Genomic DNA, 121,896 nt, shown 5'->3' on the forward strand with positions numbered 1-121,896 from the left:
CAGTGATGCTATGAGTGCAGTTTGTCTGACTGTTTGTTTGTTATCTGAGCTGTTGTGGAAACTGTCACATATCTGTGTTCACTGACTAGGAAAAGATAATTTTGCTCTGACACGATTGTAGGTGTTAGTGACCAAAGTCGAGGGGGAGAAAAATCAGATACCACTTTGTTCAACAGTGTTTTTGTGAGCAGTTGCAATGCATTTAACTGTATGAGAGTGCTAGGGGTACCCTTACAGTAAATACAATTTGTTCCACTTTAGTGATCAGGGTGGAAGAGGGAAGATGTTGTTTGGAGTATTGTCCCAACAGTCACCTCTAGTTCCTTAGTAGGCACTGCTGACCCTCAAAATCATGCAGACAGGGGATATAAGCTCTTGCTCGCTGCTGCTATTATTTCTCAATTTTGTGATGAACCAAAAGCTAGATGCTACAGAAATCCATTTTCATGCTGGACAGCAATACCCTGCTACTGCATGTGTAGTGCCCGTTCTTCGTTTCCTGCTGGTGAGCGAGGTGTGGAAAGGAAGAGAGAAGGTCTGGATAGTGCAAGATGTTTAGGAGCATGTTGCTCTGAGGACAGTTGCTGTTTTGTGACTGAAATTTGACAGGGGCATCACAGAAGGGATAGGTAGCCAGCATATGTAATATGACTCTACTATTGCAGATAAGTGATATTGAAGCCACTTATGGAAAATGTAGAGTTCTGTAAGGGACTAGTTTGCCAGCCATTTTCTGCACAATAATCCCATTGTCCATGCCACAAGGAAGTAGTTTTCCTCACCACATGGCTTCTACTGCTACCTCTGATGTTTATTTCCCTCTTACCACCTGCAGTGATGTAGTGGTAAGGGGATTTCATTTCAGCCTGAGAAATGTCAAAAAGAAGAAACTGAGCTTTCCTGATCTTGTGGGAACCTCAAGTCTGAGAAATGGGCATGCTGCAAAGCAGGAAGAAAGGATGCACTGCATGTTATAGGGAGCCTTGTGGCTTGTTCTGAAAGCTGAGTAAATGTGCGTAGTGTGCTGTTAAGGTCCAACTGAACCTGGTAAAGGTTTTCTGCATGGGATGTGAGGGAAAATGTCTTACAAATGTGGCCTGGAGCTATGATGCATAAAACCTTATGGCTGCATGGTACCTAAGGTCCGCTCATGTAATGGACCAGTGGAATGACAGGGCACACAGATCCAAGGTGAGGGGCAAACCTACTGATGGTGAGATGTGGTGAACTGTGGAGTGCTTTTTCTGAGGGAAGATGCAGGTGTGCATTGGGACCACTCATGGTCTAGGAGGTCTCTTGCCTAAACTGGTAGGCTGTAGAGCTGGTGGGGAAGGCAGGGTTCCCTCTGTCCTATGGCAGCTCAGGATCCTACAGTATTTCTCCTGGATGAGACTGTCCACTGCCTGCTGCAGCAACAGCTTTTGGTCTTGGAGCTCACAGTTTGGACCTCCTGCCCCACAAGGAAGCAGTGCTCCCATCTAACATAAACCTCCATAGGGATCAAATGTCTTAAGCCTCATTTTTTCTTCTGTCTGAGTGGAAGGTAACAAGGCAAGCCCTCAAGAACAACAGGGGTCAGCTGCCAAGATCAGCATGGAGACTGTTCTCCATCTGCTCCTCAGACTGCTCTATCCTATTAAGACATTCCACAGTCTCTGTAGTGCTGGGGAGTAGCCAGACTGCTGAAACAGGATGGAAAGTGTTTCATGGCAAAACCTGCATGGCCACAGCATTTTCAGAGGGAGTCTTTTTTTTTTTTTTTTTAAACCTGCTATCTGAAAAGCAAGAAGAATTGTTAGGGCTATTACCATGAAATAGTTACAGTCAGTGGAAGCATTTTGAAAATATTTTTCTTTCTCTCTGACTTTCTCTTTCCCTGAGAAAAGAGTGCAGAAGAAGGTCACTTCTCACATAACACTTTTATTATGAGTTGTTACATAGGTGAACAAGTTTTCTGATTTGAGTCTTGTAGCTGCTGTAATGATTGCCAAAAATCAAAAGAAGTTGACATCACCCCCTTCTTTTTCCAGACCTTTTCGAAAACTGGATGATAAAGGCTCACTGCAGTGGGACAAAATAAGCCAGCTGGAGAAGGGAAAGATCTACAAAGAGGTAAAGTGACCTGGGTGCATAAGAGATATGAAGCAAGAGTCTGAAATGGTGGGTACTCATAAGATGCATGTTTTGGGAGTCATTGGAAAAGCCTGGAGATAATAAAGAAACAGGAAAAATCAGAGTGGGAAAAAATTATGTTTTTTTCTGCAGATCACTTGTAGATGTTTGACACTGGTGTGTGAAAAGTGAAAAATGGAAATCCTTGAAAAGAGTGCCTGTGCTGGCCAATGGGAACAGGAGATGCCCTCTGTGCGCATGCAGTGTTCATGCTCGCCCAGTATGATATTGTCCCCACAAATATTTTCAGCATGTCTCTTGGCATGCTGTGGAGCAATAGCCTTGGGATTTGTGTGTCTCTGGAAAGTCCTTCAGCTTCCGCTGGGATGTCAGCATTAGGATAAAGGGTCTTTTTGTATATCAGAAAGCCTTGCCAAGGGCTGTGTTGACTGTCAGCATGTGATAAACTCACCTCCAAGAACAGTCAGATGTGTCTCAGGCCAGGTGTAGAAAAGGCTGCTCTCCTGGTAAACACAGCTTATTACGATCACAGGAGGCAGAGTTGGAATAAGGTATGACAGAGCTGCTTGGTAAGGAAACTTTTCATCTGCAGCTCTGAAATGGTTTCCTGTGCAGCTCTATGTGTGGGTCATGCTGCAGAAAGGTGTGTAACTGGAGTGATGCATTCCTCCCAGGTCAGTTGGGTTTGGCATTAGAGTTGGAGGATTCTTTGGGTAGGGGCAAGAGGGGAAAGGGCAGGGCCAGGTAGCCTGTGGTGTTGGGTGCTTGCTTTTCTGCCCCAAAGGACCTTTGCTGAGCTATCTCTGTGAGGCCAGGCTTTTCCCTACTGCTGTCCTGTGTGTGTGAGAAGGAGCAGCAGGGGAATATCATCTGCATGTGGAGCAGGGATCAGGCCCAGTGGACCCTGTCTGCTCCAGTGCACAGTCAGCTAGTGACCCGAGGAGCTGTGTTTTGATCTTGCCCAGTATGGCCAGTAGCTGCATGTTTCCCTTAGCTCTCCTGACATCCCAGACCTGAAACCACTGTCTTGGACTGGCTGTCAGAGCTGTGCTCGTTGAGGGTGAGAAGGCAGAGCTCTCTGAAATATGATGGGTATGCAGAGGTCTTCCACACCTCACACCTCACTCCAAACTATCCTCCGTAAGGTAGGAAGAGGTGGCAGGGGCTAACAAAGCTGCCCGGCTTTGTGCCCCATGGTCTTGTATAGTTGTCTTGACCTCTTTTCACTGCCCCTTTCTATAAAGATGGAGGTTTTTGCACAGGAAAAGATTGTCAATAGCACAGGCTGCTTAGTTTTTTTAGAAAGGAATGGTCTTTGTAAGCTAGGAGAGGTTTCATGCTGGAGTGGCTTGTGGAGGAAGGAATGAAGAAACAAGGATAATCAAATAGGGTAAAAAGCCTGGGTCCCATCTCTCTTCCCTTCCTGAAAGAGAAGCATGTCCGAAGGATGGACTGTTACTCTGGTGAGCTTGCTGCTTCAGGGTGTTCTCCTTGCAGCTGATCTGTCTGCTGAGAACATGTGCCTCTTGCTTTAGGACGGTTTGTTCTTGGTTATGTGAGCTGTGGGATCCCATGGGAGGAAATCGTTAGTGAGGTCACGGTCAAATAGCTGGGACCTGACCTGTGGTAGAACAGTAGGTCATGTCCTTGAGTAGCACTTCTGGGAAGACTCTGGCCTGTCCAGTGGGTCAGTCAAAGCACTTTACTCATGTCCCATCCTCTGCCAAGGGCTAGGAGCTGGGAAAATGCAATCAGAGCTCATACAAAGCGTCCCTCCCATGGGCAAACTTTACCCGTGGGTTAGCAGCTCCCTTGGGGGAAAAGGTGCACCTCAGCCATCAGGTTTAATAGTCCAGTGTTGAATTAAATCTTGTTCTTGACCACCTGCATCTTGTGGCCACAGGTTGCTCAACCAAATGTGTGCTGCACCAGGGAAGGGGAAAGATGAGGGAAAAAGGAGGGATGGGTGGGATTTTGAGTTCCTCTTGAGTTCTCGCCCATGACCATGTTCCTCCCACTGTATCAAGGCTTTTGCCTGACTGGTCTGTGGGATGTGACAGAGAGTGTATCCTGGTTGTAGTCCACCCTCTCTCCAGCATTCATGGTTTCTTCGAGTGCCACAGTATGCCTCTTTCTGGCAAGCTTTAGTAGCCATGGACCTTGTGCTAGTTATGTTGCTAAAGGGTCCTGAGCTGACTTGTTCCTCTCTCCTGAAGCACAGCTGTTTATCAGTTGTGCTGTGGGTGTCCCATATGAATGGGACCTCAGGGATCAGCATTTTGCACTGAAGAGCAGGAAGTTTAAGTGATGGCCCTCTAATCTGGTGTGTTGTCTCCCTGCTTTCTGACAGACATGGTGTTTTCTGTGTGTGGCATGTGTGTACTCCCCTCCCTTCCTAGCCTGTGATCTCAGAGAGGAAGATGCAGAAATAGAGATGAAAGGGAGAGCTGGTTCCAGGAGCTTGTATAGCAGGTCTGAGGCCCAGCTGAGGTCCAAGCATGGGTTTCCTTATCATCAGGCCCACTGCTGTTTGAGGTGACCAGAGTACAGCAAGGGGAGCATCCTCCTCCCAATGCTGTGGTCCATTTCCCTGTTATGCTTGTGGCTTCTTGAGCAACCCTCAAGCAAGCAGCAGCAGTGCTGCTTTCATTGTGTCCTAGATATGCAAAGCCTTTCCTGGCCCTGTGTTTCTGTGCTGTTAAGTGAAGTCTGCACAGCCTTGGTGTTGTTGCAGAAATGGGAGGCCCAACATCTTGGCTTTGGGCACCCTTTGCAATGCATCCATGTGTGTGGTACGCTGGCAGTTGCCAAATGCAGGGCTGCAATTTGTTATGGGAGCTGGCTTGCATTATTGGCACTACTGACCCTGAGTCAGGCAACCAGGCATCTTTCTGGGGTGGTTTTAAAAGGGGCATGAGAGGCAGGTCTTCTTACAGAGGTTTTATACCTGACTGCAGGGTCGGTGCTGTTGGATAGGCATGCTAGATATTCCCTGGCACTGAAGGAAGCAGTGTACTGGCTGGACAGATTGCTGTCGAGTGACTTGCAGGTTTGCATCAACAGCTTGTGCTGGCACAGTCCAGTCTGTTAGCATTGAAAGGGCGTTTTGCTTTCCTAGTGGATCTTGTTTCCATCATGACTCATGTGGAAAATTTGTGTGGAGAGTGGAAGGAGGGTCCCTGAAGTCTCCTCTGTATGCAGGCGGATGTTTGGAAAGCCTTGCAAGCTGCTATTTTGCTGTGCTTTAGCTAGGTGCTTTGGAGTTTGGTTTGTTTTGCTTAGCTGTGAATCTGCCCAAGTTGCCTGTTTTTTTGGCTTGGTTGAGCAATTCCTGTGAATATGTGAGTGTTCTTAATCTTTTGGGTTGGGATGGTAATCAGTGACGTGAGAACAGTCTTAAGTGCTCTTAAGTCGGAAAGCCTTGCATGATGGTGCTCACCTTGTCTCTGATGCATCCTGTGAGGTGAAAACATTGTCATCTAGTCCAGCAGCTTCACCTGGGGTTCTTTCTATCAATTGCTCAGGTTTTTCTGATCAAGGTGTCTTTCATTTTTGGGCTCTAAACTGTCTCCTTTTGTTTCCCTTTTAGTTCATGTAGTCCCCCTTGACTTGCTGTGCCATAGAGTACAGAACTCCTTCCCCATGACTTGCTTATTGGGGTCACAAGAGTTTTTTTCTTTCTTTTTCTTTTCTGTAGACTCTGTGTGTTTGAGGAAGACTGTGGCATGTACAGGGGAGTTGTCACATGGGAAGAAAGTGGGGAAGGATAAAAACGTGGTTTTGAATGGTGGGGGAATGAGCAGGTTGGCATCTCATGAGGGTGCGCATTTGCCTGCAGTGTGGCAGCATGTTGCGAAGTCAGTTGCATTGACAGTGCTGCTGAGGTGGCTGCCCAGTACTAGCCAGTGCGAATGGAGGCATTTGTCCTGTAACCACACTCCTGTCTGTGTTCCCTTTACTTACAGGGTAATCTCTTCGATTTTCTAAGGCTAACTGGTTGGCGTGGGTCCAAAGTACTCTACTTTGGTGACCATCTCTACAGTGACCTTGCGGTAAGTAACAAGGTCTCTGCTCTCTATGCTGCTTCCATGTGATCCCAACAGGGCTTTAAGTCTTGTGCACTGTGGTGCATCAGAAGGATTTGGGAGCCTGTGTCCAGGCTGAGGCTTTTAGGCAGTTAACTCATAGAGGACATATTGTAATGGTGCATGTTGCCAGACTTCTGCACCTCTGTCCTGAGACCTCCCTATTGGCTTGGAAAGCCTGGATCATCCCAGAATGGCTGAAGAGAGGAAGCCTTTGTGGGAAAAGCTAAAGGGCAGAAGGTAGCAGGGTGCCAGCAAGGATGGAAGCAAGCTTGTTAGAGTCCTGCCAAGCGGGAAGAAGCAGTGCAAGATGGTTAGCTCTTGTGGCAGGAGAGGAGTGCGAGTGAGGCAGTGCTGGGGTTCTTCTCAGTTGATAGGAGAAGGGTGAGGAGAGAGTGTAGCCAGGTGACAGCAAGCTTCCTCTCTGGGTGATTGTTGTGGTTGCAGTTGTGTTGGAATGCGAGATAGGGCCCTGTTCTGAGTGCTCAGGTTTCTGGTGCGCTATGTATGGTGCTCTGCAGGCTGCGGCTTTCAGGGACACACATAGGACATGTAAGCATCCTCATTCTGCTGCTGTGCGGAGGCAAGCAATTGAGAAAGGATTCCTGAAGTACTTTCTGCAGGTTGAGAAAAACTGCTGGTTGTGAACTTGAGAGTAGTTTATGTGGGTCCCAAGGCTCACTGGTTGCCACATTTCTGGGTGGTTCATGCAGGTGATCCTGGTGGCTGTGAGGTGGATGTGATCAGCATGACCCAAGATGTGCCGTTAGGATGCCTCTTCCCTGAGAATCAGTAATGTGAACAGACCGCTCTTCTAGGAAATTCAGTTGTGTTTGGCTGTCAGTCTTATGCTGAATTCTTGGTTGTTTTCTCACCCCGACCTCTAGGACCTCATGCTGCGTCATGGCTGGAGGACCGGAGCCATAGTGCCTGAACTGGAGACGGAAATTCGTATCATAAACACAGAACAGTACATGCACTCCCTGACCTGGCAGCAGGCTCTGACGGGGCTGCTGGAGAGAATGCAGGTAAACAGCTCCTGTCTGAGTGGGGTGGGTAATATGTCTTCTCCTTCTGAGTCTGAGATTTGAGCTTAGCCTGGGAATAAGAGCATGTACCATCTTGCTTGTGTTCTCAAAGAGCATCTCATTCTCCTCAAATGGAGGCAATGCTGTGGGTATGTGGGATTGTGAGTTACAGTGGAATCTGGGGGGAGCTGAGATGTGACTTGCAGGACTGATGAAACATGGTGTGTTCTGCTGTTGTCTTTGCAGATGTATCAGGACGCAGAGTCAAAGCAGGTATTGCTGGAGTGGATGAAGGAGCGTCAGGAGATTAGGTGACTGCATTGCCCTCCTTGCTTGTGAGGTCTCTCAGGGGCTCCCAGGCCTATTCTAGATCTGTTTTGCAACCTGTGTTTTGGGGAAAGTGGTACTGCAGCTGTGGGCACGTGGTCCTCCCTGGTGCCCCATGTCTGTGGAGGGAAGCAGCAGTGCAGTCCCAAGATGGGGAGGTTGGATGGGTCAGGTGCAGGGTGGGCTAGGGGAGATGGTGTCAGCTTGTGCTGGGAGGGATTGATAGGCTGTTTGCAGTGCCAGGACCTGCAGCAGCACTCTTTGCAAGTGCATCCCTGACTGTAACATGTATGTTAACAAGGAAGAGTAAGGTAGCGTGGTGAAAGATGTGTGCATTCATCATGGTCTCACTGTGCAGGGGTGGTCTGCTTAGCAGCCTGGATGGGAGGGTACCTGGGGTGATCTCTGACTGTGCGTTTGTGAGTGGGTTGATGCGGGCTGGAAACTCTTGGAGTGCTTCTCTGAGTTGGCTCGACTCCTGTGCAGGGAACAAGGGGGTTTTGGGCTGCAGGTGCCGAGGCCACTGTCCTGCTGCCATAGTCTTGAGCATATCTCATGAGGGAGTCCCCCTCGGGAGCCTGCAAGGCCATGGAGTGTCTGGTGCTGTGCGGAAAGGTGCCACAGCCTGAGCAGTGGGTCATACTGAGCAGGAAGTGAGCGTGAGGAGTGCCTCATGTCAACAGAGCACCAACTCTCTCTTCTCAGGTCACTGACAAAGAACCTGTTCAACCCCCAGTTCGGAAGCATCTTCCGCACCTTCCACAACCCCACGTACTTCTCTCGGCGGCTGGTGCGATTCTCCGATATCTACATGGCATCCATCAGCTGCCTGCTGAACTATGATGTAAACTTCACCTTCTACCCCCGCCGCACCCCTCTGCAGCACGAGGCTCCTCTCTGGATGGATCAGCTCTGCACAGGCTGCATGAAAACCCCCTTCCTGGAGGAGATGGTGCATATCCGGTGAAGGGCCATGCTGGGCAACAGCATGGTGAGAGTTTGTATGTGGAGCTGGGCTGCTCAGCTAGCAGCACCTCTCCGTCTACCACTAAAGGGTGTTTCACACTTATGTATGTGTGTAGATTGTGTGTTTATTTTTTCCCCTCACTGGCACCATCCCTTTCCTGAGGTGCTTTGCAAAGACAGGCTGGACAGAGGGTGGATGCTTATTTTGGGCCATGAGTGAGCTGTGGGGAGTCCTCTGTAGGAGTAGGTATGACTGACAGCCACTATTAGTGGCAAGAAGCTGCTGCCCTCTGCTCTGTGCCCAGAGAAGCGGCTCAGAAGTGGAGTCCTGAGTCTCTTTTACTCAGTGAGCATGACCTGGACTCCTATGTAAGATGTGACAAGGCGTGTTAGCCTTGCAGCTGCTCTGACATCCTTGGGAACTATGGTATCGGTGATTCTGCACATCTGGACAGTGAGGGGACAGGGTTGCTGACCATAAGTGAAGTGTGTCAGTGAATGTATTACGAATGACTGTGAAGTCAGCAGTGTTACCTACCCAGAAATGGTACCAGAGGCCCTAGGACCCATCCCGTTCCTGGCCAGCCTTATCTGTTGGGTCAGTGCCTCTGGTAGGGAACTGCTGAGTTAAATGTGCAGGATGTCTGTGTCCCATATGACAGTTGGGTGGAATTGGTGTCAGAAGGTCCAAAAAATGAGTGTTTGGTGGTTTGCCTGTTTTTGAGTAGGCTTGGTGCCATGCGCTGTCAGGTTGTTGTGGGCTTGGTGCCATGTGTTGTTGGTATTTTGAGAAGGGTCTCTAGAATTGTTTGGCAGTTGATGGTGCAGTGTGGCATGTTATGACTTGCAGAGGGCCATTTTTAGTCTGTTAGGGAAGGTGCAGAGTTGTGGCAGTAGAGGTGCTGGCCATTAACATGTTTCTCCTGAGCTATGCCCTAAAGTATATGGAATGGCTGGTGAAGAGGTACTAGGAGTGTGATTGTGAAGTGCTGCTGTTTGTGATGGGTGGTCAGAAAGGGGAGTGTGCAAAGCACTGTCACATATCCTCTGGGTGAGGAAGAGGAAAGAGGTGATTAGTAGTGATGCCAGAGCATAGAGGACATGGGACAGTGGTGAAGGCAGGTCAGTAGAGGGCAGGTCATGGAGCAGAGGTTGTCTTCTGGGGGGGCCATGAAGGGGCCGGAGCTACTTTGGGATGTGAGGTGCCAAGAGCAGGCTCTTCACTTTGCTCCAGGGCCATATTGTTACTCACCAAACTGCCCTGAGGAGTAGGCAGGACACTGGGAAGGGGATGAAGGGGCAGGTGGGTAGAAATTGGTGAGAGTTTGTGCTACCCTGACTTGGGTAGGCCATGGGAAACAGGAGCAACAGTCATGCCACAGAAAGGCTGGGTGGCCCTGTCGTTGCTGGCTATGTGGGAAATGGGTGCTATGGAATGAAAGGGTAGGAGGTCTCCTGGGGGGGGGGGGGGAGTATGTGGTCTGTGAGGGCCCCAAATTGGGCCCCAAGGGAGACTGGTAGTGTAGATGTTGTCATTGAAGCTAGACATGCATAGGCAGTCAGAGGAGGTTCAAAGGCAGAGGCAGTGGGAGCAGGCTTTGGAGGCATGGGAGCTGGTTGCCTCCCTTTCTCCTCCTCCCTTCATTGCTGCACCATTTGCAGATGGTGACAAGGGTGATGGGTAGTGTTAAGGTGTCCCCTTTAGGTGGGAGATGAAGCCATCCCCCCCCCCCCCCCCCCCCTTGTCAGAGGTGTCTCGTGGCTAGTGCTGAGCTCACTTTCTATAAAGGCCAAGTGAAAGGTTGGGGCTGTGTGTGTGGTGCGTTTTGGGGATTAGAGTGACTCTCCCAAGGTGTGCCAGCATTCAGCAGTAGTGTCAGTGTGGCTTAAGGGGAGGGGTGGGGGGGGGGGGGGTTGTTGCCCTCAGGGATGTGGTAGCCTGTCTCTGGGTGTGCACCTTCACATACCAGGGCTGCTTGTCCAGTGCAGTTTATGAGATGGTGCAGTGTTGCTGGAGTGCTGGTTGTAGATCTTTTGGTCATGTATCAGCTCTGAAAGGTGGCGAGATGGGCTGTGTTCCTCAGAATCCTTGGCGAGGTGTTGGGGGGAGAGGCAGTGAGGTAAATGGGTGTGAAGGCAAGGGAGGGTTCCCAGGATTTGGAGGAAAGCCTGTGATTGTTGAAGGCTGCCGGGGGTGTGTGTGTGTGTGTGTGTGTGTGTGTGTGTGTGTGTGGTGGTTTGGGGGGGGGTTTTGCACGCAGTGAGTATAGAGGGAAGGCCAGGCCTACCCAGGGTGTCAGGAGTAGGGTTTGCACGTCCAGGATGTCCATGGTGCAGGTGCTGTCACACAGGGCACCTCTGTACGTGACTTTGTCACAGGACAGCAGAGTGCAATGCAGGACAGCACAGTGGGCCAGTGGTGAGAGGAGTGGAAATGAAGAGAGCTCTTGCAGGCGGAACATCATCAGAGCAGAAGCAAGGGTGGTGGTTGAGGGGACAGCATGGGTATACGTGTTGATTTGCAGGCCCTGGGTTTTGGAATTGAGGAAATTTGGTAGAAACTTGTACATAAGCAGGCATGCCAGCTTTGGCACCTCCATTTGTCAGAAAGCTCCACTGAAGGATGGGTGTTTAGTACCAGCTTGCAGTGTTTTTTTTTTTTTTTTTTTTTTTTTTTTAAACTGGAAAGGCAGGCCTGATGATAAAGGGTGAAGGAATAGGAATTGGACGTATTTCTCTCTGTATGGATAGGGATAATGTTTTCAGCAGCTCTGCTGCCGGGCAATTGCACAGGTAAAGTGATGGCTAAATCAGGGTGAGGGTGTAAAGAGGAGTTGGCTAGCAGTTGGGGGCTGAGGCTGGAGCTGGTTTTCAGCCTGGCAGAGGGACTGTGCCAGCTGTTGACAGGGTGTAGCATGTATTAGCATGTCATGGGTAATGGCAGTGAGCTAGCAAGGAAATGGGCAATAGACTGCGGGGCGGGGGGGGGGGGGAAGGGGTTCAGGATGCAAGATATATGAATGTCTGTGTGGTGGGTAAAGGACTGTTTGTTATTTTATTTTGGGGGGGGGGTAATGTTGTAGGAATTAGTGTGGAAGTCGGCATGGGTTGCTTGTGAGCAGTGAGCTGTGGCAATTGATGTGTGGGCTGCATGTTGCAAACATGGGTGGGCAGGCAAGACAGAGGCACCTGATCAGTGCGGCGGGCCCTTGTGCCAAGGAAGCTCCTCACTGAAAAGTGCAGTAATACAGTGGATAAGTAAGTGCTAGCAACCCTTAGTGAGACACGCACATCTCTTCTCCCTCGTGCTCCTCCAGGTGGTGTGCCAGGCTGGCCTGTCAGTCTGTCACCTGAGTCTCACTGCCTCTGCTTCATGCTATGTGCCAGGCTATTGCAGACTTTCAAAATGCCTTGCTCTTGACTCAGCTGCCTGAATAGTTGGTATTACTGTAGCTGCTCTGTGTTTACTTACTAGGTAACAAACTGTGTTGTAGTATGCGCACATGGCAATTGGTGTCTTTGTGCAGTGTGTAGTCTGAAGGCTCAATAAAGGTCTGTGGTGTGCAATAACTAACTAACCAACTCACTACGTAGGTGGTGCTTGTCTTCTTTCCTTTGCTTGTCCTGGGAGGGCAGCTTTGGGTGCATGACCAAGAGCCTGGGGAGCAGCTAGAGGGGGTGTCTGAGAGACTGGGTGCGAGGTGCTGGGGTGGGGGTGCCAGAGCAGGGAGGAGCATGTTGTGCTCTTTAATGGCCATGGTGCAGCAAGGCTGACACATGGCTGGAGCAAAAGGGGTGTTCAAGACCCTTACTAACAACTAATGCAAGCTGTACCTGAATATGGGGGGGGGGGGGGGAGGAGCTTGCCTGGGTAACATAGGGGAGGGCTGGTATTCACAGTGGGAGAGAGATGGGGCAGGGAAATGTCATACAGTAAGACTTTGTCTGGTGTTAGGTGACTGTGCATTTGTGCTGTGGTTTAATTGAGCTTTTGGTGATGGAAGTGAGGGTTTGGGGCACGCTTTGGCAGACCACCTCTAGTGTAGCGTATGGAAAAGGACCAGTAAAAAGTGCGGGCTGGCTGGAGTGCTCTTCTGTTGTATGTTGGCTCGTGGGGGCTGGGGAGCTGACTGGCGTGTGCAGATGGAGTGATGGGGGGTGTAAAGAGTGCAAGGCTGTCATCTGGGGAAGGAGGAAGAACTGAACTGAACTGAACCGGGCTGGCCACAGAGCAGCGCGAGGGCAAACAGATGGGGTCTGCTGCGGCCTCAAGTGTTTACGCAGCGCTTTATTTGTCTGTGTGCTTCGGGATGCAGCAGCAGGTGCTGTGGGGCTCGGCCTGGGGCCTGGGAGCGACGCTCCGTAGGGCGAAGGATGGCCGCAGTGTCGCCTCTGCCGGCGTCGTGCGTGCCCGGCGCCTCACTGCAGGAAGCCGTGGCTGTCGAGAAAGTCGTCCGCGAGGAGCGAGTCCTGCCGGGAGAGAGAGGCGGAGGTGAGCCTGGCTGCCGTGCAGGGGCAGCCGTGGCAGGAGGGGTGGCGGGCGGTGGGGGAGGGAGGGAGCGGAGCACGGGGGGGGCAGGCGGCGGCCTCGCGGCCGTTACTGCGGTACGTTGAGCGCGCGGAGGGCTGAGCTTGCGCGCATGCGCGGGCCGCGGCGGTGCTCACGTGCAGCGGCTCGTAGTCGGGGGCGTGGCCTCCGTAGAGCGGGTTGGGGATGGCGACGAGCGGCCGCTGCGGGCGGGGCCTGGCAGGGCGCAGTCCCGCCTCCGGGCGCACGCGCCCCTCCTGCTGCTGCTGCTGCTGCTCCTCCTCCTCCTCGTCCGGGCGCAGGTCAGCCTGGAAGAGAGGCGCGGCATTGGCGGGGCGGGCGGGGACGGGGCCTCGGGCGGCGGCGCCGATTGGCGGGCCGTGCCCGGCGCGGGGTGAAGAGGGCCGCGCCGCGCCGCGCCGCCATGCCGCTGCTGCGGTCCCGCACCCGCGGCGGCCGCCCGCTCTGCCCGGGCAGGCCCGGACGCCTCGGCGAGGCTGGAGCCGCCGCCGAGCGGGCAGCGCTCCCGTAAGTCGGCGGGGTCGCCTGAAAACCGCCACCGGCTTTGTTCTCTGTGCCTGGAACGGGCGCTGCGGCCTCTCCCGGGCCGGGGCCCGCAGTCCGTCCGCAGGTGCGCGGAGAGGCCTCGTTCCGCAGCCACCGCTTTGCTGCAGGCCCTGCGGGGAGAGAGGGGCTCCCTCCCCCCAGCCGCTCCCTCGCTGCGGCAGGCTGAGAGAGAAGCCACCGATCCTGTGGCACTGTGCCGTCATGGCCCAGAGACACGCCGAGGCTTCCCTCCGCTCAACGGCAGCTCCCAGCTGCCTGCCTCACCGCCTCTCGTTTACCGTGTTCGCCCTTCTGCCACCTCCCAAAGGGCCCCTGCATGCCTGTGCTTCCACAGCGCAGCACAGTGACTAAATGCAGCACTGGATGTGTGTCTTGTTAGGAACTAAAGCTCCTTCACAAGATCTCCCAACCCACTAGATGCCAGCTGTGCTCCTCACTGTTCCCCTGTGCCGTAGCGTAACCACCACTCTTCAAAATCCTGGCACCCAGAGGTGATACCATACCACCTCTCTGAGAACTGTCACCACAGCCACTCCACCTTCTTTCTTTCTCTCCTAAAAGCAGCCTCTGCATTTATAACATGCCATAGCTTCCCTGCTTTCCACTGTCACCTCACTCCCTACAGAGGCTGAGCCTCAAAAAGGGGCTCCAAAAACTGACAGGCATTTAAAAAGCCAGCCTTATATTTGGTCTGCTCCTCCCAACACAAATACTGGAGCTTGTTGCTACCCTCCTTCAGGCCAACACCAGAAACCTGCCCTGGTGTTCACTCACTCCTGGGGATGGACCTGGCCCTAATGTGGCCACAGTGCCCTAAACCACACCCAGTATCTCAGGTGAAAGCTCCCTTTTCCTCATCATACAGCCACCCCCACCGCACCCTCTCTGACGTTTGTCCCTGATGAGAAACCAAGCTATGCCTGCCTGCATATGCGTCTCCCCCACACTGTAGCAACCATGTGACCCATTAAAACCACAGAAAAACCCCGGCACCCCACTCATACAGTGCTTCCACCACTGCTGACCAGATGCTTTGTAGGAACCTCATACTGGCAAAAAAAAAAAAAAAAAAAAAAAGCAAAAAGCAGTAGACACACAGCCATAATCGGCCTGTGTGCACTTGCTGCAACCTAGGACATGCTCCTAAAGAACAGCAGACAGCTGCACCTACCCAAATGCCCGCTCTGCCCGTTCCCTGCCCCAAACCCTGTGCCCCTCAGGGTCAGGATATGACAAAAAGGGCTTGGAGGTCAGTAAAAGCTCACCCTCCTAACTGCATGGACCCTAAAGGACTACCAGCCCAACAGAACCCCCTAGCCTACAGCAGTACACCACCAGTGCGCGCACTACTACACAGGCTCTACTTGCTGTATACCCTACCCGCAGCTGCACAAGACCATGCAGACAAACCATGTCTCCTAAAAAAAACCAACAAAAAAACCCTCCAGAGACACCAACACACTCTTCCCAAGACTTGCACCTGCCTAAATTCCCTTCTTGCCCTCACTCCAGACATGATAGTGCCCTTCCCCATGACCCACTGCCCGGCTGTTGGTTGCACTTACTTACCTGAAAATACCCAAACTGCTCGTCCCGACGTCGCCTTTTGATGCAGTAATAGGCAACACCAGCACCAGCAGCCAGCGCCAGAGCAAAGCACAGTGCTGACAACGTGCCTGTGGCCACGGAGCCTGAAGACTGGACCATGCTGTTCACCTACAATAAGAAACAGTGGCCCAGTTAGGACACTCCCCTGCCTGAGCTCTGGGCTCGCTAGTGGGTGCTCTCCTACCACACCACCCTGCTGGGAGCTTCCCAGCATGACTTTGGGCAGCCTGGCCAAAATAATGACACGTGCCAGGAGAATATGTGCTACAAAGTCAGTTCTTGGGACCACATTACCTCCTCGTTTCTTCCCCATTCCCTGGCCTGACTCCACTGAAACACGACAATCTTTCCCCATTCACACTGTCAAATGCTCACCTGACTGAGATGCACTATGGGTGGTGGCATCCTCAGTGGTTCTGCAATTGCATGAATGATACCGTTGAAAGCTATGATGTCCCACTCCACAATCATTGTGTCATTGATCCCCTTGGTATCCTACAGCACAAGACAGATGATTTCACCCGACTAGAAAAACCTCCCCTTTACTCCCTGTTTCAAAAGAGACATGGTGAAAACCCAAGGATTTTTTTTTTTTTTTTTAACCCTCTTCAGAGGTCAAACTTACTGTGCGCTCTGTGCCATTCCCCACAAGGAGGTCTGAGACATGGAGATTGTATCCTGACTGGGAAGGGATGATGGTGCCTGTTGTGAGATTGAAGCTGAACAGCATGACATCGCTGGACGACACATGGAGCTTCAGTTCTTCTCCTGTCAGCGTCTGAAAAAGCAACAGGGATGGGAGATGGCTGAGACAACTCATCCCTTCCACTCTGTTCCTTCTCTGTACATCCCCCATGTGGCCTAAGCCCAGACACTCTCCAAGGCCACAGGACAGCTCAGTTCATGAGCAACATGACAAAAAAAACCCAACTACCTAGAGAAGGGGAAGATTACAATCCTTAGAAATACTCAAAACTCAGCTGGACAAAGCTTTGAGCAATCTGATCTAAATGGCTCTGCTTTGAGTGGGGAGGTGGGGTGGGGGTGGTGGACTAGAGACCTCCAGAGGTCCCTTCTGACCTAAATTCCTCAGTCATCCTCTGACTCCATTTCACATCATCATAATGCCAACTTTGGCAAACTCCTGCTGCACTGTGGGGCTCTGACAGTTTGTTCCATGCCCACTCAAGTGGCCACTCATCCCTGCTTGCTTACCTCATTGTCTGTGAAGCCAGAATTCAAAGGGACAAAGAGAGTTTTGGGAGCAGAATCATCAGACAAATATATGAAAAAGTCCAGTCCTTCTTCTGTGTCATTGGCAAAATCAAGCAGCATCTGGAAAAGACGGCAGATCCTACCCATCAGCATGCCTGGGCAGCTCAAGGCCATTACCTCCCCACCCAGGAATTGCCCCAAGCCTTGGAAGGAAAATGCCTCAGAATTTGCATTTTCCACCTAGCATATAGGCCAAACCACCCACTCTGCCCTGCTGTTATGCTCAGTCCCTCCCTCTGCCTTGTTCTCGGCTACCGTCATACTGAAGAACCAGGAGAGCATCACTTACGGAATAGAAGGTGGAGAAGCGAGCATGGTCTGCAAGCACATCCAGGAGTTTGCCGCTGCACAAGTACCCATCTCCCACAAACCCGTCACGGCAGGTGCAAATCACATCTGCAAAGGAAGGTCAAGGTGCAACTTTACTTGCCTGTGGTGGCTACACTGATCACCTCTCCCTCAACTTCCAGGTGCCTCTCAGTATATTCCTTCCCAACACTGGAGGAGAAGGGGATCTGCCTGCCTGCCTACCCAGCACCTCATTTGCCTTGTGCTCTTAGGGCAGTTCTCTTCCACTTGCCCCAACATGCTTCCTGTGCCTGGCAGGACTGTCTCCGGGAAATGCCTCACCCTGATAATAGGGCTCTGCATTCTGCCAAGGGTGGTACTATAACCATGACATGTCCTGCTTCTCCCTGAGCCTGCCAGGACACTAATCCCTGCAGACAGACTCTGTGCAATGTACACTAAGGGGCAAGCTGCCCCAGAGAGCTGCATCACTGCCCTGCTGAAATGTGAGACTGTCTGCACATGCTGGCTCGTGGCCACTCACCTTTCTCCCGATAGCAGAATGCATCCCAGGTCTCGCTCAGATTGCTTCGGGAGCCGTAGTCCACAATGCCCACTCGATTAGCTCCACAGCTGGGATTGGGGTAGGCTGTGGGGTATCCAGCTGTGCCGTTGTCCAACCAACCCACCAAGCACAGATGGAAACCCATCTAGGAGAGGAAAACAGACCATTAGATTAGAAATAATACCTCCAGCCCAGGTTTTCTGCCCTGATGCACACACCCACCATGCAGCCTTATGCTACATTCCCCTGGCAGCTAAAAGGCTGGATGTTGCCAGAGGTCTTGTCCCGATGCAGCTGGTGAGACACAGCAGCCCTCCTGGTTTGACAGGTGTAAATGGAGCAAAAGCTAAGGATGAGCTCATGTTTGTCCAGCCATCCTGCCTCAGCATTGCCATGATGATCATCCTGTAAGCATGGGCAATGTGGCTGAGAGAAACTTTGCAGGTATTGAAGGCTGCCTTGGAGCTACAGGAACAATGGTGAGGGAGGCAGGAACTGCAGTCTCAGGGATGACATTGGTGAGCAAAGGCTATTGTTAACATTCATCTTTAGGAAAGGCAGCTAGAAGGATCAGGGCCCTGTAGGCCTTCAGCCCAGATGTCATGCTGCAAAGAATGGCATATATCTCCTCTGGAGATTCCCTTCCAGTTGTGTGACACAAATGCAAAAAAGAAACAGTTGCCTGATATCTTTCCTAAGACTGTGTTTAAGTCACAGACCTGATCACCATCTATGCTGATGAAACTGGCTGCATACACAAGGGAGAGTGGTGGATGGACTGTACTTGCTCTTGGTAAGGCTGCCAACAGCATCTTCCGTGACTTTCTCCTTTGGAGGTTGAGGAAGCAACCACACCCAAACAGACAGTTTAAGCGGTCACAGATTGACTGTGCCACTGAGATCCAAAACCAGTATTCTATCAAGAGAACACTACGTGCTGAAAGGCAGTTCTGCACTCTGAGAAAGGTCCTGGTCCAAAAGCTCCCAGATCCAGCCAATAGAAAGTTTGTGAAATGCACAGATGAGAAACACACCTGGGCCAGAGGAATCTTGGACATCAGTATAGGCTTGGGGCTGCCCAGAGTGTGTTTACATGGATGATTCCTACCAACAAACCTATGGTTCTGCAATTTCTGAGAAGCTGTGAAGGCTGGGATTGCCACAGACATTTCAGAAAGCCCCCTTGGACCAGACTGGCCAACTGAGCACTCACCCACCCATTACAGGCTCGCTACCTCCAGATCAGACCCAAAGCGAAGCATCGCATGCCCCTCACCCCACAAAGCTATGGAGCTGGCTCCTGTCAGACCTCTGCATCCCTCTCCTGACCTGTTGTGCTGCTGACAGCTGCCGGAAAGTGGCCAGGGAAGCACCTTCTGCTGCGCAGGCCTTCTGAGCCTGCTCGTAAGTGAAGTCGTACTTTTTTCGGAATGACTGCAGATGAAATACGCCCACAGTTTTATCTGCAAAATACCAAGGCCAGGGAGCATCAGTACAACACAGTAAGTGAGCAACCTTCCAGCCTGCTCCCTGGAGCAGTAGTGTGGCTAAGGCATCTGCCATGTCCAAGCACAGACAGCACTGCCAACTGAGGGTGGTCCATGCTGCATGGGAGGTGCGGGAGCATGGGCATTACTCAAGGGAGTGCGAGGTGGGGTGCAACACAGCCTTCTCTGATCTTGTTGCCTTCTGGCATCATGAGGGAGTCAGTGCTTACTGACAATACAATCCCACTGGGGGCCACCTCATGCCTGCCAAACAGAAGCACATAAGGACGACTCATCCTCCACTATATGACATGTAGGGGGAAAGGGAGAATGTGAAGACCTGACCAAGCTACAGAGATGAGTTTCTGGCCCCTCAGCCCTCCAGCAGTCGATCTCCCCTAAGAAATGCCCAGCCAGAAGGTGAAGGATAAGGGACCTCTCAAGGGAACATCTGCATTAGCACTGTAGTGTTGAGCATGCTCACCATGAAAGTGCAGGTCAGTGCAAATGGCCTCCCGATGGCATTGCCCATTCTCTTCCAGGCACCGGTCCGTGGGGGGCACAGCCTCTTCCAGGCACTGGATCCCATCGCCAACAAAACCCTGTTTGCACTCGCAGCGCCGCTCATTCTGTGGCACAAAGAAAGACTGGCATTTGCATGAGTGTACACATGCAAACACCAGCCGGGGAATCTTGTATCCATATGAAGCTGGGGATGAGCCTGGAGAACACACCCACAGTCCACCAGGACCATGAGAGAGCTACAAGAGACCACATGGCCTCTATCCTACCCCTACATCCAACTGCAGATACACATGAACCAAACAAGGTTGCACTGAATCTGTCATGTGCTGTTTGAAAGATGGCTGAGCTTCGGGATACATGGCTTGTGTTTCTTGTACTGCAACATGCTCCCAGTCCCACCTTTTGGCCTCCAGTTCCTCTGCAAGGATGGCTGGCATCATCCTGGAAAGTCTATCCTGGGGCCCCCAAAACAGTCCAGGAGTGGCTAGCCACAATTGACACAGCTTATGTCCCTTGGGCAGAGGAATGGGGAGAAACAGCCCCAGCATAACATCAACAGGAGACTGTCACTGCAGCCTGGCAGCAAACTGAGGGCATCAGCCCTGCTGCCTGGCAGCAAGGGCCTGCAGGGTGAGAGCAATAGCTCAGGGGAACTGAGAGGATGAGAGGTGCGGGCACTGAAATAACAAGGGACGCTATTGCATTGCTGGCCTCCTGCAGCCTGAAACATCCCATGTCAGCCACCTATGCTGTTCTCCCAGGCATGCAGATCTCCGCGCATGTATGGGATGTACTCACTGGCCCAGTGCTGATGCAGTTGGCATGCTGACTGCAGTCGCCATTCCTACCATCCATACATCTGTCTATGGGGTCGCAGACGTAGCCGTCGCCTTGGTATCCAGGAGCACAGGCGCAGGACACGTTGACGCCAACCTGTGTGCAGTGTGCATGCCTGGCACACCCCCCATTGTCTGGGCTGCACATGTCAATCACTGCAGGGGACAGAAGTATGTGTAGGGACTCTGGGTCGCTGGTGGGAGCTGTCCTCCCACCTCCCTTTTCTCCATCAGCCCTTCCCCCCTTTTTGAAAAAGGGAGTAACAAGCTCCTGGAAACCAACTGCCGACGCCTGGAGACCATTTAAAGCTGCATGACCTAAATGCCTTGCCAGGTCCTCTGGTGGTCTGACTGTCTTGCAAAGCATCCCACCGATATAGCCCTTCTCCATGAAGTGGCTGAGAATATGGTCACCTGCAGCCTTGCTGTGCTGTCTGCTTTCCCCTTCACTCTCCACCCCTCTACCCCGACCCCTTATGGCTCTGCACTACCTGAGCACATTCTCCCATCTCCTTCATAGTGTAGGTTGCATTCACACAGGTTGCCGGAGCGGCAGGTGGCCTGGGGATGGCATGGTGGAGAGCAGATGGGCGTTGTGACTGAAAGCAGAACATACACGAGTCATTAAACCGTATGCACACATTCCAAGGGCTGCAACATGGGAAAGGCCGCCACTGCCAGTTTCTGCCCCAAGCCCACGTTCACCCCTTTTTCCCCCTGTGCTTTTCTGCAGATGCCCTTTCATCTCCCACTCCCAAACCCAGAGCACAGTTAGATATGCCTCAGGCCTTTGCCTCAGCTACTGCCCTCAACTTCCTCCCCAGGATGTCTACTTGGAGCATCATCTGAGCTCAGGGGACTTATTCATGATCAAATGTAACTTCCATCCTCCTCCTCACGACCCCAGGGCCCCAGCCCTTGTGAGGTTCGGTAGCATTAGCTGGATCCTAGGATGAGCCCAGCAATTGAGAGCTCATTTTTGGAGACATTTTTGATGGGTTGGCTGAACAATTGAGTTGCTGGGAAAATGGCCACATGGCACGAAGTCCTGGGTAACAGTGGGTGCGGTAGCTAGGATTTTGTTCAGTGCAGGAGCTGTCACTCAGCAGCTCCAAAGAAACACTTCCCATCACTGCTGCATGAACACCATGCTGTCCCACAGCAGGGCTGTGCCTGCTTTCCTCCCCGTGGTGTTGGGGACTGTTCCTCAGGGAAGCCCTCACTTTTTTTCTGGGGTGCCTGGCCATGTCAGGCACAAGGCATGAGCAGCAGCCTTAGGAACATGGCTTGTCCCTCACACAGAAGGAACTGAGAGGTCGGGGTTTAGGCAGTGGTGGGGTTTGGCATCACTCACCTAGTCTGATTTCACAGTGTTCTCCAGTCCAACCTTCAGCACAGAAGCAGAATCCATCGCCATGCAGACCTCCATTGCACACGCCATTTTCAGTGCAGTTACATTCTGTGAAGAGTAGACAAAAACAGTGTTACAGCATCTGCCTCGGTGGCAGTGAAAGGCCACACTTAAGAGTGTAGGCCATGGGACAGTCATGTGATGGGAACACTGCTTGTGTGGGCAGTGTGTGGAAGGCAGCCACAGCACTATGCACGCATCCTTTCCCACTGCTGCCAGCCCTGGCCCCCATCTCTGCGACACACAATCTTCACACAGGAGAAGTCTCTGCACCCACAAGCCCCCATCGTTTCCCTCCCCGGGCACTCCTGGAGGTGCTTTCTCACTCTGAGTCCCTGCAACTATGAAGTCCTCAAAAATGTTCCCACAAGCCCAGGAGCCTACCTCATAAGGTCCAGCTCTGGTGGGGTAAGACTCCATTTTCCTTCCCTTTGGCTTTGCCTCACACAGGCACAGGTCCCTACTGAGCACATCCCAGGATGGGCAGCTCTTTCAGTAAGGGGTTCCTCATGACTTGTGGACTTATTCCCCAGCTCCAAGTGTGCCATAACGCTTACTGTCAGATTGGGGTTCTTTACTGTACACAACAAATGAGAAGGTGTCTTTGACCCTCGGGTCTCGGCAGAGGGGTGAGGCCACTGGCGATGTGGCTGGATCAGACACACAGCTCCTGGCATGGACCACCCAGCCTTGAAACTGCAGCTGGAGTGGCTGTCCTGTAGAGAGCCCAGATTGAGAGGGACAGCCCTAGAGATCTGACCCGAATGTTGTGGGGACTGATGCATACATGACTGCCCTGATTCCAGTAATGTAAGCTGAACATCGCAGGACCTTTCCAGAAAAAAAAGTAGGTCAGCCCAACACCTCCCACCTCTCCAAACAGCACTGTGTGCCTCAATCACTTCCTTAGAAACCCTCTGCACTGCTACTACTCCACAGGCTTCCCCCTTACCTCTACAGTGTGGCCCATATCTGCCTGGAGCACACAGCTCGCAACTGGTCCCAATGAAAGCCTGGGTGCAGTTGCATCTCCCCGAGCCACCAATTTTGTCGTCGCAGGTACCACGGTTACTGCATGGCGCCTCCAGCCCTCCTGGGCATGCTGCAAATGGGGCACCATAGCAAGATGGTTAGTGACAAAGCAGCCCTGTGCTGCAGAGGAGCACCCACTCCCTCTTTCAAGGTCTGGGCACCAGGCACCAATATGAGCTGTCTGCTAGGAGGTGCTCAGACCACAGCACCTGCTTGGTGATCCTTGAAGTAAGTGCAGCTTGGACTCCAAGCCAGGGAGCTCCTGGGACAAGACACCTTTCTTATCCCCTTGAAACAGGGGTGAAAGGGGCAAATTTGGCATAGTTTCCAGCCTGGGATGACCCTCTGCTCTAACATGCCCTGTCAGTGCTGGCTGGCCTCATGCTAACTTGACTACAGACTCATCCAAGGACACATCTACCCTTGTAGAAAAGCTGCCCATGTGTGTGGAGCACAGAGGGAAGATGCCTGGGAATGGCCGAGTACCTGAAACATCTATGGGTGAGGTATGTGTCTGACAGCCACCTCCCTGCAGCCCTATGCCCAGGGCTGTCCACAGGGACACGTGTTTCTCAGAGGAAAAGGAACTCCCCATTACAATACCAGCCATGCGCACTCCAAGCAGATTGTTCTCTGCACAGTCTACAGACTGGGGCTCCTTGCTAATGGTAGTGTGCATCAGGAAATGCCATGACTCCAAGGGTTGTGCCCACCTCTTCCCAGGAAGTGCATTCATGGATGTCAGAAATCAGTGCTAAACCAAGAACGCCATCTTCCCATGAGAAAAAGAACCAGGGTGGGAAAGGGTCACTTGGCTCCTTACCCCGACAGTCACGGCCATAGTGGTTCACACAGCACTGAGGGACCCACTGGGTGGAGATACAGCTCCTCTTGCAGCCTCGTTTCAGAGGCCCCCTGGAAGAGAAGTGCCTTCTGAAGGGCTCCCACCGGGAGGGTGGCCAGGGTGGCCGCAACAAAGAGTTGCGATGAAACAGAAAAGTGTTTCTGAACAGCTGGTTTCCGTAATAGTAGCAGCTCTTGGTTTCCCCCTGTGAGGAAACAGGCAAAACACAGAGTTTGCCACATCGGTCACTGGATGCCATGTCCCTGACTCTTCACCTTGGCCTCTGTTGTCTCATTCAGTTTTATGACAAGTAAGAAAGGCTTCCAGCCTGCAATGGGGCTGGTGACAAAGAAACCATGGATGCACCTCAGGGATATGCTGGAAGACCCAGAAGGTTGTGAAAGACAGTGGGCTGTGCTACTACAGTGAGAATGGAGTACAACCACTGCCCTCCAAGTCTGCTCACTATCTCATCTCTTGATAAGCTACCTCCACTCAAGCAAACAGGCTGAGCTCTCTTGGTGTAAGTCAACCAGAAAAATCCCCAGTGCTGCTGCAGGTATGAAGTTGGACCCTTTCAGCTGCTGTCACCTATAGAGATGGGCCAAGCAAGGACCTTGGGGGCCCCTGACCTCATGTTGCTCAGCCCAGGTCCTGGCCTAAGAGACCATGCAGCCCTTGGCAAGGCACCAACAACGTGACCAAACTGAGGGACCTCGCCACATGCAGATGTTCTTTCATTTTGCTGCTTAAACATGAGGAAGATGTGTGTATTGTTGCTGGCCCCACACTGGGCCTCCTTGGCTGACAAAGCTGTGAGCTTTACCCGTTGAACTGAACCGGCAGGGCAGGGTGGCTCAAAGCCACAGAGTCCACACCTCTCTGAAGATCCCTGCAGAGGGAAGAAAGAAACCCCAAAACAACTCAATATACATCTCTGCTTCTCTCAGCTGCTTGGAGCTTTGCCGAGGAAGAGCAGTAAGCCCTGCCCACATCCATCTTCCCAGGCACAGGGATTGACAGATGGCACAGATCCTCATCGGCAACATCATAAGTGCTTACCTGCAACTCAACAGAGATGAACTCATCACACCGAGATCCCAGATCTGGTGGTTCCAACAGCCTATCGATGCCATAAGCAATGCCCCCATTGAACTCCATGTGCCTCTGGATGATCACGGCATCGCCATTCCCCACCAGAAGCTCCCCCTACAAGAGAAAGAAAGCAACTTGTGATCCTGGCATATCCTACATCCTAGCTGCACCCACCAAAGGTCATCCTTTTTGGTTGCCATGACTTCTCAATCATCCCAAGAACTCTCCAAAATCTCTGTGCTCTCATGTACCTTCTCTTGCCTCAACCACCCTTCCCAATTGCCGTCTTTTATGGCCACCTCTACTAAGAAATAGCCTCTGTCCATGCAATGCATGCTCTGTAAAGGTCATCGTACCATGTGGTTGGCTAGCAACCTGGCCTGCATGTGCAGGTACCATGGGCCTCTGCCCTTTTCTGCCAGCTGGCCATAGTCTCGAACCTCTCTACAGACTGGCTGTAGCCAGGGGAGTCGGGTGTCTCAGCCTGCAAGCTCCCCGACTCCATGTTCATTTCCCACTGGTGACCAATACAGAGCATCAGTCACCCCATGGCTGTTCCCAGGGACACTCACTCAATGGAAAGCAGAGCCCAGCATCACCATCACTCACGATTTGGGTTTTGCTGCAGCTGAACAAGACAGCAGAGCCATGCATGGTCCGTAAAGATTCAAGTTGGGGCACATTGCCAGCAACAATCTAAGAGGGAAAACGAATGTGAGAGCAAGAAGGAAAAGGTACCTGAGGGGAGAGACAGGCAAAACAGGCAGTTCATATTTCTAAAAGGGGATGCTGTCCTGTGAGGACAGGGGTCAGCAGCCACACTGAGTGGGGTGTGTGACATGGCTACATGTAAAGCTGGTGTGAGTGGAACAACCTAACTCTGTTGGGTTAGTCCAGCTTCCTGAACAGTGGGAGAACCTGTTTTTGCTCAGCTGGACCCTTCCCTTGTTCATCACCTGTATAGACAAGAGGGCTAAGCCTGTTGTGAACCTCGCTTTGACTACCTGTGAGTGATGCAGTTTCCCCAAGCAACTGATGCAAGAAGGTTTTAGATCAACCACACTGCACCAGTGGTTGGTGCCCAAATGGCAGTTGCCTCATATGCACAGCTTTGGGTCTTCTCAAGACAACTAACATGCTATATGTTAGCGTGTCCTACAGCAGCAAAATACTGGGCAGGGTTGCTCTGGCATAACCATAGGAATGCAGTGGCACCACATATGCCCTCAGGAGGCAAGAGCCTGCTTGTTGCCACATTTACCTTTGCGTCCCTGATCATGTGCGCTTTGAGGTAGGAGGCCAGTACGTCCCGATGCTCTCTGCGGTACAGCCACTGCTGCCTTTTCTCTGAGAGGGCATTAAATGCAGCATCTGTGGGCCACAGCATGGTGAAGGGTCTATGCAGGGGGTCATTAACCAGTGGCAGGAGCTCCGCATCCTGTCCAAGGTAAGAGGGGATACAAAGAAAAATCAACAAGCCAAAACTGAACATGCTCATGTACATACCAGGTTCCCATGCAATGGCAGGAGTCAGGCAGCTCACCTTTAGCAGCTGGCTATAAATGGTGTACCCAAAGGCCTCTGCCACCTCTGTGATATTTTGCTATAAAAGGAAGAAAGCAAACAAACCAATGTCACTAAGGCTTCAGGAGAAAAGCTACCGTGCCAGTTTGCCTTGAGTCACAGTCCCTTCCCTGATGAATAATTCTGGCTCCTTCTGACCCAAATATTGCTATGCTGCAAATGCTGTCACTTTCAAAAGCCAGACCCATGCCCTCATACACCCCTTACACAAATGGGAACATGAAAAGCAGAGTATCCCGTACAACCTTAGGGAGAGTTTATCAGTGACAGCAATATCAGAGCAGTTGGGGGGTGTGAAGAGAAAGATGTTAGTCCTATTCTCAACATGGTGGTTATTAGGGCAGAGTTATTGCTTGCCATTTACCTGTGAGATCTTTGAGGAAATGTTATGGTCCACCAGGTCACTTGGAATGAGGATCTTGTTGATGAAGTGGATGACCCCATTCATGCCAATGATGTCGCCAACAACCACCGTAGCTTCCTCATTGAGATAGATGCTATTCTGAGAGAGAAGGGATGCGATGAGGTACTCCTGCCCAGGGCACCGTGCAATGAGCCATCTGCAGGCTATGGGGCAAGTCACTTGCCACAGCTGTGGTGGCCTTCAAGTGACAGCAAAAATGAGGTCCTCCTAAGCAGGACAGGGAAGCAAATTGTGGCAGAGAACTACCTCTTTCATTGCAATCTTTATTTTATGGCCTGATAAAGATGTAAGGGACTCCTGGGCTTCCAAGTCGCTGGACAGCAATTTCTGGCAACCCACCATGTGGTAGCGAAGCAGCTCCCGGAGGAGGCCTCTGCTCTTCCACTCTTCAAACTATGGAGAGAAAACAGGAACACTGAGATCACACTGGGGGCACTTTGCCTTGGAAGGGGTTGGCGGTGGGGGATTGGAGAGGGCAAAGTCCTGATGAGGGAGACCTGGATTGCCCCAAGCCCTTTTGCTTGGCCTATTCTCTCTGAGCTATCCCTGCAGGAAGGCCGATCCCCCCAAAACATGCCAAATGCATAAATCCATTAAAGAGCTTTGGGAAATTTCAATCAACATGACAGAGAGCAGAATTCAGACCCTTTGATGGAGGACAAACAGTTACATTGACTCAGGCAAGCAGTGCCTGGGATATGCCATCCTTAGGAATTGTTTCTTTACTGACAGTATGGGTGGCCCGTGGGGAAAAGGTTGGGACTAGTGGTGTGAAACCACATGACGGGACTTGCCGGTGATGGTATTAGGAACCATTACACTGACACCAAAAAGCTATTGGTCAAGGACCTGTCTGTTTTATAGGGTCATGGATAAGGATCGCTTCTCCCTCAGGTCTCCATTTGCCCCAAACATCCTGCTTGTTGGGACTGGAGGGAAGGGACCAATGGAAGTGGGATGGCAGGGCCTGGGGACACAGAGCAGGCATAAGAGGTCTTCATCACAGGTACCCTGAAGTCTCACTGCTACCAGCCCCTAATAACCTTGGGCAACTGTAATCACCATGCATCATCAATTTGGCATGGTGCCTCTGAGGACCATGAGACAGGGGCTCCAGAGCCTCCACTGACAGGTCTCTCTACAACAGGGACTATGTCTGCCCAGACTGCCTCTGCAGTGAGCCAGCATCCAAATCTCTGTTCTTACACTGATGGAAAACAGGGGACGCACTTAATGCTCTGCGATGCAGCCCCTTTGCTTCATTTCACTGGGCTGAACAGCCCCCAGAGGAGACATTGCCATGACTGCAGCTTGCCAAACACCTGACAGTGCTTGGGATGAGGGGACACTTACCGTTGTGGTGTTTCCTATGAGATCCGTCTGTGGGACAAAGACAGTGAAAGGCCCTGCCCCGCTGAGCTCCTTGATCTTTTCTGCCTATAGCGGGGGGGGGGGGGGGGGGATTTGTGAGAATGGAAAAAAAGCATGGTTCCAGTTAGCAAGACCCTTTGCAGAAAACACTAGGTGGAATTTACAATGTGCAGACAAGGACAAAGTTGATTGCCACAAACCAGTATCATCTTAAAGAACATGGAGGCGCCTTCAATCCTTGCAAGCTCCTGAAACAAAGAGAAACAGCTCGTGTTAGCAGGGTCCCATCCACTGAATCCTGGCCAGCCAACACAGTGACCTGCTCTTTCCACTCCAGGTCACTCTCCCACCCCAGCAAGACACTGGTTCTCCGGATACATGATAGCGATCTTTCCCTCCCTCCTTTGCGACAGCCAGCACTGCGGGCACAGATGACAAAACTGGTTACAAAGCAGGCAGTGACCTCTGCCTGGACCTTTCACACTATAGATACTGTAAGATGGAGAGAGCAGGAACTGCTAAGAGAGGAAAGCTGGCTGCTTCTGCAGTGGCTGCCTCAGAGGTTGAACTGCCTTGGTGCTCAAGGGACATCTCAAGTACTTCATGAAACACCTGCTTTAGCCTCTCTGTGCTGCCACTATCAATTCCTGGATGACCATCCCAGAGTGGCAGGCATAGGCTTACCAGGGCAAAATGTCTGCTTACTGCACTAACTTTCAGTAAGAGCAGAAACACAAAACTGAGTGCCTCTCTTTAATCCCAGCCATGCTATGGGCATGACAGCTTTTTGTTTGCCTTCACCACAAAAGTTCACCAGTTTGCCCACGGACAGCTGTTGAATTGGCAACAGAGCCAGAGAGAGACTGCAGCCCTTCAGACTGGATCCCAAGACCCCACACGGCCACAAGTGACACCTGCCCTGATCCCACATACTGGGAGAAGTCACTTGCCACTTGGGGACAAAAATAACTCTCATTTGCTTGTCACATTAACAGTATAGTGCCCTGGAGGAGTGACCAGTGCTGCCAACAGAGCAGCCTGTCAGAGCGGTCACATCACAGGTCCCTTTGGGGCAAGGTCACTTTACTGTGAGCTCTCTCTCACAGTCAGCACTCCAAATACACCTAGAATTTATGGGTAGGTTGCTTCAGAGTACCTTTCTTCGCTTCTCCACCACACACACGTGTTGATATGGCACTACAGGTTTGCTCACCTGCAGCTTGGGCTTGGAATGGGGGGAATGGTTTGCTGTGGGGCAGGTGGCCTGAAGACAAAAGACACCATGCATGCTTCTCACCTGATACACTTTGCCGTGGCAGGTGAAGCCGTCTCCAACACTGTGCCAAGAGCAGGAGCAGTTTCGAGTACCAGGTCCTGTGTACTTGCAGAGCCCAAAGGGACTACAGCCTCCATTGTTCTAGCAAGAAAAGCAAAAGGCTTGCATGTAGGTGCATCACCAGCAATTTGGTGGTTTGCATGCAGGAGCTGCTAACAACTTTGAGCCCAGTGAAAAAGAAACAATTCCTTCCATCTGTATAGCACCTTAAAATAAATACTGCCCAGTTCCCCAAGGGCATATCTGCATGAAATTCTACCATGAAACAAGACTCTGGCACTTCCTTACTTTAGAGGCCACAGTCATGACAAAACCCATGATTCAAATAGATTTTTTTTTACGTGGCAGAGATGGCATGAGTGCAAATTACTCTTTAGCTTTTGAGCAGAAAAATATCCACACTCCACACAAAATGGATGCAAAGGAACAAGTCATATATGAAAAGTCCACATGCCTCTAACCCTATGGCACTGGTTCTGCACTGCTGCTGTCACAATAGGGGAGCCCCATCTTAGCACCAGGTGGTTGAGATATTTGTGGATCAGTGTAAGAGGTGATGGAAATCAAGCACACCTGGAAGCCCCTTAGGTATGTAAAAAGGCAAGACAGCCAGCTTTAAAAATATCAGGCTAACCCTGTTCTTTTTGATTGTTGGGAGAAAAGGACACTCCTAGGCTTTGGCTTTCACCCCGGTAATAGCAAAATGCAGACAAACCTGTTCACACAAGTTGATGGGGTTGCACCAGCTCACACCGTCCCCACTGTAACCAGGAAGACAGTTGCAGGCAACCTGGAGGGAGGATAGATGTTCCGTTTGAATGCTTGGACCCAGAAAAGAAAATTTGCAATGGCTGAGCTGGATGGAAAGCATGTGGGATAGCATTCACCATACACTCTATTCCTGCATGAATAATCATGCCTGTGTCAACAACAAAAATAAGCTTAGACTGCCTCCAGAAAGCAGCCATCCACTTCTGTAGAAACAGCCATCTTTTCGTGCCCTTCCCAGGCAAGTTTTCAATGTGGAAGGTAATAAACACAAGGCAGAGCAGCACCATGGAAAGGATTGTCTTTGAGAGAAGTACACAGCTTTGACAACTTCCATAATAATGTTGCCCTGACATCCCTCTCAGGCACCTACCTTCTTCAGGCCTGTTTTAATGCACTCGGCGTTGGTGTGGCACCCCCCGTTGCTTTCGAGACAGGGATCGATTTCTGTATCAAAACAATAACACCACATTACTACTGAGAGATGTCCAAGGCAGCTGGGAACTGGACCCAAAGAAGCATGGGCAAAGCAACAGGGAGGATCTTCCCCGCCTGGGAAACATCTTGGTGGCAAAGCAACTTGTTACTTTGATGACTCGTAACAGGGGAAGAATGAGGAACCATTGCAATTCTACTCCTAGGACACCTGGGTCTCTGATTTGTGATAAATCCACAGGCAGAAAATCCCACATCTGCCTGAACTGGCTTTAAAGGATATGAGAGGACTGAACTCTCCCACACAGCTCCATCCTCATCTCAGAGCACCACCTTGGGAGACTGTTCTCATACTCTGTCTCTTGGCCTCCCCATGAAATGTGCCAGAGCAAGAAACCTCTCAGGACTGTTTTTGGCAGTGCCTTCATACACTGGTTTGAGGCCATCTAGCAAGATGGGTGCTAAGGGCAGCATGGGCTCTCTTCCCAGTTTTGGGTGGAGCTATGCCAGAACAGTGATGATCACTTTGCTAATCACGACCTGGGGAGAATGCTGAGCACACATACACAGGTACGTGCGCACATGCACCCATACGTGCACACACCTCGACAAAAAGCAGAAACAAGGTTGAATCAAGATCAGCCAACAACTACTGACTTTGAAATAGTCACTGCAAGAACAGACTGAAAGGACAACAAGTGATTCAGTGCTTTAACCTGCCTGAAGTTCTTTCATGAATGGATGATGCCCAGACACCATCACCAAAACAAGCACTGAGAGCTCACCCATGCAAAGTGTCCCATCTCCAGCGTAGCCTTCCTTACAAACACAGGTTCTCTCTCCTGGGGACACTTTAGTACATACAGCATGTATGGAGCAGCCACCGTGATCAATAGTGCATGGATCTATTTCTGTGACCAGAAATAAGAGAAGTAGAATCAGCTCAGAGCATCTAGGGAAGATGAACAGTACCAGAATGATCATCCATCTTAACAAAAATCATGACATCTTATTAAAATCCTTTGGCTTCTCAATGAAACTACAGGTTCTTTAAAGGCATGGTGCCTCATGCAGATCTGAGAGAGGCCGATCCAAATGTCATGCTAAGCTTAAATAACCCCCAAACTGGACTAACAGATCTTTCCATCACAGTATTTGCTCACTGACAACTAACGGTTAGACCAGAAAAAAATATTTTCCTGCATAATGTAAATGTGTTTTTGCTTTTTTCCCCTCACTCATTTTCAAATAATTGCAATACTGAAAACAGACTGTGATGTCTTCCAATATTTTTGTTTGATTGTTATGATAGTATTACTTTGAGTATAACTTTTCTTGGTTAGTTGTTTTTGACATAGTTCAGGTTTGTACGTAGCTCTGGAGCAGTATCCTGAAATCCTAACTGGTTTTGGCACAACTCCCGCACTGCTTTTACCTGACTTTGGCATGGGCAACAAATAGGAGGGGGCAGAAAATTCTAGAGAATTAAAGCATCCACATTACACAAATTCAGGGCCAAAATTATCACATTTGCCACCACTGCCCTGATACTAGAACTAATACAACACATTCATGTGCCTTCCTCTCCACAAGCAGTAAGAATTGCCCTGCTCCACCTTCCTTACTCTTTTTCCCTCTGTCACAGCTGTAGCAACATCAAGAGCATACTGTGTAAGGCTCTGGACTGAAAGGCCTCTCTACCGAAGCATGGCAGACTTAATGGCAGATGGCTGGGAAGAAGAAGATTTGAATGATCTCTCTCCTAGCAACATCGTGCTATGCATTTCACAAACAAAAACCTTCAATTTGTGTAACCGTGACACATATTTGCAAACCTTGAGTCTTGCCCACAGTTTCTGGGCATACCTGTGCAATGGGTCCCATTCCCTGTGTATCCAGCAGAGCAGGAGCAAGTAGGTGGGGAGTCTGCTGAGCCATTCAGGCAGCTGAAACAAGCAAGGGAAAAACAGTCACTTCTATCTTCTCCTGATTTGCTCTGAGAGTGGGAAACGCACACTACACAAGTCCAGCATGTGGAAGTTAGAGTCCACACTGAGATGAGAGACTGGAAGAGGAACATGTCTGCAATTGCTGAATATTTCTTTACAGCACCAAAGAATCAATCCAAACATGTCACCTGGAATGTAACAGCCATGCTGACAAACATACCCAGAAAAGGGGGCTGTGCTCAGCAGAGGAAGTGTCCTGCCATTTCAAAAGGTCCTACCCACCTAAAGACACAATAGCAGCATTAAAGGAGGACACGACTCTCCGTGGTGGTTTGCCAGAGGTTTGCCAAAACCAGAGACTGAGTGTCTCCTGTAGTGCTCACAGGACACAGAGCACCTTGTTTCTAGGTTTGCTCTTTTCTCCCAGCCTCAGCTATCCATGCACCTCCTGGTCATGGAGAGGCATTGGAGGGCTCAAGCAGGTGTGAGTGGTGGCTGAGAGCTCTGTGATACCCAGTGACTATCTGGCAGCACCCCAGAAATGAGCCTGTGGCTCTGAAGAATCACATACAGATCTGTAACACACCACTTGGACAACATCACTTGGCCCCACTCACATCAGTGAAGAGCAAAACAAGTCAACATAGCTCCAAGCAGCTCTTTGCCCATCCATGGGACTCCAGGGAGGATCGCAAGTTGCAACAGGCCTGAAGAGATCCCTCTGCTCAGTGGGGCCTGAATGACAATGCAGACCTACTGCCTAAAACCTGGGCCAGACAGGTTTGATGAAGGCTCCCATAAGTCACGTTGAACTGCCACAGAAGCTGGCTAAGAAGCTGGCGTCAGGGCACTGGGCAGTGTCTCATACCCTGCACAATGCACCTTCACCATGCCCATGTGCTTCTTCATGGTACAGGGGAGATGGCTAGGTTCTGACACCAAAAAACAGGAGAGCAGATAATGGAAAGCAAAGGAAGCAAGAGGAAGTCATCTCAGCCCACTGGCCTGTATAATTTCTTGTCAGGGGCAGGTAAGGCAGAGAGGGCTTGTCCATGGCTGTTTGCTTTGCTCTATGAATGAGGCCAGACTTGGAGCACTCTGCTTTCTCCCATCCTTACATGGGGAAGGAGCTCGGAAAGAATTTATGTTCAAACATAAAGAATCCTTGGGCTTTCAGCACCAAAAAGAGTTCTCACAATGGAACTGACACTTATGCACCTTTAATGAGCCTTCTGTGAATCCCCAAACACTAAGTTACCTGGTTGTAAAACAGATACACACGCACATTGCTTTTTCAGAATGACTCAGCCCCTTGGCTGTACTTACTTGGCCATTTGATGACAAGTGTTATTGCATAAGTCAATCTTGATTGCTGCAAGAGAAAACACAAACGTGACTTGGGATTTTCAGTTTAGCGCTTGCTCAATCCATTTCTGCCGTCTAGAGTAAAGGACTCTGCAAAATAGCCTCATTGCCCTGCTTGTGGTGCCCTGATTGATGACGGGACACACCAGCAGTTATGTTGACTCACATGCCCTGTATGGTGGCAAGAGAACCCTTAGGGGATTTCTGTTCTGGTGCTGTGCAAAGGAGCAAATTCTACACTCTCTATTTGGGCTAATGGTTCAATTCAATCCTACCTGCACAGCCTCCACATTGGTAGGAATGAAACAAGGACTGAAACCTCATTAATCCAGAATGACTACAGGGCCATTTGGCTTTGTCCCATTTGAAGTAAAAAGATGCACTTGTTTCATGTTTTACATTTAGACTAGACAGGACAGCTTCACCCAATTTCCATCTCTAACTGCCCACAAGACATCTCAGTTCACTACAAACTCAATCTTTGGGTATAAACCTTTAAAATCCCAAAGGATGCAGGAGCTTATGTTCCCCTCACCCCAATTGTAACCATATTGCCAAGTCCCAGAAACACCCATCTTTGAAATACTTTGACACACAATGACAGATATTCAGTGACAACTGTAGACCTGAGCTTGCCTAAATCAATGAATCTGAGAGCAGAAAAAGGAACTCAGTAGACACGTTGGGGCACTTTGAAGGTTCCAAATCGAGGTCTGCCACCTTCTTGGTCAAGTAACAGGAGCCACAATCAACCCAGTTAGGCTGGGAGCTTCCACCTCTCTCCCAGGGCTTGAGATTCCTCAGATTCTCAGTGGAGACAGAACCAGGTGATATACTCTTCCCTACATGAGTTTCACTCAGATAACTCCAGAGCCAGGGCTCGTGTTGATGAGAGAGGCACACCACAAATGCAATTCATGTGCAGGACTCAGTTACCACAGTCTGATAAGCTTTCTGTAGGACGCAAGCATTTACCATGGGCCAAGAGCACGTGCAGTCATAGTCACCTGGTTCAGCTACCACAGAATTGCTCTGGAAACCAAAGGGAATCACTCATATCTCTCTACTAGAAAGGCAATATTACACCATGGGCTCCTTCAGGTTCACATACTTTCTTGGCAGGTAGGGCCCTTCCACCCTGGGAAACACTTGCAGCTCCCATCCCCTTGTAGTCCATCGTTACATATACCATTGTCGCAGGCACATTCTGCAGGGGAAAAATAAATGCTCATCACTGTCAAACCAACCAGGACTGAAAAACAGAGACAAACTGCTGTCTTGCTGGCTGCTGTGTTCCTATGTTCACAATCCAAGGCATCTAGCTGCCATAAGGAAAACACTGCAGGAGTATCAGCTCTTGCTCCCTTGCTATCAGGCCAAAGAGCCCAGCACCAGACCCTCTCCACTTTCTGTAGTTTGGGTGGCAGCAGGATGAGTGGCATAGCACAATCAACCATGCCTTGGTTTGCAGGTGAAAAATGGGGCCACTTACTGGCTGACCACAAGCGCTCATTCCCACTTTCCCTCTCTCAGTGACCTGCCAGCTTTTAGCCTGTCTGAGAGGTCTTGGGACATTTTTTCCCTCCCACAACCCCCCTTGAGAGATGAGATACAGCCACTTTTCTCCCCTTGTGAGAATAATTGTAGTCACAAGCTGCAATAGTGAGTGCTGTCACCTGCTTTGCAGTCAGCTCCGTATCGGCCCACTTCACACATTTCACAGGCAGTGCCATGGAAACCCTCCAGGCATCGGCACTCTCCACTGCCCTCAATGCCATCCTGGCATTCCCCATTCCCAGAGCACCATTGGCCTGGCTTTCCTGGGCACATCTCGCACATATGTCCGTAGTAACCTGGGCAGCAGACGGACCTCTAGGGAACCAACAAGAACAGGTCAGGGTGAGCCATTTTGTGCAGCACAGATGAGGTAGCAAAAGCTACATTGTCCAGGGTCACATGCTTTATTCTGGAAGCTACTCCCCTTTAACTATGCGCTAGCAATCAGTTATGACAACACATGAAAGAACAGATGTGCACAGGTAGGTTTTTTCCTTATGTCAGCTCACAATGATAGTGCATACACGTACACTCACCCACAAAAAAGCTGTCGCATTTTGGAAAGATGAGAACATGTGGAAAGTCTGCTTATACCAACTCCCAACAATGCCCTTAATGTCTAGAGAGGTCATTATATGGAGAAAATGAAGAGACAGCTCCTAAAAACCACTGGCAAATCAATACAAAAAGGCACTGTCTTTGTTAAGATTAAATAATGCTACCTTCATAGAGGTCTGTGATAGGTATCAGTATAAAATATAGAGCAAATGCATGAAAGAGTGACCTGTCTTATTCTTCAGTGAGAACAGATTGGGAAAAGTAATTATAAACAACCATTACTCTGATCCCAGTTAGCACAGCTCCAGCTGGGAAGACGGAGCTGCTTTCTGAGAGCATCCCCCACCTGTGTTTGCCTCGCTGCCAAGAGGCAACAGCAGCCTGCCTTCCACTGGGAGCATGTCCACAAACACTGGCCACTGCCTGTCATCCCTCCCCAACCCAGAATGGGGCTCTCTGCTGCCCAGAGCCTCATTTAAAGGTCTGCACTGCCAGCTGAGCAAAACTGGCCATTTGGTAAGTCTTTCCCCTGTAACACAAATGTTTAGTCCTATACCCATCCAGCCCATCTTCCACCTGTGCCCTCCTCAGGCCCTAGCACACCCCATCTGTCAGACACACTGTTGGGCAGAGAGAGACTCCACCAGAAGGTGATTCAGTTCAGAAGCCTGATTTCACTGCTCTCTTTTCTCTCTGCATCCATCACAGAAGGAGGCAACCGTGATGGCTCAGGGAATCAAGTTGGATTGTGCAGATGAAGAGAAGCATCGGCTAGTGAAGGGACTCAGTAGTGCTCAGTGAGGTACAAGTGCTGACTGAAGCTCTGTCTATATGTATGATATGTCCAACTGCCTCTCTCTCCTTCTCCTCACTCTACCATTCCCACAAAACTTCCCAGGGAGATGCTTCAATGTCTAAAAAGGGTCAAATTTACCCAAAATTTTCCCTAAGGATTCCCTGTTCAAGCGTTTTCTCCTAGCCAGCCATTTTCACAAAACCAGTGGGAGTATAATAACTGAGAGAACTTCTGCTCCTCCTTTTAGCTTGTCTCCAGTTAGTCATCAGGTATTAGGAAAGGCACATGCACAAGCAAAATACCATCATTCATATCTCATTTCCTTAGGAAATCAAACTGCAAACATTCACCTCCTTCTCTTCCTCTTTGCAATAAAAACCAAAGCAACAATGCCAAAGCAGCAGACCACAATTCATCACTGTGCAGACATTTCCGCATGTTTGTTTTTTCTCCAGTGCCCTCTATCTCCAGGATGGAGACCAGCTTCCTGACGAGCACGGTGTCAGCTATGCAATGGCACAAATTCAGCCAGGACTTCAGCACAGGCTGTATTTCAATGGCTGTATTTCTAACACCCACCTTGCTTGTGTCAAAGTGAATGCAAGGCAAATGTTTTTCTTACCAAAGAAACTTTTGCACAGGTGAAATAGCAGCCAAGTGTTGTTGTTTGCCAAGAGCGTAATTCACAGCGAGGGAGATTCTTGCTTCCTGGAAATTCCTGCAGATAAAATTGACATAGATAAATATATAAGATATTAAAATATTTAGACGAACAGATCATACATTATGGTGCATATAATAAATGGCAGTGTTCTTGCCAAACAGAGGAATAATGCTTTTTATCCCACAGGAACAGCCCTAAAAATTTGGGCATCCCAGAACTGAAAGCAAATAGGCGTCTCTAGGCCTAGTGTAAGGTTGTCTCATACGCTCTATTTTTTTCAACCTGCCCCAAATCCATGGTATACATCTCAATATGAATGCCAAGAAAACTATTTGGCAAATCTTTGGCATAGAGTAAATAATGTCACTTAAGAAGCCAGATGTGGCTGCTACGCAGTTCACGGCCAGCACAGAGAGGAAATGCTTAGTTGTTTTCCTCTCTGGAAATGTTTGTCATTCACTCAGAAACAAAGCAGCAAACCGCAGGCACAACCAGCCCATCTGTGTGAACACTTCAGTGGTCTGGGCTGGAAAAATCACTATTCATACCCCTAAACTGGCTTCCCTTAATCCTAATGTCGAAAGGGTAAGAGATCAAAATCTCTTTCCCAATGTGCACACTAATTTCCCAAGGAATTCAGCAAAATGGTCCCATGCATCAAAGGGAACAGAATTTGGGTCCAAACTGCGTTGTCATGACCCGCTGTGCCCACTCGCTCTCTGGAAGACTTGCCAGCTTTCACTGACACGTCGCCACCTCCCAGACTCTGCTTGCCCTGAAGGTGGACTATGGAAGTCTGGCTCCTTCATAAGGGAATGGAGCTGCCATGGGCTTGTCTCCCAAGAGGAAACCGGGAAGGGAAGGCTTTCTGGGAGGCGAGTGCATTGCAGTGGGGGGGCCTCTGCCCACTGGGGTGTAAGGTGAGCAAGTATATGACTGATCCGTGCTGATGCAAACTCTCTAGAGCCCCCCTCTGATTATGGTTGCACTCCTCTGTCCAGACACTGCTAACCTTTTGCCATGCCCCCCTTCCATTAGGACACCCTTCTCTCTTCCTTTATGGAAATGCTCTAAAGGTCCGTTCTTTTTGGTCTCTGTTGCCCTCCTCTTCTTCAGTTTCAATAATGCACACATCACTGCAGTGACAGATGTGCGCTCCTGATGCCTCTCTCCCACCTCCCAGAGCTTCCTGGTGTTTTGCTTTGTATTGGTGAAGAGCAGTTACAGGTCCCCCTTGAACTGGCTGCTTTTCTAAGAGGCTAAATGGACTCACCACACTGCATGGTCTAAAGGGCTCCTGAAATTCAGGCAAAGCATGGACACCAGCTCTGTAAGGAGCCCCATGGTTCACATTTGTCTTTTTCCTACATAAACCTCCCTCACCTTGCCTTGGTTTTGCTTTCTCTTACAAACTTTGATGATGAACAAGCCACAGGGCACATTTTTACGGGTATCAAGATGACATCTATAGAGCAATAAAGAGAAATCAAGGCACTGTCTGCAAACAGTGCAGAGACTCACCACAAGAACTGATCCAGAAGGACACTTGATCCCCTTCTCGCACTTGCCACATCTTGACTAGGGCACAGAGAACAGACAAGTCACATGTGTGCCCTCCATCCATGTCACACCAAGAAACTTACCTTGAATTACAAACGCTGCTGCACAGGCTGCTGGCTGAGACAAAAACCCACATATTTATCTCCATGGCTCAAAACACCAAAAGAAGAAAAATCACAAAAGAAGAAAAATCACAATGCATGTCCCTCAGGTCCTGACTGCTATCAAAGGCTTCACATGAGGTCTTAATTCTTCACTCTGGTGGTGAGACCACAAAGCAAACCAGAAGAAATTTCATGTCCCTTAGTCTCTCAGCTGGAGTAGGGCTTACCACAGACCCAGAGTTCCTTCATGCAAAGCTGCATGTATTTGTTTTCTGATCCGTAATGGGATAGGCCTGCCTCAGTCTGACCCTACAATCTTCAAATGGCCAAGAGCCACAAGACATGCAGGGACTGGACTCTGGCCATTATTCCCAGGCAGACCACAGCATTTCCTAGGAGTGCTTGTGGTCATAACATGCAAAAATTGGGCTGAATTCTCCTTCCACAGCTGAGCACTTGGGAGTCCCTGCACCAGTCTGATCTGTGGCTGGCATTGTCACAGAGTCCCGGCAAGTAAACTGAACTTGATCTGCATAGGAGCTATGTACAGCCCAAGAGCTGCAGATCTGCTACATTCAGAAATACTGGGTTTGAGGCTAAGAGGTGCCAAGGCTCCATGGTGCCCCATTTGATACAAGGCAGGGCTGCTCAGCAGCTCATTTGGGGTCAGGCTCTAAGCTACTGTGTCATCCATGTGGAAGAGAGAAGGTATTCCGCTATTCATGTTTGCCTGGTTTGGGAGCTGGAAAAAGCCTGCGAGATGGTGGTCAGCTTGTTGGTAAACATCATTACCTTTTGTATGGTGGTGGTATTGGCAGTGCAACGATTCTTCTGTATCTGGAGGACCTGTGAAACCCCAATTAACATGCCATTCTTCGTCTCAAAAAATTTTCCATCCAAAGGAATATTATTGACGAACTTCTGCAAAGGAGAAGGAAAGGGCTGAGACGATGACCATCAACTTGCACAGACTGCCATCAGACAGCCACAGCCCGGAGACCTGATGGGCTTCCAAAACAGACATTAGTGCCTCCAGCCACCAGCCTCAGAAAGTGATAAGTCAGCCATATCTTTAAATGGCAGAACAGTCTTCCCTCCTTACCTGGGTGCTGTTTTGGTAAAACATTAGCCAGTAGGAGAATCCTAACATGGTGTTCTTATGGATTCCACTTCTCAAGTCAGTAGGGAAGAGCTTCTCTCCCAGTACAACGTGGTACTGCACTGTCTCGTTGTCCTAAATCCACAGAAACCAAAAGTTAGACTACTCAACTTCCTAGACTGCAATTAGATAGGCAGAGGTATGTCATGAGAAGAGTTCCTAAGCAATCCTAACCACTAATTAAGTTCACAGAGCCCAGTAACTTCTCATCACAACCCATAATAAATTACACTTGATTATTCTGTTACTAGGTGAAGCCATAAAGGTTTTATGGATCCTTTCAAAAGGTTAAAAATTGCCACTGATTTGTCAGGAGGAGGGGTGCCATCCATCCACATACAAATCTACTCATAAATTTGCATTTAGAGTCCAGCTCCTCTCTTCAGCTCCCATTGCAATATCCCCGGAAACCTTCTCATTCCTCTCTGCCACATTTGTCCTACTTTTTTTCATCGGATATGCTCCTCCTCTCCATACTCAAATCCACTGAACTCAAGTTTAGGATTTGACAGTATATATGTCCTTCCAGTTACCACAATACATATTCAGACAGTATGCAAGCAGTGAGCTTACCAACTGTGTCACATTGGCAGCATGGCAGTAGTCCTCAATAGAATTATTTCCAGGAACAAATACTGTATATTTTTCAGAGGATTCAATTTTTCCAATGAGCTTGTATTCCTAAAAAATGTCCAAACAGTCATATTAGCAATTACACTTATATTCACTAAAGCCAAATTGCAGGTAAAATCAATTACAAAGGCAAGAGCACTAGAAGAACTGCTTGAAAATTGGATATGACAAAATACAACTTTCACTCAGTCACATATGTCTAACTGCTTGCTCCTCTCCCTGGGTTGACATTAATGCTGTTTCTTGGTTATAAGCAAACCTTCCTTTTTCTATAGGTTTCTCTGCTGTACTCAAGCAAGTCAGCCTGCAGCAGAATAATGTCTGCCTGCAGTAGACAGATCATTTTCTACTGTAATAACATGCCAAAGATGTAAAGAGAGATCTAACTATGAGTATATAACCTCTTGGCTGCTCAACAGAACATTTCTAGAACATGCTGCTGGAATGGTAGGAAACTCAGATGGTCTCCCCTTTTCTCACCTGGCAGTCTATGTTTAGGCCCATCTATACAAGGTAACTTGGGCATTTGCTCAAAAGAAGATTGTGACAACCATGATTCAACAGAACTCACACCAGCTACTTACCTGTAACAACTCTTTGAATGTGCTGAACGAGGTAACCATGTCAAGCCGTTTCTGCAGACCTGGGGGACTTGGTGGGATATCTCCTACAGGAGGCAACAAAACCTGTGGGGAAATTGAATTCATCAGTTAGGTCAGGCAAAGGACTCTGGGGGAAATCACACTAGACTCCTGCCCTGCTTGCAAGAAGAGTAATTAGAAACGGCCTCACAGCATTATTCTGCACCAGCTTTAACTCTACGTCTATCAGCCAAAAGAAGAGGAACTCCCCTGCTGCTTTGGAGACAAACGCTTTAAACGTTAAAGGCTGCTGCACAGGAAACATCTGTCAGGACCTTGTGATAATCAAATGTATTTTTGCCATTATATCCCTTCCTAACTGTCTATATACATATTCCTCCTTGCTCCCACGACAGATGCCACAATGCAAGTGTGTTGCAATAACCACAACATTTCCCAATATCACATAAACCAACATACCTTACTGAGGACATGAATAATGCCATTGCTGGCAGGGATGTCACTGACCACTATACTTGCATTCTGAATGGTCAATACCTGCAAAAGTATCAGAAAAAGAGCATCAAAAATTGCCAAGCAGATGCAAAACAGATACACTGTTCATTCAAAGCTGCACATGATTAATCTGGGTACCATTTTAAAAAGTTTCATGAATTTCAGGGCATCAGTGTCCCATCTAGGCTCCCCACAGGGTACAGCAGCTCTTGAGCAGTTTAATTTGATATTGGTATGTATATATTACATAAGAAATCCTTACATCACTCTTGGTGTTTATCTGCCATCTAGTCTGTGGGTTGAGGGTGGGTAATTCTGGTCTCTTGTACTTTCTGAGCTCTTCGCCAGTGAAGACACCTTCGAGAAAGTGGGCCCTGAAGGGAACACATGCAGGTAAAGAACAGATTAGGGCACCATTTGTAATGAGAGGGAGATAAGACCGTAAAGCCCAACATTCATGCATCTCTCACATCAAGGAGCTAAGTATGTGGAGAAAACAACAGAGAGAGGGAATTCCTTGCCATGGTGGAGCCTATTTCTGGATGGCGCTTAGGGAAAATATCTCTCTGCAAATATATGACAAATAAATCCACTACCAATTGCCTGACCTCTGTTACGTTTCAACTGCTTAGTAAACTCTTTGCCTGCTAGATATTTAACTTTGCTTCTATTTTATCTTAAGATAACTCTTTATTGGGCTTGCATGAGCAATAAACGGGCTCATGGCTTTGTGTTACTATTGTTTGGCATAGTAAAGCAAAGGCAGGAGTCTCTTCGTACCTGACTAAAAATGGCAGCATATAAGGGGTCAACCAGGTATCTTTCTCAGCATTGCTCAAGTTTTTGATAGCTGCCTCTGATGGCACCAGGACAGTGACATTGGTTCCTGCTGGGATGCTGAAGAGAGATTTCTGTTGTCCAAAGCACAAAGATGAACAAATAAGACATGTCAGTGCCACATCTATACTGCAAAACATAACCAACAACTGTAGCTGCCATCCCACCCTTGCAGTCTCACAGAAAGGGTGTGCAAAAAAACAGTGTAAATTCAGCAGCACAGCCTGCTCTCCTGACACATGGAAGATACGTGCTGTTGGCAGTCAATGAATGCCACAGATGGTTTAGCCAAACAGCTGACGCCAAGCATGCACAAGGGAAAGTCTGCTGCTCCAAGCCTATTTCTGTATTTCAATTAATCTTCAAACCCATTCAGTCAAATTCATAAATCCTTTCTGAACCCTCAACATCAGTTTCGGGGCAGGGGCCAAGATTATTCCTAGCAAAAGCAGTGTATGCAGCAGGATAGGCAAGCTAAGGTTCGATTAGATGCTGTATTGCCACAGTGCGCTTCCACAGACTCGCTGCAGCCTGTGGAGTGCCTCTGCAATTACCACACTGGAAACAGAAAGCCAGTAAGAGGAAAAGAAACAAATATGTAGCCTAACTTCAGCATGCTCTTTTGAACAATAGCTATTATTATGCACCCCTTTTTCTTTTCCTTCTGTGCTACTTTATGACAACTAGGAGTTACAGATGATACAACCATGAAAATTAAGTGTAACACAGCCCCAGTTTCTTTCTGTGCCAGAAACAAGGCCCTCAAAATACACTCATAGCCCAATCTCCCAGTCTCCAGAGCTTTTCCACACACCTGCACAATAACAATTGAACCTTTGTTGTTGTTTTGCTTTTCTCTAATGGAAAGGATAAATGGGGATGCCCTTCCTCTAACAGCAGCATTCACAGCAACTTCACTTCTACAGAACTTACCTGTGCTGGCACCCATGGCTGTTCTTACCTTAACCCAGTCATAGAAGCCTGCGAAGTAGGAACTCCTGGCCAGCTCCTTGCAAATAGAAATGACAGAAGGGTTACCTCTGCTGAGCCCCTGGGGCTGCGGGGCAAGGACACCCAGGCTGGGGGAAAGGAGCCCTTTGCAATTTCAAATCCAGCAATAATTACAGACACCTTGTATCATGGGGAGGGTTGAGAACTCCTGAAATGAAACTCCAGACATTAAAAAAAAGAAATTCCCCAAATAAACAAACCCTTTTCAACTCTTCTGCAATTGCTCCTGTTTCCCAGGGAAGAAGCTGAGTCCACACTGGCCTCTGATGACAGAAAATGGGCTTGCTAGCTCTGACAGGAAAACCTTCCAAATAACAAAGGAGACATAGCTTATTGCACAGCACAGACAGGAGTGAAGCAGCTTAGAAATTATTGCCGATGGTTTCTACGAGACACTGGCGTTGGCATCAGTGCTTTCTCCTTGGTCTTGGGCAGACACACTCACACGTGCTGGCAGGCTGGCAATGGCAGAAGCTGTCAGCTCAGGTAACAGTGAAAAGGAAGGTGCAAGCAGACAGCACCGTAAGGCTGTTATCTGCAGCATCACTTGACAGGACCAAAGGGCAGATAATCTGCCAGAGTAGCTTCCCTTTGCCAGTTGCCACTGATTTACGGCTGTGCAGATGTGAAAGGGTCCTGTTTCAGACTCTGAGGCTACTCCACAAGAAGCTTTGCCCTCACTCACTGCCTCACTCGCAGTGACTAAGGTCAAACATTTGAAGCTGAATGACTTTGAGGGAAAGGTCGGGGCAGTAGTTTTCCCTGAGCCTATGGAAACACCCTCCAAAGTAAAAATGAAACACAACTGACAAAAAGAAAGCAGTTAACTGCTTCTTTCCAGGCCAGCTTGCCCGTCATGAACACCCGTTCCTCTCTGATCTCAAGAAGACCTCAGACATTTGCTCTTTACTCACTTTTAGAATGTCCCCATAGCAGGTCATGCCATCCCCCAGGTAGTCTTGAGGGCAAGTGCAGGACCTCTCCCCTCCTCCAAGGGGTTCACACATAGCCTGCCAATACAAGGAAAGGAGAGATTACAGATCAAACACAGGTTATGCAGTATTACACCTATCCAGGAATCGAATTCTGGCCTCCCTTGGCCTGGGCTAGAGGAATAACCACACAAGCACCTTCCTCCTGCTACAGCCACCTTTGAGGTGGTACTGAACTTACACCTTATGTAGCAAAGCCATCACCTCGTACATCGGTTGTGTAAATTTGCAAAAGGCAGAGGATCCTCCTGGGTAAATCAGAGACCAAACAGTTCTACACCTCAGTGGTGTGCCAGTAGGATGACGTAATGTAAATCCTTGCAGCGTTCTCAATGCCATGTCTGGAAAATCTCTGTCATGGAGCAGAGCAAGCTCCACTGCCACACCAACCTTGGGACAGCTCTTTAGCTACTCACCAAGTCATGGCAGCCACCATTGTCCAGGAGGCATGGGTTGATCGCATCGCAACTGTGGCCATCACCAGCATAACCCCTCTTGCACACACACTTGCTCTTCAAGAAAGAGAGACATTTCAGTTTTACAGACCTATTAGAGCATCCTCATTTGCTGGTTAAAATACACCCATCAGTGAAACACTGTGAAACAAACTACAGGAAGTTCTGTCTGAATCTAAGGAAAAATGTTTTTACTGTGAGGGTGACTAAACACTGGACCAGGTTGCCCAGAGAGGTTGTGGAGTCTCTATTCTTGGAGAATTCAAAAGCCATCTGGACATGGTCCTGGGCAGCCTGCTCTAGGTGACCCTGCTGGAGCAGGGGGTTGGACTAGATGAGGTCTAACAGTCCCTTCCAACCTCAACTGTCCTGTGATTCTGTGGATGGCGGAAAGAGAAGAGGAGCTAATTTCCAAGCTTCCTGCTTCTGAAATATCCAGGAGAGTACTTGCAACATCTTGCCTTACTCACCTCTGCTACAGATTTGGCACCTTTCCTCAGCCCGTTGTGCAATTTTCTGCCTCGCTCAGTGGGGAGAAATGGGCGTTACCTTGAAAGGCCATCTCTCCCACATACTCTCCTCCTGTCTCAAGATATATGTCTCCCAGCCCAGCTCCCTCCACTGACTATATGAACAGCTGCACATGCTTTTCTCTATATTTTATCACAGTCCAGAGATGAGCTACCCAATATTTGGGCTGTTTGAAGGCAGAACATACAGGATAGAGAAATCCAGGATACTGGATGGGCAGTATGGACCCATAGCCTCTGCCCTGGTGGCAGGCCCATAGCCTCCGCTCCAGCAGTGGCCTACGTCCAGTGGTTCAGGACAGCTGGCAGCCTGCTCTGGGAACTCACAGTGCTGCAGTCTGGGAAAAAGTGGGGCACAGGAACCAATGCCTTATACTGAGCCATGTCTTGAAATGTGGTCTCTTCCCTTTGCTGTACAAAAGTTTCAGAGTAGCGTAGCAGCTACAGACATGTCAGTGCATCTCAGCACATATTAGCACCCTTGCATGGGTTGAGCTGCTGTTTCTGTCAGACAGCAGACAAGCAAGCCTTACTGTGACAGGCCCAGTTTCTACCTTTAGCAATCCTAGGCCATTACAGAGCAGCTTAGGAAATGCAAGTCCAACATTAGACTGCTTAGCATGGACCATACCTGGCCAGGGCCAATATAAACACAGTTGGCGTTGATGTGACAGTCGCCTCTGCTCTCCAGCACACAGTTGTCTACAGCCACGCAGGCCTTCCCGTCCCCAGTCCAGCCCTTGTTACACTGGCAGATGGCAGTGCCGGGGCCTGTACTGGTACACAGAGCCTCCAGGAGAAGGGAGAGAAAAAGCATTACACTAAGCAGAAGGAGGGAGGGAGTGCAGTACAAATACAGCAACGAATCTCTTTCATCAGACTGGGGAGAGTTTCTGAATGGCCAACTCTGATTCCAGCATCAGGGGTGGGGGGTGGGAGCAGATTTTACAGAAAAGCCTTAGACAATTTCACAATAGAGATAAAGTGATTCTGAAAACATTTAGTGCTTTCAGAGAGGCAGATACTCGTATCTAAGATGGCTCAGAACACCCAGGGCATTCCTACTGTGCTGTAAAGCTCTCCCGTTACATTCAGAAGAAATATTCCCTGGAGAGGAGGAGCACAATCTTCTGCTTAGGCATGTGGGAAGGAAACCACTGATGGAGGCCGGCCTCTCCCAGAAATGACCTAGTTTGTTCCCAGTCCCATCCTATTCCCTTTTACATGGCCCAGTGTGTTTCTCTCACTGAGGGGGTCTAAATTATGATGAAGTCCAACTGTTTGACAGTCCATTTCATCCTAAAGCACCACAGTTCTTTACTAAGGATAATTACGTGGCATTGGTGGTTACCAAGAAACATAGGTCAGTGCTCACCGCTAAGCTACAGAGTGAATACAGCCACAGAGAAACTAACACACATTAGAAGAGCTTAAGAGGGAGATCAAAACAAAACAAAAAGTATTTGGACAGCTAATCTCTGTGGCTGTCAAAACATCAGCGCAAAACAGCCAAACCCTCCCCCAGGGTGTTACATTTTGGCACCAACCTAAATGACTGACATCCTCATGACGACTATGTTGAGGCAACTGTTATTCCACCTTGTCATACAGACAGGGAAAGCCAGGCACAAGACTAGCACAAAACAAATTTTTAACAGTCCTGAGAGTCCTGGATCCCTTCTCTAATCAATAGGTGCTGCTTCTCCAGGCTTCAACAGTCTAACCCACTTACGTTCTGTGAACAGCCTCCTCGTTCTGGCTGACTGCACAGGTCAATGGGCTGGCAGGAAAACCCATCCCCTTCATATCCATCCATGCAGATGCATCTTCAAAATAAGCACAAAAGAGATGCAGATGGACACATGAAGAACAGTAACAAGCCCACAGAAGCAGCACAGAGCAGCTCCTTCTGACACTCAGCAGAGTAGCAAAAAGGCAGCCTATGCCATTTCAAGCACAGCAAGTTTCTGACTTTGATTCCTAGCACAGCAGGCTGGTTGCATTACTCAGATGACCCTGTTCAACAAATACTCAGAGACATGTATACAATTACAGGGTTGGCAGCCTCACAGCTATTGTGTGACCCTACAATTACAAAGTGCTCACCTGAATTTGTATACCAGAAAGACTGACCTTGCTGTGTCATTGAGGCTGCAGACAGCGTTCTGGTGGCAGTACTGGGACAGCCCACTTGGGCCACAGTTCTTAGATGTCTTGTCACAGAATTTCCCTGTATAGCCCTCCTTACAGGACCAGGACTGACATACACCCCCACTGCCAGGCCTGTTGTCACAGACACCATGGACACAGCCACAATCTGTTAAGCACATGGAGTAAGATCAGTTACTACATCACGTCCAGAAATTGCCACAGTGATGGCATTGTGTAGATTCTCATCTTTCCTTCACAATCTCTTGTTTCACCAAATGACTATCACATTTGTTCTTGACAAAGGGACATCTACTGAGAGACATCCATTTTACCTCAAAACCTGGCCAGAGAACAGATCCTGCGACTGCCTGGGTCCATGTGTTTTATGGGCTCTAAGGACAGGCTCAAATTTAGGCCATGTAGCACAAGATCTTTGTCAACCAGGAAAGAAAAATGCTTTTTCTTTCCAAGCAGGAGAGATCTAAATCAAAATTCCACATCTAAATTTGGCCAGTGTTTCCAAGACCCACATCACCCCTGTCATATCAGCCACATTTTTTCCACTGATGTTTGAAAAGACACCCTGTGAGGACATTTCTGTCACTTCCTTCATGATATTGGTCTTGCCAGAAGGGAATCCAGGATACATGAACCTGCACTGTCCTTGCCCTACCTTTTCCTCTAGTCTCTCCATCAGAATTACCAACCTTCATCACAGTTCTCGCCATGCTTGTTTGGGTTTGAACAGATGTGGCAGGCTATTCCTTTGAAACCATCAAAGCACTGACAGTTGCCATTCCCTTGTATGCCATCACTGCACTGGAAGGAAAACAAAAAGAAAACAAAGTCATTGAAACTCAGGGAACAAAGGCAAAGCTGAGGCACTGATATCTTTCAAAGGCACTCTGACAGTTGCAGCAAAAAGCAGGACTTTGAAGAGTGGTGGTGGTAATACAAAACCCCATATAGCCAGAGCTGACCCCAAAAGCTATGAAATGGTTCACGTTAGAGCTCAAGAAAGAAAATACACTGATGAAGATGTGCTATTTTCCCTGGAACTTCTGCTGCCACCATCATGGGCTTAGCTCTGGAGTGCAAATGAGGAAATATACTTACCTATAACCACAGTCATTACCATAAATAAAAAATGACCCATACTGCTATTAAAGGACAGATAAGCTAACAACACTCTTTAACAACCCTGACTCATTGCAACGCACCAGGTTCTTTGACACCTACATTTCCCCGGCCATAGCAAGGACTGGAAAATCCCCCTGGGCATGGCATGCAGTCTGGACCAAAGAATCCTTTGCAGCATCCAAGTTTCTGAAACAAAAGCAAAATTGGTAAAGTGCCAAGTGACTTAGCAAGCATTGTCTGGAGTCTCCCTGCCCTCACAGATCTGAAATACTGGTCCTCCTCCCTGTGGCCATGGACTACACAGAAATGGACTGTCTCATTTGGCATTTGCATTTCTAGGAACTCCTGCACTTAAATTATTTTCCACCAATATCCCTATTTTTGCTCACAGCCAATTCTTTTTAGCATAAACCACTATCTTCTGCACTTTCTGTGACATTGTAGGAGTTCACTTGCTACTACTTTATCCTTGCTGAGGACTGTGTTCTTCTGGAGGGACTTTGCAGGGATGAATGCAGGCTTTGTCATGAATGACCAATGGAAGAAAAATCAGAAGACAAACATCCAGCTGGTATTTAATGAGACACCCACAAATCATATCATATGGTTGGCACTGTGACAGCTCAGGAGTTGCAGATGAATGTGAGATCTCTAAACTGGGACAAGAGCTACTTTCCCAAACCATCTGACAATGTTTAATAAACAGGATGTAATCACTTTAGAGCTTAAGGCACTTTCACTGTGCTCTGTTTCCTTTGGGAGACATGCTTAAAACAGGGCTCTCTCAGAGAAATGTGCCACAGTGAACACTGCACCATTTGTCATGTGGCTTCCTCCAGCTTGGCTGGTCACAACTGGCATATTTTATGCAGGTTTAACTGAGCTGCTTTCCAGCAACATTCACAGCCCCCTGTTTACCAAAGAGAGGACACATAGTCAATTCATGTGACAGTTCTGGGGACAGGCTTTCCCACAGGCCAGCTTTCCTCTTGCGCCCATCCAGCCTTCTCACAGCTCGGGGAGTCAGAATTTTCATTCAGTCATTTTCAATGAATAAAGAGAAGCCAGGCTGAGCTCAATTCAAAGGTAATGTGATCTTCCCTACTCTGCATCACACTCACCGTGACGGTTTGATTGCAGTACCTGGCGCACCCCTTCTTCAGGACATTCAGACCTTGTGGATCATGAATGTAGACACATTCTTTTGGGGAGAGTGTTGGTTCCTGTAGAAACAAAACAAGTCATCAGCACTGTAACCTTCCCCTCCACTCCTTTTGCTGCAGAGAGCAACTATGCCTATCTCTGAGCTGAGGAAGTTCACAAATAAGCCAAGGTGAATAAGATACCATTATGGCATGCCTATCATGAAAGAAAGCATATGGCAGCTTCTTCTTGCGTCCAGCAGTCCACAAATCAGAGACAAGGTGCTGCCCTTTTGTTCTAATAATAGTGCTTATGATAAGGAGAGAGAGTGAGCAAGGTGGTGGGGAGAGAGGGAGAAGAGATGAGGGAAGGGGCAGAAAAGAGAGAGGAAAGAGCAAGAGGAGGAGAGTGAGAGAGAAACTGAGAGGAAGAGAGAGAGAAGGAGGGGGAGAGAGAGTGAAAAGGAGGAGACAGGGAGAAGAGAGGGAGAGATGGGGAGGTGGGGAGAGAGGGAGGAAGGAAGGGAGAGTGAGATGGAGTAAGAGGGAGAGGAAGAGAGGGGAGAAGTGCAAGTAATTTCCAGGATAATGTCCAGTGACCTGTTGCAGAGTTTTACATCAGCAGAATTGGGCCTGAGATGATTCTGGCCTCAATCAGAGAGGAAAATGAGTGACTGGTGATTTTGCAGAGCTCCATTTGCACACATTCATGCTAAGACAACATGGGCATGTCCTCCTGAAAATCAAATCCCTCAGAAGACACTCAACAGTTAACAGTGATGAACACCTCTCTGGCTTTCACTTCTCTCACAAACGATGATTTGGGCCTGGCCTTCATATTGGGATTTCTTAGAAATTGCTGTTCTGCTAAATTTGTGATAACTCAAGCACCAGCCCCCAGCCTCCTCCTCCTTATTCCACCTTCAGCCAGTTCTGCTCATCTTTGAATCAACAGCCAGCACAGGCCAAAACCAAATTGTTTCTCACACTCTACAGGGCAGAAAGCTTGCTGCCATACTGTCTCTGATCATGCAATAGGCACAGGCAGCACTGGATGGTATAAGTGTGGTCAGACTTGGTTCTGGCAGGTTGGAGGAGCTGGAAGACTCAGTGTGCATGTAGGAAAGCTCCGCCTGGGGCAGAGCAGAGGTGCTAAAAGCTGCAACTCTACCATTTTATTTAGCGCATAGACTGTCTCACAGCTCTCTCCATTGATTCAACAGACTTCAGACTAAGAAATAGCACAGAGCAGTTATGAGGTGACAGAGGCATGGATCTGTGAGGAGTGAGTATCCTCTAATAAGCCACGTCGCTTCTCTCTATTGGTTGTCTTTCCTACTCTCCACTTGTTTGAAAGTGGCTTGGGTCAGGGACTGTCTATCACAATGTGTCTGTGTGTCATCATGCAAAGAAGAAATTAAGAAAATAACCACAAATATTTACCATTTCTGTGCTGTTAGGTGGGCAAACACTGTTGTTAAGGGCCTCACAATCCACACAAGAGCCCTGTTAAGAAAACAAGAGAGGAAAATGTAATCTTCTCAAAGGCACCCACTCCCCATGCCAAGAACACTACAGAGCTACTGCTCCCACAATATATACCCAAAACATAATGACATGTATCAAAAACATTTCTAAAAGGGAATTTGCAGGCTCTGAAATGGGGTAAATTTTTCACTTAAACAAAATGGCCCCTTTGTCTCAAGGAGATGCTTGTACCTGACTGCAAGATGGGATCTATTCTGTGAATCTATCAGCCACTAGATATGTGGCTATGCTGGAAAACATAGGGCGTTCTCTTTGAGCATTCACGCAGCAGGCCTTACTAAATCAGGAAGTTGTGCGGACCCTCTTCCCTCTTTGGATCATTTGTGTGGTCCCAAATTGGAAATCTCTTGCTTATTCAAAGCCTCATGTTCTTTCCTCAGTAACCTACCAGTGGGCAAATTGCAGAACAAGGACCTAGAATAAGGTATACAGAACTGTTCAGGGGAGAATACCACACCATAATTTGTAACTGCTAACTACTGAATGACTGTCTGCTGTCCAGACTAATAGGAGACTGATGTTGACAGTGATGGGACGGAAGCATTGCCAGCTGCATTAGTAACTACGGCGTGAAGAAGACCACACAAGGCCTTATGAAAAGGCAAACCTCTTTCTGAATCAAAGGTAACATGGAACCAGGCAGAGAACAACTACCTATAAGGAGGCAGCTGACTTGCCAAAAAGCAGTGCAAAGTGCTAGCAGAAGCTCATGGCTCATGGTGCTGATACTAGCTAACTTCACATTAGGGGACATGTTAGGGAAAACACATTTCCTAAATGTAACTTATATGGACTGCTCTCATCCTTCCAGGAGTGTGTGAGGCCTACAGCAAACACTAGCATGAGAATGGGAGAAGTTGACTTACTGTCACAATTTTATGCTGTTCTTCATTGCATCTGTGAGGCAAAATGGGGACTATTGAAGGAGGGATGAAGATGCCATCCAAGGTATGAATGATACCATTTGATGCCACGATGTTTCTCATGTTTATGGGGATCCCCGATTCATCCATCAGAATTCTTCCCTGGTGCAGAAACACAAATAATTTACCTGCTTTTTACCCTGTTAGACAGTACCAACTACATAAAACCAATGCAGGAGACAGATAGTACCCACCACCAAGTGCAGCCACATAAAACAGTCAAGCCCCTTAGTGGAGTCACAGATGGGATAAGAAGCAAAAATAATTCCATGACTTTAAATGAGTCTAGTTTATTAAGCAGAGGAGGAAGCAGAGCTGGACCAAAAGTACAGCATTCAGAATCACAGCCACACTTTCTCCTAGCACAAGGTGTTTGCCCAAAAGGGTTTTGATTCATACTTACATCTGTGCTGATGTTGATGGTAAGTATCTGGTTAGCCATAGTAACAATGTATGGCATCATTATCAGTTTCTCCACAGTCACCTGAAATAAAAACATGAGGGGATAGTACCAAGAAAAAGTGGGCCCATTTCAGTACAGGTTATAGAATCCTTTCAGGATTTCCCCCCCTCAGAAGAAAAAACTTTAAAAGGGGATATCATTTACATTTCATGAAACATCTCCAATGTGCACAACGGGTCAGAGAGAAATCCAGGGCTTTGTGGGAACTGTTTGCAATAGCACAAACACAGCAGTGCCTGCAGCAGCCGCCTCAGTATTCGTTCCTTGTGAAAGTTGCAGTCCAATACAACTGAAATTGAGTCTTTGTCCTTACTAATACAGCTGCAAGCAGGGTCAGACTAGCAAGGGAATTCTCCAGAACATATTTAATAAATAAGTAAAACTGAGCCAGAAACATAATGGATAATTTATTTTGACTTAATAAACTTATTTCTAAAGGCAGAAGAAATGTAAACTGCAGCTACTGTATGGAGAAACTTAAATATAAGTTTTTGACAGGAGAGAAGTTCTAAGAACTGAATCAATTGTGTTTTGGTTTTTTTTATGTCCAACAGGTTGTTAAAATAAGTAGCTCAGCTTGTTACTGTGTTGTTATTCATCAATTGCAAGAAAAAATACGTTTTGCTGTTTTGTCAATGTGCTGCTCATTTTCTCAGTTGGAATTAGGAAAACCATAAGGATTGACATTTGCTTCTCAGTAAAGAATGAGAATATATTGATATTTTTTAATGAAGGACATGCCATTGTACCATAATGGTTGAGTAATCACTTATCTTTCCACAGGTTTTGTGTATAATTTTAAACATTTATTTATTATATAAGGGAAAATGTCTTGTTGAAGCACCGTATTAATTTTATTTATGCTGACATTATATTATACAGCAATATTGGTACAAGAATGGCAGAACCAGGTCAGATCACAGGATCACAGGGACCAGTTCTCAGTCTCTAACTTTAGCCACTGGTGGAGCCCTAGGAGAGACGAAAAGGAGCAGGGGAGTTTGGACCAATTCTTCACTTAGATGTAACTTTTGTGCTGCTGCTATTAGGGAAACTGTGGGCTGGAAGGTTCATAGTTAAGATATACTCTCCTAATTAACAGTTTAACAAATGAATGCAATAAAAAGAGAGCATTTGCCTGCAGCAAATTCTGTAGACAATGTCTTCATTGTAAAGACCATGTGAATAAGGAGCACGATCACCCCCAGGAAACTCAGAGCTTTGGATGAAAGTGCACAAGCTTTCCCTTTTGGCAACTACTTCCATGCTAAATGCTTTGCCTCATCAGACCCTGGATCACATCTCTACACCCCCAGGGAAAGCTCAAGAAGTAGCAGCTGAAGTCATCGATACTCCAGCCTCTGTGCCAAACAGCGTCGTTGTTTATATGTTGGCCCAAAGGACCCCAATTATCTAAAATTAGAGCTGCTTGTCTTACCGCTGCTGAAGTGTAGATATGATGTTTCACAAGTTCCTGAAGTTTATTTATGCCCTAAGGAAAGAAGAGAACATAATAATTAGACACCTCTTCAATGCTCAGGAGTAAGAAGAGACAACTACATTTTCTTTTAACCAACTACTGACATTGCCAATGTACCGTAATAGTAACTTCATTTGGAGAATAAGTTCCTTCATTTCCCCCTACCCAAAAGCAAAAAAAGGCCAAAAATCAGAATAAACAATCTGACCAAATGTATTTCTCCTGGCTGCTTCCATCTGCATTCATTTCTCTCCCAAAGTCTTACACAAACAGAGACATGGTTTAGCCAGCTCCAGGTAGAATGCTTTCAGCAGTATCAGATATATTGCACAAGCTATTCCAGCAAAACCTAGTACAACACACTTGATTTAAGACTTCTTAAATTATTATGAGCTCTCACCTCTGTGAAAAGATAAATGAGCCTTCCATCTCTCAACCTGTCCACACCATCATTGCTGGGTACAAATACAGTGAAGGGGCCTGGTCCATCCAGTATTGCAGGCAGGCCACAGTTCTGCAAAAATTAAACAGCAAAGCAATAAAACATTTCATCATGGATCTAGCACAAGTCAGTGAGGGGGATCTATCAGAAAGGGAGAGGAAACTTGAGGCAACCCACTGGAGACACAACTATTGAAAAGCAAATGCACACAGGAGGCAACTGGACACAACATAACAGAGACATAAATGCTATAAAAACGTAGCTTGGACAAGGAAGCCATTGGTGTGAATGGAGCTAATGTGCACAGGGGAGCACTGGACTAAAGCTCCCTTGTGTACATATACAGAGACTAAAACTGTATCTTTCTGCCCCAGGAGAAGAAAAAAAGAATCAGGTCTAGCATCACAATTGCACTTAGTGAATTTTGCAGACAACTGATAGCCATACAACTGAAATACAACACTAGAGCAGAGCCAGATGACTCTGGTGAAAATAAAAGGAAAATCTGTCTCCAGTAAAAATATCAACTAAATCAACCCGAGGCTGCAGTCTCAATGGATTATAACCTGAGGATTGCTTTTGTTTAGAGGTCTACACCAAACCAACAGGTAGCTTCAATCTAGCTTGGTATAGACAGGCATGTTCAGAAATGAGGCATTCCCTCTTTGTCCTGACACAGAGGTCAAGAACCAAATGTGCTTTGGAGCAAAGCTCTGTGCCAGGTGAGAGGTGAAGGGGGGAGAACAAGAGGGGAAAGAGACCTGCATGCTTGGTGCTCATGCCAGAACCGCTATAGGTGCTGGAACTCAGATCTTTCCTGTCCATTACATTTGCTAATAAAATACAGAAAATAAGAAGCGGTGACTCAGAAAAAAGCACCCATAAAGAAAACCAAACCACTGAAATGCATTTAAATGTTACTAAAAATTCCCATAAAAACAGTAGTCAGCTTTGGAATAGCAGCAGTATGGCACCTTCCTGGGGCAAACAAAGATGCTTACCTCTAGTATAGTTTCAAATCGACTGAAGATCTCCATTGAAGCAAGGATCTCACCAATGGTTTTCTGCAAGAAGATACAAAGAGGAAAAAAATGGCTGGGTCTGAAGCAAGGTCTGAGCACAAACTGGAATGCTTTTGTCTAGGTGATGTTCATGGATTGCCCACTAAAGATCTACAGGAGGCCATCAGTCTCTGAACATTCAAAACCACTGTCTTGGTCAGTTGACCTAGCAAGGACTGAACCTGCAGTAGCTTAGGCATGAGCTCATTCCCATGCACAGCAAACCAAATTTTCTAAGGCATCATGCACTTGAGCACCTTTCTGTGTTCTTAATACCTTCTGCATATTAAATTAAATGAAGAGGCAATCACTCATCATCATTAAAACCAGAGACATACTACTTGCAGCCATATACAAATCAGCTCTGGGCTTGTCATCTCAAACCCACTCCACGCTTTGAAGACAAGAGTTTATTCTGCCACCTGCAGATGAGTCCCAGTGCTGAGAAAACACAATCTGGATGCATACACCTGAGAACATGGAGGAAACTGGTGCTTTCCTTTTTGCCAGGTTGCCTATTAGGATTTTTGTTCCACTAAAGGAGCAACAGGTGCTCTTTAGATATGCAACACTGGAAGCACAGAAGGACAAAGGTAACAAGATGAGTGACCTTCCAAGCACCAGAGCTAGTGAAGGGATGCTTGCCATCTGACCTTCATTTGCAGAAATCTGCATGTTTTTTGGCAGAAAGTGCTTCTTGCAGAACATGCGGAGGTGCAAAACATTTCCAGCGAACACTGATACTAAGGGATTTGCTGCCAAAAATAGCTTGTGTGATCACTAGCCTTCATTGCAAAGCCAGTGTCACAAGGAAAAAGAAATGTCTGAAGGGGTCCAGAGAAAGACAAAATCTTCAGGGAGCACTCTCGGGTGCCCTGCCATCCCAGAGTAAACTGCCTCTCTCTGGCTCAATGGCATAAAGCACGAGTTGGCACAAGGCTAGCTCAGATCCCCACAGACAGTCTTCATTGCAGTTGGATTATGACAGCTGCTACCAGTACCCTGCTCACATCCTGCCCCTAAAACAGCTCCTGGCAAACCCAAATCCTTGTCCCTCCCACCCTGACAGCATCCCTCCTGCATTCTCTTCCAGTCACCCCACTCACCTCCTACTCCTCTTACAAGACAGTGGATAAAAAATACCTTGATTGCGGGACACAAAAAACATATGAAGTTGCTTTAAAAGTTTGTGTCCACGAACACATTTTGAACATGCATATCAGCAGTGCTGTGACAGCCAGTGTTGTACTGTGTACCAAAAATTTGCAGGAGCTGGTGGAGGAAAGACTGCTGGGCTAGCCTTGTGATCAGAATAGCTACCAACTCTTCCCAGCAGTTACCTAAGCCCCAGTTTTCCCACTGGACCTCAGACACACCTTTTTGGAAAACATCCGCTTTAAATCCTCACACGTGTCATAAGACTGAGAGCATCTTAAGTGACAACAGTCTTAAACATCACTGACAGGCACAATCAAACCCATATGAAGATCCAGGACTTACACAGTGCATACACCATGATCAGGGCACTTGAAATCAAGAGCTACTAATACTCGGCACATTGTTCCAGCTGTTTTTTAAACACACAAAATACAACCATAACACTACACAACCCTACTGTTTTTATAGTCTAATTACAATGGTGCAAAGTAAGTGCAGATTATTACCAAAATCCTACCAAATCCAAGAGCACGTGCCATTCTATGTGTAATTTTTTGCAAGAAGGTAATTAGGTAATAGGGCTGTTCTTTGCATATGGAAACAAAATAAAAATGCTCAGGCAGAGCCATGTGATAGCTATAGCAAAAATACTTCTAACAAAGAAAAGCGCTTAGCAGAGGCAGAGACTGAACTGAAAACTCTCAAATCCTTGCGCAGTGTCTTAAATTCAAGACATAACTTCAAAACACAAAAATCTGCAGTGATTATTTGTCCTCATTTTACATCTTTTTAACACAAAGACGACCTTTCTGAGTATAATTTCAAAATGCAATAGAGACCAATGAAAGAAAATCTTAATTTGAATTTTACACGAAAAATGCTTTTTCGTTATTTATGCTATTACTCTCTTGTAAAATAAAGCTGAAAAAAGAGCTCATTTGACATGAAGGGTGTGATCTTACTCAAAAAGTAGAACTTTCTACTTATCCAAGCACTGTAAAAGCATCACTACACAAGGTCTGTATCTAGCTTGTGTAGTGCTATTAGCTACTTTTAATGATATGATGACATAACAGTGCCTAACAGGCCTTAACAGGAGCGGAAATAAAATAAATAGCCTTTTTTCTTAAAAAGAACAAGCTTCACTGATTTAAGAAGTTCAACCATTGAAACAGATTTTTTAAAGTGCTTATTCTATTATTCCATAACATAGAAGAAATAAAAATGTCTGTGTACCTGTGGGTTTCCAGTGTTGTCAACATTGGTTTTTCTCCTTACAGTGTTAACAATATGTATAATACCATTGGCTGCTGGTATGTTCGACTGCAAAACATTGTACAGTTCCCCTGGCAGGTCTTGATATCGAAATGATTTGCTGTTTGTCTGGATAATAATACAAGGTTATTTTCCTGTGGTAAATATATCCATGGTATCACAATATATCTACAAACCAAGGCTCCATTCAGTGTGCTCCACCTATAGATCATCAAGGTAAAGACACAGCTGGAGTTGCTGCGGAAAAAGTAAATTTAAAGGGTGACCTCAGGGTGTACAACAGACATCCCACCTCCGTTCAAGTTTGAATAATGTTTGGATCCTAGGGTACTTTTAAGTCTTATTACAGAAAGAAGATTCAATCCAGAACAGTCAGCTCTAGAACTAGGTTTGCCCGAGTGTGAATAATGCTTGGTCCCAGCTCTGGATCACAAAAACGTGCATTCACCATCGACAAACTGCAGCCTCAATCTGCCAAATGCAAGGAGAGAGGCACACTGCTTCCTGGGTGCCAGAGTACATAATTTAGAGGCAATTCTGGAACTACAGCTTTGACCGCTGCTTTTATTAGCTCACAATGCTGACAAGAAGTCTTCCTAACAAAGCCAAAAGTCAGGCTCCCTGAATTATACAGTACTGTAGCTGATATCTGGTCCTTCTACATTGTATACAACCATACACTGAAGCTAAGTGTAATGTAAGCATACCAAGTGTAACCTATAAACTAAGCATCAAGGTACTTGGTGCTCTAGCAAACCCAAATCTCTAATCCAAATCCAGGCAAACACAGCCTGCCTGTGCTTTTCATTTTACCACATGCATTTCTTGAATTATCCCTCTCTGCTCTGAACTCCAGCTCACATCACTAAGGACTCTGGCTGAAACAAAGGAAGGGGAGGGTAGACTTCCCAGATCAAAAGACTCCTGAGTAAACAAACAGGAAAGGAATTTAAAAAGGGCCTGACAAGCCCAGTTCAGATTCCTTGACTCCAAATAGCACTTTGTCCTTTTGATGCATGCAGGGCGCACGTATTACAACCTAGACCTCAAGGCCAAGGCTGGATCCTCAGAAAGGAAACATACGGCTCTCCCCTGGCCATCTGTGAGCATGCATGCAGGAAAAGTGCAGGATGGAGAGAGAATAGTAGATGCTGGAAAACATGAGTCAACTGAAAAAGGAAAAGCGGAAAAACAATCTTCCATATCAGAACAGAATGATGAAAAACTCTTTGCTAGGATGATCATGAAAAATAAAATAGAATGAGGAGAAAAGTGCAACCGGAGGAGAAAATGTTCAGCACATAGCTGTTTCCAAGCATACGATCTCCAAGAAGCATTCAGTCCAAAGGGAGACTTGCTGCCTCTCCCACTCCAGCCACATGGATGCTGCAGTTGCTAAGAGTGCAGGGAAAAGGTCTCTTCTCCTGAATACATATACAAGCTCAGGAAAGACCATTCCCAAGCTTAGGAGTCAGATTCTGGCTAACTGTCTGTCTGCAGGATGGGAAAAGCAGTTGCCTGGAGTGTCTGGCCTTATATCACGTTGCTTTGGATCCCACAAAGCAGCTTACTGAGAGGCAATAACATCTCTAGTCTGTGTAATGAACTGATGAAAGAGCAACTTCTGGAGCTGTGAACACATGGAATCTGGAAATGACTTCAACCCTCAATATAGCCTGTTGCTTGGAAAGCATCAACATGACTTTACAGCCTTTTCTTCCCACCTACCTTTTTCCTTTGCCCCATGACTACCAGGACACATATCATAGAGTGTGTCTCTGGCAGCACTCCCCACAACTGACCTTGGAACCTACTGCACCACAGATGCAGCGAGACCAACATCTGTCTCAGATGTGCTCTGTAATAACAAGACTTTATCTTAAATATTACACTTAGCTTCTCAGAACTGAGGAAATGTAAACAACTTAAGAGCAGTGAAAAACAGTTCAATGTCATCTCTGTGTACCACAAGGGGATACCACAAGGGGATGGCAAGAACCAAGAAGCAGAGAAGTCACTTGGATTATTTAAAACTAGACACAGCACTGTAGAATATGTAGCAAGAGAAGAACAGTTTTGCACTGAAAAGGAGATAGACTATAATCTTATAAATCTGCTACATTTCTAGTTCCTACAACTTTATGATTCTCTTAAAGAAGTGGAAATGAAATCCTGTTCTGATCACAGGCAGGCTAATTAGAGAAAAAGGTTTCCTGGTTAAGAAAGTGCACCAAGAAAACTGTGCTGGAGCCCCAGTCAGCCCTACATGAAAGCAGCGATCCAGGACTTCAGTTTAGTTTTGGGGATCCTTTACCTGGCTACTGAATGTCAGCTGGTGTCCAGACAAGGTCCACAGAATCTTGTTTTTTATCAGGTCTTCTATCAAATGTAGACCAGGAACAATGTGTATTCTGCATAAATGCCCTGCAACGGTATCCTTTGGGGAGTAAAGACCAAATAAAGATGATAAATGGCATGCTCTTTAAAAAACTCACTTACTAAAAGAGCCATAACTGTACCTCTTTCCCAGCTAACACACACACACAGAAATTCTCAGCATATATGCTCGACCTTCTCTCTTCACTTTTGGTTCACAGGAGGACCACCGTACCAAATCTTTTGCTTCTGTTTGTGTGAACACACACAAACACAGGGAAACTGATTCACCCGTAAGTGACTTCAGAGGGATCCTCTACAGCGAAACCTATTATATTTGGACAATTTTAAAACTATTCCTGCATGCCCCAGATTACAAAACTCGCATAAGTCCTCACAGACAGTCTTTGATTGTGTTGGACCATGCAGGCGGTCTGAGATGCTGAATTTATATTTGGTTTCTTCCTTTCTTTTCTGGGCTTTCCATCACTGGCATTTTTTAAGACAATCATCTATTAATACTGATTTAGATAGAACTGATCCTTCCTTGGGGTTACAGGTGGAATAGACAACTTGGGTGCTTCCTGGTCTATTTTCTGTGATTATAGTAGTTACCACTGTGACCTAGGCACAGTGGTCTTACTCATTGTAGTGGAAACCTCTGCTCAAAAAAGGTATTAGGAGATGGCTAATTCCCTGGCATTTTCAGCCAGGAGTTGCTCCATAGACTGTACGTGAGTTACTGCTGCTGCATAGACAGCTTTGTTATCAAGTACCAGGAGGAATGACATTTCTAATACAGCTGGAAATGCAATATTCAAAGGGGGTTAGTTTGAATGGGTTATTTTTAAGACATTTCCCTTCTCATATCTGTGTGCTAGCTGAAAGCTAACTTCCATTGGAAACACAACAGAAATCTTGCCTGGCATGCAATTAAAATCCCTGCTGGATGAGCTGCATTTGTAGCTAACATATGCTGATTTTGGGCTCTGTCATGGCAAAACGGCTTATGTATATTCTTATCTTAATGATGGATGGCCGGGTTGTGGGCTTGGCTATGAAAAAACTACCACAAATGAACACAGCTTAATTAAAAAATAAATAAAATGGTAGTATCACCTGTAGGATGTACTTGTTGATGCCCAGAACTCCTAAACTCTTATCTCAGCTTCAATAGCAGTTTTCTCTAGCCCTGTCATCCTTGCTGACCCCATTAGTAAAACAAGCTCTTCCCAAGAAGTCAACACCATACATGTATCTGGGGCCCTAACAAGGAATGGCCAAAATCCAATGCTTGGATGCAGATCTCAACCTCTTTTCACAATTCAGGAGATTTGTGTGCAGAGCTTTGGACTGACCTCTTGTAAAGATCAGAAGCATTTATAAAATTCACATAGAGGCTAGTAGTCTTAATCCCCCACGAAGTTCAGATCCTACATTTTTGCTCAAGATTCAGTGTAGCTTAATTAAGGGATCAGGAGTCATTCATAATTTTGCAGAGAGTGACTTCTAAACATGCCCAGCAACAGAAGTCAATAGGAGAAGAATTTGACTACTGCTGCACGCTTTTGAAAATCCCACCCTGAAGCAGTGAAAGCCACCTAAAGTTTTGAGAATAGTCCCACACAGGAGGTAGGAGCTTTAAATGAAGGATGGCCAGAAGAACTTAAACTTTCTGAGGTTATATTCCCTGACATGAAAAACAAACAAACTCCACAAATATTGAAGGGAGAGATAGAGGTTTTCAAAATAATGCCAGGGAAGTAATATCCTCTATGACACTGCAACTTAACCAGACAATGAACAGTCTTCCCAAGAGATTGCTTGTGTAAGTACTGCCTTCCTAAATTTCTCTCTCAGTTGTCAGTTAGTTTCTATAGGCTGCAGAAGCCAGGCAGGAAGAAATCCTAAGGTAGTAAAAACTTGCTAAAAGCAAGAAAACTTACGTTAAATTCCATTTTATCGTGAATCGGAAGGGATGGTACAAAGACTGTGAAAGGCCCATATTTGGTCAGCAACACTGAACAACCAGAAGCTGTAAAAACAGTGGCAACATAAAGTAGTTACTTGGCATATGGCTTAACTCCAGCAATGATTATTCTTCTGGTTAACAATACAATCCGGTCTACCTGTCTTCAGCCTGATGCAAGTGACTAGTGTACCTTTGCAAGGAACTGGAGGGACTTTGGGATTACTAAGGTATCACAGCTCACCTTGGTGGCTATTAGTTTTAAGTGCTTACCCACCAGATTGTTGAAGGATTGCTGGTGACTTTGGGGCACTTTGGATCAGTGCTGAAGTTTGCAGAATACTCACAATAATTTAATTCCCATATTCTTACTACTTTATTCTTATGCCCTCAGTCTTGCTCTTGAGACAACTCATTTCTGGTTGTCATTAGGATTAACTGAGACTAAATGCTTGTTGAGAAGCTGCTCTGAACCCACAATAGTCAGCCTTCACTCTGTCATCAATGGCCCATCAACAAAGTCCACATCAGCAAAGGCTGTTAGATATTAAGTTCCACTACACACTAATTAGCAACCCAGATACCTTTGGGCAGTTGCTGATAGCACAAATGACTATGAAAAATGTACAAAAAATGAGTGTTGGTAACACTGGTATGTAGAGGGAAGAGGGATATTCATAAATGCTAATCTGAGTTTTAGGCCTCATCTCTCTATTTCCCTGCCAAGTCAGTGGAGATAGAGAAGACTCTGCAGAGAATAATTTGAAGAAGGTGTCAAACAGAAATATGCTTTGTCACGAGCTAAAGGATTCTCTTTCTTTCCTTGGATTACAAAGAGGCAAAAATTAACCTTTGCAGACACCAAGCTTGCAGTACATGGGTTCTGAAAGTTTTCTACACTTTGCAAAGCAATTCCTCACTTAAAAAGTACAACAGTGCACAGGATAAAGTCCTTTCATCTATATAATAGCCACTCATCCATAATGTGAACTGGCAATTAGACTATTTAATGGCTTAGGTGAAAAAAACAAGTAGATGTTCTACCAGTCTGTCTGGATGAGGATCCATGGCACACCAACCTCACCTACACAGATACCTCTGCTCAAAAACTCAGCCATAGCTGAAAGATTGCTGAACTTTCAGCACAGATCCGCAAGTTGGAGGCACGCTGGTGGTTTGATACAAAGGGGTTTGAATCACACCTCCAAGCCATACATTTCCCTTCTTTTGTGGACTGATGAATACCAAATACTCTTCCACATTGATCTTTGCAACGGTTTTCTCAGTTCACAGTCCAGAACTGATAATATGGGTTCAGATATGTGACTTATTTGATTTTGCAGCACATAGTCATACACTGTGAAATAAATCTATTGTGATTGGCAGCTTTTAGCCTTTTGCCAACACACTCTTGTCCCCACCTTTGCTTCATTCCCTAAACAAATTCAGAAGACAGTTACCAAACATTTTCTTGGCGACGTTTAATTTCCTAACAAACCTTCCTCGTACATTCTGTTGATTTATTTCACTCATGAGATCTTTATAGCAACTTCTCCCATCTCCAATCTCCCCTTCTTTACAGACACAGCTAAGAAACAAAAATGAAACATAACAATCCATTATAAAGCAGTTCTCAACAGATTTGACAAATCTGAGTAGGACAAAACATATCAATATCTACATTTGGAAGATGAATCCCAACTTTAAGGTGTAGGAAAGAACTTAGTAACTTCTGTCTAAACTAAATGACAGAAAAGAAGATGGACACTTCTGAAGTGCAAATAAATTTGAGATTAAACAAAAAGGAGGAGGATGCTTTCTCAGATATAATCAATATAAAGATTGTCTGCTCTAGAGTAAATTCAGTGCACAGACAGCCACAATATATTCATCAAGACCTCTCTATTAAAGTATTCAGTCAGTACCAGTCATAAGAGCAGCTGAAAATCCAAGGTCATGTACAAAAACCAAAGGTGTAAGTGAAAATCCAGCAAATAAATAAAGTTGAGGTCTCCCCTGTGACACCTCAACTTCATCATATCTCAGTGAAAAGTGTCAGTCCCAGCACAGCAGCTAGTTGTGGTTCATCTTAGTCTTAATGAAGGCTTCAGACAGGCTAATGACTTTTGCAGAAAAACTTATCTACATGTGAAAATCTCTGTCCTGATTCACACGGATTTATAGTCATTACTCAGAAACTACTGAAGATTACTAGCTGATAACCACGTTTTTTCCTGTTTGGGTTTTGTCCAAGTATCAGCTCTGCATCCCTGAACTAGCAGGAGCAAAGATGTGTGGGACAGGGGATGTATTTGACATTACTCCAGCCTCAGAGGGCTGAGTGCCAGCTGCTAAGGAACAGATATGCTAAAGGCAGGGATTGTGCTTAGCACAGAGTCCTGCCCTTCGCTGGCATACATTCAGAGGAGGAAGCCACTGTGTTTCTTGTCTGGCCTGGAGCACACAATGAGCAGCAGAGTGCTAGAAGTTTTAGCAGCACTGAAGAGGAAGGGTCAAGGGAATGGAACTGCCCTTTCTCTCTTTCATCTCTCAGAGAAGCTCCGGTTTTTCCTGGTAACACACGAAATCCTCCGTGAAGCTTTGTCTGGTGTTTGGGAGGCCATTATGCCAAAATGATCTTAGATCTGGCAATATTTCCTATCTAAGGGGTATCAGCTTTAAGGTGTTTTGCTTCAAAGAGGACTAAATGAAGTCTGGTGTCCCTTCCCTCAACTTCCCTTCCCTGTCATTCTGCAACTCTAACTCGTTTCTTGCTCACAGGGCTGAGTGGCAGAAGAGCCAAAGATTTAGCCCTCAGAACCAAATGTGGGATTTCTTAGAATAATACACTAACCAAACAAGAGTCACACACACACCTTTTAGTGATGGATCATTAACTGAATAACATCTTACTACTACCACCAACTTGCTGAGTTACTTCTCCAGTTCACATCATGGAAGACTCTCCTACCCCAAATTTAAAGCATCTTGTGATCCGCATGCCAAGATTTACACTTACTGATGTAAAATTTGTTATTTTCAATGGGTTTATGACAAACAGGCTCTTTTCAAAAGGTGACTCTGGCACATTATCTTCCCTTAGGCCTCTGTTCCTTCAGTGCAGCCAAACACAATTACCATTCTAGCTGCAGAATCTGCTTCTTTAATAGCAATCTTTAGACTGGCTCACCTAGGATTCCCATGGGAATTAATTTCACACGTGGAAGTCACGTCACAAAAATACTGCCGGCAGGCATTGGTAAACACAGAACAGCCTGCTGAAGAAGTTCTCCTACTCATACCAGGCTTGCAAACACAAGATGCCTAAGGGAAGACAAAGCTGTGATTATAATTCTGCATTCGTCATCTCTTACCTAGTAAGTTAAAAAAAAAAAAAAAAAAGTCAGATGATTTCCACTTTCAAAATTTAAAGTGAGGATAGCAGGTTTGACCAGTATGATCATGAGCCTCATTGCAAGAAATTCTCACCTGGCTGTTTTCAGATACATGTTGCTGACATGTTGTTATTGCACTTACCTCTCCTGGACTTTTGTAAACACAGAGTGTAGAGTTTTCTGGGCAGCCTCCATTGTTGTCAACACAGGGGTTTATGGGCTGGCATATCTTCCCATCTCCTTGAAATCCTCCTTTGCAGGTACATTCATACTTTCCTGGTCCAAGAACCTTACATACAGCTGAGGGGGAGCACGGTGAAGAAGCACAGGGATCCTCAACTGGAAACAAAGAGACGAGAGGTGAAGGAGTAACCAAATTTTTGTTTTCAAAAGAACATTTACAGAGCACAGCAGAAAGCCAAGGACCCAGGAAGAATGGAGGACCAGGAATTTATTCTATTAAACTTCTAAAATTTCCAATGCAAATATATAATTTCAGAGAGCAGAGGGTTTGGATTTTTTAATTGGAGGAATTTGGATGAGACATTCCTCATATTACTTCAATAACACAAAGGTCAGTAACAGTAGTAACAGAAAGAAGATGCTTGGATTTACTTCTGATTTTCCATCATGTCTGAGAATACCTGAAACTAGAGTATGGTCAATTTAACAGCTAAAACTGCAAAAAGCCAGTGAAAATGGAGCTATCCGTTGCTAGCTAGTCACATGTATATTATTGACTTTCTTTTAACAAATACAGTTCACAAACTTAAATTTAAATCACTGAAGAAATATGCAAATTACATGCCTTTACGCATCATCTAAACTGGCACAGACTCACCAGTATCCTGCTGTCATGGTTATTCAGTACATACATATAGGCAAGTGCTGGATGGATTCCTGTTAAAGGGATTCCTAAAAATCAGGTCCTTAAGCCTGCACAGTTAGGTAGACTGTTGTAGCCACAGTCATCAGATTCATCCAGAGCTGTGGAATATTTTTACAAATGGAGGACCATTTAGGGTCAGAGTGAAGTTTGTCACCTTGGCAAGTGGTCCCACTTTTTCTGTAGCCTGGCTTGCAGTCACACATCGCTGTCCCATCCTTTACCACACACTGGCTGTCAGTCTCACATATCACACCTTTGCAAAGGGGAAGTTCTGGAAACACACAGCAAAAAATTTTCCCTTTGAGCATGAAGGGTACTTCTGGAAGATACAACATACCTTACAAAAGAGAGAAAAGGAGGACCTACTTCTTTTCCAGAGAAAGAACAGAGGCACAAAGAGATGGTACATCTTGGCCACTGTCACTTACAAAGTAGGGAAGAGACTCCAGTTTTTCCCTCTGTCCAGTTCTCCTCTACTTTGATCATCTTCCCTCTATATTCCCAAGCTATTTATCCCTCTGCCACCTCCATACATCCAAGCCCATTTCATAATTTAGCTCAGCTGCCCCTTTCCAGCTACCAATGTGTTTACCTTGGTCACATCTGGGGCCAGTGTAGCCTCCATAGCAAGTGCAGCTTCCATTTCCAGTGACACCGCTGTTGCATTCCCCATGCACACAGTCACATACTGCAAAAAAAGTTCAGACAAACCTGACTTTAAGAGCTACAAGGCAGTGTGTAGGGCTCTGGTCATACACTGGCTAAATGCCCTGGGACTTAGCACCCTGATTTCCCACCAAAAATCCACAGCACACTTAATTCCTTCCAAAAGAGAAGCTGTGCCAGTTGAAGCTTACAGAGGGCATACTGCAAGTCCCAGCTGAAGAGGACAAAGTGTTGCCCTGTAAGAGCAGTCTCAAATGCAAAAACTAGACCAGCTTTTCAGATGTGTGTTTTAACTTCCCACTTTTCCCAGCCTCCTGCAGTCCTAGAGCAAGGAAGGAGTGAGTGTTACGACAGCCTACTGCACTTGTGATCCTAGCATTGGTGTCATCTTGTGAGCCCAAGCACTGAGATCACAGCTACATGGATTTACACGGATACAAGGGAACCAGGCAATAAGACGGCAAGGGCTTCTTCAGCAGCTAGGCTGCACTGGCCATAAATTGCTTCATAAAATAAAATATATGAGAAGTAGCACTGTGTGTATTAATTTGTAGGGAGGGCAACAAGGAAGAAGCTGAAAGACAACTGGGGCAGCGACAGGAGTCTGAAAGACAGTTGGGAAGGGAATATGGGCAACTTCAGGGGATGTAGGATGTAAGTAACATGGGCTAGCTAAAAAGAGACAAGAAACTGCAGAGCGTTCTGGGATAACCCTGGTAAGGAGAGAAAATGAAATTACAGTAGGGAAAATGGACTAATCTGAGTGAGAGACCAGAATCATCTGTCTAATGGGACAGTGAGGGAGATTTTGTTTACAAAAACAGGAGCTACTCGGCAAATGACAGCATGGCCCTGTTCCCCTGAGCCAGTGCTTACAGCTGACAAAACCAGAGACCTTGATGAGTCATAGGTGATAGCCCTTAAGAAGAAGAAAGCTGGCATTTGACACATTTCAGTGTCAATTACATGGTCAAAGTGTAGGTCCCAGACCTCCCATTGCATCACTCCAGCATCCTCATGGGAGACCAGATTCTCAGCTCCTTCCCAATGAATGAACCAAGCAGTGTCATATCAGAAGGACAGAAAGATGAAATGACAAGATATCTGCTATTAAAAACTGTCAGATGGCATCTCCTCTTCCTCTCCAGCACCTTTCCTCACTCAGCCTCCCCCTCCTCTTTCCTTGCTCTCAGGTACTTTTGTGGTGTTTTCACCTGAATTGTGCATCCTTACCTGACTGACAGTCTGGGCCAAAATGATTTTCATCTCGACAATTCTGGCAAGTAAAACCACTGTATTGTTCCTAGAAGAGGCACAAAATGTACCAGACGTTATTTTTCTATATCGTTGCATTGTTCCAAACATCGTCATAGCTCAAAGTCTCTCCCCATTTCTGATTTTCTGTGACAGCTGAAGCAATACAGTAAGGAAAATCGATCTGTCCAAAGCTCTAGTAGTACCAGCTAGCCCTCATGGCAGAGAAGGTTACACGGTAAGCCTTCACAGCGAGGACATGCAAAACACCAGCAAAACTCTGATGGGATGTCCTGGTCACAAATGGACAGAAAGGTACCTGCTGGCTTCTGCTACCTCTCTGAGAAAGGAATTTGGAATGGGACATTTGACATTGATTTTATAGGGCTTGGGGACCTTTAACATATATTTTAATTGATTTAAGGGGTCTTTGAGTTAAGTCCATTATCAGCTGTTCTCAAAGAGTGGTCCAATAGGTAGGATTCTAGCTTATCCTTTGACAATGCTTTTATTTAAGGATACTTTAAAACTGTACAGTTCATATGAAAGAAAGTTTGAAGTCTGATACTAATCTGTTAAGCTCAAAATTTTAAAAACACTGCTCTATACTATTCACACCTGCATAAATTATTTACACTTTTGCTGTACTAAGTCTGGACCTGTAGTGAAAAAAATACTTCCCTGCCCTCAGCCCTCTTTTTGGCATCTCTTGCTTTTCCTGAGAGAGTGAGGATCTGGCTGCCAAAGTGCAGGACCAATTCATTTAGAAAGTATATCATCCAAATATGGAAATGGCACAGCCCTTTAAGAACCAAGTGCCTCAAGGCTTCTTGCAGCTACAGACAGACACTGATTATTTCAGCTGATCAGAGGGTTAAATCCCCCCCCAAGCAGTTCTTCCTTCATTTCTTCCTAGAGAGCCTTCCCAACTCCATACCCTCACCAATTAGTATCTTAGTGCTGTTCCAGACTGCACTAATCCTCCAGAAAAACCACAGACATTGATGCTGGAATGAAAGAACCTTCCATGGGGAGGCCAGCCTTCATCCAAAGCACCCGCACAGACACTATACAACTCCCTCTGACAAAAGCACATCATCCTCAGAACAAATCATGCACTGGCCTTGCAGATGCAGGTCCCATTTCGCTGTATACCATCCAAGCACATCCCATGGCCACTGCAGGGATTTTCAGAGCCACCTGGGCACTCTAGGAGACAAGAGACAGGCCAAACAAGATTACACTGCAAAATCAGCACTCCCTCCCCCTTTCTATCTCCTCTTCCCACAGGCATTCCAGAAGCAATGGGCTCTCAACCAGCAAAGTCTCTGCCTGATTATCCAGTACGGCTAACAATGTCCCAGAGCTGGTGAAGGCCAGGAGTGGCACCAAGGAGCAATCCGGTTGCCATCTAAACAAAGAGGATAACCTGCATCTATTAAATCACTAATGATTTATTTTCCTATTGTAGTAGTGGACAAATATTATTCACTTAACCTTTAATAAAAGGTTAAGAAAGCTCCCAGGGAGTTGTAACTAACTTAATTTCCGCAAAAGTACTAAACATTTTGGGGGATCCAGGCACTATTTTCAGTCTGCTAGCATCAGCGAGAGGTAGTATCAAACATATGAGGGCAGTTCTGAAACTCAGGACAGATGGGAGTCTGCTTTTCAAAGATACTGAGCATCTGCAGCTTCTCCTGACTTCATGAAGAGCTGGGAATGTGCTCAGAAAAACATGGCCTATGTGTCTTTGGACTGGGGTACCTCCAAATTCTAGAGACTACTTTGAAAACTTTAGGCGTGGGATTCCTCTGACCAAGCCAATTGCTTATTCAAACCACTTCCATATGAAAACAGACTCAAGCAACCTCCCATTTTCTGCAGTACTGGAGAGTCTTCTCCATATTCCTGTGATTAGGCAATCATATGAGAACTGTTTGGCTTGGTATGTCTTGGTTTTGGATTGCTGAGACAAGAAGAAACAAACCCAAACATTTTCAAATTCTAACTATTTAGTATGAAAGTGAATGGGAGGGGTGGAATTGCTAAGTTTTTTCAGTGGCTGAACTCCTGACTAGCTCCAAACTATACAGAAGCATATATGGCAAACACACTCCAAATTAAAGGGACATCAGCAAGAAATATCTTCCTCTTCCTTTGGAACCTTTCTTAAAGAAGAACAAAAAAATCCCTTTCCAAAATGTTCTTTTTTTAAAGAAGAGACAACAGGAAGTTCCACCAAAGCAGGTTATGTTATGTGTTAAATGTAAGGGAATTCAACTCATCTGAAGCAAAAAGGTTCTTTCCCGATTATCTTCTGACCCTCCTAGACAGATAAGGGAGATCTTGTGAGTGTTCAGAAAGCAAGAAGGGGAATAATGAAAATTAATCACCTCAATACCTATCTAATGCATTATGTTAAAATTGGTTTGACCTGTTCAATAGCTAGAAACCTCTGTAAAGAGATGAAAAACTTACCATAGCACTCTGTACCCCAGAATCCTGGGCAGCATTTTTTCTCCTCAATTTCCTTCTTACATATGTGATGGCACCCTGGCTGGGAAAGCGTGTTTTCTCCTAACTTGACAGTGTATCTTAAAAAGAACAATCCAAGATTTGTGATTACAGCACAAACTTTGGGCCCAGCATAGCTTTTATGAATCGGTATTGACCACACACTTGTCGGAGGGTTTCTAAGCAATCATGCTGCAGTACCGAGGACTGTGACAGACTGATGCAAGAAATGAAACCATATGCACAGAGAGATCCCCCCAGGCAGGAGGCTGGATGCTCATGCAGTACCTTTCTGTTGCACTTTGGATCCAGCTTAGAATCTTGGTCTTGAGCTACAAAGCCATACATGCACACAAGAGTTTTGTTCTCAGCACTCTCTGGTTATGTCTTCTCTAAGGAAGCCCATTGGTTTGAGCTCCAAAGACTGCTTGCAAGAATTCTGCCAGGGACTGGGCATGAGACAGGACCCTGTACAGTTTGATGGCATCAGGACAAAAACTTTCGAGGCTGGAGTTAGACAGTATAGAGACAGAGTTAGGACCTCCAGGGTTACTCAAATTAGTCTTCACTCCTGAAAGAACCTTGAAAGAACACAGTATCCTTGTAGGACTCATCCCTTTCTGTCTTGCATTGAAGACTCCAGATTGGGATGTTGGAAATTTGGATTCAATACCTGTGTTATTCACTGATTCTCCATGTGATCTTGAACAAACCACTTAATTATTCAAGAGGAGCATCCTTCCCCTTTTCAACCCTTCATCCACCACCTTTACACACAGCGTAAGCCCTTGGCGGCAGAGCATCTCGTTCTGCATGCATGCAGCTCCTGGAGTGGTACACATATATTCACGGGTCTGTACAACTGCCACTACCACAACAGCAGAAAACACTCAGAAAAGCTGGGACTCATTTACATTATTCTTACACTTCATTTTATTTTTGGCACAACTTCCTTTTCAAAAGGAATTTGGAACTTCTCTCAGATAGCACTGCCCCTTTTGATTCCATCTAACTCCTATATGTGTCTGTGATTACTGCAAGACTGCTAGAGCTATTTTAAAGTATTTCTACAGAATAGTGAATCACAGAAGACAGTAGACAATGAAGCTATATATTAACTGTTAACATTCACTACTGAATAGATATGCAGACAATAATCTATAGTGTTTTGTTTTGAGAAACTTCTTGGCAAATTCAGTTTTCCCTCACCCTTTTCCTATCAGAGCCAAGCTATAGAAATGCATCCAGCTCAACAGATGAGCAAAAAAAAAAGAACAAATAAAGAGCAAAGAACACAAGAACAAGCAATTCTCTTAAGGAGAACTAGGAAGGTTAAAAGTTCAGAGGATTATTGCTGGAAGCTGTGAGGATATACAAGGGGAAATATCATTATATTTTTTCCCTAATAATCCACCACCAAATGCTGTATGTGAAACAGTTTCCTATGTGAGACAAACCTCTCTTTAGTTGCTACAGCAGGATTAGCTAGCTCAGGTTGTTCAGGGCAAGGTAAAAGTAATCATTGTGTAACTTGTTCTGTGTATACAAAAGCTTATGCCCAGCAAAAAGTCCATGGGATGGCAAGGAGACAAAAATAACAAGATCAGGGGCCATACATGCATTTGTGTGCACCTGAAAACAAAACCGCTTGGATCATTAGAGCTGTGAGTTCTCAAAACTCCTGCCTCAACTCATTCAGACCTTCCATATTCCATTAACAGCAATGATCAGGCCAATTTTCTTTCAGGTGCTTCAAAAAACAGGGGCTGCTGCTCTTCTTCTGAAATACTACATTCCTGATTCACAGTTGGAGGCTTGAGGAATGAACCTCATTCTTTGAGGTTTTTAAATGGCACAGATACAACAACATGACTATTAAGTATTCATATCATCAGATATGTGTGTGTGCATGCATGTACATACCAAAGGTGTGGGGACTGGTTGTCATTTTGTTCCCCAGTCAATAAGGATCAACACTATCATTCGCTCTCCTAATTTTACAGAAAGCTGTTTCACAAAATCACAGAAGTCCTGAGGAGAGGGAACTTCAGGGACTTCTAGAGGTCTCTAATCCAATTTCCCTCTCAGATTGGGACCATCACCAGCAAATTAGTCATGGCTTTGCCTGGGCAAAGGTTTCGCCTGAAAACCTCTGAGGATGGAGATTCCAGCCCTCTCTGTGACCTGTCCCAATGGTGCACTACCCTCCCACTGAAAATCTTTTTCTTAATATGCAATTTGTCTGCTGTTATATTGTCTGGCACCACCAAGAGGAGTTTGGTCCCACCTTTGAGTTTCTCGCTAGCCCATATCAGAAAAGCCTGTGTTGAAATATGTGGGAAAAAACCTCTGGATTCTCTTGAAGGCACACGTTACTCCTCATATTGCAGGCTGCAACAAAACCTTAACATCAATAGGAGAAAAAAGACCTTACCTGCAGTCCCTCACTCCTAATCCCTGGGTGGTCTTTATCCAGCCTCTTGGACAAAGCATTTTAGGAGCTGCAGCACAAGCAGTACATGCTGTATTCAAGGTAAACGTCATCCTGACGTTGCATCGCACAGATTTTAACTTTAAAAGAAAAAGTAGAATGGAAATAAACCCAAAATTAGTTCGTTACCTCAGCCATTCATCTCATCAGCCTTCAGTATCTTTATTAACGTTGCACCATTCTTGAGATGGCCAACAGGGAGGGCACTGAGCAGTGTAGCTTCTCTGTGGTACACCACAAACTCATATGGGCTAAACCATGATGTTACGTTGATGCACATTATGCCACTTGGACCTCAGCTAGAAGGCAACAGGGCAGATTACACCTATCTACAAAATCAAATTCAAGCCTTGATTCATCTTCTGGAGTAGCCAAAGTTGGCAGGTATTACACTTGATGGTGCAACAAAGAACAGCTTTTATTTTCTTTGCAAATGATGATGATTGCTTTTTCCCTGTCAGGTTCAAGCTCATTTTTTTGCTGTAAAGAGCCATGTGACATTTGAAGGAGAGATCTTTGCCATCATTTTCCCTTCTCTTTCCCCTTGCCTCACCACAAAAATTCTAAACATTTCTAAAATAATCATAATCCTACTCTGTTAATTTAAGCTGATCTTTTGCAAACATGCTGTAGTGGCATGTGAGAACAAACCCTAAACACTCTGCAGAGGACAGAATTAAAATGCAACACAGCATTCCTGTTTTCCATGCCAGTGATACAATTCAGTTCACTGGTGATTTCATTGCTGTTCCATGGGTCTGAAGAAATGAAGAGGTTGTTTCAGTCTGTTCCCCAGAGACCAGGGGCTGCTCATACGAGCATTGCTTATGGCAATTGTCTTAGAGGAAGTGCAGGGGGGGAGGTTTAAAGGAAAGTTGCTCTGCACCTGTTCGACTATCTGAATGGCCCTTGATGTTTTGACCTTAGGTAAAAAGGACCTCATAAACACTGGCAAGATGACCAGATAGGACATTTATGCAGTTGACACGGCTGGTCGTAAATTCAGCACGTCCCTCTATCTAACCAGAAAAATTTCTCTCTAGTGGCTCAGACTTCCTCACAGGGTTTTTCCATATCCCTCTACCCTCCGACCTTGCTTCCCCAAATGAAAAGCAGCGAGAACAGAAGAGAAAAATATAGCCTCAGAGAGAATAATCATGATTGCACGCCAGCTTGTAGTTAAAGCTCATGATTTTACCACAAAAAGGTTCCTAAACTGTTGGAGTCAAGTAAGTGCAGGGGAACCTCAGCACTCTTTTTAAAAAGGGGGAATATGTTTGCCACTCACGATGGCAGAGAAAAGCTGGGAGGCATGAGCTGTGTTCACCCCCAAAGGTTACCAACTGGAAAATAAGCACAGCTGACCTCAGCTGTTCCAGGCAATTTATTTTCTAAAAATAAAAACATTAGATCAAATTTTGGGTGGAGGCCTTGATCTGGGATTTTTTCAGGACAATACTGAACAACGCAGTTAATGGGACATCTCTCACATGCCCAGAACTCCCTATTTTAGACTCCCACCAGCAATCTCAGCTCAGCTGTGCTTTCTCTGAACCTAAGCAAGCCCAAATGCATGCATTTGCCTCAGGGAAAGGGAGGAAGCCTGCCGCTTCCCATCCATTATCGACAGCTCAGGAAGGCACTCCCAGATGACAGCCAGCAGACTCTGTCAGGAAAACCTCCTGAGAGATAACCTTCAGCTCCCAGCTCTGCAGGGATGTCTTCCTGGAACAGTTTCCTGACTCACAGCCATGTCACCTCTGCCTGGAGTTGTGGAGTATTTTCCCATCTTTATGGATCCATCTTCTGCAGCCAACCATGCAGGGAATGCTGCCTAAAGAACCCAGCATCTCCTGTGTCTATGGTGGCCCCTCACAGGGCTATTCATTACCACTTGTGCATCTGTTTCATAAGAGAAGCTCACAGTCCCTGCTGGGTCCTGCCACCAACAGGCCTAGCGTTATGGCCTGTAAGCCAGGATCCCTTCAGTCTCCCTGCACTTCAGGACTTTGGCTCCCACATCTATGATCCCTGTTTGCATTCTGCTCTTTCCTTCCTGGCTGAGCTCCAACTGTTCTGTTCCTGGTGTCAGGAGAAGGCTTTCCTTACCCCACAGTAGCATCCACTTCCTTTGGTGGCAGAATCCCGAAGGAACCTGTTATGTCAAGAACTCTCTTCTCTGCATTATAAACAGCTCAGAATAAATCTGATATCCACCAACTTCACCCATCCTTGTCCTGTGAGCCTCAGCATTACTAATTTTATGCAGCAGGAAAGAGATCACCTTTGCTGTCCCTTGTGTTTCTATCCCATTGGCACAAAGTGCAGTGAGAAGAGATTTCACCTTTTCATGGAGCAAAACAGAAAAGAGATGGAGCAAAACAGAAAAGAGATGCGATATGGATGGATAAAGGAGGTGCTACCTCCGGAGTAGTCTGTCTCAAAAGATCAGCAGTGCCATTATTAGGGTAGGGAAGAAGCAGGTCGAAACAGCTGATTTGAGCACAAATTAGGAATCCAGGTTGAAGCTGGGATTTTGAAAGAAGCCAGATGAAGCCAAGCATGAAGTTCTGACAGAACTGTACATCTCTTGACTCTCTGGTCATATTGAATCCCAGCCTTAACCTTCACTGACACAATGCCTCAGAAAAAGAAATAGGAAGATCCCCGAGAAAGAAATACAGAGGTGGATGCCCACCCATAAGCAATGGTGTTAACACTGTCATAATTACATCACAAACCTTTACCAGGTTCCTGAGCTTCCCAATCTATATGAAAAAGGCCACACAAACAGTAGAGCACAAAACTCCCCTAAATTAAAACCCTCCAAATCTTCCATTTCATCCTCACTTTCAAGCCTCAGGAGCTGGCTGCCAGATACAGTTAGGCCATTAAATGTGTCACTTCGGTGGATGAAGGCATCAGCTTATGCAATTTTTCTTCTCTTTCCTCCACCTGTGTGGCCCCACTTCTAAATGAAGATGGACATTGCAGGAGAAGAGCTGTCACTCCTCCCTGTTGGCTTTAGTTATTTGCAACTCATCTTCAGCACAAAAGTAAGGCCTCTAAGACAAGACAGTTTTTGTGAAATTCCCCCTACCCTATCTTCCCAGGATACTTCATGAGGTTTAGGCTGCTTTCCAGTAATACCTTCCCCTTTTTATAAGGAAATATGCTTGTGTCAGCAGCAATAGGCAGGAGAAAAGGGGAAGAAAACAGCTATGTGGAAGATAAAAAAAAAAAAAAGAAGAAGTATGTCCCTTCTCATCAGAGTGACAGAACTGATGAAACAGTCACCTTCTGGAAAGTTTTGCTTCCTAGAAAAGCAGAAGGAGAGGGAATCAAGAGACTTAAATGCTATGCTTTGGATACTCAAGATTTGGAGAGGATTAAAGTTAGATAGCAGTTTAAGTCAGAGACGGCTCCTAGGACACAGCATCACTTTAAAAACAGTGATACACTGCTCTCTTGGGCTCATCTGTGACTGTTATTTCCAAGTTTGAAGGCACGGGAGAGGAGGTAGCAAGAGGCAATGTCTGCCTCTCTGATGTACCAAAATTGCCCGGCGGGCTGAAAGTCAGTGAGGTCCAGAGGTTTGCATGGTGTATGAGGTGCACCCTGCATGGTGGCCACAGGAAAGCGTGTGAAAAGAGGCACTATTCTGATTAGATCATGTTGTAAGCCTGGACTGTATTGTATCACACTCTAGGTACAAAGCAAGGAAAAGGAAGCTCTGTAACAGCTCCAAAATCAGAGGATTTTGAAGCAGAAGAGATGTAGCTGCAGCCAGCAGGGCCCACACTGAGGTTTGTCTTGCCAGGGCTAGGCTGTGCTTTCTCCCTGCACCCACTCACTACCTTACATCTGTGTGCATGAGTGGCCACTGCCTTCTGCACTTCAGTTCAGACATATCTGAGCTTCTGGATGCCCTCACGTTTCCTTCCCCCTGCCCCCACTCATGCAAGGATGTTCCCTACTTTACAAGTGTCCATGCTGCTCTTATTCTATCTCAGGACTATAAGCTGGGAATTTTTTTAAGGGCTAATGTCATTCCCCTCATTTTCTGCTTTTATCTTTTCCTCTTAAACCATAATATAAATCCTTCTGCAAGGCAACACTTAAAGGAAGAAAGAAAAACACATTTGGACGTCAGTGTTCGGCTCCAACAATCCTGGGAGCCAGTTCTGGAAACAGTCATTATCTAATGAATCACCAAGTTTCCAGTGCCTTCACCCTTTACAAAACAGAGCTGCAGGCACATGCTTGAGTCATTACAGTCATGTAACCCCTCAAGAAGTTCTCAGTAACCGTTTAGTTGAACAGACTGGTAGCTCCTGGATACAGAAGCCTTTGAACTTGTCCAAAGAGGCAACTTTTCAGCATAAGGATGAACAATCTAGCTCAGAGATCACATGAGACCAAGTTCATCTTGACTCCATCACAGTGGTTTTGGTAATCAACTAGCTACAAGATCCACTGTTGCACTGGGGTATTCCCTATCTCGCATCCCAACTGCACGGAGTAGTGGAGGCACAGGGATGCACAGAGCACTCTCCTCATTCCCCACCTGCCTCCCACCCCTCCTCTAGCACAGCCTGGGCCTGGCCTCTTCCCAGCAGAAAAACTCTTATGGTTCTCACATCTGCGGCATCTGCCCCAGCCCAGATGGTACAAAGAGGTATAGAAAAAACAAATCAGGCTAACAGATATGCTGCCATTTTTGAGCCATAGAATCAGAGCCTGGAGGAAATATCTCCAGCAAATATAGCTCAAAATATCTCTTTTCTCTCTCAATACGCCCTGCAAAGCTCCTGCAAGCCAATGAAGGCCTCTCATGGAATCACAGTAGTTCTAGCGCAATCAAATCCAATGGCCATCCTAAAATATTAGGGAAGACTTCATTAGACCCTTGCTTCTTCCTGACCTCCCATTATATTCTTTTAAATGTTTCTTTTCTTTCCCCCAAAAGAGCCTTTTTGGGAAACAACTCTAAAACAGGGTTATTCTTATGGACTAAATAAACTGCTCCAGAGGCAATTCAAAACATTTCCTGTCTCTCTGAGTGGGTACTCATTACCTGATGTTTTAACTGTTTCAATGCCAAGCTAGACCCCTCAGTGATTACAGAAACACAGTGTCTCCAAATCAAAAGACCAAAATTCTCCTTAAACCAGCTGAAGATATGAGACCATGCCTCTGAAAGCATTAGCATATTGGAACCCCTGTCTGCTTCCAGACAAATAAAAAATACCAGTAGAGACACTTCTTCAAATCCTATTTGTGCTCATGTCACTTCAATTATCCTACAAGCCCAAAGGTATTCATGAGGTTCTTACTGACCTTATTGGCATGCTTATAGACATTTGTGACCCTTTAAAGGAAGGGTCTGTATCAAAAGCATCCACCTTAATTCTGACACTCAAGTAGCTTTTCAGTGCTCTGTCTTTTTCTAAATTAAGTCTTTCAGACTCAGTGGCATCTTCCTTAGCAAAGGACTGCCTTCTCCCCTCAAGGCCCGTCTCAAGGGTTGTCAAGAAAAGAAAACCCTTCCATAGCCTAGATAGCTCTAGGGAATAAGGTTTCCAAATGCCTCGCACAGTTTCTGACTTTGTAGGCCAGTTCATTCCTCCAACAGCAGGAAACAACAAGGGCAATGGCAGCAGACAATATAATATGAATTAGCATGCATTCCAGTCTACTGAAAGTAGGACATCTCACCAAGGAGCCTAGACCATAGATCTACAAAAGCATCATACATTCTTTTAGATGCTGCTGCTAAACACAAGAACTGAGTTACAGAAGTTGAAACAAAATCAACCCATGGAAGGTATTCCATACTCCTCACTGGGGAACTGCTGGGAAATGTATTTGAAACAAATGTATTTACCCTGTTGCACAGAAACAATTTGGATGAGATTTTTGAAGTTTTTTTATAAAATTCTCGTGGGACACTTAGGGCCTGTCCTGCCAGATGCCAAGCTCCCATCAAACATACTCAAGATAGCAGAAGACAAAGATAACCAGTCCTTTCATATTCCTACCGTTGCATTCAGTGCAAAGGATTTTGCACATTTAATTTGGATCTAAAATTCAAGCAACCTTAATTTCAGCTCTTTTGTTTAGACCACACACATACACACTCACGAGCAGAAAAGGTACATTACAGTCCTAAAGTTTAATTACAGATGTTATTCCACACCTAACTAAACAGAAATGAAAAACAGAGATTTTGGGAGAAGTATTCTGCAACATGCAACCATCCAAACACAAACAACTGTTCTGTGAACATTAAACTGCGAAACAAAGACTCACAGACTTACCTTCTGACTCTGGCACTCAGCTGTGGGAGTGAAACATGCTGCTATGAAGAAAAACAGCAACCCAGGAGGATGCATTTTCATAGTTTCTCAGGCAGGACCCTTTTCATGAAAGGGGTGGCGATAGAGGCTGCAATTTCTGTAGGATAAGACCGCCTACTAAGAATCAGATCCAAGACAAAGCAGAGCTTAAAAGTAAACAGGGAGAGAACATTTTCACACTGTGCTCTTTAGCTGCAAAGCCTTCATAAGTGGTTCTGCTACTTCTAGTGTTAAGTCTGAATCAATCCCACCTTTTTCTTTCTTTCTATTCTTTTTTTAAACACACAAGTAGAACCCCTTAGTAAAAGGTTTACTCAAAACAGGAACATCTACGGATTTCCTCTTACATATCAGTTCAAAACAGAAGGAAGGAAATCCTTAGTTTTCAACTAATTGGAATGAAAAGAGGTTAACTGTATGCTTAACTGAAGGCAAATCCAATGGGCAAACTTAAATACCATGAACTCATGAAGGGTAAGTTGATTTCATTTCACCGCTGACGTGAATGTGTTCAAAATGTCTCAGACAAAAGGTACACCCAACCATTGCCTATCCCAGTGTACGCAGGAGCAAAGCAATGTGAGTGACATGTCCTGTACTTCAGAGCAATAATGTAAGCACGTCCTTTCATTCAGTCCAGCTCTTTGGGTAGGGTTTGACATTTATTTAAAATACTTGGGTTTCTCAGTTAGAACAGCATTGCATTTTGTAGATGCTATAGCAGCAGTAGCAAAATGGATCATTTTCCAAACACCTTGCTGACAGTTCCATGAATCCAAGGAGTATTTTCATAGCACTTAGAGTACAAAAGCCTCAAAATGTCACTAAAAGGCGACATGCTAGCCTGAGGTATGGTTTGCAACTGAATTTCTCCTTTTGAACATTGCAAACAACTATGAATTTATTACAAACAGTTTTTACAGGGACTTTTCCCCCTTGTGCTGCCAAGAGGACTTGCTGTATGGAGCAGTCTAAGGATTGCTTCTGTTGGTAGCAAATGCCCCACTGGGCAATGAGGTGCCTTTCTGAGTCATTATTAGTACATGAAGATGCATAAATAAAACCAGGCTAGAAAGCTACTCTTGCGATCACATAAATGAGAGTATTAATTATTTTTTTGCTCCCCCCATACGTGCATACACACAAAGATATTCATGCTAATATATTAAGTATATCATATGCAAGAACTGTTATACTTACCAGTGCTGTTACTTGTTCTTCATCTCTTCCTCCATCCTACAGAGAGAGGCAGCATGATGAACGGCAGGCACTGTTATATATCCTGCACGAACAGGAAGCAGGTAAGGCACACATCCATCCACTGCGGCCAATGTGAGAAGTACCAGCCCACAACTCAATCGGACAATTCAGCCCACTTGTCCTGTTAAAGGCCTGCGCTGTAACGGCAGCCCCGGGACGGTTGCCTGTCCGACAGGCAGCCACTCCGGAGGCCAAGGCTGGGGGGCTTGCAAAGCTCCAGAAACCTTTTCACACCCCGCAGATCTATGAAATGAGGCAGAGGCAACACTACTCAGACCAGTTCTGGTGGGATGGCAAAGCAGCAGATAGACACTGGGGACCCTCTATTAGAGAGAGACATCAGTACGGAAGTTGTACTGTGCTTTATTTACATACAGTCAAGGTACTAGACTGGCCAGGTAAACGGAAGAATGAGACTGCTCCTCGGCTCCACACTACCCTTAGGCATATACCTCTAAAACAGGAGGCCTAGAAGGAAGCTAAGCACTTGCTGATGGTCTTCTGAGAGCTGGCTATGCTACAGGTGTTAAGTTGCAAGAACTGGGCATCCACCACTAGCTGACAGGTTTATAAGGTGAAAATAGCTTACCCTGAGGCACTTGAAAAGAGCTGGGTTTCCTTTAATGAATCTTCGGCACTCAGCAAATTCTAAAGGCACAGTAATGGCTGTCTTTTCTAAAGGGCTCAGTACCCAAAATGCTACAGGGGAAAAAGTACATGCAAAGACTGATTCCAAGGTTTTCCACTGCTGCTTATCATCACTGTGTCTGACCTACTGCCAGGAAACTAGGAAAGGAAGGGAGAGAAAAGGTTTTGTGAAATTCCTGTCTGAATTACATAAATCAGATTCACAGTAACATCAAAAGGTTCACAGCTAGCTTCCTTATTTGACCATACTTTAGTTAAAGGCAAACAATACAACAGCAATATACAGGCTAAAATTGCAAACACTGAGTATTGCCATTTTACAGTAAACTGAGAAAGTAAAGGGCTGTCTTTGTCATCAGATGCTGCTTTCCTGATTAAGTGGCATAGGCAGCATGTTCCAGCCACTACATATAAACTGCTCTGGGAGCATGAAAAGTTACTTTGCTTGTCATTGCTGCTGAAAGCGGAACACCAAAAACAGCATCAGCTTCAGATTGGAGCAATTCTGGGCATTAGTAACAAGGTGAAGCACCATCCGTCTCCAAATTACTAGGTGGCAAGAGTAACTAGCAATGCTCCCTGCTCAGGGCACAGTGGAAAGACTGCAGTCCAGTTGGCAGTGTCACCAAAAACGGCAACAACTGCAAGGAAACAGGAAGGGCAGCAGAGCAGGGTGGAAGAAATATGCATTACTGCTGCACTTACCCTGTTCCCATTCTCTTCTGACAGACAGACTACTCCTAGGCAGATGGATGGATTTTCTCACAGGCAACACATCAATCAAGAGCTTATGCCTCAGAGACAAAATGTATTGGATCACTGTTTTGTCCAACACCATTCATAACTGTGAATAAACAAAAAGACTATTCTCTCAGTAATTTCTATAGGAGAGCAGCTAGAGGAATTAAACGCACAGGCATCTGCACAAAGCATTTCAGTCCCACAAAGTCAACCAAGCAAAGCTAGCAAGCAGAGATCCTCTTTTGCAACATCAAAAACATGTAACTCAGAAAAATAATAGGTGTTAAAAAGAATTAATGTGTAAGATACCCTGAGATCTGTCAGAAAGCTCTATAGTTGATTGTCCAAAATGTAAAGGGGAAACACCCAGGACTGCACTAAGAATGAAGCCATGGGATTTGCTGTATCACTAGAAATGAAAGGCACATGTGAGAGAGACTGACCGAGAAAAACAACTTCATCAAAAGGAAAATTTGTAAGCAAAACTTGTAGGCATCTGATGACGCAGCATGCAAAGAATGGCCCTGAGTAGATGGGATAGCAGGGCCTAATTCATGTCCTACTCAACACTTGTTTGAAACAGGATTGTACAATTACAATTTTAAAAAGTACAGTAGGAACTGTGTCTGTAATTGTGTTTATCTGCAAGTTTAACACACAGGCTTTTGTTTGTTTTAGAAAGCTCTCTGCACAAGAAGGCTGGTCTACCAGTAGAAGTCACAGACCTGGGTCTCAGAAGCGGTCTTCAACTTCTGGCCCTGACACAGACAACTTCTACAAACTACTAACCATTTACCTCCTGGTCTGTGTCTCCCAAATCATCAACAGATTGTTGGCAAGCAGCAGTGCTCAGACACTGGCATGATGGGTGCAATATAAAAGCGCATAAATACGTGACAGCCTTCAAGTCCCATTGGTGCAAGGAGGCATCAGCGACGATCAGCACCTCAGCCAGCCAGCTTGGGATTTTTTCCCCACTCGCTCTGTTTTATACATCGATGGGTCATCTCAGGCAGCTTGTCTACTAAAAGCTGACATTTCTTCCATGAACACATAAACATTTAGAGTCGAACTCTGCTGGCAAAAACTGCTGAACCTGTTCCATAGGAAAAAAAAAAGCCTGGGTAAAGGCAAAGTATATAGTTATGGACCCTCCCATCCTCCCATGCCTGTGTCACAAGCCACATTCTAAAATGATGGGTCACGAGTCCTTTTCTGTGAAGTGTGTGCAGCCCTGGTTAGCTTGGGCAATTTCCTGCTATTGAAATCTTTTGTTTAAGCAATCTTTACTTTATTTACAGAGCCAAGACAAATGATTTACCATCCAGTCTATCATACCGCATAGTGTCGGTGGGGACTGACCATTTGTCTACATCAACAAACAGATACTCTTATTCCACTCTTCTGAGAGAGCTGGGGAAAAGCATAAAGTCTCTTTGCTCTGAATCATAAGTGTTAGAAGGCTGCAAGTCTAGAAAGGTACTATTAAGAGACTAAACAGACCAAGCCACAAGAGCTTGTAAAAGCAGGGCTAGCTGTACCCTACTCAATGAACAAAGCTCTGAGGCTGTTGGTGCAGAGGCTAGGACACAATCCTGATTTTTTGCTTTCTTTGCTTGACAAGTTGGAAGGAACAGTAATGTTAAAGTTTGCTGATGAAAGCAAAAATGGAAAGGTCACACACCTAGTAGGAGACTTCTTTCTCTCTGTTTCTCTATCATACATTCACAGTGGCAATAGTCTAATTCCAAGTAGACAGGTAGAGCCCGAGTACAATGTGATTCAGGAAGAAATTATCAAGGCTGCTCACGCCCTGTTAGTTCAAAGCCTAGAAGGGCAGCAGTACAAGTATCAGCAAACGCCGTAAATCCCAGCCTACTTACCGCCACTTGCTCCTAATTCCTTTATGCATGCTCTTGCAGGGAAAGCCAGTGGCATATTCCCATAACCCCAGTTTCACTTTGCCATCTTTCCAATCTATTAAGGAGTATCTTGGGATTCTCCTGGGGAGTTGGGCATTAAATTCCCAGATATTTAATGGGAATTAGATGTTCAACTCAGTTAAACTTGTTTGAAGAAACAGGCAGAACTATTCAAACACATCACCTGCTCACATCAGCATTACCAGGGAAGCAGTGTATTTTCCCATGGTGGCGCTGCTTATCTTTCATGCGCTGTTAAATAACTAGAGGAGATAGAAAGGGTCTATAACATGTTTCACTAAAGCCATAGCAGTTTTCCAAGGATGCCACTGAATTAAAGCTAAAGCATTGGCTAAGGATTCAGTTTTTTGATTCATCACAATATCAGACAAACAGCACCTCTAAACTGAATAAACATGCTAATCTCCAGGTTGAGATCAGTATGTTACAATAGCAATTTGCACTGGTTAACAGGAGGATGGTAGTATTACAGCATCAATTTCATCCCTCAAATTTCCAAAAGCCAAGCTTGCTCCTCTCTGCTGCTTGCCTTAAAGATCCCAAAGAGCATTTAAGTAATTATTGACAATGTTTTAAAGCCATTAAGCATCTTATCCCATCAAAATCAAAGCAAGTTCAGTAAATTGTTTTCAAGAGAACAAATCCTTAAGGACTTCTCCAAATTCCAGTTGATCCTAGACCCATACGTTTAACTATTAACTCCTCCTCATTGACTGTTTTCTCCTGAGATGGCAGGTCATAATTCACCACTGGTCACTTCAAGCACTTGATGGAAAACAACATCACTAAGATGATACTTGGCATTCCCACTATTTTCAACAGCATTCGAGATAGTGGAAGTCACACTGTCAGATGCCTTAAATTGTGAAGCATGAGTCCTTAGCACCTCACTTACTAATTCTGGGTATTATTGCTATTTATACATCTATTTAATCATTTGGGCTTTTTTTCAGTGTTGCCACATTCTTTCCTCAGCACCTTCTTGGACTAATGAGTTTCATATCCCCACTTCTTCAATTTCAGTTCCTCCACTGCCTTTGAGTTTTACTAAATGCCCCTTCATTCTCAGGTGGTCAGTGGAAACAGAAATTTGTAGTCTGCCTACTCTAAACGACAACTTCATACTTTTCCTCTTGTTGGTGCTTCTCCACCTAAGATTTGGTATGTTTGAAGATTAATACCACAGAAGCAGGCTTGTCGATCAGCCATGTTCAAGCAAAAAAGAAATATAATTTTTCTGTTTTTCTTTTTTTTTTTTTTTAACAGAAATTCATTTTTAAGCTGACAAGAACAGGAAAACAAGTCAAAGAGGGACTGATGTAAATGCATCACTATTCAGTACATCTACAACCAGGTAGATCACAAAGTGCTGTAAAAACAGCATGGAAAGGACATGGTACAGATGGACATTATAGCTTCTTCTCGCAAAGAAAACATGTTTTAGCTCAGGTCAACAGCTCATTTACATTCCTTCCTAATGAGATTCATTTACAATTTTTCAATCGTAATAAAAGGGAAGTTTTAAAACCTTTTGCCAAATCCTCAGCACATGACACTGAACATCATTGCATGGATCTTTCTAGGGCTCCACGCATCTTCATCAACCAGAAAGCCAGCCCATGTACGTTTAAAATGGCTCAGAAGATACTTTCCTGAATAAGGTGCCCCCACTTGCCTATGTTTTTGTCTTCTCTAACCTTAGTAACTTGGATACTGTTAATGTTAAACAAGGTTTGAAGCTGTAATAGATTTGAATACAAAAGATTACTAAAGAATGAGAAATAAGCATGCAAAACTGCATTACACTGTGCCAGTTGCAAAAAGACAGAAGGAAATCAAGACTGCTTTATGTGACCACAATAGCTTACAAAGCAACTTCATTTTGCAGAACTTTGTGCCAGCTGTTTCTGGAAAGCTCCAAGAAACCTTTATGGAATGAAACAACGAACCAAATTACGAAGTTCAAGGTGAAGGACTGCACATTTTTAAGGAAAAAATAAACAGTGTCACTTAAATTCTTACAGTTAGGAACAAAAGGAGATTGTTTCTACAGTGGAGATGATGTTAGAAAAGAAGGACAGCAGGCTAGTGCTAAGGGATAAGTGAGGAAAATCGACATTTTTGAGCTTAATATTGCACTAAAAGAGGCAGAAATTTCCACCCACAAAGTGCCATAACTTCATCAGGTTTTAACATGGGCAAAAAGTCAGGGATCCAACAGCAGAATTACAGTGACAGAAGAGACTTTTTTTTTTTTCCTTAAACAACAATAAACTTGAGCCAAGGTGAGCTAAGAGCTGGCCAAGATGTTAGAAAAGACAGTTTACATCTACTTTGCATAGCCCATGCTTCATCTAGCAGAGTATAAAAGATTATTGAAAAATGCCCTGAAAATAAACAATTCATGTAGCACTGTAGATGACATATGTAATGGAAGAATCAAGAAATACTGCGATACCTAATAAATTACTGAACATTTTGTTCATCTTAAAATGTGATTAGTGTTTACCAAGATCTCAAGGGGGAATTGTACCTGTTTTCTTGATGAATAATCTGATTCAAAGGGACAGATTTAAAGTTTTGAACAGCTGTGGACTTAAAGAATTTAATGTTTAAAAACAGCTGTGTTCCAGCTGTGATACAACCTAAAAAGATAACTTGATTGCCCAAATTGTATAAGCATCAGTAGATTATGCTTGGTTATTCTAACCCATATGCAGTAGTATTTTACAATATATCTAAACAGTTGGGTTTTATAAAGGAAGCTTAAAAACATAACTCAGGTCTATCTCAAGCACAAGGCATCCCCAGGACAGACTTTACACATAAGATGGATGCAGGGTTGACTTTACCAGAAACAATAATATAAGCCCAAGTATGAAAGGCAGAGATCTCAGTCATACTAGCTCAAATCCTAAGCAGCATCAAAGGAGTCAATAGAGATTTACACTGCATTCACTTAAACCATAAGCTACATTCTAAATAATCCATTAAGCTAGTAAATTTTCTCAAAGTCTTACAAATAAGACTACTTGAGTTGCCACAGGCTCCTCTTACATGCTGCCTAATAGGATTGCATCAAATAAGCTAACAGAATTACCTCAAAAAGAATTAATGATGTCCTAAGCTTTTAATATTATTTTATCCCTAAGTCTTTTATTTTAGAAGCTATGTTTTTTTCTATCTAATGGCATTAAAGCGTTAAAGAACAGAAACATTAAGGAGATTTCAGTGAATAGAAGACCTCCTTTAAGCTAGATAAAAAAAATTAGTTTTCCCAAAGAGTCCACAGTACATAACTTAATTGGCCAGTTCAGTCCAAGTTTGACAGGGGCCTCCTCTGATAATGCTCCGTAAACGGAGCAGCACTCACAAACTCTTCACCTCTTTGGTTGCCTAGGGAACTCTACTGCAACCTGCAATGCCAATTTGACTTTGGCTGCCTGTGCCTTTGTCATCCCTGCCCTGGACTGCAATATTCCTGGGCTGGGAGCCCCCAGAGCACTGCCAAAATTCCCATCAGCATGGATATGCTTCATGGAACCACCAACCTCCCAGTGCCACTGTGGACATGACACCTTTGGAGATACTCAAAACTTGTTTGGATGAGGCAACCTGCTTGAAGTTGGACCAGATGACCTCCTGAGGTCTTCCAACCATTTTTTTTAACACATTTTTAAACACAGTTTTAAGCAGCATCAGCTGTCACATGTATATCAGAACTGTCCTTCCTGCTTTTGAGTGGTCATAGAACAGTCTTGTTTGAAGTCTCAGTATTTATCTTCTTCATACTCAATGAGCAAGTACTTTACTATCATGGGAGGGTAAAATTCATTAGGCTAAGTAACATTCAAACTACAGACAATGGACAGCTTGGAAAGCAAATCCCTAATATCTGATGGAGCAGCAAAAGGACTTGAAGTACATCCTCCTTAAATTGTGTTTAGAAGCAGCAGATCCACAGATTTGATGACTTAACTCTATTTATGGCGCAGTATATACTTGCTATAGTAGAATAAACTATTTTCTTCTTTCGTCTTGCTGCATATTTCATACTTCACAGTACACTCTAGGAACAAAATATGTGCCTCTGAAGTGCCATATGGTACCTTGCAAACACAAGATAAACCTGAATAAAGACAAGACCAGGAGAAAACTGTCAAATTACACTTTATTTGTATTGACAAAGTAGGCAGAAGAAAGACTTGGTGCTCAGAGATACAAATTCATTATTTGCTGACAAAATGCTCGCCTGTCCATGTTGTGTACTTTTCATTTTCAAGAGAGTATCAAGTGGACTTTTAACAGGCAATTTTTCTTTTTCCTAGACTAAGGAAAAAGAATGATATGAAACTGTGATTTCAGATGAAAATGTGGTTTCTGCATGTAGCTCTAATTTTACTGCAAAGTTCATGATTGGCAGCAAATAATTACATTTGGCCTCAGAAAGAAAAAATAGTAAAACTGTTTGTAAGGTCATTAAATAATAAGCATTAGCAGCATACCCAAAATACATCTTGTACAAATAACATTGCACTTGAACATACACAAGCATTTACCATTATTTACACATTAGAATTTGTATAGAACAGTAAGAGTGATATATACAGAAAAAACAGCGGAAACTTTAACAGCCCTAGATGACAGCATATCTAGTGTTGACTCCTTAATTTTTCCATACAGTTTCCCAGGATGTCTCATGAATTTTTTCACTATATACTGGCGCATAAAAAATAGACTTTACAAAAAGTTCAATCCCCGGTTAATACTTCAGAATAATTCTATGTACTATTAAATGTTCACTGCACTAGGGAACAAGGGAGTCCAGTTCAGCTCCTTACTAAAATAACAGAACGTGACAGGCTCTACCTACTTAAACGCTGTGCTTTACCTTACAATAGATGCTGCAATCACGTAAGCTGTGCAATAATTACCCAGTGAGTTCCAAAGGCAGTTCCCTACCACAGAGTATCTCCCACTGTCTTGCAAGCAAAGAAATTAACTTCTCTCGGCTTTCCGCACTTGGGATAAAGACATACCATTGGATCTCTCTATTCCTGTTGCCTTCTTGTTTAGCATGTCCCTTTGGGGCACTATCACTCTCTCCAAAGTGATCCAGTGTTAAATTCTGCATCAGATCCTGGTTTTGAACATCATCAAACACAAATGTGAGGGCCTGTGGATATGTCTGATAACCCATAAGTACTCTATCTAAATCCCGGATTCGTCTGCCATCTGCAAGCTGATACTTATCTTTCTTTGGTGGTTCCTTAGCAAATTCAGGTAGTGGGTAACTGATATAATCTTCATCGAAGAGAAACAAATCAGAGCTGGTTAATATTAGTGTTTTAGGCTGAAGCAAACTACAGTTTTGGGCAGATCCTTCTACATGATGTACTTGAAATGCCAGCACATACAAAAGGATATTGAGGGACTGAAGATTAGTCAAACCATCCATCTTCTCTGCCACTAGAAAAGCGAGGTCCCCAATTTCCTCTTCATTGGGATAAATAAATTTTACTCTGCTAGAGTGAATCAGTTCATAATTCTCCATTTTTCCTGCAAGGATAAATATATGTTACTATACAATATTTTCTTCATGCATGAGAATAAGCAACATAACCTTTGACAGTTAGTTGTAGCTGGAATAACTCAAGTTTTAAATCCATTTATACAGTTTTAATTGTATACAATACTGGAATAATTTTATTTGGATTGCAAATCTCTGCTGGAGTCTCTCTTGCATCACCAACACTTTTCTGCTAATTTCTAACCACATAACTCAGAGTGAGTTAGATGCAGAAGAGGTAGGAGGAAATACAGCTGGATTCTCATGTCAGAGACTATCTGCCTTCCTACCAGCTTGTTTCCTGTCTCCCCCTTCCCACTGCCCTGTTCTGAACTGACTGAAAGCATGATCAGATCACTGAACACAAACAAAATCCCTGCTTCTTTTAAGCAGACAGGAAGAGGGGGGGAAAATACAAAAGAAAAAAAAAGATCAAGATGAATTGCTTTTTTATGGATGAGCACATACTAAGTTCTAGAATAGCAGGAAGTGAAGCTACATTGTGGCCTACTTTACTCCCTGCTAAGTGGCTAAAAACAATGTAGCAAAGCCTGCAGGAATCTTGTGCCTGAAAGCTTACCTGCTTTTTCTTATAAATCAATTGGTCTAATAAAAGACACTAGTCCTCCCTTCAGTCCTTGCAGTTTTTGAGCTTACACAGCTTCTTCTTAAAACAGTGACAGGAATAAACATCCATCAGGAAAATGCCATTTTATTTTGCACCATCAGCTGGCTTCAGAATTCTAAGCCAAAGTAGCTTCACCTGACATTTGAACTGAACCTACCACACCTTAAAAAGGTCCGGTTTTCACTTCTCTGCATTCTCACAGAACATCAGGATTCCTTTATTTGACCAAATGAGGTACAACATAACCTTTGGACTTTGTTAAATTCACTGTTCTTTAATGAGAGACTTGCAAGTTTCAGCCTAAGCTATAGAGAGGAGTAGTGGAAGCTACACTAGCACACATCCCAAAACACAGCGCAAAGAATGCAGTTTCTGCTGGACTCCAGAATAAGCAATTGCTTTAACTTCATGGCAAGGCTGTTTGATATTTAACCATAGGGCATGTGTAAGAAGGCAAGTAAGGTAAGGGAGTTCAGTTAAATTATCAGGGACAAATAGGAAACAATTGATGCCAACGTATCCTTTAAAAGAGTTTTTAATCACTACACCTTAGATGATGCTCTAAATATATAGCCTGAACAACTTAAGCCTTATAGAAGAGACCTTTTACCTGTGTTTTTATTCCCAAACTCAGAGTAGAAGTCTTTATCTACTGGTTCAGGTGAAGGTGTGCGTGCCAGCAATGACAAAACCGCCATGAGCTGCTGTATAAAGGCATGAGTGTTGTAACTATCTCTTGTCAAGCAGGTGACTATATGATCTGCAGAGTGTCCTGAAGAGAAGACAGAATATAAAACATTCACATACCTGAACATAGCTTTATTATAATTTTTTCACCAATACAGAACTGTTGGCAAAAAAATATTTTTTGCAAGGATTATGTCTCCCCAAAATATGCAATTTCAGATGCATCATTATTTGGATAACTTTCCAATCCTTGGAAAAGAATAAGACAATCCTTACAACCCCACTGAAAAATAAAGCATGCAATTTCTCTTGATTTAAAATACAATGCACATTTATTGCATTTATTGCAGTTTGACTGCTGCTGTACAGATTCATCCTCATTATCTTATTACCGTTACAATTAATATTACAGAAATACAGCCTCAGTTTTTCTTTGCGTACTTACGGTACATAAGGTCACCTTAAATTATCTCCACTAAGGCAATTTTTTCCCCCTCAAGAGCTCACAGTACAATAAGAGAAAGCCTTTTTAGAACACAGGAACATATGAATCACAAATAGTGAGACTCTGGGGCAAAGCACCAGTCCTGAAACTTTAAACTCCCACATTATTTAAATTAAATCTAAAGTTGGCATCCTTTCTTTTTGCAAACTTTAAAGCCTCATTTTCCATCTAAAAAGTCAACTGTCAACTACACATTTTGCAGTACAGACAGTTCCTTGATCATACTCTTCATTGCAAACCAAAACCTCAGTACAACAGGAAAGTCTTTAAGACTTTCTTTTTGATCTCTTTTGCTAAGACACAAGAATTTTTAAAAGCACTTGAGGGACCAATTAATACATTGACATCAAGCCTCCTAGTTATCTCAAGTGCAAGGTCTTGCAAGACATTATCAGCCTACTCATTTATACAGCGCCATCAGCATTATATTAACTCCTTTTAAGAAAAAGAAGCAGCAAGATAACACACTCTTCCATATCAATAATGAAATAAAGATGAATCCATCTAAGACAAGACTAAAGAGACAATACGAAACTAGGAAAATTTAGAGCTTTAAACTTACTCACCAGTAATTCTGAAGTATTGGTCAAACAGGCCAACATTTACTGACTGCAGATCATTAAGTTTTAGCACAAAGCAGCAAGAGAGGTGGAAAGAGTTATTTTCGCAATCTGAGTTTTCTTGAGTCCAAAAATCTGTTGAAAAAAAATACTATAGGAAAAGGTTGCAGGAAAAAAAAGAAAAAAATGATTTTTTTTTTCCCCATGAGCATAGTTTTTATATTCAGATCTTAAAACTATATCACACTCAAAGGAAGAAATCGGGAATTTCTCAATAAGCTGTCAAGTACCAAATATGACCAAATCTCCTTGCCAATACTGTTTCTGGAAGAAGTAGCTGCATCACACAGATTTAAAACAGCAGATGCATTCATGAACCAGTCACACAAACCAAATGCACACCATGACTTGCACTTACTATTTTGGCTTTTTTTTTAGCTGCTGAGGTGAGGCTAGGGAGTATTAAATGGCATCTGAGAAAAGCATGGACAATATGGCACATGGAAGGGTCTGTACGAGAAGCAGCCATGACTTAAGACCCCAAACCTGTTTTTTAAAGATTAAAACCCCCGTAAGAGTACTTTGCATAGGGCAGACTGTGCCACTCTTTTCCTCAATTAGGAGGCCCAGAAAAAGAGTACCAGGCAAGACTGGTACTTAAACTTAAGACAAACACACAGACACAGACTAAGTTTGTTACCTTATTAGAAGCCTGAAATTAATAACTGTCTTACCTGACTGGTGCTCATGAGCACGAATGAGAGAATCATCTAACAGAAAGTAAATAGCTTTTGTTGAGAGAAGCACACAAGCCATCACTTCCACATCAGGTGTTTTGTAAAACAAAACCGAAGACCACATGAGATGCCTCAGTTCTTCGTTTTCCACCTAAGATATAAATCATTTCATAAATCACTTGGACATTTTGATCTTTCAGACAGTTTCATCAGGTTAGAGGCAGTTTTAGATTACTACAAAAACAATTTCTAAATCTGAAGCATGTGAAAATGCTATTATTGAAGAGTGAAAGCTTGCCCCCAAAGCCACTAAACACAGCTATAATAGTTGTCTACAGAAAATGTCTTGTATACATAAGAGAAAATATTTTTCTGTTGTGGACTAATTATTCCTTGTTTCCGGAAAATAACAAGAAATTAGAAAAATATTTAGTGCACAAAGTCTTTCCAGCATAAACACTGAAAACAAAATTTTGTCAACTTCCAAATATCAGCAGTGCTTCCCAAACCTCAACAAGCCTATTAAGCCTTCAGATGCTACTGAGGGGCTGGATTCAAAGAGCCTCATGAGAGAGGATGGAAACACAGGTAACAATTAGAGCTGCTGTTACAGCTGGGCATTCTCCAAACTTCTAGCTTGACGAGCTTACTGTGAATTCTCAAATGAGTCACTTGCTTTCTTTATCAGCTCCTCCAGGTGTTAAAAGAGCAGCACAACTTATAAATAGTGCTTACTTTAAAAAATTTGGAAATGAGGGGAAGGAATAAAAAAAAGTCATGTTTCTGAACACAGTGATCTTTCATTTAAAAAGTCACATCATGAATTTAAGGTAAGAGTAGTACTTTTAAAACTTTCCACACACAGCCTGTAAATCTGGTATTCAGAAACTGGATTTATCTGCTTAGGTTTCCACAGCCCCTACAGCCACATACACATTGTATTGTATTTATGCACACACATTATACAATGAAGTCAGCACATTACTTGTTAATTTAGTCAGGTAACATTAAAAAATAATTCCATTCAAGTAATTTTCTTTACTTTTGCTATTTTAAAAAAATGTGAGGAACATTCTTGAAGTCATATTTTCAAGGCATATACTAATGTACTCTCTTGTTTTACATCAAGCATCCTGAGGGCAAAGTAAGCCCAGCAGGATCCCAGTCACTGCAGTTGGGGACCCAAAGTGGAGTCAGTAGCACAAACAAGATTTTGATCAAAAAGCCTCCAAATTTGGCATAACCTAACTCCTGTTTTTAAGTTTGATCAAGGGCTTTTTTTTAAAAACTATTCTTATCTAGTACCGAAAGGTCACATCTTTTTATACACCTGGACTAGACACAATACCTCTGCAATGTTGTTATGGAAAAACTCAATTAGGGCATTTCCTTTCAGCCCAGCAACATACTGCAGAGACACAGAAACATGAATGTGAACTGGAATCTGGTTATCTTCTGTAATCTTCTGCATAAGAAATTCAGATGGATATAAAGATGACAGTGTCAGATGAGGCTTGCAAAAGCTAGGAGACAGAACAGATCCAGAAAAAAGCAACATCAACATTTAAGGAAACATATAGCCCTTCCCCTACAAAAATTTGTACTTTACATTTCATTCAACAGTTAGGAACAGGCAACTTTTATTCTTAATATCCATGGACTTGTTTACTCTAAATGATTTCTCTTGAGCATCAAGAGAAAATCTGTCAATCTGTCATGACCTCACCCTGCAAGGAAGTGGAAAAGTATCCATCCATGAGAAAATATGTTTTAAGTTGTAACCACAAAACAAAACAAAAATAAACAAAAAAGTAGACAGATACAGTTTGGGGTAGCCATTCATGCATACTATATACTAACAGAAAGAAAGAACTTGACCAATATTATAGGCCTAATCATCAAATCCAAAAAGAGCTACAATGACAAATGCTAACACAGTGGTTAGGCCACATTAACTTTAGCACTGTGCAACCAATCTGTTACAAGAATCATCATTACCTTGCTGACTGACTGTGTCTGTTGGACTCCAAGAAGTGATTTCTTACAGAATCCGATTTGTTTGAAGCTTTGAAAATAACAATAGTCTTAACATCCTGCAGGAGTGTTCTTAACAGACTGTAGATTCTTAGGAAGCGGAATTTCTCATGAGGTAGAACAAATACTGCTGTAACAAATCTGTATCCAACAAGCAACTCCAGCACATGCCCATCCAAAAATGAACCTTTCTGCTGGATGGAACCATGAGTCGGATGCAACACAACTGATGCTAGTGGAATCCTACTCAGCTTGAATATACTTCTCAAGTCTTCTGCACCTACCCATTTGCCTGGCAGTACACTGAAATCTACCTTAACTACGTACAAACGCTGGGGTGTTAGAAATATCCAACAGGGATGAAACACACAGGGACCCTGATCAGAAGATTTATACATTGCTGAATAAAGTGCAGAACACAAAGTATTTTTGGACCATGCTTTGTTATTGTCAGCTGACTCTGGTTGACACAAGGCCTTCTGAACATTAGTTTTATTCCCGTAAACAAGATACGTTGGGAAACAACCTTTTATCTCAACATCCTCTGATGATATGCAATTCAATTCCATAAGCTGACAGACAAACTCTTGGAGGTTTGCTTTTCCACAGTACAATGTGGAGCTCGGTAACACTGATGTGCAGTGTTGAGAGCAACACGTGTGTAAACAGGAGTAAAAGTCTTGAAGATTCTGGGAATCTGAAAGAACAAACAAGCAGTTGTCACTGTTTTTCAGCTTGAGTGTTAAACAGATTTCTGGCATAAGAAAGCCAAATTCCGTCAGATCAGTGTATGGAAAACACAGTGTTAACTTCAAGGCAGAAGGGATATGCTGGCAGTTTCCTCTCAATTCCTGATGAGGAATCTCAAACACAGCTATCATACTATCAGTCAAAACCAAACAGGAAGCAAACTGCCTGAGTCCTTTATGAACGTGAATAGAAAAACTCCAGAGGATTTTGACTACATCAACACTCTCTGCTGCTGTGTTGTCAGATGACTGAGTATCTGAAGCAATGCTGAACTTGAAAGTCTGATCTCCTTCATGAAGTCCCATTTCAAAATATCCATCTTCTTTTTCTGTGGTTCTGGAATCACCCAGAGGGTTTCCTTTATTCTCTGTAAAGGAGGGGGGTGACCTCTGCACAGTCTGCACTATCAAGGCAGAAAGGTGCTGGATAAAATCCTGGTTTGTGGCAGTGTATGACATACAATTAAAAGGCAAGATGACGGTATTACAGGGGTCAGGCACTGCACAGTGTTCTTCCTCTGAATGATCCAAACTTCAAAAGAGATAAAAGCCACAGTAAGTACCAGCTTGAATTTAAAAATAGTCATAACAACCTATGATTCATGCTGCTGCTTCTCAAAGCTTGGAGACAATCTCGTTAACTCAGTTAAGTCAGTGTAATTTGTAGAACGTCTTTGTACTGCACACAGCCAATGCTTTAAAAGGCTGGTAACGTGTAATTCTATAGAAAGCATGAAGAACTAAAATGTTTACTCATCTTCCATTTCCCATCCCTAAGAAGCATACCTCTGAGTTAAAGCACTTTGCAATACAGCTACTGCTGTTTTTGAAACTACCAAAAGCATCCCATGGTTCAAAGTGTAAAAACACTTTGCACCATGAAATTGCTTTCAGTCCAAAAAAAACAGATGCAGCATACAATGAAAGAGAATGTGTTTTGCCTTAAAGGCTGGATTTTAAAAATGCAGTGTCCAGAGTTATTACTGAAAAGCTAGTGGGGATTTAAACCAGAGCGTAGATACCTAGCTTACCACGTATGATGACCTCTTCCATATTCTTTGGATGAGTCCAATAGAGAGGCAGGTGCCTAAGAAGAAGGAGAAAAGATCAGGAAGCCATGAACTACTTATGGCTGCTGACACTCTTCAGCATACATAAAAAAACAAATTAACATTGGCTCCAGCATTTTAAAGCTAGCCTACTCACTGCAAAGTCCTGACTGTTGTACTCATAGGCAGTTGAATAGCCTTCCTTACTCAGAGGATCTAATTTGAAAATCCAGTTTGAGGATCCTAAAATGCTTCACCTGTTTACTTAGGTTGGGCATTCAATTAAGGCAGGCAAGGACAGACTCTGCTGCTGATTTGGGCACAGATCCAACCTATGACCCATATACATTCTTTCTGCAGACTATAAAATTCTACCAAGGTTGTGTAAAGTGAGGTAAAAAGGTAAAGGAACTTCTTGAAGACCAACTACACTGGTGGCAAAGGAAGAGAACCCAGAGCTCCTGCTGGCTCTTTCCCCTAAGCCATGGTATTAATGAAGAGTGCTTCCGATGCTTATAACCAATGAAATAACTTAGAAACTATCAAGCAGCAGGAGTTTGAAGGAGACAAATCAGAGTTGTCATCTATTGATAGGGAGAAGCTTCTTCCACAAAGCGATGTTGTTACAACACTTAAGTCCTACACTCAGAGTAACTAAGTGGATACTAAATGGCAATGTGATACCAATACTGGATCAACATGTCACAAGTACTTGACTTTAAAGTCATAATACAAACACTGACACCAGTTCTCTACAACTCTGTAAACTGGAATTATTTGCTTAATTTAAAAGGTGGACTAACCTTCACACAATTTGAGGCTACCTCCGTTTTCCACTATAATAGCTCTAAAAATCAAAATAACTTTGCTATGGATTATTTTGACAACAGAAGTTTAATATCAGAACTAAACTTGCAGGAAACTTTTAAAAATACCATAAAGTAAACATAAGAACTGTATTTACCTGATTTTTACATCTGGAGTCTGACATTTCGAAGCATCTCTGGGGAACTGTATGGTCTGTAGGAGTCGAACCACTGGACTGCAAAGAACTACTGGCTAGGACTGTTTCTCTATGAATTATTTCTAGAACAAATACAAACAGCTCTTAGAAACACTAAAACAAAACCAAAACAGGTGTTTAACAGTATGTGCCAAACAAGCTGAATTAAAATTATCTAATCAAAATCTGACTATAAATCATTAAGGGTAGAGGATGCCTTCACATAACAGCCAGGATGAAACAAAAACAGGTACAGATGGAATTTTAACCTAATTACAGAAGTATCGTTAATTGCACTGAAAGTTACACTAACATCTAAAATTCCTTTTTCAAGCTAACAATCATCTTCAATCCCAGTATCTGGCATAAGAATTTTTCATATGACTTCTGAGCTAGTTTTAACAAAACATTGCCCAGGCTAGCAAAACCAGCAGCAAAGCACTCTTTGGCAACTCTGTAGCATTCTCTCAAATTTCTGTAGGCTTCGTGTAACACCTGTGTAAATCCTTTAGGAACTCAACCACACTGAGAACTTCTGGTCCCCCAAATGTCACTTCTAAGACAATTAACTCACCTTACTCAGAACCTTTTTGATGTGCTCAAAGATGAATGATCAGGAAACATTTTCCTGAGTGCATACGAGGCAATGCTCTAAGGGACATCCGACATTTTTTGCTTGTTTGACATTTGCAGTGTTGCACTAACGCAACCCAGCAAATCCACTTTCAATACCACCACTGGGTCCATCAGTTTAAGTATATAAATGCACAAACAAAAACAACAGAATTATAGTGTGGATATATGACTCTGTCATGAGCATAAACACTCCTGCATGCAGCACCTTCCTGGACTGATGGTAAAGTTTATCGGATTACATCAAATCTTCTCATAGCCAGAGGAAAAGCAAAAGGTATTTATTACTTGAACAAAATACTGCGTTAGCAAGAAGGAAACTCAAATTGACAGGAAAAACAGAACACGACAGCATTATTTTTGGTTTTCTGTTTCCTATATAAATATTTAATCTTTTTCCATAAGCCATTTTTCAGTGACATTTAATTTGAATAATATGTACCGGAAACAGATGGTGTCTATAAAAACTGCAGAGAAAACAATTCATAGAAATAGCACATCAGGAAATTAATTCCATTATTCATGGTTTAAGGTCTAACAGTGAAACTCATTGCCTAGCATATTTCAAAATTTCTAAATAGATTTCTCACAATCTGTAGTTTGAAAGCAACCCTTAATAGCTAAATATACAGCAAATAATCAATTTCTACCATTAAAGCTGCAAAGTAGCCTGCCCTACTCCTCTTGCATTTTTCTACCATTTATAGTAGCCTTCCCTAAGATTTTACCAAAGGAACTTTAGGGAAGGAGACTAATGTATAAACATCTCAAATCTTACTCTAATCTTGTAGCAAATTTCTACAAAACTCCCAAGTACTTCAGAAAGAAAGAGCTGATTCTTTTTTCTTTCAAGACACATTTGCTCCAAAAAATTTATTGTAATATAAAAGGACTACTCACTAATATTTTTTTAAATAGTCACAGCTATTGCTACCATACATTTTTACAGCTAGCCCTATAAAAAACTGTAGATTGTCACATATGCAAACTGCCTCAGTGCTGTAACTTAAATGCTTTATACTTTAAAGCAAGTATTGATTTCAAGTTATCCAAAAGAAACTAAATATTTCTTGCACATATTTTGGAAAAACTGGCAGCTTTTTATCTGCAGGTGACAGAGGATATCTAAAAGCATTACAAGTGTAAATGAAGTACATAAATAGCAACTGTATCAGTATCTGTTCTAAGTTGTTTGTCCTTAAATCAACTGCTCTCAGAACAATTTCATTGTTATAGATTGAACTTAGAAACCTCTACTGACCTGGCAGAAATCACAGCAATGGATTGGGTTTTTTCAACAACCAAGCTGTTTCTCTCCCTCATCCAGCAAATTCAACAATTTACTGGAAAGAGTAAACTGCTTCACCCCAAATTATTGAGTATATACTTGCTGCTCTTTTAAATAAGCAAGAAGTCTTCTCCCACTGTTCATGTCCAATTACACTTTAAAGTTTCTAACCAGGCAAAAGTCAAAAAATTTTATGTTCTCTTCTCAGCCACAAATCAATACTCCTGTAAGTTGTATGTAATTTTAAAGGCTTCTGCAAAAGCTCAAAAGCTTTCTCTAAGTTCCTAATGCAACAGGCTTTCTTTTTTGAAACATGCAGTAAAAATAATTTTCAGGTAAAGCTAGCAGGAGCTACTGCACAACAGACATGCCAAAACACAAGCTCAGACTGATCACTGATCCCATAACTTGTCCTTCCTCTACTCGCGTACTATTCCTAACTTCTTTCAGATTTATTGATGGAAATGTAATTCTTGGCAAAAAGCAATAATGGGACAGATGCTATTTCATCATATGATTTGCCGACCAATAACAGATAGCAAGAAATTGCAAGAAGCAGTTTTAAAACATGTTTATACTTCAAGGTTTTCCATTAAGGAGCTAGGATACATATGTAAACTGGGAAAAGATATATAGTCCTCTGCTGGTGATTTCTGCAGGATAACGCAGTAAAAGGAGTCCTGTACCCAAACTTTCTCCACAGTTAACTACCACTGGTGAACAACAGGTCAGGATTGCTGATTCACACACAACTTGCAAGTTCTATGCCCATGCTACCATGCCTTTCTGCTTCATTTTGTCTTGATAAGCCCTATTTCCATGCATGTCATACTCATGTATATCAATGCAGCTTCAAAAAGCAGAACCAAGAGGCTCGGCCCAGCAGCACGATACATACATGATTACCTTGGCTGGAGCTGACAGGACGAGGCAGAGAGGGAGAGGAAGGACGAACAGTAAGAGAAGAACAGTTTGATTTGGAGCTGGCAGCAGTGAGCCTGGAGTCCTCACTGATCTAATAAAGAAAGTATGCCGTGATTAAAGAAAAAGAAACTAAACACACAGGACACATTAGATCCTGAACTAAAACCAGTCTATACAAGGTTTCTCAATTTTAGCACTAGCTTTCTCAATTTTAGTAATAGCGAAGTTAGCGCCAGCATTTCTTTGTCACATCCACTGAGGTTTCTATTTTCTTAGTGCAGTGGAATTTCACTAAGAATTCATTTTGAAAAGTCATTCTGATCACTAATCACTGCATTGATTGACAAGAGTAACAGTGAGTTTCATAAAACACACAAGAATAAAAGCAAGATTTCTACCCTGCAAGGACAGAAACAAGCTCTGATAATAATTTTAATTCCAAAGCAGGACAAACCAGCTACACAGAACGCTAAGAACACACATGCGAGAAGGCAAAGAGGATGCAGATTTCCGACTTTTTCCCACTGCTAAATAACCACAAGAAGGAAGATGGTAAAGTCACTTTAGTACTCTGTTGCATAGGCAGTAAAATTATGTTTCTGCACTTATGTACGATGTAAAGCACAGTTGTTATGGTCCACTGCACATTCACTGTGTTAAGTCATTCTGTCCTTTCCTCCCGCTTCATCTCTCCCAAGCCAGCATAGAAAGGAAGGCCAGATAATTACTGAAATTATACTGAAAATATAGGAAAAAAATTAAAAGTTCGTCCCACATTAAAGGAACAAGCAAAGAAATTGTAAAAATTGTTATAACTAAAAGAAAGTTTAATGAATTCCCCTCAGACCTCATTTATTTGGCTAAATGACAATGACTAATTTGTCTATTCATCTAATTGGCCTGTATTTGGCCAATTGGAAATATATTTCTTTATAGTCTTTTTGTAAGCTTCACAACAGCATAAATATCATAAGCAATCAACTCACTCCTCCCCAGCACCACGCAAACTCACCTTTTTATCTGAGTTGCTCAGTTTGTACTTCACCTCCTTTGCTTTTTGAATAGCTTTCAGCACTTCCACAGTGTCTAGTTCCTTTTCTGTGGTAACAATGTTATCCAAACAGACCTGAAGAAAATGTATAATATATCTAAAAATGACATTGAAAACAAGGCAATCTTTTTTTTAAATTAATGTAATAATTAATATTAGCTTAATGTGAACTTTATGCATCTTATAACTACTACATGCAAAAATACCATATCACATTAGACCCTTGTTCTAAGGTGATACGAATTTAATATACATTCAGAAACACTTGATAAGTTTTAAGACCCTTCTAGCACAACTGTATCTCAGTCGTAACATACTGTTTCTTTATCCAGTGAAGACAGGATAAAATTTCTTTTAGATCCATGAGCGTAATGGAATACTACTAATGTGGTTTCATTCTCTAAAGACCTTTTCCAATGCACAGTAAAAACTCATCAGCTAAACTAACATTTACATTACTTTCCTCATCAGGCTTTAAAAAAGATTTTTTTAGTTAGGTGCCAGCTTCAAAGGAAAAGCGCGCCGTGACTTACCTCTGAGGCCCTGTCCCCAAACTGAGCAAGCACTTTGGTCCGGTAATCAGGAATGATGCTCAAAGGATTGCTGGATAAGACCACCTTTTCCAAGCATGGGAGGCTTCCTATATTTCTTACTTCATCAATCTGAAAGTTTATGGAAAAATGGATGAACGCAAATAGATAAATGAAGCATCAGCACACAGGCTGAGCATCTCTAGCATAAATTACTGTTATATTATACTGTTCATTTGCTGTTATAACCAGGAAAAGTTGCTGCAGCTGCATTTTTAATTTGCAATTTCACTCTTTAGAAGAAATTTCTTGCAATTCAAAGCGCAATTCAGTTTGACACTGAAATAAAGATCAACAGTTACCTGTTCTATTTTGTTGTTGCTCAGATCCAAGTTGACTAATGAGTACAGTTTGTTAAGACCACACAGCCTTTCCAATTGATTTCCTGCTAAATTCAGAGTTTTGATGTTTCCTAGTTTTGTGTGAACACCTTCTAGTGATGTAAGCTTGTTGTAGGATAAGTCCAGGTGAACAAGGTTGTAAAGATGCTACAAAAACATGGAAGATCCATGTCATACACCAAATCGTTAAAATGAAACAATATTAAAGACACAAATATTAAGGCTTGTTTATGTTCTGTGCAACAGTGTTTATAGGAAAATCGCCGAGCCATAAAAGCATGATGTGAAATTGTTCATAACATGGGCCTGAGCTTATAAAATGGGAACTCCCTCAAATGCAGTTTTACTGATTAAGAGATATGGCTGGCAGCGCAGGCAAGGAACTAAATGCTATACACCAATATTGACAAAGAAAGGAAAATATCTAGAACAAATAAAAAATTAAAAGAGTACTTGATGTTGTTACAAAGAGTAACCTATTTTGGTTTAAACTGTTTTCCATGACAAAGATCAGCAACAGAATTCTGAAGCAAAAAGCAGCTTTGGAACAAAAATCCACCTTCAAAAGCATTGTTTACCTGTAAATTTTCTACCAATGACACCCCATTGTGACTCAAATCCAGGAATTCAATCTTCGGAATTAATTTCTAGAAGGAGGAAAAATGCCTGTGGTAAAATGCATCATAGCTTAATAAGTCAGGACATTCATCCTTCACCAACAGCTGACTGACAAGCAAAAGAAAGGCATCATCCAATGAACAGTGTCTCTCAGTTTTTTGTATTAAAAAAATCATTCGGTGATACAGTGCGGCAAAATTAAGTTAAATCCTCCTCTTGAGCGGGAAAAAAAAACAAACAGGTTTCTCTGAGAAGTATGGTTAAGTTTAAGTCTGAAACTCATTTTCTTACTTAAAATGAATATTTTTCCCCCAGTCCAGCCATTAACTGTAGGTCAATTTCATTATAGCTGTTTCATCTTACCAAACAAGCATATTTGATGCACGCAACGGGGATAAAGCAGACTACCAAGGGCCAGAGTAAGTTCACTGATTTGTTTACACATGTTGTTTACACTAGCCAAGCATTATACGAGCTCACATAAGCCTCTAACTCTTAGAAATGCATCTTAACCCACAAAACCTTTTATTTTTGGAGGACTCAAATGTTGATTTTGATGTTACTGTACATACATTCGCTTTGTTTTGGTTGTAATCTCACCAATGACTTGCCTTCTACTTAAGGCCTGGACTGGGACCTGAAAAGCCTAAGCCTAGAGTCACAATCAATCTTGAACAAGAGGACTGCACTCCATGCTCCTGACTTTTAGTTCAGTTGGAAAAGTAACTACTTTCCCTGCTTTGCAGGAGTAATCTGAGTAAAAAAGTATGTTTATATTTTACACATGTTCTTGTGACAAAAGCCAGATTTTTTCCTTCACAATTGAGTTACAAAATGCAAAACCAAGGTATTGGCAAAATATTTCAGATGTTGTTTCCATGCTCTACATACTGTGTTGATGTCACGAAGGCTGCCAGAAAAATCAAATGTTTTTAAATATGCAGGAAGCTTCAGCCCTGATAATACTCCAAAGTCTAGCCCAAGGAGGTTTTTTGGTTTTGTTTTTTTTTTTACTTTCATAAGTGGCCTAAGGCTAATGCAAACAGTAAAAATGTTTCAAGAAGTCAGTATTCACGAACGTGTTACTTACAGAGTACAGAATGACAAATACCTATTCTCCTTTAGCAAAGGAAATACTGAGGTAGTAGAAGAAAGATTTCAAAAAGTCTCCTTCAGCTTTTTCAAAGATTGCTTTCTAGTAAGCTTTAATCTGGGTTGCTAATCAACATTAAAAAAGGAGATGCAAGTGAAAATTCTGCCAGAAAAATGAAGATATATGAAGTAAATGCAAAATCGCTGCTATGTAAAGCTCCACAGAAGCACAGCCAGTCTTTTTTTTTCCCCCCAAAAACAAAAAATAATTCTTCCAAATGAATCTTACCACTGAATCATCAATTTGAGATATGCTATTGTGACTCATATCTAAAGTCGTTAAAGTTCTCCAAGTTGGGATAACTGCTGTCACTGGACAATTTGAAGTTGCACCCTCTGGCTCCCACTGATCAAACTCAGAGGCCTCAGGCACGAGGATTTCCTATTTAAGACAAGCACAGGAAAGTATTATGTTTACGTTTTCAGTGAAAGCTAACCATTTTGAAAACAGTCCAACAAACAGCCGTGCATATGTAAGGAAGATTGCTAAGCTTTCTAATAATCTAAATTAAAGTTGTAGGTCTTAAAACATGAGCTGCCTGGGCCAGAAAGCTGACATGCTTATTCTAGACTGATGAGGAGAGACTTCCAACACCAGCAGCCAGTCTGAATTAGGAAATGGAGAGGGACAATACAGGAACTGAGAAAGTTATGCTACTAGATATCCCTTACCAAATCAAAGCACAGAGAAAAGAACAACCAAGACAAACATTCAATTCTGGATGAATAACAGAATCATGCATTCCAATAGCATAAGAAATGTCCCTGTGAAGGGACACAAGTAAACACTTCCTCTGCATTTTCCGCATGTTATTTTTGCATGTGCTTTAAGCAACTACCAGCAAGTAGGAAAACACTCTTACCTTCATCGATGTTGCTGAAAATCGAACACTCATTGTGGCTAGAGCATGCTTTGATGAAGTCAACCCTTTAATAAGTTTTGCCCCGCAATGATTTATCTGTTTTAAAAGAAAATTATAATTTTTATGTTACAAAATCAGAAACAATATTACAGGCAATTGTGAGACATGGAAGAGGCAGCTGAAAGCTTTAATATTGGGTTCTCTGCTCTATTAACAATTTGGAGAGTAGTTACAGCACTCCTCTAAAATCCCATTCTCATAACACAGACAAAAGCAGGAGATTATCAGGTCAGTAATATTAAAACTTGGTAAAGCTAAAGCAAAGAAATTGAGAGACAGCTGCAGAAAAGTGAAACTTAAACAGTTCTTTGAACAAAAATTCTTCTCCACTGACTTAGTCTCCCCTGTATATTGCTCGAGGTGAAACCACCCAGGCAGTTTGACAGGATACAGCATTTTACTGCTACTAAAGAGTGGTGTCTCAAAAAACTGTGGCTCTACCTGCAGACAAGTTCATTTATGTACCCTAATATGTTCTTTATTGTAAATAAAAAATGAAGTGCCTTGGGAAGCAAGGAGACTATGCTAAGCATTTAAGATGGTAGCGTGCTAACTACACAGACTACATTTAAGATTAGAAAGCCTTTTTTTTGTAAGTCACACTGAATCTATGCCACCTAAGGTCTGCTGCAGCTCCTGCCAGCAACCAAGTACTTCTTGGTGAAGCGCTGCACACACTGCAAAATGACCACAACCAGCAACTTCACTGGTGTATCAGGGAAACCACACTGAACAGAGATGCGGAGCTCCTGCCACCCTTGAAAGAAAGTCTTTCTAGATTAGCACTGCCAATCTCTGGACAGACTTGTGTTTACTACCAGATGAAAATGGCAGTGCAGTGCCAGTCAACCCAAAACTTTTCATGAGAATAGAATTATAAAAGTCTTCATGATTATTTCCAAACACTGTACTCTCCAGTTCTAGCACCAAGCCAAGTTATACAATTACTAATGCTGAGAAACATGCAGCAGACCTGGCATTCGCAGAGCCTCTAAGAAATTATGAGCAAAGAGTATCTCAGTCATACCTCTATTTGGTGAAGCGACTTAAAAATGGACAGATCAAAAGGCAAGAGATGCTCCTGAATGTTACTGGTTCCAAAAGGTCCTCCTGTTCCAGTGACCTAGAAATCAACAATTAAAACCAGAGTTAGTACACATTATCAAACTTGTCTGCATTTCAGAAGTCTTATACAGGCTATACCACAAATACAACATCTTGGAAAAACATTCAAAGTTCCAGCCAAATTTTCAAATATGCAATGATTCATGAAAATTACAGACAACTCAATTCTTCGGGGAAAAAATGTTGCACCAGTTATGCACAGAAAATAAAGGACTGTACTTAAACTGCCACCTTGTGCTTGTATTCTGTAGCACAAAGGGCATGCAAAAAAAGATATATTGGGCAAGACTGACCAACACAGGCCTACATTCATTAAAAAAAACTTTTCTGAAACATTTGGATCTTCCAAGACAGAACTACCTTCATTTCCACTACCAAGGATGAAGTTCAGGGCACTGCCAAGATGATTTTGGAAAAAACACAGCACTCCATTGGTATATATCTAATAAAAAAGCACCTAAAATTTCCATTTGGTCTTACTATTTTGGCCTCAGAGAATGTGCGCAGCATGAAAAGAGAGATGGTTTGTTTCATTAACGCTTGCTGTGAACATCTGAATCTTGGGAGAAATCTTTCAGCTTTCTGTCTGGTCTTATCTGCAACTCAAAAGCTTTGAAAGGACTCACTCAAAAGCATTCAGAAGGGCCAGAAATTCTGAAAACTCTGAAGTTGGGTATTTTTCTAAAAGACATGCTTTTCTTCAATCAGAGAATCCTCAGTTCAGAGAATTCTATAAACCCATAGGATGGCAAAGGCAACTGAAGTTCCACAGAAATAGCAGTATAGATGTTTTTTAGTTTTTGCAACTTGCTAAGACTTCCAGTGAAGCTTCCCTGATCCTCACCTTTGTTTCCCCTTTAAACACACCACACAGTTAAAAGAAAACTCTTCTTCATGTAATAAAGGGGCTAAAAAAAATTTTGAGCCCTAGCAAGCACTGTTAAAAAATTACTCCAGAAAACCCTTTCCAATTCAGTTATTTGGTAGGATAAAACAAAAAAAACTAACTGGCTCCAGACTGAAATGATCTCTTTTGAGCTATTTTACATTTATTCTGAAGCAGTATTTTAGTTAGAACTTCAAGGTAATCTCAAAGACAGAAGTGAGGTGTTTGTGTTTTTGTTTTTTTTAATATTTTCAGATACAGTCAGAAAGAGAGATGAGAAAGGGGTTAGCATTTCTACACAAATGTACATGCACGCATATAAATATACATGTGTATACATAGAGGCACACAGGCCTACCCATAGTATATGCAGACAATGCAGGGTTAAAGAGAATGTCTATCTACCTACCCATTCCTAGTAGCACCCAGTAAGATTCTGTGATTGCACTTATCTAAAGAGATCATGTCACAGAGGGGAATCATCATCTTTGTTAGAGAATCAGGTGTGTATTGAAGGTAGGCAGAATAAATATCTGTTCAACATGGACTTTTCAATGCTTGCAGGGGCTTAAATGACACCATCCGTAAAGCTCTTGTGTGTTCACACTAGACTCAAGTTTGCTAAGAGTCATGTCAAAGTCTGCTAGAAACAGTGTCTGCAGTATTTCTGCAAGTATAGTTCACCTTTAAATACTTGAGTCTACAGGTGAAATCCAGAATATGACCTAGATCTGTTTTGGCATCTCCGTTAGCACATGTAGGCTTCCCCTGTAGCAACTGTTGAGTGACAGCATACAACTGCAAGGGTCTGATGCTAAAGACTTCTCCAGCCATTAACAACTGCTCTCCTGAAAAAGAAGAGTATAATGATATTAAACACATTGCTGCAGTGAGTTGCACAACTTCAGTGACAAAAGAACAAATGGTACCGAGAAGATCTAAGCTTAGAGATAAAATGTTTGTCCCTTATACTCTAAGCTCAGAGTGAGGCACCAAAACAACGCACATTTTTACCATTTTAAACAGGTACTAGAAGGACTGAATTTAAAATTTCTAACACCAGAATAGCCTAGGTGTTGAAAACAGCATTCTCACCATATAAGCCTGAAGCTCCTAAGGCAACTAATGGCAAATTGCCCTCAGTCTTACCAGGACTGGATTCAGACAATATTCATTTAGATAATGTAAAAGATACTACGCTTTCTCCATGATAAGCTAAGCTCTTTAAGATAAGCTCTGTAACATTTAGCACTTATCATTACATTCAGAAAAAGCAATACCTGTCATCTAAAAAAAATAACAGACCTTACAGCTTTTGCTATACTCCCTAAAGGCAGAATTACAGCAAATGTTTTTGTGAAGAGTATGAGGTCCTTTACTACACTAATACCAATACAGACTCCCAGAATAGAAAATGCATTGTTTGTTACTATTTTTTCATTCCCATTTTAATCTAGAACAGTATTTAAGTAGTAGGAAACAGCATCTGAAAGTCTCTCTGAAGGCACCATAAAAGATAACATGGACCACAGCAGCCAAAACACAAACATGTGGAATTGATGTCTCTCTCCTCTTTCTTTTAGTGACATCAGTTTGACTCCATGAACAAGACAGCTTCAGCTTTCATGATAACCAGCATTTTCAGAAATGCTCTGAGGGGAGTAAAAATCCCTTTGGCTTCAATGGGAGCAAGTCCCAAGAGTCCAGCTGCACATTAAGGCAAGGGTACACCAATATACAGCAGTCAGATACCAGTGATTCCAATATCAGTAAGACCATGTGTGCTACAAAGTCAGGACAAATTTCTTCAGAAACTACATTTAAATGTTCCAAAACTTGCTGAGTGGACCCTCTGAAATGGCTTTACCTAAAGTTAATTTTGTGCCAGAACAATCTAAAATGGCATACTGAAACATGCTTCACCTATCACCTCAGTCAACACCACCACTGCTCCAGCTGGCATACACAGTAGCATCTAGCATCTTCTTTAAAACAAAATTAGCCTGGGTTAACCACTTCACACATCTCCTGCTGTCAACGGACCAGTTCTATTTACAGTACAGACAAAAAAAGAGCTATTGCAATTATAGCAGTGTATTCCACTTTGATCTGCCAGCTTCAGAAAAGAACATCCTTTAATGAACTGACCAGAACATCTCATGTTTCCTGAATTCTGAAAGAACAGTAAATTAGACAAAGTGCTTTCTTGCATTTAACACATACTACATCAGTACTCTGACTCAAAAGAAACTTCCCTACGTATCACAAAACAATATGCCAAGACAGAAAGCTTAACAAAAGCTTCTGATCACTAGCACCGTGTCTTATCCTTTCAGGACACAGACTAATAAGTAAGCCCTTTTCAACAGCTGAATTAATGGATTTCTCTGTTTAGTTTCCAAAAGTAATTGCACTACTGTTACAGTTCCACCCAAAATAACAGCTTGAATCAAAGTGCATCTGTCCTAAACTGCAATCAGTAAGAAAAAAAATGAAGAGAAAGAAGGGGAAGAGAAAGTCCCAGAGTCTGATATGCAGAGTCTGAGAATCTCTGATTATCTGGAGATTAAATATCTCTGGTATATGAACGCATACACATAGAGGAAACCTCTCTCTTCATTCCCAGTTAATTTCTGGCAAGTTCTTTACCTCTGTGAAAGAGCTCTTCAGCCAGTGCAGCAGTGATTCCATTGATCTCCTGCAAAGAATAAAGCATTGTAATTAAGTCTGTTATTTACATACTTACTATTGTAATTTTTCAATGTGCACCTTTGCTGATAATTTTTTCAGAAATCAACTGTGAATATGTCTAATGGATTTCTTTGTAACTTCAAGATACTTCAGAAAAATGACCTGAAATTTTACAAGATTTTATTTCCAAGATGGGAGATACTGAACTATAACTAAATAAGCAAATCCTGCATATATTAAAAGAAAAAGGTAACAGTAGTTACAGCAACTATTACTGCCCATTATTTGTCAAACTTGAAAGTAAGCTTGTTTTTGAAGTAACTTTAAGTAATCATTCTTGGAATATGAGGCAAATTTCTATTATAAGTACAGTGTTTTCAAAAAAATGGGAGCTGTCCAGGCATTGACAGTTCCAGAAGGAAAGGTTGAAAACTTTCAATGCAGGGATTTGTTCCTTTTAAAACTGAAGGTGCATAAAGATCGGTGCAAGTATTTTCCATTTAGACCTATTTCTCTCCACAACAAGCAAATGCTTGGTGGAAGTCAGAAATAGTTCTGAGCATTTCCAACAGTTCTCTCTCAAAGGCCCACAAGAAGAGCATAAAATAAAGCCATTGTGATAGCAAAGCTTCCCCTAGACACACACATCTGATTATAAGGTAGCAGCAAAGGGTAAACAGATATTATGGATTATCATGAAATGAATATTTGATGAGCTTGCTTTGCTGACAAAGCCCTCATGATTCATAACAGGGGAATAAACCCACAGGACATCTGCAACAGACTGTTTGGTTCATCTGATGAAGCAAGTGTTTTAGAAAGGCACATCTCAATACAACTGAAACTGTGCTCACTGAGGACAAACAAAGCCTCCACACCAGAGTTTTGGGACCACAAGCTAGAAGGAGCTGCGTTCCAAACAAAATTCAACAGCTCTGACTTATTTTGAACACACCAATTAGACTCATCTAGCATGTACATGCTTAATTGAAAACTATACTCTCTGTATCTCTTTCATCATTTGGGACACATAGCAGATATTTTTCCTACTTTTATGATTGAAACAAGATTATGACTTGGATTATCCAGTGATTAACAAGCAAAAAAAGTGACTGCTTTACTGTGTCAGCTCTAAGAAGAGAAGCCTCCGTCTCAGCTCTAATTACTTGTATGTATCAACCACACAGAAGTCGTCTGTCCACAGCAGCTGCTGAACTGCAGCCTGGGGGCACTCAACTCTTTTCTTGCTAAAGCTTGTATCTGTAAGTTTACAAACCGTATTTTTTAAGATGACAAAGTGCAAGAAGGTGCAACAAAATCAGCATCCCCATATCACCATGGATATCCTATACAATGCCAGAGTAATGTACTGCACTACTACTATCACATGCAACTGCTTCTCTGTGCCAAGCGGTACCTAATTTTTCTTGGCAACACATGAAGTATTGTTCATGTATTTATGGAAGGTTGTCTATTTCTAATCCATTCAGTTCAACTAACCTCGAAAATAAAGCATTCCTTACTGGAACTACTATATATAATGATAGACAAATATCATAGTCTTCCTATATAAACTAATGTGGCAATATTAGGAATTAAACTGTCTCAAGCATGCATGTGGGCTGTCTGAAAACTAAATATTTTAAAAGATCAGAGTTCTGCAGGAAGATTATTTTCTAGTAGAATTGCTAAGGTAAATATTTAGCTTTTCTTCTGAATAGCTAACATTTCTTGTAAATATTTAAAAGTACTCTAACAAGTTCCAAGTAGAAACAATTGAATTTAAACCTCAACCCAGACTCACTTAAGAAAAAGAACTGCAGATTGAGCAACACCTTTGCTCCTAAAACACAAGTTAGGTAAAGAAACAGAGAAGCATTCATACCCAAATAACGCTAGTTCTTTGGAAAAGTAAAAGATAAAAGGATGAGCGCTAGAGCAAGTTTAAATTAAATTATGAGAAGTTTCAGTGAGTTGGGTTCTGACTACTGTCAGCAAGAAGAAAAAAATAACTGAAAGACAGGGGCGGAAATAGGAAGAAGCTGTGCCTGCACAAAAAACTTCGTTGGAAGTTTCAGCACTGGAACATTAATGAAACACATCAGATCATCATTTAAGAGAGTAGCCAAAGAACAGAAAAATTATGCAACTTGCTTGAGATCAGGAAATTTGCTCTGTCTGAAAAGAACAGACATCCACTGTCTTTACACTGTTATGCACATTTTTAATACATTTTAAAACTCTAATCCATTTTAGAGGACTCGATCACAACACAAACTAGTGTTTCTCACTCAAACCTGCAGGGCAATAGCAATACTATGAAGGAAACCTGTTTATCAAAGTCAAACTCTAAGCTATTACTGGGACAGGACACATATTCAGATAACACAAGTAAAACAGGTTTTTCTTTTGTTGTTAAATCTTAATCAACATACCTAATGGATCACTTCTGATTCATTTCTGAAGCCTTCATAAGAAACCATAAGGAGCCATGTCAGTACATCCCACCCCTAAAGCAATTGCTGCTCTTCCTTTCCACTGAGTTCTCCAGTGCATTTTTCTCTTTATAAAGTCCACTTTCCCCCTTACAACATGATGCCAAACTACTAAAGCCTAATTACACATACGAGACAAATGAAAAATTTGCATTGTGAACATAAAAGCAAGCCATCACTTACTTCAAGCATCGTTTACCATAACATTTATCTGCTCGATACTGCTAGTTCTCTATAAGCTGCTCCATCAGTGTGCTCTTCTGGAGAAGTATCATTTTTCTTCATTTGGCTACTGGAAACTGTTTCAGTGTGAACAGAAATAGAGCTCTAACCACTAAGTGTGTGTCGGGGGGGGGGGGAGTGATCAATTATGTAATGTTCCCTCAGAGAGCTAGCACTACTGACTTCAGCTTTAACAACCAATTCAGCTGCAGCTTTATTCACAGACTGCAAGTATTCTGCCAGCATTTATTTTCTTATCTCAGAGTCCCTACCCACACTACTTGCTAGCACAGTATCTACTGCAAAAAAGGTCGTGTCAAAAACCTCCAAAAATGTGCTTAATTTGTTATATTGTGCAAAATACTGAAAAAAGCAGTTTTAGTCATTTTGCAAGCACTACATTCAAGTCTCTCCAAGTCAGAAAACTGACAGAAGACACTCACTACTGCATTTTATATGCTAAAAAGATAACTTACATATAAATGAAAGTGTAGGAAGTGTGATAACACTTTTGGAGCAGTAATAGGAAACTTGACTAGAAGGGTTTGCAGGTAGACTTCTAATTCTTTTTGTCTTTTCTCCACGAGGCTTTTGGAATTTTTTCCAATAATCTTCTTAGGAGGTAACAGATTTTTATCAATTTTCTTTTCTGAAACAAGCTGAAAGACAGAAAGACTACAGTTATTGCCTGACACGCCATCTGAACTTGCATGAAGGATGCAAATGAATGCATTAAGAGTGTGCTGTCTGTCCCTGGTAAGATCCAAAACTAAAATTGCTTCAGTAAATTACAGCTATTACTCAATTTCTAATCTTAGGTATTTTTAGAAAGAACATTTTATCTTAAAATTATAGGAAGTTTAATGATGGTGTATTCTGAGAATATACAAAAATGAAGATCCATGTCTGTCCTGACTAGTCCCACTCACAGGATTGCTCCACAAAATGCGTGCATACCACAGAGCAGAATGCAACTATTTAAGATGATAAAACTACAGAATATCAGGTGAGTTCCTGAGAAAGCAGCCCAGTCTTGAATATACTGGATTTCCTCTCATTTTCACTTACTGTTTTGAATCAGTACTGGTTAGTAACTACCATATGCAACCATGTAACAATAGCTTATTAGCAACCCCTTGAAGACAGTCTTTGTTCCAATCCAGCGTCTGGTGACCAAATTAGCTGCTATAAACATTTCTCCTGGCAAAAGTTGTAATGACTGCAACCTGAACCGTATTCTTTCTGATACAGGCCAATCTCCCACAGTTCAAGAAGGGAGTGTAATCAGGGCAAATAATGCTGCTCATGTGAAAAGAGGACTTTAGTTTGAAGTTCAGATGGTTTAATTTCTATCTAGCAGACATTCTCACACTTTATTGAGGAAAGAATTTATGTTCCACACAACAGAACTACACAAACTGTAAGATGTCTTGCAAGAGATCAATGCCAGTTTTATGTTTACCTTTTCATGCAGGTCATGGAAATCACTGTAACGATGTTTGACTGTCCACTGATGATTGCCAACACTGACCTGAATAATGTATACCTAAAAAATAGAAAGTAAAGTAAGGAAAGGAACTGGAAAAGTAGTTAAAGAAAAGCTGACTGTGATACCTGTAGGTTAATGTATCACTATAAGGTGATTCAATATTCACAACAAAGTATGATAGTTAACTAAAAGCTCATCCAAACTCTACAGTGACTTTGCTGGTGCAGGATGCCTGACCTCATTCACATGACTGCGCCACGAACAAAAATGAGTAGATGCTCTTTTTATTTCCAAGCAACTGCTGTTATTTTTCCAACCTGCAGTTTAACAACTGCAATCTCAAAACTACTTTTTCTGAACATTTCTGCTAGCCAACTTAAATTGGCATTCATACCTAGCCACAGCCACATCAAACACAAGACAGCAACATCCCTCCTTCAGATTTACCAAGTTACACAACAGGCAAAGGAACTTGGCAAACATCCTGCTGTCACCTCATAGTTGAGCAGGAATCTGGAGCTTGACCTTCAGAAGTCTAGGCAAATCCTTTGGTTGGTTGGATGTTAACTATTCTATTCCTTTCGGTGAAAAGCAAACATAACAGAGCTTCCTGATAGTTATGACTGTGCCCAAAGAACCATTACAATTAACTAAAGCAATCCAACATTTCTTTAGAGAGGACTAATTATTTTTAACTATGCATGTGCTGAATGGACACAACTCAAGATTTTCATTGCAGGTGACTTTCCAGATTGAACAGTATTGATTCTGCAGGAAAATCACAGTCCACCTTTGGATATACCAGAAGCAAGCCATCCCAGTGAAACTGCCAAGACAGAAAATAAAACACAAAGTATAAAACCACGATGGCTCAGCAGAACCAGTTCTTCTTACATATACAACTATTTGATAACAACCAATTAAAGAAACTGTTACCTATTCCAACTATATTCCTTGTAAAAAAAAAAAAAAAAATTGACAAGCAGATATTGAAAGCATTTAACACGGTAGGGAACTTGCTTGCTATCATAGGTTACACAGACCTGATTCATAGGTGCTATGGGAAGGAGGTACATCTATTACTAATCCTACTTGAGGAAAAAAAAGCATCAACAGTCAATTTTCAATTTGTTACATAAAAGAAAGGCAGTTTTCACTTACTACTGGCACAGACCAGTAGAGTAACAAACACTAAATAGAATACTACTTGAACTTTAAAAGAGTTATAGCACAGATGCATTTTTTGTGTGAAACATCTGAGCCTGTAACACGCTGGCTTGCTGAACAAAAAAAACAAGTCCTACAGAGAACTGAATCAAGATGTCTGACTACTGCATACAGCAGATGATGTGTCAGTGTTCTGATGAGCAGTAAAAAAACAAACAATGGTTTACACAGAATTACAATTCAAATTAAGGCTTACGTCTGACTTCCTGTCATGCTGTGTTGGGAAACTGCAGGTCAGGATTATTTACCATGCCTATGAGTAACTAGAACAGGAATAATCTCAGTATTCAAAAGTTTCTTACAATCCAGAGGAAAGCAAGTGGAAACTCAAAGAAACTAGAGGATTAAATTTGGAACTAAAAAAAGTACTACACTTAGAAGCTATAATAAAGATACTACTTCTGTTTAAGAGCTAGCTGTGCTAAAAATCTTATGGGAGATAAAACAGTATAGCTAAACGCAATGCAGATTGAATATATAATGAATAAAACCTAAGATTAGACACTGACAACCCAGTAAACTTCACAGCTCCCAACTGACAGCTTGTGAGATAAGGAAGGAATGCACCTTCTCTCTATTTACAACACTCTACAATCAGTTAGGGTAAACATATAATAAAGGTTTCATATTCTCTTGCTGAAATGACAAGGACTGATGACTTCTACAAAGAGAGTACTGAACCAAGTGGATAAGCAGCCTGGTCAAGAAAACGTCTGTGAATATTTTAAATGTACTGATACAACTCCACAAATTAAGATTTAAAAAAGCCACAACATTACCCATGTAGAACATATCTAGAGTTAGCAGTACATATTCACCTGTCAAGCAGCCTTAGTAGCAGAATGACAGCAACTGATTTCAGATTAACCCACAAGCTGCCTTTATCTTGCAGAATAGATACAAATGCAATATGCTTATATGTTCCAAAGACTTGTTTCCAAAATTGATACAGAAATCAATCAGTCATTTTAAAGCCAAAATCTGAAGTTTTTTTAAAAAGTCAGCTATGTAAGTACATCTCCAATTAATTTTGAGTGCACTAAGATGACAAGGCTGACAGTTTATTAAGTTTTTTCAGTGACTGCCTATCTATCAAGCCAATGGCTAGAAGGCATAAACAAAGGGGGAGATGATGAAATTCTATCACACGGCATTGTCTCCCAGACATAATTTACCATGTGAACTCTCCACCCGCAATTTTGTCATAAACTATGCTTTTTTTGACCTAAAACATGAAAAGGTTTACATTCACAGGTTTTCATCCTGGGAACCTATCTCCCCATTTTCCAAAGTGCCTTCTACCAGACTCTGTGTAATAAATATTCTACATCTTTCTATAAATTATTTGCTTTGGCCAATTTAAATTCTACTTTGTAAAGTGTTTAACAGATCTATACTGCTGTATTTTTTCATGATAATTTTTCTTACTGCTGAGGTTGTTTATACAGACCAGTCACTTCAAGCTCGTTGCAATTAAGTAGTCACTCCCCAGACAGAATGCCTTTCATCTCCCTCAATATTTAAAGTAAAATATTTACTAGTAATTTTTTTTTTTTTAAGAAGTATAACTTCTAAACCTGCTGTTAAATGAACATCGGTGATTCCAAACTGATCTTTGTCTACTTCCTGTATGGTTATAAAAACCTGTTCATCTCACATTGTATGGAATACTTGCAATTCCATTGTATTCCTCATCCAGCATCGCACTGGTGCATCACCCTGGTACTGTCAAGAAAAGGGTAAGTACCTCCCCTTAGCGATGACAAACAGAGCTGCCCACAGGCACACAGAAAGTCTGGGACGCAGGTGGGACTGCAGCCACTAGGTCCCAAACATCGGAACAATGATGCAACCAAATCTCCTCCTCCCTGCCTTGTCAAGTACAGTCAGACAGTTTACACCCATTCAAGGAAGCCACAGTGTTTTCTTTACACACCGAAGTAAGCATTTATATTAAAAACAGCTGCAAAATACAGGAAAGGCAGGAAGGCAATTTAGGCCAAACAAACAAATGCATAGCAGGAAACAAATGAAGCACTGGCAGCCTAAAGGCCTTTTTTTTTTTTTTTTTTTTTTTTTTTTTTTTTTTTTTTACAATCAGCCAGCCTTCAGTCAGCATCTAGCAGGATCAGCACATGCAGGAGAAATACCTGGTCTCATATTTCTCCAACACATGCAAATACCTTGTAAAAGTGCTCATTCTTTCTGAAGTCAACAAAAGAATATTAACAAGTGCAATATCTTTTCCACTGAATTAAACCATAGATAATTTTCCACCCTAAAAATTTCAACAAGAATCATTAATATTTTTAAAAGTACCTTCAAAATTACATAGAACTATGGGCCTGCCCTACATATTTTACAGGATTTAAGTTCAAAATGTCAAACAAATAATGTCATTAAAATATGCCCCCTTCTGTTGAGATTATCTTGAATGCTGGAGCTCTAAAGTGCAGGGTAAAATGGGAAGCAACAATGCCAAAAGAAAACTGATTCTTTCAAAAACAAGGATGTAAATAGTGCTACTGCTGTCTTGACTGCTATGTGTTAACAGATAAAGATGCTTCTTGCTACTGCTCTATTTCCCTTTTCATATTTACCAGATTTGACTGACTTTTCTACCACCCATATTTCACTTCTGCTCAGGTACAGGTCATTGTCAAATCCTTAGTGCCACAACATCTGAATTTTAAACACTAAACACAAATGTTAATTTTTGTAAATCATTTTGTCTTGTGAATCATTTTGTAAATCATTTCTGTTTTCATTTAAAGATATATGCCTACATTTCTAATGGCTTGGGCCTTTTCACAGAAGCTGGCTGCAGTTTTGGAGTCCTGCTAACAATTTGCAAAGGTTTACCCACAAGTAAACTTAATGGCATGATTCCCTGGAAACCACAGCAACAGAAACAAAACATGACCAATTACTGGCAAATTTTGCCTTTCAAAAATCTTACTTTGAAAGTCCCCTAGAAAAATGGCACTAAAACAGCATGATATATCCAGAAACATAATCATTAAATAAGAACTCAGGCCTTAAAAATTAAGCTTCTGATGGCAGTGGCTTAAAATGCTATCCCCCAACTATCAGCAGATCTGCCAAAGATTACCTGTAGCAGAGTAAGTTATGTGCCTGTACTACAGCTCAATCTAGCACATTAATGGTATTACCAAAGGTTGTTCATGCCACGATGCTGATTTACAAGCTGAAGCAGCTAAATAGCTCACATTTCACCTCCTGTGTCCATAACTTGTGTCTAGCAGAGTATGGGGACAGGTAACATTTTGAAATTTTCTCAAATAAGTTCACTTGAATTTCTCAATCACAACTACTGCAAAATACTCATGAAAACTCTATCACTAACACTATTGAATTCCAGTTCATAACTAAAACAGAAGTTTCCAATCATCATACCACAAAAGCCTCACCATGCCCCGACTGATCTGTGACTCTGAAAACAAACTTGCTTGGGGGAAGAACCACATATCCAGCGAACACAGTGGTAACATGTCAACAGCAGAATAGTTTTTGTGAATACACACCATGTAACTAAATTGACAGAATGAACTGAAACCATCTTCAAGAATGTATTTTAAGCTTCTCACCAACTAGTTCATGGGACGTTCCCCCTAACAAGGTGATCTGAAGCATTCATTATATTTTTATCTAGGTCTGTAAACATGGCCACTGATCACCTGAGAGCCATTCCCAAACAGTGATGTTTCAAGGGTTATCAATATGAAAAAGAGCTAAGTCCTTCAAGTACTACAGCTGTGTAAATTCTCTTGCCAAGCCATGGTTTTACAATCAGTCTTATTAAAAAAAAAAATCAGAAATTGCTTTCCTGTCACTCAAGAGTTTTTTTCTGAGTACCTTTTCAGTGACAGTAATCTAAGGTACTATTTGTAAAAATAATACACAACTTTTTACAAGTGTTGTCTTTCTAAATCTCTTTGCCCCTTTCTGTTTTCTTCCTTTAAGTTCCTAATGCAAGAAGCCTGGTGTCATAATGTGCATTCTACAGAAAAAGACTATTCAAATCACAATAAACTAAGGTAGGAGTAGAAAAAAAATTTAGTTATATAACAGGGTGGTGTACTTGAGATGTTTTCTGTGTGCAATTACGCTGAGGCTTGTTTTTGTGAAGAGCTTCTTCCCAAAAAATAGACCACTTAAGTCTGGGTAAAATGAAACTAGTTTAAAAAAAAAAGTTATAAATCAAAAATTTAACTCCTTCCCCAATAGAAATGCTGCTGACGATCTTTCCTCCTTTTTTGCACAGCAAAAGAAAAAAATCGTTTGTGGGCAATACCATCCCCAAATCATCTGATTTTCTCTGAAGATAAGATGAAACTTTTCAGGAGGGATGTTATAGTATTTTTGCCTTAACAAAATATTTTATACTGTATTCAGTCCAGCTTTAAAAGCTACATTTTCTCAATACCCATTTCTCATGATATACATATGTACATACATATATACACACACACACATATATATATATATTTATATATGAAGATGACGAGCTCTTCGAATTCAGGCTCCACTAAAACACTAGCTCTTCCCAAGCGTCAGAGTTACAAGGAGCTAGAGGGGGCCAAATTTTCAAGCGCAGGACACCCACAGCCCTACCGCTGTACCCCGCTGGGGCAGATTTCCCAGAAATTCCCCACATTACTCGACTGCTGGTACGAAACTTCTACCCCTTTCTTCCCTTCTGGCTCGAGCAGCCGGCACGACACAGGGCTGGAGGCGCTGCCGGGCCTCCCCGGGGCGGCTGAGGCGGGATGGAGACGGCGCCGAGCCCGGACGCAGCCGCCGCTCGGCGCCCCGAGCTGGGGCCCGTCCCGGCTGTCCCGCCGCCTCCCGCGGCGCCGGGGGCTCCCTCCCCACCACGGCGCGGCTCCACGGCCGCGCTCCCCGCACGTCCCCCTCACGGGAGCCCGCCACCGGGCCGCGCCGGGCCTGCCGCCAGCAACGGCCCTCACCGTGTAGGTCTCCACCAGCTCGGAGCCCAGGACCCGGGCCCCGCGAGGGGGTTCCTCGCCGTCCTCCCCCGCCGCCGCCGCTTCCATGGCGCTGCGAGAAGCGCAGGGGACCGGGCGCCGCCGCCCTCACGCCGCCGCCGGTGCTCCCCGCCGGCCGCCGCCGCCGCCGCCGCCCGCACCGGCCGCAGCCCCGGCCCGCGCGTCCACCGCCGCCGCCGCCGCCATCTTGGCTCCCCCCACGAAGGGCGCGGCCCGCCCCGCCCGCCGCGTTTTTATTGGTCGCCCCGAGCAGGGGCGGGGCTAGCTGTCGGAGGTGGGACCTAACTCCAGGAGGGGCGGGGCTTGCGTGCCTCGGCGTCGGCCTGGAGGGGAAGGGCGGAGCGACAGCTGGCGGGGGATGCGCATGCGTGCTAAGCCCTCGCGGGCGGGGGGCTGCTGCAGCGCAATGCAGTGCAGCGTTGTGCAATGCTATGCCGTGCTGTGCAAAGCTATGTGATGCAGTGTTCGGCTGTGCAATGCAGTGCAGCATTGTGCAATGCTGTTCTGTGCTGTGCAGTTTGTTGCGAGGCAGTGCAATGCTGTGTGATGCAGTGTTAGGCTGTGCAATGCAATGCAATGCAATGCAATGCAGTGTAAGGAGCTCAGGCTTTCCA

The 121,896-nt window shown here is 43.9% G+C and overlaps 3 protein-coding genes across 8 annotated transcripts in view; 1 reads left to right on the forward strand and 2 right to left on the reverse strand.

Moving 5' to 3' along the window:
* NT5DC2 (5'-nucleotidase domain containing 2) overlaps positions 1 to 8,642 on the forward strand; it is a 182,855-nt gene extending 174,213 nt beyond the window's left edge. For all 4 annotated transcript variants that reach the window (XM_067303187.1, XM_067303186.1, XM_013945749.2 and 1 more), the window contains 5 exons: positions 2,031 to 2,112; positions 6,099 to 6,185; positions 7,106 to 7,246; positions 7,493 to 7,557; positions 8,279 to 8,642. In XM_067303187.1, the coding sequence (XP_067159288.1) occupies positions 2,031 to 2,112; positions 6,099 to 6,185; positions 7,106 to 7,246; positions 7,493 to 7,557; positions 8,279 to 8,540 (637 nt within the window). In that variant the 3' untranslated portion in view covers positions 8,541 to 8,642. The remainder of the gene's footprint in view (positions 1 to 2,030; positions 2,113 to 6,098; positions 6,186 to 7,105; positions 7,247 to 7,492; positions 7,558 to 8,278) is intronic.
* A 4,167-nt stretch (positions 8,643 to 12,809) lies between these two features.
* Positions 12,810 to 80,541, reverse strand: STAB1 (stabilin 1). Its single transcript, XM_067303190.1, has 69 exons — positions 80,446 to 80,541; positions 74,069 to 74,205; positions 71,599 to 71,714; positions 70,241 to 70,326; positions 69,097 to 69,166; positions 67,790 to 67,885; positions 67,352 to 67,468; positions 66,451 to 66,647; positions 66,104 to 66,237; positions 64,374 to 64,501; positions 62,891 to 62,979; positions 60,883 to 61,005; positions 58,530 to 58,676; positions 56,076 to 56,138; positions 55,033 to 55,146; positions 54,591 to 54,644; positions 53,093 to 53,173; positions 52,633 to 52,791; positions 51,662 to 51,724; positions 50,198 to 50,299; positions 49,176 to 49,262; positions 48,644 to 48,755; positions 47,919 to 48,102; positions 47,518 to 47,611; positions 46,417 to 46,575; positions 45,217 to 45,312; positions 44,723 to 44,818; positions 43,759 to 43,806; positions 42,741 to 42,871; positions 42,223 to 42,334; positions 41,925 to 42,002; positions 41,448 to 41,549; positions 40,804 to 40,911; positions 40,174 to 40,305; positions 39,864 to 39,992; positions 38,929 to 38,985; positions 37,366 to 37,461; positions 35,509 to 35,704; positions 34,944 to 35,039; positions 33,794 to 33,839; positions 32,385 to 32,464; positions 31,304 to 31,429; positions 30,457 to 30,530; positions 30,031 to 30,105; positions 29,277 to 29,396; positions 28,180 to 28,227; positions 27,962 to 28,045; positions 26,855 to 27,001; positions 26,549 to 26,686; positions 26,144 to 26,203; positions 25,862 to 26,038; positions 25,210 to 25,296; positions 24,568 to 24,714; positions 24,332 to 24,397; positions 23,485 to 23,710; positions 22,582 to 22,731; positions 21,573 to 21,677; positions 20,710 to 20,817; positions 20,181 to 20,374; positions 19,342 to 19,486; positions 18,700 to 18,833; positions 17,350 to 17,515; positions 16,807 to 16,913; positions 16,458 to 16,577; positions 15,868 to 16,020; positions 15,618 to 15,737; positions 15,204 to 15,350; positions 13,205 to 13,375; positions 12,810 to 13,009 (listed from the first exon to the last, which is right to left on the reverse strand). The coding sequence occupies exons 1-69, from the start codon at positions 80,524 to 80,526 to the stop codon at positions 12,959 to 12,961; spliced, it is 7,842 nt and encodes a 2,613-aa protein (XP_067159291.1). The 5' UTR covers positions 80,527 to 80,541; the 3' UTR covers positions 12,810 to 12,958.
* An 8,688-nt stretch (positions 80,542 to 89,229) lies between these two features.
* NISCH (nischarin) lies at positions 89,230 to 121,390 on the reverse strand. 3 transcript variants are annotated; one of them, XM_067303191.1, is made up of 21 exons: positions 121,244 to 121,383; positions 114,999 to 115,082; positions 114,013 to 114,195; positions 110,778 to 110,826; positions 108,813 to 108,976; positions 107,145 to 107,240; positions 106,058 to 106,153; positions 105,424 to 105,576; positions 104,003 to 104,071; positions 103,386 to 103,571; positions 103,027 to 103,155; positions 102,455 to 102,568; positions 101,425 to 101,533; positions 98,559 to 98,680; positions 97,577 to 97,632; positions 95,761 to 97,077; positions 95,111 to 95,285; positions 93,760 to 93,913; positions 93,032 to 93,160; positions 91,884 to 92,045; positions 89,230 to 90,635 (listed from the first exon to the last, which is right to left on the reverse strand). In XM_067303191.1, the coding sequence occupies exons 1-21, from the start codon at positions 121,328 to 121,330 to the stop codon at positions 90,007 to 90,009; spliced, it is 4,263 nt and encodes a 1,420-aa protein (XP_067159292.1). In that variant the 5' UTR covers positions 121,331 to 121,383; the 3' UTR covers positions 89,230 to 90,006. The 3 variants fall into 3 exon arrangements, with proteins under 3 accessions (XP_067159292.1, XP_067159293.1, XP_067159294.1); XM_067303192.1 differs by lacking the exon at positions 104,003 to 104,071; XM_067303193.1 differs by lacking the exons at positions 89,230 to 90,635; positions 91,884 to 92,045 and having other exon boundaries at positions 93,038 to 93,176; positions 121,244 to 121,390.
* Positions 121,391 to 121,896: the final 506 nt, after the last annotated feature.

The sequence above is a fragment of the Apteryx mantelli genome, chromosome 12, assembly GCF_036417845.1.
Source record: "Apteryx mantelli isolate bAptMan1 chromosome 12, bAptMan1.hap1, whole genome shotgun sequence".
NCBI lineage: Eukaryota > Metazoa > Chordata > Aves > Apterygiformes > Apterygidae > Apteryx > Apteryx mantelli.

Excerpts from the sequence above, each read along its gene's own strand:
- STAB1 (XM_067303190.1), bottom strand. The coding sequence starts at position 80,526 with ATGAAAATGCATCCTCCTGGGTTGCTGTTTTTCTTCATAGCAGCATGT. Across the intron at positions 61,006-62,890 it reads ACGATAAAATGGAATTTAAC|GATACCGTTGCAGGGCATTT; the intron begins GTAAGTTTTCTT and ends TACTCCCCAAAG. Across the intron at positions 28,046-28,179 it reads TGTTCTTTAAGATGATACTG|GCAGAAAAGATCAAGGAGCT; the intron begins GTTTGTGGCAAT and ends CCCCCGCTATAG.
- NISCH (XM_067303191.1), bottom strand. The coding sequence starts at position 121,330 with ATGGAAGCGGCGGCGGCGGGGGAGGACGGCGAGGAACCCCCTCGCGGG. Across the intron at positions 107,241-108,812 it reads GTAGACTCAAGTATTTAAAG|GTCACTGGAACAGGAGGACC; the intron begins GTGAACTATACT and ends GTTGATTTCTAG. Across the intron at positions 103,572-104,002 it reads CATTGGTAGAAAATTTACAG|CATCTTTACAACCTTGTTCA; the intron begins GTAAACAATGCT and ends ATGTTTTTGTAG.